Source organism: Schistocerca piceifrons, chromosome 9 (genome assembly GCF_021461385.2).
Source record: "Schistocerca piceifrons isolate TAMUIC-IGC-003096 chromosome 9, iqSchPice1.1, whole genome shotgun sequence".
NCBI lineage: Eukaryota > Metazoa > Arthropoda > Insecta > Orthoptera > Acrididae > Schistocerca > Schistocerca piceifrons.
This window is the reverse complement of record NC_060146.1, coordinates 117,958,654-118,078,618: the sequence shown is the minus strand read 5'-3', so window position 1 is coordinate 118,078,618 and position 119,965 is coordinate 117,958,654. Positions and strand designations below refer to the sequence as shown.

Below are 119,965 nucleotides of genomic sequence, written 5' to 3'. Positions count from 1 at the left end.
TCCTGGTTGACATTGTAATAGCTGGACTCTCATTATTGCCCTACTATTTGTAATGAATCTTTGCACACTTGGAGAAATCCAAGTTGAGTACATGTTCTATTTCTTGTGCTTAACTTGTTCACTAATCATTTCTACTCCCGTCCAGCTTTCCTACAACGACAGTTGTTGCCTTACTCTGTAGTAAAAAAAAATGGCTCTGAGCGCTATGGGACTTAACTGCTGTGGTCATCAGTCCCCTAGAACTTAGAACTACTTAAACCTAACTAACCTAAGGACATCACACACATCCATACCCGAGGCAGGATTCGAACCTGCGACCGTAGCGGTCGCGCGGCTCCAGACTGTAGCGCCTAGAACCGCATGGCCACATCGGCTGGCACTCTGTAGTCCATCGCTATTTATCGCTGCGTTTAAAGTCTTAACAATGTTTTTCATATGAGCTATGTAGAGCGAAGGTTGCTCGCTTATTTGTGGTCTATTGTTGTATAACGTGTTGTAGGTTCATGTTCCTGCATTTCTTTTGTGTTGTAGATTCTTTGCTGGTGACTATGGACTAACGACACTACTGTTTAGCAACAGTGGAAGACTTTAAATGACTGAAATAAATTTTTATATAGTGGTTGCGAAATTTGCTGACAGGAAAACGAGAATCACTGAATAATAATGTAAGCTTATTTGTTTTGGTTATGTAAATTACCAAGCTATAAAAGGCAAGTAGATCTTGTGTGCAAGATATCTAACCATGTAGGTACCAATTATTGGTGTTGGGTCTGATAGTAAAATATTAGCGTTATAATTCATTTTCTTTCAAAAACAATAAAGAATTATTTGTCATTGTGTAACATATCGTTCCTTTCTGGCAGGTAAAAGTGAGAGAATTATTTAATTTAACAAAAAAATCGCTGTCCATAAGTATGAGCCAGGACAAAGGCAAAAATGCAGTTAGTAATCTTACACTCATGCATATACACTGATCAGCCAGAACATTATGACCTATGACCTGCTGTCAATGCAGATGCGTCTAGACAATAACAATGTCATCTGGCGAAGAATGACTGCTAATCAGACCCACAACCTGCGCATATAGCAGCAATGAGTATGCTTTCCATGTGTAGAATTTGGAGGACACATAATCAATCTGTTTAACTGTGGGGAGATTGTGATGGTCTGGATGCATGGCACCAGCATTTCAGGAACTACACGATTTATCAGGTGTTTGAGAAATGCTGTCGTGAGCGTTTTCAATGTGCGGTGAAACCAACATGAAACCATGTCCAGACCTCATGGAGTTGGGCGGCCGCTCCTCATTAACGATGTCGGACGTCGTAGGTTGGACTGACTGTTAAAACAGGATAGGTGGCGAGCTGTGGCGGAACTAACATCAGAATTTAATGCTGAACATACAGTGCAGTTTACACTCCTAACAAGGGGCCTCTGCAGCCGACGACTCATTCATGTGCCAATGTTAACACCGTGGTATCAGTAACTATGAATGAAATGGGCAAGTGACAATTAGCAGTGGATGTAGGCGCATTAGCAGACTGTTGCATGGTCTGATGAACCTTGATATCTTCTTCATCATGCCGACAGAAGGGTGCTAATCAGTCGTCTTACAGGGAAACAGCTCCTCGAAACCTATACTGTGTGACGGAAACAAGCTGGCAGAAGGTCCATTATGCTCTGAGGAACACGTGGGCATCCATGAGTCCAGTGGATGTCGTGCAAGGTATCATGATGGCCAAGGAGTGTCGTACACTGGTTGCAGACCATGTACACCCCTTCATGACTATTTTTCAACAACATAATACACCATGTCACGAAGCCAGGAATGTGATGGAGTGATTCGAAGAACACAGTGGTGAATTCCAATGGACGTGCTGGCCCCCCATTTCGCCAGATCTGAACCTGATCAAACAAATGTGGGGTGTAACTGAATGTGGTGTCAGAGCTCATCGCCTCCCTCCTTGGAATTTAAAGGAATTAGGTGACTTGTGTGTGCAGATGTGGTGCCAACTCCCTCCAGCGACCTACCAAGGTCTCATTGCTTCTATATGATGATGCATCACTGCTGTTATCCATGCCAAAGGTAGACATAACTCCTATTAGGTAAGTGCTCATCGGTGTTACATTTGATGTACCAGGCTCTGTTGGTTGTTGGCCCCATCACTGTTTGGAGGCTCATTGAACATAAAATATTATTATGACTTCATATAAAGTTGAGCTGCACATTCGGCTTCAGGAGAATAAAATATATAAATGACATGATGCAATGAGCAGTCAGTCGCTTTGCCTTCAAGCAATGTGAGCACAATTTACTGCTACATCGACCTGAAAAATATAAACCATAAAACAAATTCAGTAAGTGGATATTAACAGGTTCGCTACAATAAATGCAAATATCGATATTTATGAACGAAAATATTATTAGTCCACAAAAATTTAAACACAGGGCATTTGACAACATACGTACATCTTAGTACATCAAATGTCAAAACAGAAGTGAATCATAAGAAGAGGAACTCTCCACTTCCTTTCAGAATCATTTGTTTCTTTAGAAAAACAAACGAAGTTTTTCTTACAGAGATTTCCTGTTTCCATTTCATACACACAGTCTTGGAATTTCTCATTAACAACTGTTAGTTAATCATTGACATTATATATATTTCTCATGACACAAGAGTTTTGCAATTTGAAAGTTTCTTAAAAAAATAAAGAGTGAAATGTCGTTTTATAACAGCTGCTTCGCTGCCTCCTAAACTGTGGAAGGCCGCAAGTGATACTCAGTGATGAAGAGGTTGGCACAGGAGAGGAATTCGTGATGGGCCACACCAAACCAACTGGAAGACTGATGACCCAAAAGAAAAAAAATGGTTTAACAGTGTCTCGCTTCCAGGATTCAGTTCAAATTAGTTAAATAGGCAATGCATCATCATTACTTGACAACAAATAGGTTCTTTTGCTCTCAAATACTTACAAGTTGAGAGAATGTGACTCCTTTGTGTAAGAAGTTTGACTGTTAAATGACATGCTCAGGAGGTCTGGAATCATGTTGACAGTAGTCCCGACAGATATTTTGGTTTGTTCACCTATTTGTATGTAGGATCGAGAAAAACTAGACCTGGTAACCACACACTAAACCTTCAGACTATTCCATTTTCAGTACTTTTGATTACGTGGCTTTCGATAACTAGCATATTTTGGGCAATGTGAAAAACAATATGGCATAAATGCTCAGTTTACAAAAAGACAAAGAATAATTTTTTTGCTTGTAAAATAACAAAAATTAATTTCTGAGTAGGTTCTCTTGATGTCTCAAAATAATCCGTTGGAATTTAAAGTTCATCACTGTTTGAAGATTTGTTGGCCATAAGATATTATTGCGACTTTGACATAAAAGGTGGTAATGAGAAATTTGTCACTTTGCCTTCAAACAATGTGGGCACAATTCATTGATACATCTCGGAAGTCAGTAGCTTAGCTTCTGCTGCTTTGCTCACATAGGCTATATGGCCTGCTCAGATTCTTTAGTTTTTATTTAATAGAATTTTTATGTTGTTTACAAAATGCTCACCTTCTAAACTCGTCTCAATGTAAATGAACGAATTCTGAGAAAATTTTGTCCCCCATCGAATGTTTTACAACATGCTGGCTAAACCTTAAACGTTACATCAAAATGACATGATACTAAAATGTAGATCTCAAAAATATGTGAATGAAACACAATGACATCACATATTAACTTATATGATTCACCAGCAATCGCCAGTTTAGTGTTTTAGATTCACTGCACACAACGATTTCAAAATGGTGCCTGTAGGGAAACTGAAAAATATAAACAGGTGTTATACTGGTGTATTATGCATTGCACATGTTTTCAGGTACATGTTAACACAGACATCACTCGACTAAAACATTCTAAAGAGTAGGTTACTTTTATCTCTAGATATAAAAGAAAATAAACAAACAAATTAATTTTAGGATGGTTTAATTTTCGATTTTTTAAAAAAAATTACTGACAGTTAATCTTATCACTTCAATTGCTTTGTTCTCCTGTCGAAAAGTTTGTTGATATTTGTACCTGTCAGTGACTAGGCATATGTTCTTTCTTTGCAAGGAATTTATACAATGATTGTAATTTTCAGGTATTTTCATACTTCAGGATTTATGATATATTGTTAAATGAGTTATGTAAATTTCCAGTACTTTGTATTGCATTATTATTTTCTCCATGTTTGTCCCTAGCTATATTGAAATAATTTATTATGGTTATTTTATGCCTAGCTATACATTCCATATTCTATGATGTTTCCTCTAATGCTGCCCCTTAACTTCCCTCTGTCTTCTAAGTCTATATGCCATTACTGAATAGTTGTAGACATGTCATCTGTGACTTTGTATGTCATATGAAAAAAGTGATTTGTACTCTTCCTTGGAATAACCATAATAGACTTACAACCTTTGCTGTTCGTCTTTGACCACCAGGCAATCAGTAACTCCCACAGTATATTTTCAGATTATGTTCACAGCACATGCGACTATTGACGTTCATTCTGTGGTTCAGTCGTTCCGTCATTGGAAAATATGTTTATTACCTTTGTTTCATACATTTTTGCAATGTTGTACTTATCTACACACAGGGACATCCAGTTCAATAGGTCTTGATGATGACTTCACTTAAAGTCTAATTGTATCCAACATGCAAGTAGTACTATTTTGACAAATTTTAATCTGTCATTGGACTAGCATAATGATGTTAAATTTTAGTCCCCACTTTCTATGCATTTGTACAAAAACTTGCTCAGTGTTGTACTCAATAATGGCTTAAGTTCTAAATCATTATAATACCATATATAAAATGAAGTTTATACAGTCAAATGATGGAAATGTCATTCAAAAATGGAAGTATTCCATCAAGTGACTAGGGTATTTGGACTTCTTTTGTAATTTAAGTCTTTAACAGCCGAGGAGGTCTAGAAAAGAATTACAGTTATCCTCAGTGCTTGCCCAGATGATTTGGAAAAAAGTCTAATGATGAACAGGTGCAGTTTGCTGAGCTGCACAAAAGAGATGTGGCTGCTGCTATTGGCAGCAAAAGCATGAGCCCCTGAAACTACAGTTTTATAAACTTTTAATGGAAAATTCATTAAAATCTTCTTTACCAGATGTGGAAATAATCTTATGTCTGACGAGCAACTGCAGTGTGAACGTTCTTTGCAACATTAAGGAGCATTAAAAATGAGTTAAGGGACACCACAGGGCAAACGGTATCACCTTAACATAGAATGTCAGTTGCTTAGAGATGCTGCTTTGACTAGCGATCTCTCAATTTGCCCAAATTAAATAGAGAAATTTTTTTGTGAAGTAGTTTTATTATGTATGCTAAACTTTGAGGACTAAATCATACCAAGTGTTTCTTAGAATTTTCTATGAGTGCCACACTGGATTACTCTGGCCCTGTATAAGATAATTACAATATATTCATTCAGTAATTCAATTGAGGACAGAAGAGGGAGGATGTTCTATGTTTTGGCTGTGGCTTAGTATGTTTCACAGGTCACCATATCATCCCTGGTGACAGTGACGTAGATGCTACTGTTGGCATACAGCTGCACTCTTCCTCACGACGTGAAACGAACAAAAACAATCATTTACATACAAAAATGATCCTGACAACGTTTTTAAATAGGAAGTTAAATTCTGAATCTATTACAGTAATAGGTATTGTGGCATTGTTTTGGCAGCGAATAGTAAGGAGTAGAAATTATAAAAATTTTATTAAAACTCACTCACATTGCCATAGGCAACGTAAATCATGCCAGAGACAGAAGGGACTAGAACGCAAATGGGCTTCAAGAAGCCCCCAAGTGGGCCCCAAGTGGGTCAGGTCTACAACGCAATATGACTGAGCCGTGGTAAAAATTGCTGTTTTGAAGAGTGTGCCACAGTGTGTAGTGTGAAGCAGTTGCCCTCCGTTTCTGGCAGTGGCGCCGCTGTGGCAATCGCAGCTTTGGTGTCTCCCTCTGGTGGGAAAGGGGAAAGGTTGCCTGTTCACGTGCATTTAAGGGGCGCTACGAGCTCGCCAGTCGGTCAGTCTGGGTCAGTCTCTCGTCCCCAGCTTGCTAGTCATCATCCGCATTTGTTAGGCAGTTAGTGTCTGTCTGTCGTTCAGAGTGCTAGTATGTCTGTCGTTCAGATCAACCTGTAAAGCTGGCGAAATGAGAGTCTTTCCACTTTGCCAGTAAGAGAACTCATCGAGTGATCGCCCGGTGGGGGGCTTAGTTCCTGCACCTGAGTCGGCACGTTAGGCCGCCAGTCAGCTCGAGTTTGCTCAGGCAATGGTCATTGGCGGTTGGATCGATCGGTTGGTCGGTCGCGCACTGAGACACAAGATGACTTGTCCGTCTTGAGCGTCAGTGGGTGTGAGGTCGCCGCGTGAGTCCAGTGGACCACGGCGTGTAGCGAGGGGTAGTGACTTCGCAGTCGACACGAGAGCAACAGGAGTCAACCCACGACATAAGCCTGGCTGGTATGAGCTGCGACGCCGTGGGACGGGAGATTGGCGCGCCTTCCTGCGTCCGCTGAAGCGGCTGGCAGTGGACGGTTCGGGAGAGCGATTTGGTGGTGCTGCGCCAGGTCTTCTCGAGAAATCGTAATTTGTTAGAAGTTAAGTGATTGGTGATATGTTGTTTGATTTACTCTTGTTAAATTCTACTTGTTTTCTTGATGAGGTCACCAGCCGTTTTGCTTTGGGGTCTCCCACCATTCTTCTCCATTTGCCCACCCGTGGGAAGGTGGTTGTTTATAAATTGGGTGGTCGGTTTTTCCCTTGTGGAGTAGGGGTGGGTTAGAGCAACCTGCGGTTTGGGTTGTTTGGTAATCTCCCTATCAATCTACCGTACGTTAGTAGCTACCTCTGTCATGTTTGTCGGATTTGGTGTGTTAACGAAGTTATTGCTTGGAGTGTAACGGGCTAATACCTGAAATATGTTTTGATCTTTGGAAACTTTGATATTATTGCCTATGATCTTGAGAGGCGGTATCTGTGTACTGTAGAGCATCTCAACTATTGTTTGGCCAACCTTGTAGAATTTTATATAAGATTGCATTTCATGGGCTTTTATTTAAATGATCATTTTAGTATATAAAGTTGCCACCCTTTCACCATAAGACTTTTCTTCGAAGTTAAAATCAAGTTGCACCTTTGGTGGTAAGATTGGTATTTTAATTGTTAGTGCTTTGTACCATTTCCACCCCTCCTACGGGGGGGTGTTTAGTTTGTGTGCTTGTGTAAATTGTTAAAACTCTTAGTTTAATGTAATCTGGTGTGTTGCAGATTTGCACCAGCGTAGTCTTTCAGAGGCTGTTGTGAGCATTTGTAACTACAGCTGTGTCAAAAGGGAGCGGCAAGGTTCTCTGCCCGAAAGCTCATACAGCCAAAACTTGTTTCTTTCTGCCTCTGAACAAATTGTAGCTTTGATATTTAGAGAGCGCTTTCTGATTATAATTTTAAATAAGTTTCTTTTAAAAAATGCTTTTAGGCACTATTAAAGTGAATAAAATTCCCTTTTTTTGAAAGGAATTTGGTTATGATTTCATCAGATACTCCCTGGCAACTACTTCAATGCTTACATAGTGTGATTAAATGTATTAATGTTCTTGATGAATCGCTAGTAAATAAAATAAATTCTTAAGAATATTCTTTGAAAATAAATCATTGTTCAATGACACTGTCTGCTGACTGAGAAAACTTATTCATCAGAAAGACTGACAAAACCAAATGAAACGGGAAAAGCATATTCTTTAGCTCGTATGACATACTGCAAGAAAAGCATATAGCGAGGAACTGACACAGCAGCCAACAGCCTGTTAAGGGAATATAGCACAATAAGAGGAGACGTGCAGTCATTACGAACCGATCCTTCTGTCATAGCTTTACACTAGCTCCGTTTATATAATCCAGCTCTCATCATAAGTTGATCATTGGGACCAGTGGCATTCACACTATCAGCACTCGATTCTATAATTACAATACTGTAGTGAATCAATGTTCTAGAAGCTTCAGCACAGTCTATGAACTAGCTTCCTCACCTGATGGAGTTCGTGCTGCTCGCCATCTACCACCTACTGCTGGAGTACTGATTCTTCCGACAACACCACGTTGCAGAGTGCTGCCTCTGGAACTCCAACATTGCGTTGAAACCAAAAACAGGGTCCCTTGTAGTCCACATCCCTGTGTCAACACTCGAGCGCCTCTCAATGCTGAAACCTATCAATGGTAGGGAGGAGATAATCGACCATACAACTACTGACTCCAGGTACATTGTGGATGGGTCATCAAGGGTCACTGTAAAATTCGGAGTAAGACCAAGCACACTGCAGCAGCCACCTCGAGAATCACTTCGTGCTAGGCTGTGCGTGCGCCTGCCCACAGGCAACCCACCGCAGCGCCAGTCGCCATAATCATCTACTGGGCATGCAATCACTGTTGCGAAAGAACGACGACTTCTAAACATTGGAATACATAACTGAACTCCAATAAAGTTTCACTAGCGTCGCCGACTGCTAAGGTTCCCAACAGCTACACTGACTTCATGCAGAGGTGTCTGTACTTCGCCCTCTGTAATATCTCCTCATCTGCATACACGGACGTGGTTAGAATCCCGGTGCAACTGCTGTTTATCTTATACGTTTACTGTACCTCCCCTCAGATTAGTGTACACGCCTAAATGAGGGTTTTGAGTACTCTCTTACTTTGATTTTATTACATTGCGACCGAAACTGCCTAAGATAGCCTTTTTTGGTTTTGTTTTATGGGGCAAAAACAACTGAAGTCATAAGCGCCCATGTCATAATCTTACAACATTCATACGAAAAAGTTAAAAGCTGCTACATGTTAAGCCCAATGGATGGTACGAAAGAGGGCTAAGAACAAGGACTTCCTCTTGGAGAAAGATCCGCAAAATACGCCGTAGAGACAGAGAAGGTCTCGAACCAAAGTTTAAATGTCCTTCATCATATTGCTATGACGGATAAAAAGTAAAACGCGGTCGACAGCCCGCATGGTATTCGCTAAAATGGCCGACAACTCAGTCGGCAGCCATACATTACAACGTAAGCAGTTAAAAAAAAGGGCATTTGGCCAGGAAATGGTGAACCGTCAAAGGTTGACGACAATGAACACAAAGTGGTGGAATATCACCACTTAATAAATGGCGAGGGCTAAATGACAGTGCCCCACATTCGTAACCTAGCTAAAATGATACTTCCGTGGCGAGAAGGCAGAGAGGAGTTCGGCCAAACCGCTGGGAGAAGTTTAATTCCCTGGAGATTGCTCCCGTGAAGAGAAGACCAGTGGTGATGTCAAAGTGACACCACCTGTCAACAGACGGCAACATGGGGATCATTCAAAGGAACGGGAGAGCTAGCAGGCCAAGGCAGCAGGACTGCAGCCTCGGAGCAGCGCCAGCAGCCTCATTAACCGACGTGACCAACAACCTACATGAACATGACAGCAGCTCTCTCAACAGTGAGCAAGTGGAAACTTTCTTGGACCTGTTGCACTGAGGGTTGGACTGTACAGCACACAAAGACTCCTGTGTCACCAGATGTACTGGGTAGCCTGATGGAGGCGAAGAGCTCTGGAAGCCGATACCGAAAATGGTCGGTGCCAATGACAATGGCAAACCCAACACCACGTCAGTCTTGGAGCTGTCAGTGTACACGAAGGTTCTGTCGCTAAGTTGCGTGTGAAGGTCGAGAAACTTACAATGACAGGTTAGATCCAGAGTAGTTTGCTTGGGAATCAAGTGAACTCCAAGATGGACACGGGTCACTGCAAGAAGCCAAGGTGGTGAAGGATCCACACCCGTCAGGAGTGTGGCAGGTAGCGTGCAGTTAAACTGCTGGAGCAGTAACCATAAACGAAGTCCAGGAGGTAACAGAGAAGAAAAGCGCACCCCATACTGGCGGCCAAGGGAGTCGTCGAAAAAGGACGAATAGGATGGATGGCCAGGCAAGGCAGACAAACGGCATGCGTATTGGCTGAGGAGAATAACACGCCGGTATGACAGCGGTAGCTCAGCAGCTTCTGCATAGAGAATCAAGTGGGCTATTGTAAAAGGCGCCAGGGGCCAAACGGATTCCACGATGGTGGACTGCGTTAAGACGCTGAAAGATGGACAGATGTGCAGATGAATAAAAGAGACACCCTTAGCCTAGTTTCAAACGAAGAAGGAATCGATAAAATGGTGGAGGGTGGTCCAATCAGCTCCCCAGGAAGTACTGCTTAGCAAAAACAGACATAATGTCTGCTGGGATACCGCAATCACTGGTTATACAATGTTACTTATAATCCGTCTAGCTTACAAAAATGTTTATTCACATGACCGGTTTCGGTTCATCTAGTACCTTCTTCAGATCTGAAACGACAATGACACTACGCAGAGTCTTATAAATGATTCATAATGGAAGGTCATCGCTGGTCCCATAAAGAAGGCGGAGAACAAGGCTAGGGCTCTTCTCAAGGACGCCGATTTAACAGAGGGGTCGCCAAGAAACGTACCTCAAGAACCTGCACCACCAGTACTTCATGGACTCCCGAAAGTCCACAAAGATGGGGTGCCATTGCGCACCACTGTCAGCAACATTAGGACAGCTACATATATGGAAATATTAAGCACTGATGGGGGTAAATACACTTATCATATCCGCAGTTGGGTGTGCATTTAGTAAAACGTTTCGCCAACTTCAGGGTGAAAGACTCAGATATCCTGGTGAATTTTGACGTTTCATGATTCGTCAGGCTACCCGCCACGAGTCACCTGACCTCCGCGTATTTTCTGTCTAATGGTGAGTACTGTGAACAATCGGAAGGGGCTGCAATGGGCAGCCTATTTTCGCCTGTGGTCATGAATTTGTATAATTAGTACTTCGAGGAAGAAGCCCTTGAACCATGCGAATGGAAAGCCACATGTTTTTTCCGTTATGTGGATGACACGTTCGTCGTCTAGCCTCATGTAATGGACAAACTCCTTGGCTTCCTTAAACATTTCAACTTCATACATCCCAAAACCAAATTCACAATAGAGACCAAAGTAGAAGGAAGATTACCATTCCTGGACATCATGATGAAGAGGATCTGATGGCTCCCTGGACCACGGTGTCTATCGGAAGAACGTAGAAGGATCTTGGCGCAGACTTCCAAATATTGGGACAGCGTTGTTAGAGAGGCCGTAGAAATACTCACAAAGGACGATCGTATCAATCGAGATTGCGACTATAGTATTAGCAAGGCTTGAGAACCAGCACTGAGTTTGATGAAGAATTTTTTTTTTCTTTTTGGTCATCAGTCTACTGACTGGTTTGATGCGGCCCGCCACGAATTCCTTTCCTGTGCTAACCTATTCATCTCAGAGTAGCACTTGCAACCTAACGTCCTCAATTATTTGCTTGACGTATTCCAATCTCTGTCTTCCTCTACAGTTTTTGCACTCTACAGCTCCCTCTAGTACCATGGAAGTCATTCCCTCATGTCTTAGCAGATGTCCTATCATCCTGTCCCTCCTCCTTATCAGTGTTTTCCACATATTCCTTTCCTCTCCGATTCTGCGTAGAACCTCCTCATTCCTTACCTTATCAGTCCACCTAATTTTCAACATTCGTCTATAGCGCCACATCTCAAATGCTTCGATTCTCTTCTGTTCCGGTTTTCAAAAATGGTTCAAATGGCTCTGAGCACTATGGGACTCAACTGCTGTGGTCATAAGTCCCCTAGAACTTAGAACTACTTAAACCTAACTAACCTAAGGACATCACACACATCCATGCCCGAGGCAGGATTCGAACCTGCGACCGTAGCGGTCGTGCGGTTCCAGACTGTAGCGCCTTTAACCGCTCGGCCACTCCGGCCGGCCGTTCCGGTTTTCCCACAGTCCATGTTTCACTACCATACAATGCTGCACTCCAGACGTACATCCTCAGAAATTTCTTCCTCAAATTAAGGCCGGTATTTGATATTAGTAGACTTCTCTTGGCCAGAAATGCCTTTTTTGACATAGCGAGTCTGCTTTTGATGTCCTCCTTGCTCCGTCCGTCATTGGTTATTTTACTGCCTAGGTAGCAGAATTCCTTAACTTCATTGACTTCATGACCATCAATCCTGATGTTAAGTTTCCCGCTGTTCTCATTTCTACTACTTCTCATTACCTTCGTCTTTCTCCGATTTACTCTCAAACCATACTGTGTACTCATTCCGTTCAGCAGATCATTTAATTCTTCTTCACTTTCACTCAGGATAGCAATGTCATCAGCGAATCGTATCATTGATATCCTTTCACCTTGTATTTTAATTCCACTCCTGAACCTTTCTTTTATTTCCATCATTGCTTCCTCGATGTACCGATTGAAGAGTAGGGGCGAAAGGCTACAGCCTTGTCTTACACCCTTCTTAATACGAGCACTTCGTTCTTGATCGTCCACTCTTATTATTCTCTCTTGGTTGTTGCACATATTGTATATGACCCGTCTCTCCCTATAGCTTATCCCTACTTTTTTCAGAACCTCGAACAGCTTGCACCATTTTATATTGTCGAACGCTTTTTCCAGGTCGACAAATCCTATGAAAGTGTCTTGATTTTTCTTTAGCCTTGCTTCCATTATTAGCCGTAACGTCAGAATTGCCTCTCTCGTCCCTTTACTTTTCCTAAAGCCAAACTGATCGTCACCTAGCCCATTCTCAATTTTCTTTTCCATTCTTCTGTATATTATTCTTGTAAGCAGCTTCGATGCATGAGCTGTTAAGCTGATTGTGCGATAAATCTCGCACTTGTCAGCTTTTGCCGTCTTCGGGATTGTGTGGATGATGCTTTTCCGAAAGTCAGATGGTATATCGCCAGACTCATATATTCTACACACCAATGTGAATAGTCGTTTTGTTCCCACTTCCCCCAATGATTTTAGAAATTCTGATGGAATGTTATCTATCCCTTCTGCCTTATTTGACCGTTAAGTCCTCCAAAGCTCTTTTAAATTCCGATTCTAATACTGGATCCCCTACCTCTTCTAAATCGACTCCTGTTTCTTCTTCTATCACATCAGACAAATCTTCACCCTCATAGAGGCTTTCAATGCATTCTTTCCACCTATCTGCTCTCTCCTCTGCATTTAACAGTGGAATTCCCGTTGCACTCTTAATGTTACCACCGTTGCTTTTAATGTCACCAAAGGTTGTTTTGACTTTCCTGTATGCTGAGTCTGTCCTTCCGACAATCATATCTTTTTCGATGTCTTCACATTTTTCCTGCAGCCATTTCGTCTTAGCTTCCCTGCACTTCCTATTTATTTCATTCCTCAGCGACTCGTATTTCTGTATTCCTGATTTTCCCGAAACATGTTTGTACTTCATCCTTTCATCAATCAACTAAAGTATTTCTTCTGTTACCCATGGTTTCTTCGCAGCTACCTTCTTTGTACCTACGTTTTCTTTCCCAACTTCTGTGATGGCCCTTTTTAGAGATGTCCATTCCTCTTCAACTGTACTGCCTACTGCGCTATTCCTTATTGCTTTATCTATAGCGTTAGAGAACTTCAAACGTATCTCGTCATTCCTTAGTACTTCCGTATCCCACTTCTTTGCGTATTGATTCTTTCTGACTAATGTCTTGAACTTCAGCCTACTCTTCATCACTAGTATATTGTGATCTGAGTCTATATCTGCTCCTGGGTACGCCTTACAATCCACTATCTGATTTCGGAATCTCTGTCTGACCATGATGTAATCTAATTGAAATCTTCCCGTATCTCCCGGCCTTTTCCAAGTATACCTCCTCCTCTTGTGATTCTTGAACAGGATATTCGCTGTTACTAGCTGAAACTTGTTACAGAACTCAATTAGTCTTTCTCCTCTTTCATTCCTTGTCCCAAGCCCATATTCTCCTGTAACCTTTTCTTCTACTCCTTCCCCTACAACTGCATTCCAGTCGCCCATGACTATTAGATTTTCGTCCCCCTTTACATACTGCATTACCCTTTCCATATCCTCATACACTTTCTCTATCTGTTCATCTTCAGCTTGCGACGTCGGCATGTATACCTGAACTATCGTTGTCGGTGCTGGTCTGCTGTCGATTCTGATTAGAACAACCCGGTCACTGAACTGTTCACAGTAACACACCCTCTGCCCTACCTTCCTATTCATAACGAATCCTACACCTGTTATACCATTTTCTGCTGCTGTTGATATTACCCGATACTCATCTGACCAGAAATCCTTGCCTTCCTTCCACTTCACTTCACTGACCCCTACTATATGCAGACTGAGCCTTTGAATTTCCCTTTTCAGATTTTCTAGTTTCCCTACCACGTTCAAGCTTCTGACATTCCACGCCCCGACTCGTAGAACGTTATCCTTTCGTTGATTATTCAATCTTTTTCTCATGGTAACCTCCCCCTTGGCAGTCCCCTCCCGGAGATCCGAAAGGGGGACTATTCCGGAATCTTTTGCCAATGGAGAGATCATCATGACACTTCTTCAATTACAGGCCACATGTCCTGTGGATACACGTTACGTGTCATTAATGCAGTGGTTTCCATTGCCTTCTGCATCCTCATGTCGTTGATCATTGCTGATTCTTCCGCCTTTTGGGGCAATTTCCCACCCCTAGGACAAGAGAGTGCCCTGAACCTCTATCCGCTCCTCCGCCCTCAGCCCTCTTTGACAAGGCCGTTGGCAGAATGAGGCTGACTTCTTATGCCGGAAGTCTTCGGCCGCCAATGCTGATTATTTATCAAAATTTAGGCAGTGGCGAGGATCGAACCCGGGACCGAAGACGTTTTTGATTATGAATCAAAGACGCTACACCTAGACCACGGGTCACGCGAATAAAACGATTTGACGACCAGGGTGGACAGAGAACTTAAACCAACGCTATAACCGACGCCGACGACAGCGTCTCTGCGACCGCCGACGCGCAGCCGCTGGCGCTGACCGCGGACTGAGCGGATAGCAGGGGAGGGCCACACGCTTTCAGGAGATCAGTTCGTCAACGCACCTGATGATGGGACATGTGTGATCACTGAAATATTGTGGCTGTTGGACTCTATCAACTGGGAGAACACCCATGGACTGATCGATCAAGAAATACACTGGGAGAAACTGAAGAATCCAGAATACTCGTGCAAATAGTCTTCACGGTTGTGCCGCCGGATGACGTTGTGCAAATCCCACAATATTTATTTGGAGCAACTGTCAGACATCATCAGGTGGTTGAACCTCGCTGATGACTAGGTACGACTGACAAGATCCGCATGTCGACACTGCTGTATACAGATCACGCGCGTGAAGATTGCGCAGGCGCGGGCAACCACGCATGCGCAAAAATTTGCAGATAGATGGCGCCAAACTCAAACGCCCTCTGCCGGGAAACGCAGAGCGGCCGTTCTGCGCGTGCGCTGACGCTGTGTTTACTAACATGCTGCCAAAGGTATGACGGGTCTATTATCGAAAGCTCTTTGCTTTCTCGTCGTGGTTTAACAATGGCCAATGCAGGGTTCCAGGCTGTACTCAATTGAAATCCCGCATCCCTGTTGATAAGGTTATCAGCTGTACGGATATGTATCGCTTCCTTAATGACGCAATCTCAAAAAGAGGATGCTGGGGATAAATCTTCCGACTGTTCATAAATGATGTGATGTCCCGTGTTCAGACAGTGTTCTGCAATTGCCGACTTCTCCAGTTGGCATAGGCGTGTATGACGCCGATGTTCATCGCAACGTTCTTGTACTGTGCGACATGTCTGACCTATATATGCCGCCCCACACTGACAAGGTATCTTGTACACACCACGTTTCCTCAGACAGAGATCATCCTTAACCGAACCTAACAGGTTCCTCAGTTTTGCAGATGGTCGGAAAACACACTTGATGTCATATCTTTCGAGGACTCTTCCGATTATTGACGACATGGCACCAAAGTAGGGCAAGAAGGCCAAGGTGGTGGGTGTCTTCGTATCTTCATTCTGCTCCGTAGACTGAACCCGCTTGGGCCTGAATGCATTACGTATCTGTCTCTCAGAATAACCGTTTTACGGAAGACTGTCTTCAAATGTTGCATCTCACTTGGCAGGCTCTCAGAGTCAGATACCACACGCACTCTATGAACTAGCGTACGTAATGCACTACCGCATTGTGCTGGATTATGGCAGCTTGTAGCCTGCAAATATAGATCTGTATGCGTTGGCTTGCGGTATACGCTGTGTCCCAAGGTTCCATCTGCTTTCCTTCGTACCAAAACATCAAGAAAAGGTAAAGTGCCATCTTTTTCCACTTCCATAGTGAAGTTAATATTCGGATGGAGCGAATTTAAATGTTGAAGAAACGTAGGTAGAGTATCCAGTCCGTGTGGCCACACCACAAACGTATCGTCAAAATACCGCAGAAAACCAGAGGGTTTGAGAGTGGCTGTATCTTCAAAGTCCTCCATAAAATAATTGGCCACCACAGGAGAAAGAGGGCTCCCCATGGCGACTCCGTCCACTTGTTCAAAATATTGGTCTTGAAATAAGAAGTATGTTGAAGTAAGCACATATTTAAATATTGCCACTATGTCCTTCTCAAACTTGTTACTAATGAGCTCTAAAGAGTCCTGCAAGGGCACTTTTGTAAATAAAGACACAACATCGAAACTTACTAAGAGATCCGGTGATCGCAGTCTAAGGGTTTTCAAGCGACCTATGAAATCCTCAGAGTTGCGAATATGATGGTCGCACTTGCCTACGAGAGGCCCCAGTAGCGACGTCAGATATTTGGCAACAAAATAAGTAGGTGCTCCGATCCTGCTCACGATAGGACGCAGAGGCACCCCAATCTTATGGATCTTGGGTAGGGCATAGAGTCTAGGAGGAACTGCAGCTTGTTGACGTAAACCCTTAGCGACTTGCGCTGGGATCGAGCTCTTCCTGATGAGTTCCAAAGTCTTCCTCTATATACAGCGGCGTCGACATGCGGATCTTGTCAGTCGTACCTAGCCACCAGCGAGGTTCAACCACCTGATGATGTCTGACAGTTGCTCCGAAGAAATATTGTGGGATTTGCACAACGTCATCCGGCGGCACACCCGTGAAGACTATCTGCAACATATCCACCTGGAAAGCCTGAAGAGTTACATCCAGAATACGCTGTTTGGAGCCTGTATTAGTACCTGTAATGTTCATTTGGCATTTTGGAACGTTGCGCTATCCATGTAACAAGCATATTCAACTATATTTTATCAAATACCTGGCTGCATCTTTGCAACAACTCATACTAGCGACTCTGCTTCACAGCAAGGTTCGCCTTTCTTGAATCACGTCCATCAATGAGAATCTGAATGCGAGTGGCGCGTGGCGAGTCACTCAGCCCTCCTTGTTGAGCGGAAGTTTGTTGACATCCAGTGTCTCAGTGGAGCGGGCGGGAGGGGGGGGGGGGGCCAGAGGCTGGGTTGGATGCTGCGTGCAGGTAGCAATACTAAGGGACCAAGTTGTGTCAGCTGACCTGGGTGAATGACAACTGGCGGCTGTAGAGCAGGCATGCCCCCCCCCCCCCCCCCCCTACAGAAACTGCAGTGTGCCACTGAGCAGGTGAGGTGGGTGTGTCATGTCAGTTGGAGTTGAGGGTTGGGTTGATTTGGTTAAAAAAAATGGCTCTGAGCACTATGCAACTTAACTTCTGAGGTCATCAGTCGCCTAGAACTTAGAACTAATTAAACCTAACTAACCTAAGGACATCACACACATCCATGCCCGAGGCAGGATTCGAACCTGCAACTGTAGCGGTCACGCGGTTCCAGACTGAAGCGCCTTTAACCGCACGGCCACACCGGCCGGCGGGTTGATTTGGGGGAAGAGACCAAACAGCGATGTCATCGGTCTCATCAGATTAGGGAAGGGTGGGGAAGTAAGTCGGTCATGCCCTGCCAAAGGAACCATCCCGACATTGGCCTGAGGCGATTTAGGGAAATCATGGAAAACCTAAATCAGGATGGCTGGACGCGGGACTTAACCATCGTCTTCCCGAATGCGGGTCCAGTGTGCCAACCACTGTTCACCTCGCTCGGTGTGTCATGTCAGTCGGGTAGACTGACCCCAGATGCTGCCCAGTTTGCAAGCCAGTAGCTGCATCAGTCGTTGAGTGAGTTAAGAGGAGAGGGAAATGTTCTCGTCACCTCAGTAACTCCAACCGCGTCACTTCTGTCTGTTACAACAGACGATCACTTGGGTTGCATGGTGATAATTATAAAGTGTCTCCATAATTGTTCCATTTGTTGCTCCAACAGTTAATGGTGTATACTTGATTATAGACAAAAGGAAAACTGGCCACGCCAAAACTTTATAATTATACGCAAAATTATGACAGTAAAACGACCGAGACTTAGTCTTTTGAATTCGTAGTAATGGTACAATAACATAAGAGAAAAGATTCAACCACGACAGAAATTTATAGATTTGCACGGTTCCTAATTGACAATGAAATCATAACAGTATATATGTACGAAGCGTTGGAAAAAATGTGTGTAATCAGAAGGGAACTACTTTGAAGGAGACAACACTAAACTTGACTAAAACGGTAACCAAAATTTTTTCACAGCGCCTCATTACTTTATTGTCGCACCTCGTATTTCCTAGGCTGTAAAACAATACACATTAATACAAAGCATAAACCATCCACGACAGAACTTTATAAATTTGAGTGTTGCCTAACTGATAATTAAATCATAAGAATATTGATAGTTTCCTAGAATCTAAAGCAATACTTATTAATGAAAGGAAAAATTATACACACCAGAGGTTTATAAATTTGCAAGGCTGATAACTGACAATGAAACTGCAAAAATATTTAAGACCTCTAGAAAATTAAGGTATCGTACATTCTAAGTAATGGTCCACATCTTGCTGGGCAAAATAAACGTTGTTTTAACTACCAGTACAAATATAAAGAGGATACACATAGAGTAATAGTAAATGTTCATACACACCAGAGATTGCTGTAAAAAAACAGATATGAAACTGTCATTCACATTCATCCGAGTACATTTCACATTCACTGCATACTAGCACTCACATTGCAGTACAAATCAACGGAGTACAGAAGGTCAAGAGGTTCCAAGCGTTCATAGCTTCTCTGCCATGATACCAAATCTAAATGATTGGAACCATTGTACCACAAAGTGCTACTGAAGTTCACATTCACAAAAATCTATTTGCTATCCCAAAATAAACCTGCACTATGCAATACTATAGACACCCTAGTAGCTAGCAGTCATACTTGTCTTTCCTAACGTGAAATGATTAGTACCTACACTAACTACATCATACACATTGAAAGCATGTAAAACAGTATAACAAATATATCATTGACAAAAGTTAATATCACTCACTTGATAAGACCCAAGGGATGCTTTTTCAATAATCACTTATAAATATCAGCAGATTTACCAATTTCCTTACTCATGCCTACCTGTCAACCTTATCTTGATCTGACAACCTGGAACATCACCCAAGATTTCTTCTTTCTGTTTGTGTTATAAGCCAACTACAAAACTATTCTCTCATTTCTTTTCCACCCATTTTCTTTTATTTGAATCTTACAGGACATCATTCTATCATGTGTTTTAATTCACTCTCAACTGCGTTGCTTCAGTTATATTCAGCTAAAACTCACAAAACCAAGATAACATTCACATAGTTTCTACATCAAAAGAATTTGTAAACATAATACAACATCTAATATGATTACAGATTTGTAGCATTTCCCTATTGGTTTTAACCACAAGGCTCTTGGTTACCTCACAATATTCACCTTGTATATATACACCATAAGAAAACTGAGACCACTTACCACATGCCTCATACATACATCGCCTGAATGGATCAGAGTACCTTCCTTTTGCACTTCCCTATGTTATTTTTTTCATAGCTTTATGCCTCTGATATGGTGGAGCCTGCATGTCTTGCAGGTTCTTCAACCTTCCACTTCAGTAGCACTCAGGTGAAGTATTTGACATGGACCCTGGTCGACAGCAAAAAGCTTCTTGCACAAAGGGTTCCTTTTATGGCAATCGGTGACACTTCAAGAGAATCTTCTGTCCTATGTCAAACACAATTTGTCTCTTCTTGTGATTGGCCTTCAACTGCTCACTAAATGTTTTCCAGACCTAGGTGAACGATGAATCTTTGAGCCATGATATGGTTTCCTTAAACTAGGGGCTCCTAATAGGCTATTGTTTATGATTATTTATGATCAGAATGATTCATCGTTTTATCCAAATCAGGTTGCTGATCTTTTAATACATGAACGTCCTAGGAAAGCAGTTAAAGACCATGTTAAACAAAAATATTGTAAAACGTGAAAATTTTAGCAGTGTCATTTTGGTGCTATCTTAATATGTACAAAATTCAACAAAATTTATCAATGAAACCAGTCTATATTCTTTAGTTATGAGTTTCAAAATGCCTTTTGCAATAGTTTTTCAAGATTACGTTTATGAAGTTGTTTTACCATCATTTTGGAAACATGGAGAATATAAGATCAAAAACGAAGTGAAAGAAATGTATAAAGGTCATAAAGGTCAATTGGAAAATTTAAGCAAAATTCGAGAAGATCATTTTCAAAACTTAAATGGAATAGTTAATAATGCTTTAGAAACAATACAACAAAGACACAGAGAAATAGATAATTGTTTCCTTGTGTCATACCTGAAACAGTTAATGGAAGTTTAAGGCCTACTTTTACTCTTTTAAAATTATTTGATGAAAACTGTAAATATATTTATTATGTTATTTGAGCATAACGAAAAAATTTACAAAAGTAGTTATACAGAACCGAAGATAGACATCCAAATTCTGAAGAAATGTTAAGACTTAATTATAATCCTAATTCAGTAAATTTATACCAAAAAAATGAAAGAAACTTTAAAAGGTGGTTGTTGCCACAATTATTTTAATATTTTGGATGACTATACACAAGAGCAATTGATTAATGATATATTCGATCTCAGTCAACAAATGTTTAATTATATTCTTTTAATAATATTTCTGTGTAATTTGTTCCTTTCGATTGGTGGCAAATTAATAAATGATGGGAAAGTTACTGCACTTCTACTACCATTAATTCCAATACTGGTAAACTGCGCAAATCTCTTCCAGACTTGTAGACTGAGCTGCACTGTGTGGAGCCACTTAACACACAGCCACACTGTATCTTCCACGGTGGATGTGAATGTGTCTGATGGAATGGGACTAATCATGTGCTAGTCTAGAACAATAATCTGCTGTAATGTATTGCTCGACTTCTGTTGAAATATCTGAATATCTGTAACACCCATGCGACCTTCTTCTGCTGCAGATGGTGATAATTTGAGCCTCTGGGGCTCTTCAGATGTTGCGAGAGCTAAGGCTGGGTTTGATGCATTTGGTACACCTTGAAAGAAGTCTATTATTATCTAGGCAGCCCAGGAAGGATGAGCTAAATGAAGGAAGTCTATTATGGGGGAACTATGTGGATATACTGGCAGGGTGAGTTAAGTAACCTATTAAGATTCATTGTCTTTTTTTTTGGTTCTTTAAATTTTTAAAGCCCTCCTTATACAGTCATTTTGGGCAACACAAGATACAAACTTTCTGTAAATGAAAATCAGCAGTTTAGCCACTTTTAGGAGCCCACCTTATAAAGTAATTTTGGGGCAGTATGTTCATGTAAACCTTTAAGGTAGTAATAAAAATTTATGTGGGTACTTTGTAAAACATGACTAATATAAAGCTGTTTGGGGACATACTTTCTTGATTGTAGTTAAAATGAGTATCGCAACTCAGTGCCTGTGGCCAGCAGCTCTGTCACTGAGGGCCAAATTTCAGCTACTGCAGGCAGAAATCCCAAAGGCATCTGTGGGACAGGTAGACAAACATGGGAGGATGGCGCTGCACACCCTCTCTGGTACCCGATGGCACCATCTGACCTAGTGACTGCTGTTCACCGCTGGATCAGTGTCTGTAAGTGGCGTGATCGCAGCAAGCAGACACACTTATCCAAACTCAGCGTGCTCCACATCTGGGCGAGCAAGCAATTGGCCATGTTGACATGCACACGAGCAGTGGCAGATTCACCAAAACATTCCGAACCATGCAGGAGCGTGCCTCTGGTCAAAATAAATCCGACAGTTAATGGGACATGAAGCTCCTGCATCAATTATGAGAACCTGATGGCTGGCCGAGGGTGTGTGGCGCTGTAATGGATGTCAGCTGTTACACCAGATAAATTGATCAGACGACCATAGAGGAAAATCACTGGGTGTGATCGGCCACTGCTGTCACATGCCATGCACCTTGATCAATATCTGTGCTGGTTAGGGGTACTCCCCATTACATGCAACCCTTGCACAGAGACATCACAAAAAATAGTCTACGCAGCACAGTAGGGGGGGGGGGGGGGGTGGGGAAGGGGATTCAGGTGACGTCTGGAAGTGTCACACCACAGGACCACGAAAAACGTGATGACTAGGTGGAAGAGACGAAACTGTTCACTACAAAGAGATGGCTGAGGCGGCGGAGGTGGCGAGATTGTGCACTGAAACTGTTGGCGAGTACCTTACAGAAACTCAGTATGACAAGCCCCTCTCCCATTGGGACTCAAAACTGTGACAACTGTGTGTGGCAAAACAGTGCCTCGGTTATTTGTGCTTTCGATGCAATGTAAGAACCTGTGCATGTATTCTTCAGAACAGACATAGCTGACATATGCCTTAAGTTTGGTAATTCATGAACCATTTCTTTATCACGTTTGTTGACCACTTGACTCTTTAGCAAGCTTCAAGAGAAATTCTAAGTTTCAGTTCATGTTCTCAACTATTTATTTGTGCACTGTTATGCTATAAACATTTTCAAAGACTCTTGTAAGAAATGCTATAGAGAGTGAACTTTTAAATCAGGCATCTCTCATTTCTAATTGCAATTGAACTTCTGGCTCACTCATTATTTTTTCATAACTTTGCTATTATTTTTTGTCTGATTTTTGATTTCTATCTCATGTTTAAGTTTATTTCCATGTAATTAATTATTGAATTGTACTCAGTGGTTCTTTGAGCATTTTCTTTACAAATGTAAAGAGTACTTCAAACACGAACTCTTAATTCGTGAGAATTCCATTCAGTTTTAAATATTTTCATCATAACTGTTTATTTTACATAATATTGGTGTGTTCTTGGTTTTATTAATAATGCGTTTTACTATATGGTTAAGTGACCAATTTACGTGTTTTATTGTTGTTTTAACTGATTTTGTCTACCTTGCTGGTGTACTGTGCGTTATTCCTAAACTTTTTGATGTATTGAATATTGTGATTTCTGCTGTATTCTGTTCACGTTTTTTAAACAATATTGTTGCGCTTTCTTTTCACGATTACGTTGTTGTGTTCTCAAGTTTTGAATCTGGTTAAGCTGTGCTTTGGCTTGGCTCTTGGACTGAGGATGAAGTGGCGGACTTCATAAGATAAAACAATCAACTTTTCCTTAAGTCTAACTTTTGTTAAGTGACGCAGTGATCATTACATTAATTATTGTGACCAAATGAGAACCATGTTTCACCTTCACTAAATTTAAGTGCCACGGTTCAACTTTAATTTCAAATACTTATTTTTAGCTTTAGATAATTCATGATGTTCCTTTTTCTTTAAATGCTTGTTTGTCAGTTGCCGTATTTTGTTGGTTTTGGTGGTGGTTTGCGGCATTGCGTCTTTTATACTTAAAGACTGCTTGGGAGCGCCCTAGCGTGGCAGGAACATTCTCCGCACAGTCTTTCTCGTGGTTCCTGGTGGTTATGAAAACTCTCTGTCAGAAACGATTCCTGTACTCTTTCTTCTGTTACATGCTATTTCAATTCAGTAGTCTTGTCTCAAACCATGAGAAAATTGAGCATTGGGACATGGTTATTTCATTCTAAATTAACTGAACGATCCAGACAGTCTGTGTTCTGCATGTCTCTAAAGGTATTTACATATGCGTATTTATGTTCCCATGCAAGCCCTCGCTCCTATTTACATTGCTTATATTTTGTGCTTCTACATTTCCTTTCTTTAATTATCCTCTGTGTGAAAGCGTGAGTGAATGTGAGTGCTTTTTATTTTATTACTTCAATGGTATTTAGTAGGGAAGCACCTTACTATCTTCTATGGTCACAAAGCAGTCAGTGTGTTCCGGCGAGACACAGAAGTTCGTGTCCTCTAAGTATCCATCCGACTATAGTTAGACTGGTGGCGGAAGAGACATCTCTGGTCAGGTCTGGCTACTTGGAGAGTCCCACTCTTCTGCACTTGGCGTTGGGCTGTTGGTGAGTGTGGATCGTAGCCTTAAGAGTTAGATTAGGGAAGTAGGGTTACGAGTTGTGTAAGTGTTCTGGCTATCTTAAGGATTCTGAAGGGGTTACTTTTACGGCTTGGGCCTCTATGTTTCACAGTATAGACAGAGTAGCAAATGGCGTTATCTATAGGTTTTATCAACTTTTTCTGGAACTTACTTTGTTCTGCTAGAACTTTTGGTGTGGAAATGCTTACACTAGGAAATGCTTCAGGTTTCTATGCAATGGTTTTTCCTAAGAGTGAATGTGCTTGTGACGTCATGTGAATATATTTTAATTTATTGTCGTAATGTCATTCTTTTTGGTTTTCATAGCAATTTTGTACCTTGGACTTGTGTTGCACACCACGTGGCAGTAAATTCCTTCTATGAACCTTCAGCACTATCTATTTTTTTATTATTAAATTCAAGTCTTGAATATTTGCTTTGTTCGTGTCAACCAAGCACTCAGATGAATCAGTTGAGCTATCAGTTGCGCGTATTCATCGATTCCTCGTTTCCACTGCAGTCATATTTTCTAATCGTGGCACATATCTGTTTAATTGATTTATTCGTAAATATTTGAACAGTTTGTGAATGTCTCACTTTATTGAGTCTGGCATCCATGTTGTTCCCCTTTTTGCATAGATTTGCAGCGAGTGTAGACACTCCTTGCTGGTTTATTTACTGCAACACTACGCCGAAAGGCAAGAATCTCTTGGTCATTAGTTACATGGTGAAGGACAAACTTCATTTGATCCTTGTTCTTTCAGTGTGAATACCGTGTGCGTGCGTGAATTTATGTTGTCCTTCTTTTAATTTTACATGAAGTCTCCTGACCATATCCCTCAGTATCCAGAACGCAGTTTATTGAAATGGTTTCGCTACAAAAATACAAGTAACGGCAAACTTAAATTTTATTTCTTGTTCAACCTTTAAGTTTGCTTATGTGAAAATAAATTAAGTTTATAGCTCAACGATTGTTTCTCTTTACAATAACCGTAGTGCATTCAGCCTGGCGTTCCCGAAGTGCAACACTTCTTGCAGGTCTCAGATTTTCATGTTTTCAATGAGAGTTTATTGTGTTATACTGAGGCTTAACCTCTCGTTTCCTCTCATTCAGAAAGAACGTTCCATATGATTATATTGATCCCGGCAGATGAATTGATGAACGTAATTATATATTTCTAACTGATGTGTGTAAAAGTCAGTAACTAATTCCCTTGTCTTGATTCAGTTTTCCCCGCTCAGTTGGGTATCGACCACGAATAGTTGATCAAATTCGGAATATTTGAGCAGACCTCAGAGTCCCCCAGTTTTTCAAACAGTAAATCCTAAGTTTATGTAAGCTAGTCATACGTTGTTCCTATGGCTAGGAGTCTAATCTTAGCAAGAGCTCATAATCCCGTTTAGTATCTATCCATCGTTTGTTGTCATATATTGACGGCATAATGACTTGTACGTTGTTGCGCTCAAGGCTATTTGGAGCCATCTAGGGCACTTCAAGGTAGGAAATCAGAGACACAATGCAGAAAGCAGGCAAAAGTGGTAGCGTTTAGGTTACCGGAGATAAATACGAGTAGGAACACTAGAGCCGTGCAGATTTCAGATGCTCTGGGCAGCTGTCCCAGTGGTGAAGTTTCATTGCGGAGAATTAACTGGTGACTCCATACACCGCCTATACGCCGTCGTAAGGCGTCACTTTCGAAGATGGCCACGAAGACACGTCTTAGCAGAGACAGCAAGCTTGATACCAGCTCCTGAGAGCTGCAACGTCAGTGGGTTTACACAGGTTAGGGTGCTACTACAGCAGTCCCTACTCACAGAAGGGCGGTGAGTGTGGCCAACTGACATCAAATACGAGTGTTGATGGCCATAATAGGAGTGACAGTGACGTTTAGCTTTCAGCTGAACGCTGTTCATAAAAAATGATCAAATCTGTGTGAAATCTTACGGGACTTAACTGCTAAGGTCATCAGTCCCTAAGCTTACACACTACTTAACCTAAATTATCCGAAGGACAAACACACACACCCATGCCCGAGGGAGGACTCGAACCTCCGTCGGGACCAGCCGCACAGACCATGACCGCAGCGCCTTAGACCGCTCGGCTAATCCCGCGCGGCGCTGTTCATACCAAACTTGGAGTTTGTTAATGTAAAATCCAGAAGCATCCCTACCTACCGAGTAAGAGTAGGGGAGGAATCTAAATGTGGTTGGCCAGGAGATGCAGAACGACTCGCCAGATTGGCTGAAGCTTGTTGCGTGCTGGTGGATTGGAGGGTCGACGATAGGAAGGGAGAAATAGTGTGCCGCCACGATTCTTTGAAAACCCATGTTTTTGTACTCAGAGGGAGCTCTCAGTCAGATCGCTGGGGCCCCGACTCAGTGTTGCTCGTGGTCAGCCTTGGTAAGCTCCGACATGCCTCTTTCTTGGAGTACTGCTCTCAAGTTTGCACTGAACGTGCTGCTGGTGCTCGCTGCTCCTGTTAACACCTGCTCCCGTGGCTCCAGACACTGACTTTTGTTGTGCAATCAATTGCCTCCTTTGCTTTGCCTAATGTTTAGAATTAGCCTTCTGTGTAGTAGTTACTCTGATCGCAATTTTATAGAGTTAACTAGACTCCTGAATTTCATAAGTCTCCTGCTACAAGCATTCTGTCGAGTCCCAAAATCCGCATCTTTCGTAGCTGTCCTGTGACAGCGTTTGACGCTGGTCCAAGTCATCAGCCTGCCTTCACTGGGAATTTGTTTTTCTACATTTGCTCCTCAGCGCTCGGAAATTGCAGACTGACCTCAGATCCTGCCTTCCCTCTATCGTGTGTCAGGACACGACATTCCGTGTGAAAAAATCTTTGTACAAAGAATTCAACTTTTATATCCCTGTCCATTATAATTATCCGGGCTGTTATGCCGTGGTCGGTTGATGAATTCTGAGGTGAATTCTGAGATGAATTAATCAACCGACCACGCCATAACAGCCCGGATAATTATAATGGACATGATATTTCCGGGCGTGAAAGATTACATTTTATATTCCTTTTATGTGCTGTGTAGGTCACTCATGTGTAACTATCACTAGTAACTGTATGAACACTAATATTTACACCCCTGACAGCCTTTACATGTCAACAAACTCACTTTGTGTCTGGGGTAAGTTCTCAAATTCGTATTATAATTTTTCAGGTACTAAATGCTTAAGGTACATTCGCTCATTCATCTACTCTAAAGTAGGAAATCTTGCTCTTTGGCTTAGCGTTATTTAGAATTACCTGTCAGTTCATCGAAACTCCACTGTTTACCATAATTTTTGCAGCACATATAAAGTGAGATGTGCAGCTAAGATATTTCAAGTACTATAGCTTAATAAATTTGTATTCATTATTGTTTGATACATGTTGCAGGATACAAATGAACAACACATTTAAAGAGTTTTTTACATTATTTATTTATTGGATTTTGGTTTCATGATCATACAGCCAGCCTCAGAGCATACAAGTTAGTAACAGCTGTCAGTGGTAACAATTATTTATGTACAATATTTAAATTCATTTACAGCAAAAAATGCCTGCAACATTAACATATCCCCTACAGATCTTATCTACAAACACTGAAAAGTCAAAAACTGGTGGATGGGTATCAAGTATAATATATGAAATATGTAGTATAACATTATGTTCATTGCTCCTCTTGTACATTTCTCTGCGACAACAAATTTAAAACAAGTCGTATACTACATATTCCCAGCGTACGATAATGAAACAAAGTGGCTTTATCGTTAACACGAAAGTAAAGGAAAAACAGAGCAGTTTAACATGAGAAAATAACTGCAAGCATATTAAAGGAATTAAATAGAAATAGCAAACTTTGTCTGACAATGTCTGTACAATAGAGAGATGTAAAGATAGTTAAATAATAATTAAAAGTACATTATTTAGAAGTGTGAAATATGAAACTTTTTATTTTGGATTTACCATCAACAACTTGTTATTGCAATTTTTCTTTCAAATGTTTTATAGCCCTGTCTTTCACATTTTTCGTAAAAATGGAGCTTACCAATGGCGCCCATCTTTATTACTCAGTGTTATATCTACTTGTCTTGCAGTTCATCATTTATTACCTTGTGTTTTGTGAATATATTTGTTTATTACAAATATGTAATGCTTAGATTGTTTCTAAAATAGAAGTCCAGATAAATGAAATTTTATATTTAATTATTGGGATATGGTTGTGGTAGATCATCATTCTGACTCATTTTTAATAATTTGCCTTTTTCCATCAGGGAAATTTTGTGACGCAAGAAAGGCTTGCCACATGCAGTTAGTGAATGGAAAAATCCAATTACATAGTGTTGTCACCACACAGCTGATTGCATTTTCTAAATGCCATTCCATCACTTCTCAAAACAGAGCAGTATGTTGTTTTATAACAAATAAGTTAGCTCAGTAACCTTTACTGTGTCGACTGTTTCAGGTTATTCCCATAAACTGTTTGCCGTAATTTTCTCAAATTACTCGGGGCAGTTTGCGTATTTTGTGTTCCATTCAAAAGGAGATCGCTTTTTCCACAATTCCTCAGAGCTGTGTTCTTTTCCGTCTGTGCCATCCTGAAGTCTTTCATGCAGTGAGAACGTCTTGTAGGAATGAGTTAGACACTTTGTTGGCTTAGGTTCCTGAAAAGGAAGTTATAATTAGTAAAATCATAATACGGGAACATAAAACAACAGTGTTCATCCATAGTGATACAGCTATTGTTGTCAAGAAAAGTGTTTATAAGCTTGGAAAAACACAAAAAACTGCAATTTCAGTGAGTGTTTTATTAGTAACTGTCCAAAAGTACACAAAAAATTTATAAGTTGAGCACCACCGATGGGAAGAAGGTAGAAAATGGCTCTGAGCACTATGGGACTAACATCTGAGGTCATCAGTCCCCTAGAACTTAGAACTACTTAAACGTAACTAACCTAAGGACATCACACACATCCATCCCCGAGGCAAGATTCAAACCTGCGACCGTAGCGGTCGCGTAGTTCCAGACTGAAGCTCCTAGAACCGCTCGGCCACACCGACCGGCGGAAGAAGATAGAAACTCGTTTGGTGAGACACTGCCCAGTTAATCAATGGACAAAGTACAATTGCAGTACAGAATAGCAATGAAGTGTACAAATAAAATTTTGTTAAGATCAGTTGGCACGATTCTAAGTGGAACATATCCACCAGGCACGCAACGGTGGCATAACGAATGTAAACATCTGGAAGGACTGAAGTACAAACAGACAAAGAGCTTATAGCCCATAATATGCGAGAGAGAACTCCAGGAGACGCTGATTCATTAATTAGACAACAGTTTCAGACGCAATGCTCTTCTGTAACGGGGCTACATGTAGCAACTTCACCTAGACACGACACAAGAACGTCTTTCAGGCTACAAACCTTGCGTAAGGGGACGCTCTGAAACCCCGAAGTTAAACAATAGGCCAGCTAAGAGCGCTGTCAAGATAAGAAAATGGGAGAATGTTCGGTCATGCATAGAGGGGCATCAGTTTATCGACTGCTATAAAACCCTCACCTTCCTTCCACTCATTCTCAGAAGCAGGCCATTCTATGTGCATCACAGATACCGAAGGAAGGTGAACCTCACAAGTTTCAGGAAGCGCTGGTAAAAACTAAGATGTGTCTACAGTCGCTGCCGTCTTAGAGTCAACCGCTACGGATCCGCAACCATCTAGCCATTGGGGGAACTTCAACTATGTGAGCTACGCTCCTGCTGGACACAATGGTGACTGACTAAAGATGAGGGCTGGTCCACTCTTCCATGAATGAAGAAGCAATCGGTGCATTACAAGCTGTTCAACTTGGGGACAGGGCGCCTGTGCTGTCACTCCTGGGCGGTGTAAGTACCACCTCACTGGCTGTGTGTTGGGACCGTATCTCGAGCTGCCCTCCATGTTGCTGCTGGGACTTTCCTCTATACAACAGGCAACAAGAGCATGCAGCTTCACTCAAGGAGAGTGCTGAGGCTGTGACAGACGTCCACAGGCATTCTGGCTGTAGCAAATCGTTGGCCACTGGATCTTACAATGACGGGACCACAGCACTGACTCCAGACGTCTGAGTCTCCTGATTCCTTGCCGGGCACTGATATACCATACTGCACCGTCGAGCAACGCGCGTTCAGCATGGCTACTATTTGCTAATAGACGACTGTGAACTTAATGATGTCTCATCAGCACCCTGGCAATGCACATGACTCCACAACGGCACCACCGCTCCTCTACCCACGCCACGCATCTGACAGGCACCTACAAATTTGGAGTGAGCAAAAATTTAGTGCCAGAATAAACTGCAGTTCAACACGCTGTACGCCAGAGGTGCTGATGACAGCTTCGTTACCATCAGGGAGCCGTACCTGTATACCAGCAGCCATCGAAACCTGTCACTATTCGGTGCTTTCAGTGACCAATTTTTGTTGGCCTCTTTCTTTTATTTTTGGGGGCTAAGTTGAGTAGGAAGGATCTGCATATGAAATTGAAAGTGACACTTTATAGGCAACAAGATTCTGCAGATCTTTCACAGTTTTGGGGTAACTTATAGCCAACGGTACTTAGGCTGACTAATCTATCAGGACAAGAATTACTATGTACTAAGGCAGTGCCAATAAAGCGTGAAACTTGTAGAAGTCATGGTCATGAAGCCCGGCGGTGCAATGAGTCACGTTGGGCTATGATACGTAAGGTTAATATAGTTGGTTTTGATTCATATTGTGTCGTAATACTAGGTTTCAGTCTCTCTGCAGTGCCGTATGATTGTTACCCGCGCGTGCCGTATGCTTGTTCGCCTGCCTGGGTTACTTCCCTTCGAGTGGACTCTACCAAAATTCCACTGTTTCGTTTATCTCAGCCGGTGGCAGTAGTATCGTTGGTCTTTGTCGTTACGTGTTGACGTGAACGTTTGAAGTTTAATTCCTTTGTTCGTTTGTTTCGTTTTTGTCACTGTTAAAATGCTAACCAATGAAGAACGTGTGTTTTTAGTCGAACATGTGTTCAAAGCTGGCGGTAAGTACACAGTTTTAGTTCGTGAAACATTTAATTCAGTTTTCACGGAGACAACACTCCCACATCGCGATACTGTGCGAGATTTGATTAACAAATTTGGAAGTACGGGTTCAGTGACAGATGCCTGAGGATAAACTACTCGATATTTCCGATAAAAGCCAGTAAGAAAACTCGCCCAGGAAATCGATGTTAGTGTCGGAACGGCCTATACAACTGTAAGGAAAAAATTAGAACTTTTCCGATACAAAGCGACAGTCGTGCAAGAACTGAAAAATACTGATCATGGCAAGAGACTGCATTATTGTCATTGGTTCAAAAATTTCATTGAACAAAATGGAAGGTATATTCTTAATGAAACGTTTTTCACTGATGAGGCGTGGTTTTATTCATCCGGGTACATGAACTCTCAAAATTCTCGTATGTACTGCAAATCCATTGTGTATTAATGACGAACCACTTAATTCTGTGAAAATAGAAGTTTGGATTCCAATTTCTAGACGTCGGATTGTGGGTCCCATATTTTTTAACGAAACAATAAACGCACAACGATACTGCAGTGATATTCTGTACCCATTCATAAGAGAACTTGTGTAAAGTGAAATACTGAACGCTTATTTTCAACAGATAGCGCAACCGCGCATACAGCTCGCATTTCAATGTCACTGCTTGCTGATGTTTTTGGTAATCGCATAATTTCAGAGGGACTTTGGTCCCCACGATCGCCTGACCTAACACCACCTGACTTTTTCTTCTGGGGTGCAGCGAAAGCAGCCGGCCGGATTGACCGAGCGGTTCTAGGCGCTTCAGTCTGGAACCGCGCGACCGCTACGCTCGCAGGTTCGAATCCTGCCTCGGGCATGAATGTGTGTGATATCCTTAGGTTAGTTAGGTTTAAGTAGTTCTAAGTTCTGGGGGACAGATGACCTCAGACGTTAAGTCCCATAGTGCTCAGAGCCATTTTTGCAGTGAAAGCAACTGTCTATAAAAACCGTCCAAAATCCACCGATGAATTGAAAACTGCAATATCCACTTTCACTGCTTTTGTTATAGGAGAAATGTTACAGCTTGTGTTTGAAAACATGATTAGACGAAATGAATTGTGTATTCAACAACAGGGGGGACCCTTTCAACATTTAATGTGAAAATTTGTAAGTAAAAATGAATATTCAATAAATTAATCACTTGTATTTCACTGAGTTTCATTTCGGTATATTCACTGCGTCATACGGCATGGGCGGCTAACAATCATACGGCACTGCGGAGAGACTTTTTGAACACCCCGTATGTCGAAATGGAAGTAACAAAACGACGACCAGAAACGCATTAATAACTTTGAGTCAAACCGTTGAAGTTTTGAAACGCAATGTAACCTCATTATTCGAGAATAAAACAGAACGATGACAGGCTAGTGAAGAAATGCGGATACAAGAAGTAACACTACATGCCATGCATGGGTTGATGCAATCACGGGGATGTGTACGAAGACCATAGAACACTGAGGTAAATGTAAATGTCGTGTAACTAGGGCCTCCCGTCGGATACACCTTTCGCCGGGTGCAAGTCTTTCGATTTGACACCACTTCGACGACTTGCGCGTCGATGGGGATGAAATGATGATGAATAGGACAACACAACACCCAGTCCCTGAGCGGAGAAAATCTCCGATATTACCGGGAATTGTACCCGGACCCTCAGGATTGACATTCTGTCGCGCTGACCACTCAGCTACCGGGGGCGGACGAACACTGAGGTGACAAAATTCATTGGATAGCGATATGCACATATATACAGGGTGTTACAAAAAGGTACGGCCAAACCTACAGGAAACATTCCTCACACACAAATAAAGAAAAGATGTTATGTGGACATGTGTCCGGAAACGCTTAATTTCCATGTTAGAGCTCATTTTAGTTTCGTCAGTATGTACTGTACGTCCTCGATTCACCGCCAGTTGGCCCAATTGAAGGAAGGTAATGTTGACTTATGTGCTTGTGTTGACATGCGACTCATTGCTCTACAGTACTAGCATCAAGCACATCAGTACGTAGCATCAACAGGTTAGTGTTCATCACGAACGTGGTTTTGCAGTCAGTGCAATGTTTACAAATGCGGAGTTGGCAGATGCCCATTTGATGTATGGATTAGCACGGGGCAATAGCCGTGGCGCGGTGCGTTTGTATCGAGACAGATTTCCAGAACGAAGGTGTCCCGACAGGAAGACGTTCGAAGCAATTGATCGGCGTCTTAGGGAGCACGGAACATTCCAGCCTATGACTCGCGACTGGGGAAGACCTAGAACGACGAGGACACCTGCAATGGACGAGGCAATTCTTCGTGCAGTTAACGATAACCCTAATGTCAGCGTCAGAGAAGTTGCTGCTGTACAAGGTAACGTTGACCACGTCACTGTATGGAGAGTGCTACGGGAGAACCAGTTGTTTCCGTACCATGTACAGCGTGTGCAGGCACTATCAGCAGCTGATTGACCTCCACGGGTACACTTCTGCGAATAATTCATCCAACAATGTGTCAATCCTCATTTCAGTGCAAATGTTCTCTTTACGGATGAGGCTTCATTCCAACGTGATCAAATTGTAAATTTTCACAATCAACATACGTGGGCTGACGAGAATCCGCACGCAATTGTGCAATCACGTCATCAACACAGATTTTCTGTGAACGTTTGGGCAGGCATTGTTGGTGATGTCTTGCTTGGGCCCCATGTTCTTCCACCTACGCTCAATGGAGCACGTTATCATGATTTCATACGGGATACTCTACCTGTGCTGCTAGAACATGTGCCTTTACAAGTACGACACAACATGTGGTTCATGCACGATGGAGCTCCCGCACATTTCAGTCGAAGTGTTCGTACGCTTGTCAACAACAGATTCGGTGACCGATGGATTGGTAGAGGCGGACCAATTCCAAGGCCTCCACGCTCTCCTGACCTCAACCCTCTTGACTTTCATTTATGGGGGCATTTGAAAGCTCTTGTCTACGCAACCCCGGTACCAAATGTAGAGACTCTTCGTGCTCGTATTGTGGACGGCTGTGATACAATACGCCATTCTCCAGGACTGCATCAGCGCATCAGGGATTCCTTGCGGCGGACGGTGGATGCATGTATCCTCGCTAACGGAGGACATTTTGAACATTTCCTGTAACAAAGTGTTTCCATTCCATGATTAATGTGATTTGAAGAGAAGTAATAAAATGAGGTCTAACATGGAAAGTAAGCGTTTCCGGACACATGTCCACATAACATATTTTCTTTCTTTGTGTGTGAGGAATGTTTCCTGAAAGTTTGGCCGTACCTTTTTGTAACACCCTGTATAGATGGCAGTAATATCACGTACACAAGTCATAAAAGAGCAGTGTTTTGGCGGCGCAGTCATTTGTGCTAATGTGGCTCACGTGAAAAGGTTTCGAAATCCATAATGGCCACAAGACAGGAATTAACAGACTTTGAATGAGGAATGGTACTTGGAAGTACACGCCTGGGACATTCAATTTCGAAAATCATCTGGGAATTCAATATTTTGAGAGTGCCGACAAAACCAAATTTCAGACATTGCCTCTCATCACTGACGACGCAGTTTCTGACGGCCTTCACCTAACGACCGAGAGCAGCGGCGTTTACTTAGAGTCGTCAGTGCTAACAGACAAGCAACACTGCGTGAGATAAACACAGAAATCAATGTGGGACGAGCGATGAACGTATCCATTAGGGCAGTGCGGCGAAATCTGGCATTAATGGGCTACGGTAGCAGACGACCGATGCGAGTACCTTTGCTAACAGCTCGACATCGCCTGCAGCTCCTCTTATGGACTCGTGAGCACTTTGGTTGGACCCTAGACGACTGGAAAAACGTGGCCTGGTAAGATGAGTCCCGATTTCAGCTGGTAAGAGCTGATGGTAGGGTTCGAGTGTGGCATAGACTCCACGAAGTCGTGGACCTAGGTTGTCCACAAGGCACTGTGCAAGGTGGTGGTGGCTCGGTCCACAGTCGTGTAGGCTGTGTTTATATGGAATGGACTTAGTCCGCTGGTCCAAGTGAACCGATCATTGACCGGAAATGGTTATGTTCGGCTACTTGGAGAGCATTTTCAGCCATTCATCGATTTCATGGTCCCAAACGACGATGGAATTTTTATGGATGACAATGCGCCATTCTACCAGGCCACAACTGATCGCAATTGGTTTGAAGAACATTCTGGACAATTCTAGCGAATGATTTGTGGCCACCCAGATCGCCCGACGTGAATCCCATGGAGTATTTATGAGATATAATCGAGAGGTGAGTTCGTGCACAATATCCTGTACTGGCAACGCCTTCACTGTCATGGACGGGTATAGAGGGACCATCGTTCATCATTTCTGCTGGGGGCTTCCAACGACTTGTTGACTCGGTGCCACGTTGAGTTGCTGCACTACACCGGGCAAAAAGAGGTCGGACATGATATTAGCAGGTATCCCATGATTTTTGTCATTTCAGTGTAAACGTTCCTATCCCATCCGTGGATCCTATGGCAACACTAGTCTCATTACACCTTTTCCTGGGAAAGCATCCCAGCCTTTCTGGATGATGTGAAGAAGCAGCTCCGTTAGGGAATTGGTCCAATGCGACCTGTCCCTCTACAGTTAAGTCACAGTTAACGGATGACGCTTAGACGTATGTCGTATGGTGTGAAATCCTAAGGAAAAGACGAACCTGCTGGCCGTAGTGCTTACCCAACGCTATCACAAGCAAAATATTTCCAGATTTTTCAGGAAAAAGCTCGTGGGGTTAACACGAAACAAAATGAGTCAGTAGAGACATCCTCTGACAGAATTCGTAACTTAAACTCGCAAACTTACGAACTGACGCACAATGCAGAGGTGGATAGAGGAAGTAGGGCCGATGATTAAATATCGATGTAGCGATCATTTTCCAAAAATATCGATGTATTTCATCGATATTTTCATCTATATATAGACATACAGATATCAGAATGGCAGTATCGAGTGTCGATATATTTATTTTATATTATATATTTTTTCAAAATCTTTGGTAAATATTTTAATTTCACTTTGTGAATGAGTCTTAGTACTTTTCGAGCTTTCATCACGTCTAATGTTTCTGTTTGGCTGTGTGAAGCAAGTATATGTGGCACAAAAGAAGAAGTCCGATTATTACACCGTGTGTGTGAGAGTGGGGGAGGGGGGGGGGGGAGGGTGAATGGAGTAGTTCCGATGTGAAAGAATAGCGCTGTTCTATTTTTTCACATGGGCATTCTTCGAAAACAGTTACTCAAAATGATGAACAAAAATCTGAATGAAAGGTTGGTCTTTGCGGTAGGCGGAGCCGTGTGAGGGGAAATGCTGACGTAATCGGCGCTCGGTGCCACCAACAGAAACTGCAACGTTTAGCTTCACCACGCAGTTCTGACGCTGCAATCATTTATTTGTCACAGGGAATAATCCTAAAGATGTAAAAGACGTCCAGATCTTGCACTCAGAGAGAAAAGAATTTAAGTTTAACATCTTAGGAGAGCTAGAAATTTTAAACATCTATCTCTAAAGGACGGTCTCATTCTTAACGAACAGCTGCAATTACGCAACAAAAACTTTTTTCAAGGTATAGAGCCGCTCATTAAAACTGTCTGAATGACGAAACTTTTCTCTATGTAGTCTCCTAAACATCGTTTTTCCTTCCAATCTTATGTTTTATCCGTATGTTACCTGAACTGCGTTTTGTGTAAAAAAATATGGTTACGTTATGTTGCAACTTTCATACACCGGTTCCTGTTTGTTACCAGTAGTGTTTCAAATTGTCCTTGCAATGCCTTATTTGCTTGTAAGTTGTCTGTATGTCGATTACTTCCTGCTAGATGGCGCGAAACTGTTTTCGTGTCCACCTCGTGGCTGCCTCGGCGTGTTAGCCGTTTAGTCTGACCCTAGCGGTCGTATTATGCCGCTCTTGGTCCTAAGTGACCTTGCGGTTGTCATATTCCACGGAGTATTTTATATGGTTGACAGTTTGGTTATACCTTTACAGCTTAGTTTTTATTCTTATGACATTTCCGTCTGACGAGAGCACTTTTGCTCGCCGGCCGTTGTGGCCGAGCGGTTGTAGGCGCTTTAGTCGGGAACCGCGCTGCTGCAACGGTTGCAGCTTCGAATCTTGCCTCGGGCATGGTTTTATATGATGTCCTTAGGTTAGTTAGGTTTAATTAGTTCTAAGTCTAGGGGACTGATGACCTCAGATGTTAAGTCCCATAGTGCTTAGAGCCATTTGAACCATTTTTTTTTTAAGCACTTTTGCTCCGGCGTTTTAAACCATGGTGTGACTATATGTAAGTACATTCTGTTTGTACGTAATTTATGGAGGTAATAATATTAAATGTATATCATTTCAGTCCATGTCATATTTTTAGATATTCCATGTAATTTTTTATTCTGATCAAGATCTCCCTAGTGAAATCGAAACCGTGCTCAATTGACAAAATTTTGTGCAACCGAAGTGGCTGTACATACGTCCGTAATTAAAACAGCGTACGGTTGCTGGATCACAGCCAATCAAATGTTTAATACTTTAAATAATATAAAATGATGTTTAGTTCTTCTTGCAGAACGTTTTCCCTCGACTTTCATCGTCATGTGTAAATTACAGAAATTACAACGCAGTACTGTAACAGTTTCCACAGAACAAACGTTATCCTAAAACAAAAAATTAGGTGTACTACAACAAGGTGCAGATGTGATATTTACGTTGATGATATGAATGGCTTATTAAAAATTTTTGTGCATGATACTAATATGTTCAAGGTTTTGTTCACTAAATACTGTTTAGAGTAAAATTAAGACTTTGGAAGTGCAACTGCATTTATTTTCTTCGCCTTCATCAAAAAGAAAAAAACTCCAGTATTACACAAAACAGTTTGGCTGCAATCATGAATCACAACTCTCGACCCGTCCTCACTGGCCTACTTCTGGCAGTACCTCTTCTGCTACATCTGGGGCCTCGCCGAAGTTCTCCTGCTCACTCCTCTAAAAATGGGTTGCCGCTGCAAAAAAGTATACAGGAGAAGTTCTGTGAAGTTTGGAAGACAGGAGATAAGGTACTGGCAGAAGTAGGGCTGTGCTTGGGTAACTCAACCGGTAGCGCATTTTCCTCTGGAGGCAAAGGTGCCAGGTTCGAGTCTCGGACTACCATGCATTTTTGATTTGCAAAGTGTGATTCATTCTGAAAATGGATGTAATGTGTTTCTGAACCATAGAGATAATACATTATCTTGTTTTATGAATCAGGAACGTGTACTGAACGTTTACCTGTTCGTTTTTATTCCTCGTGGAATTTATGGCACAGGACTGTTGCGTGCTTTTTAACTGAAAAAACTCGCATAACAAAGCACAGTAGATACGCGGTGACAATTACTGAACTACATGAAGAAAAACTACGGCGTGCACATGGCGTGCACGCACTTTATTGAACATGTAAACGTCACTGCAGATATTCGGATTTATGTTATGACATGTTCGATATGCCTGCCATCATTGTCGACGACATGGCGCAGACGAAAAGCGAGCAGCTCAGCAATGGTTTTGTGGTTATTGCTGTACACCTTGTCTTTAATATTGCCCTACAAAAAGGAGTCTCATGTGTCCAGATCCGGAGAATACGGTAGCCAATCGAAGCCCATGTCAGTGGCCTCTGGGTACACCAGAGCCAGAATGCGGTCTCCAAAGTGCTCCTCCAGGACATCATACACTCTCCTGCTTCGATGGGGTCGAGCTCCGTCTTGCATGAACCACATCTTGTCGTGGTCAAGGTATCTTCAGATAATGGGGATGAAATCATCTTCCAAAACCTTCACGTACTGTTCGGTAGTCACCGTGCCATCGAGGGATATCCCGTGAATGGTCGTAGCACATCACAAAGTCACCCGTTGAGAGTGAAGAGACTTCTCGATCGCGAAGAGCCGATTCTCAGTCCCTCAAATGCGCCAATTTTGCTTATTGAAGAACCCCTCCAAATGAAAGTGGGCTTCGTCGCTATACCAAACCATGCATGCGCATTCTAACTCCCATCATGCTCCGCGGCCAACCGTGCAGTTTGAGTGTCCTAACCCTAACCGTTCAGAAGTTATGGCGATTTTATTTGGTATAGTTCAATCACTGTAAATCATCCAGAGTTTTTGTCTTCCGAACTCTGGCCGCTTTACGTTTACAGAAGTACAAATGCATAGAAAGAAAATCTCGCAAACAAGGAAGTTCATCACATAAGAATGCTTAGAAGTAGACATGATAGCTAGACACATTGTTCCAATAATGAAAACTTCATACTCACCGGGAAATGTTTGCAAAGTTCGCCCCAGAAGTCGTTTATTGCAGCTAACTGATCGCCCAGTTTCTGAAAATAGACCGAAGGTCAAACCACTCTTATAGAATGATAAGCAAAAGTTGTACATGGTTTCAAAACAACTTGCTCTAGAGAACGGTAATTTTGTAGCACATGCCAAAGACGTTTGCTGATAATGTTCATGTAATTACTCAATTATGCGACCATGGTAATCAGCATATAATTGTATAGTCACACGAACGTAATCAACGCATGTCGTTAGCTTATGCAAAAAAAGACATACAAAACCCATTGCAATGGAAATGGTAAGGATAAAGAACTACCATACATATTTATAATAGTAAGTGTATATCAAGAAATGTTTAAGTTAGGTATTACAACATGCAAGTAATCCTACTAGCTCTTAATTATGAATTAGAAAAGCTACAAATATTAGTGAGCAGAATGGCGAGGAAAATTTTAGCCTAAAAAGAAGCACAGATGCATGGAAATTATAAGAAGCAATAACGTAATTCTTCAGGATAGAGCAGAAGTTGCAAAAACAATAAGGGAAAGAACACTGGTATTTTTTGGAGTTTGTACGGGATGAATCACAATAGGCTGACAAGACAAATCTTCAAGTATCTCTTGGAAACGGACCGAGCGAGGTGGCGCAGTTTCAGCACGCTGGACCCGCAACCAGGAGAACGACGGTTCGAATACCGCTCCGGCCAAGCAGATTTACTTTTTCCGTGACTCCCTTCAATTATTTCAGGCAAACGCCGTGATGTTTCCTTTCAAAGGACAGGGTCGATATTCTTCCCCGTCCTTGGAACATTCCGAGCATAAACTTCGTCTCTAACGACCTCGATGTCGACGGGATATTAAACCTGAATCTTCCTTCTTTTTTCTGGGAAAAGGAAGTAACATCAAATAATTACAAACACACACCACCAAAGCATAAGTAGCAGCAGAAAAATGTTTTCAGAGGGAAAATCTTAAATTTTCAAGGATTGCCAGTCAGGATACGTATAGGAAGACGTAAGAAATGGTTTGAAGAAAGAAAAAAAGGAAATGATGAAAAGATTAATGAGTTCTGGAGGAAAAGAAAGAATAGTAGATGACAGGAAATTACTACTGTCACGTGACGTCTAATTAGCGAAATCGGGGAAAAGCAAATTGTGCAACATAAAAGATTGCATGCTGACTACAATGTGGAAGGACATCAGTACAAGTCAGGCACGAAGGAACTCCATGGTATAGTGAGACAGCTTTAGAAGCTGTCAAGAAGAAGAGTAACGCATGGAGCGAATGGTTCAAAATGGGAACGGGACATAACAGAGACAATTGGAAACGACTGAGCAGGGCAGCAAGGGAAAACGATAGAACTGGGTAAGATGTCTTGGGAAAAATTCACAAAAGAAATAGAAGAAAATAGGAAGAGAAAGGATGACAAGAAGATATTATGCTGCAAATTAGGTAACACAACGAATCAAAACAGAAAATACTTCAGAAGTCATCAACAAAGAGGAAAACCTATATGGGGGGGAAGAGAAAGCTTTGAAAGTGTGGACTGAATATTTCCAAAAATTATATGAAGGACAGGATGAAACAAATACACTTCATAACACAGAGGGAGACGAAAGAAATGTAACCATCATAGAGGAAACAGAAAGATAAGATCTGCAGAAGTTGAACTGCAAAGCTCCAGGAGTAGATGATATTATAGTGGAAATGAACAAAGCCGCACGGCCTGTCGGAATTCAGTGGCTATATAGAGTGAGGAGGATAGTATGGACATATGGAAGGATTCCTGATGGCTGGAGAATGGCAATTATTGTACCTACTTCTAAGATGGGTAACAAGGCGCTCTGTGAGAATTACAGAGGGTTGCACTACTGTGCTCCTGCATGAAGATTTATGATAATTTTACAGAAAATGAGGAATAAGATAGAACCACAATTAAGACAAGACTAACAACAAGGATTTCGACCTAGAAGATCAACTGTAGATGCCATATATGCAGCCAGACAGGTTGCAGAAAAGAAATGGGAATGTGGCACATAGTAGTTTCATTCACAGATATAAAGAAGTTTTATGACACTCTTAGAATAGAAGGACTGAGTAGACTGGAACTGTCAAATGGAATGCAACTGAGAATCACAAACATGCACAAGAAATGCCTTAGTTATGTTATAACAGAAGGTAGTAAAGAAATGGTTTATATCGAACAGGGAGGTTCGGCAAAGACGTATGCTCTCACCCGTGTAGTTATGGGCAACATCATAGGGAAAGTTCGCCAAGGGCCAACAGCAGATGGTATCAAAATCATAATGCGATGATGTGGGAAGACAATGAGCAGAAATTGGAAGAACAACTAAACGCATGACAGAGAGTAATTGAAGAGGCAGGCATGGAAATAAGCTTAACAATACGTGAAGTAATAAAAATCGACATGAAAAATGAGAAAAAGAAGGATGTAACTTGCAACGGAAAATTATTAAGAAAATATATGCTTTCGAGTATCTAGGAAATAAATTAAATAAGAAAGGAAACATCGAGGATGAAATTTCGGAGAGAACAGAAAATTATTCGAAATTTTACTATTGTGTATTGGACATAATCATAAATGGAAAAGCACCTGCCAAAGCAAAGATCATGATGTACAAGTCAAATTATTTGCCAGTTTTGAGCTATGGATCAGAAGGCTGGACTTGGACAAAGAAAAATTTGAGGTGAATGCAAGCGACAGAGATGTACTTGCCATGAGAGATCCTGGTTAAGATGACAAGGGACAGGATAAGGAATGAAATAATACGAAACACCCTGCAGATGAAGTCCCTAAGAGGAACCATGAGGAGCAGTAGTGTTAAATGGTTTGGCCACATAAAAAGAATGGGACCAGAAAGACTTCGGAGAAGAGTCCTAGAATGGACAGAATCTGGATGAAGACCACGAAAAAGATGAAGAGACCAGGTGAAGGATGATGTGAACTGTAGAGGACTGCCTTGGAAGGAGATGCCAAACTCTGGGAGCATGGAAGCATAGAAGAGAAGAAGTAGAAGAAGAATATAAATTGGGTAATTAACAAGACCTTATGCCGGCCGCGGTGGTCTCGCGGTTCTAGGCGCGCAGTCCGGAACTGTGCGACTGCTACGGTCGCAGGTTCGAATCCTGCCTCGGGCATGGATGTGTGTGATGTCCTTAGGTTAGTTAGGTTTAAGTAGTTCTAAGTTCTAGGGGACTAATGACCACGGCAGTTGAGTCCCATAGTGCTCAGAGCCATTTTTTGAACAAGACCTTATCACAAAGTGCCTTTGCATTGTGCTAAGTAGACAATATATACAATAAGAATCCGCTGTAGATGGTCATGTGCTCGCTACTAGCTCAGCAATAAAACAAGTACACCTCATCTATGCATCGTCTGCCCAAAAAGTCCCGATACCGATTTTTTTACTGGTGGAGAGGAGACGTCAGCGCAGTGACTACGGTGGCAGCTTGAACTAACAACTGCAAACAACAGACATGTGTATTCGACCATTCAGTTGGGAGAAGGCAGTGTTAAGTTGTGGACTTGCGGCCGTAGTGTACTAGTGATGTTGTGTTATAAATCGCCATGGAGCAAGGAACAGAACACCCCAAGTACAGAATAAAAGACATTCTTCATAACGTTTTGAAGAAGAGAAAAGTGAAAAGCTAACCCCGCACACCTTGACTTCCATTCAAATATAACGACGCGTGGACGCCAACCACGACTTGACTGAATTGCAAAACGCGAACATTTTATTTTTGGAAAAAGTCATCACTGGTGAAGAGACTTGTTGTTGTCATGTTACCAATACGGACCCACCACATAACGACATAGTGTGGAAATTCATATGAAGGCTCAATGCTTTGACGACAAAACTGACATTCAAGTCAATGTGGCGTGCGAGTCAGACGACTTCTGACGTTTCGCAAGGGTGTGTCAACGTTCTTTGTGTTCCACTAAAGTGTGAGGGAATTAATTACAACACGTGAAGCATTAAAAACGCAGTCTTAGCTTTTCTCTATTTTTCACTGAACCTGTCTCACAACTTTTTTTCCCTTTATTGAGTTTCGATTCCCTCCGAAGGGGGCGGGCTGGCAGCAGCTTAGTACGCTGCTCTTCAGCCTACAGAATTTTTAAAACATAAGAAGAAGATAATAAACAATAAAAGCAAGCGATAAAAACGGTGACTTAAATTGTAAAATGGCGGAAAATTGTGGAAGTTAAAACATAAAACAAAGGGTGGCGATGCTAATAAAATACCCAGGAAGCAGACAGGTAGAATAGTGGACAGACAATTAAAAAAACACGTCGACAGTCTGGTTTCTGTTCGCAATCACACCCAGCGACAGTATGATTTCCCTTCGCAACACTTTGGAAAAGACGCACAACGCTTAACACTCACTTGAAACACTGCACTTAAAAAAAATGTTCAAATGTGTGTGAAATCCTATGGGACTTAACTGCTAAGGTCATCTGTCCCTAAGCTTACACACTACTTAACCTAAATTATCCTAAGGACAAACACACACACCCATGCCCGAGGGAGGACTCGAACCTCCGCAGGGACCAGCCGCACAGTCCGCGACTGCAGCGCCTAAGACCACTCGGCTAATCCCGCGCGGCTGCACTTAAACTTGGCACGAAGATGACAGGGAAGATGGGGGGGACCTGGACAAGATGAGGGGAAAAGAAGGGGGATGAGAGGAAAAACCAAATGGGGGGGGGGGGGGAACCGACGGAGGGAGGACTCATAAGGAGGCAGGGCAGATGGAGTGGGGAAAGGCAGAGGAGGGGAATGCAAAAGGACTCGGGGGAGAGAAGAGTGGCAGAGAGGGCAGGCGGGGAAAAAACAGGACGGAAGGGGGGGGGGGAGGAAGCCTGGGAAAAGGACAGAGGAAGGGAGGGGAATCTCATAACTTTTTGGACTGACGGATTATGTTCAGTAACATAATATATTTCAACTAGAGAGTGTTTTACTAAAAAGACACCGTAGTAGGCAGTTATTAGCTGAATACGCTCTGCTTTGTACCCAAGTAGTCCCGCATGATAAACCTGGCAAAATAAACTCGTGTGGTGCACTGTAGCGCTTTAATGTGTTCAGTCTCGCGACGCGACAGCTGTCCGACTTACCCTGTTGAATGTGATGGCTGGTACGCCTTCCATCTCAGGGCCTAGGGCCTCTGTCAAGTCGCCATTGGCCTTCAGCAATTCAGTCCCCTCTCTTCCCCTCGAACACTTCAGTATCGGCTTCCACGGAATACCCGTCAATTGGGCGCACTAGAACCAGAGAAAAACGAAGAGTTTGTACAGTTTGGATATTTAATAATGGCAGAACAAGAACTATGTGCTGAAATAAACATAAAGGACAAAAGAAAAAAAAGTAACCAGTGAAAGCCTGAATTTGACACCGCATCGACAGAAAGGATTCAAAATCTTCATCTAAATATTTACTCCACAAGACACAATGAGGCATGATTTAATTCCTTTCGCGGATAGTGCGCGCCAGCAACGACGATCGGCAGATACGCAGGATGGTTATGAAAAATGCAATGAGCGTACGGCATTGTGGGCCGGCAGTCCCCCATTTAGGGAAGTTCGGCCGCCAAGAGCAAGTACTTATTACATTCGACGCCACATTGGGCGACTTGAGCTTCAGAGATGGGGATGAAATGATGATGAGGACAACACCCAGTGCCTGAGCGGAGAAAATCTCCTGCCCCAGCCGGGAATCAACTCGGGCCCCTTGGCGTAGCATTCCGTCTCGCTGACCACTCAACTAATGTGGGCAGACAGAATGGTTATAATTAACCCTTACAGACCCCTGACTACAATTGTGAACATTAAATTTTACTGTGTCCTGGATGCAATAGAAGTATTTTTTACCAATGGTAACCTGAAGCATACATTTGTCAGTTCGATCTTTCCTTCATGTGCAAGTGCTGCCAACTGTTGGGCTTCACTGAGAAAATATCAGGAAGACAGCGTAGCAACTGATGAAAAACATTATACAGTGTTGTGATTCAAATGGCTCTGAGCACTATGGGACTTAACTTCTAAGGTCATCAGTCCCCTAGAACTACTTAAACCTAACTAACCTAAGGACATCACACACATCCATGCTCGAAGCAGGATTCGAACGTACGACCGTAGCGGTCGCGCGGTTCCAGACTGCAGCACCTAGAACCGCTCGGCCACTCCGGCCAGCATACAGGGTTGTGTTTGGTTCGATATATTGCACCGTATGTTCGAATATTGTTATTGTTATTTTGTATGATAATTACTGAATGAACATTTTACTATTTATTACAATAGAGAAAATTTCGTAATTAGTTATTTTGGTCAATATAATGAAGTCAAATATGCGAAATATGTTTCGAAAACGGGTATAGAGCTTTGTATAAAACTTGCATATAAAATCTTTAAAAAATCATCTAAAAGCATTCATTACTACATAAATAAAAATTTTCCTTCCTCCAGAAAAAAGTCGGGTCTGAAAGGGTTAAAGTTTCGTTACTTCAGCCAGTGTAGACGGAAAACTACACTCATGTTCAGAAAAAACAGAACACTTTGAACGACTATAGACAGAACACTCATATTCACAGGACATGTACATCAGTATGTTCTATAGAAATGATTAGCATTTCAGTCATCTCGGTTAAGCATGTGTCCTGCTGCCTAACAGGCACAGGGTTCACCATGGGCCCTGATAAGTTGTTCCATGCGTTATGGCATCAACTGACCCATATAAGGCTCGAACGGCGCCCTGTTGTATACCTACCCATGACGAATTATCACCTGGTTCGAAAGTTCATCTGTGTTGGTTGGCTTGGGTCACAATGCTGCATCCGTCGTTTCACCATATCCCACACGTTTGCGAATGGCGACAAGTCTGGTGATCTGGCGGGCCAGAGATAAAGGCTGACGTCCTGTGACCCCAAGATGGCACATGTTCGTGCAGCAATATGTGATCGTGCATTGTCTTGCTGATAAATAGTGACTGGGTTGTCGTGCGGCAAGGAAATGGGTGCGGGTCGCAGAATGTCATTCACGTAAGTTACTCTGGTCACAGTGCCCTGAACACTCACTAACTGTGATTTTTGGTTGTGTACAGTAGCAGCCCACACCACAACGCCTCGAGTTTGCGGTATATGTCTTGTGCGAATGCAGTCACTGTGATGCCGCTCCACCTCCCTGGGGCGAACCAAAATGCGGCCATTATTTTCAATCAAACAGAACCTGGATTCGTCCGATAAGACTATCTGATGCCATTTCTGTCCCCAGTGACGTCGTTCCATTCACCATTGCCATCTAGTGTGTTTCTGCTCATTTGTTAATGGTAGTCGGAGAAATTGATGATGTGCACGTAACCCAAGCCATAATAAACGACGGCGGACTCTCACCGCTGATAGTGTACGATGTGTTACACTGTAGCGCCGAGCAGGACGCAGATCTGTCCTGCAGTGCCATTCTGATGAGGTGTCCATCTTCTCGGGAGTGGTCTGGGTGGCGCGACCTGACCCATCTCGTCGTGTTCAACGGCCTTCCGCGAATCATTCTGCTCTCACCCGTTGCACTGCCGAAAGACTTCGTCCCACACGAGCACCAGTTTCCCGGATGGATGCGTCACAGTTTCTCATTCCAACAAACTCTCTTTCAAACTTATTGATTTGACAGTGCAGTTCGCGCAAACGTCTGCAAGGCATCCTGCACGTCTGTTCAAGTAACACTGATACATCACCTTCGGTTTATAGCGACAAGGAGAGCCGCACGCACATTTTACCTGTACGTGGTGTTACGCCGTGATATCGATGTTGACCTTGAAACATGGGGCCGGCATGCTTCACATGCTAATCCTTTCTGCAGAGCATACCAATGTACAAGTCCTGTGAATATAAGCGTCTTATATCTAGTAGTTCAAGGTGTTCCGTTTTTTTCCTGAATATGAGTGTATTTTCCGTTGGGTACTCAACATTATAGGAACGATGTTCAGGTTGTGCACTGCAGGCTTTGCATTGTCATTTAGTGTAATTCTGAGTGCCGGATTTCAGAGTGCACATCTGTTTTCGGCTCATCTAAACGAACTCTCACGTTGTGATTGGAGATTATTTGTCTTCCTACTGGCTTTTAAAAACGTCGCTAAGCAAGGACACAAGTATTTTGTGTGCAATGAAGCTGAGAAGAAGTACTGGACTTAAGAGTAAATCGTAAATTTCTTTTATTTGACTGTCAATAAACAGATGTGTTTCGGCATAACGACAGGCGCCGGCACGAAGATCAAGGGCGATACAGCAGAGAGGGCTGTGAGACGACGTCAGCCAGTAGTATGCTGACGAGGACGTCACCACGACAAGAGCGGCCTCTACACGATGAGAACAAAAGCGACGCGCCACCTAACCTCGGCTGCAGTAGAAGACCAGCACTGGAAGACGAGCCGTCACTTGTGAACAGTATCATTCACTATCATGGAAATTGTATACATTGAAGGACACTGATTATTTGCATGTCACCAACTGCTTGCGACTAATCTTTCTACAAACGCCAAGTTAAGTATTTTCAATCTACTTTATTGTAACAAAAACCATTAATGTGATTTGGTTGAGTTGTTGTTTAGCTATTCGAGAAAGCAGCAGTCTAGGCACCCTATATTACTCCAGTGGGCAGGATACCACAAGACGAAAAGAAATGGACTATCTGCTCAAAATTATCCGGACATCTGTTAGTCGACTTTGTGACTGCTTTGGCTCCACTGGGGAGAATTCCAGGAAGGTACTTGAATGTCTGTGGCGAAATGGCGGCTCGTTATTCCTTACGGGCTGAAACCACAGGAGATAGAGGTGTTGGTTACTTTGGTCTGGACTTTGTAACTCATCCAAAAGATGTTACATTGGGGTAGGGTGGGGATTCTGGGCAGGAAAATCCATTTCAGGAATGTTATTATTCACAAACCATTGCCCCACCCATGCAACTTTCTACATCTACATCCATACTCCGCAAGCCACCTGACGGTGTGTGGCGGAGGGTACCCTGAGTACCTCTATCGGTTCTCCCTTCTATTCCAGTCTCGTATTGTTCGTGGAAAGAAGGATTGTCGGTATGCTTCTGTGTGGACTCTAATCTCTCTCATTTTATCCTCATGGTCTCTTCGCGAGATATATGTAGGAGGGAGCAATATACTGCTTGACTCTTCGGTGAAGGTATGTTCTCGAGACTTCAACAAAAGCCCGTACCGAGCTACTGAGCGTCTCTCCTGCAGAGTCTTCCACTGGAGTTTATCTATCATCTCCGTAACGCTTACGCGATTACTAAATGATCCTGTAACGAAGCGCGCTGCTCTCCGTTGGATCTTCTCTATCTCTTCTATCAACCCTATCTGGTACGGATCCCACACTGCTGAGCAGTACTCAAGCAGTGGGCGAACAAGCGTACTGTAACCTACTTCTTTTGTTTTCGGATTGCATTTCCTTAGGGTTCTTCCAATGAATCTCAGTCTGGCATCTGCTTTACCAACGATCAACTTTATATGATCATTCCATTTTAAATCACTCCTAATGCGTACTCCCAGATAATTTATGGAATTAACTGCTTCCAGTTGCTGACCTGCTATTTTGTGCTTGTGCGTCAATTCGCTGCAGATCCTCCTGCATTTCAGTACAATTTTCCATTGTTGCAACCTCTCGATACATCACAGCATCATCTGCGAAAAGCCTCAGTGAACTTCCGATGTCATCCACCAGGTCATTTATGTATATTGTGAATAGCAACGGTCCTACGACACTCCCCTGCGGCACACCTGAAATCACTCTTTCTTCGGAAGACTTCTCTCCATTGAGAATGACATGTTGCGTTCTGTTATCTAGGAACTCTTCAATCCAATCACACAATTGGTCTGATAGTCCATATGCTCTTACTTTGTTCATTAAACGACTGTGGGGAACTGTATCGAACGCCTTGCGGAAGTCAAGAAACACGGCATCTACCTGTGAACCCGTGTCTATGGCCCTCTGAGTCTCGTGGACGAATAGCGCGAGCTCGGTTTCACACGACCGTGTTTTTCGAAACCCATGCCGATTCCTACAGAGTAGATTTCTAGTCTCCAGAAAAGTCATTATACTCGAACGTAATACGTGTTCCAAAATTCTACAACTGATCGACGTCTATAGTTCTGCACATCTGTTCGACGTCCCTTCTTGAAAACGGGGATGACCTGTGCCCTTTTCCAATCCTTTGTAACGCTACGCTCTTCTAGAGACCTACGGTACACCGCTGCAAGAAGCGGGGCAAGTTCCTTCGCGTACTCTGTGTAAAATCGAACTGGTATCCCATCAGGTCCAGCGGCCTTTCCTCTTTCGAGCGATTTTAATTGTTTCTCTATCCCTCTGTCGTCTATTTCGATATCTACCATTTTGTCATCTGTGCGACTTTATGACAAGGGGCGTTGTCATGCTGGTAGAGACAATCCTCGCCCCTGAACCGTTCCTGTACACAATGTTGTCAAATGTATTCATAAGCTTCCACATTAAGCATTTCCTTAAGTGCAGTAAGGGGACCACATTGAAGCCACGAAAAATACCCGCATACCGTAACACTGCCTTCTCCACACTTCAAAGCTGCCACTACAGCTGATGGCACGTGACGTTCTCCAGGAATTCGACAAAACCACATCCTGCTATCGGTTTACCACAGGGTACAGCGTTATTCATCGCTCCAAATCATTCGTTTGCAATCATCCACTGTCTTGTAGCGTCACTCTTTACACCACATCAAGCATCACATAGTGCTGATTGCAGAAATGTGTGGCTTATGAGAAGATGCTCGACCACGACTCCTTCCCTTTAACTTCCCGTGCACAGTCATTGTGCCATCTGGATTTCAAGTAGCAGTTTGGAACTCACGAGTGACTTCATGCGATTTCTTACGACCACCCTCCGCAGTGCTCGATGGTCCCCATCCACTACCACACGATATCTGCCTTAGCTTGGTTTACTCGTGGTCCTTCCTTCGTGTGAAGCAATATATTGTCCGAGTCTTCGCGGAAAGTGCTGTCTCGAAAGTTCAACAGTAAATCTCCCTGTTGATGCACAACGCCTCTCTTGTAATGTTGCGAAGGGGGTTTATTGAGCATATCTGTAACGATCCCGTGACGAAACGTGCCGCTCTTTGTTGGATCTTCTCTATGTCTTCTACAGTCCTACCTGGTAAGGATTCCAGAGAGGCGAACAATACACAATAATTGGTCAAACAAGCGCCTTATAAGCTACTTCCGTCTTGGATGAGTGACATCTCCTTACCATTCTCCCTATGCATCTCACTCTGGCATCTGCTTTGCCTACTATTTGCTATATGTGGTCATTCCGCTAAAGGTCGCACTGGATAGTTACTCCTAGATATTTTACGGATGTTATTGTTTCCAGCAATTTGTTGTCAACATTGTAGTTGTGTAGTAGTGGATTCCTTTTCCTATGTATGCGCAATATGTTATATTTTAGGATCAATTCTCTGCCGGTCATTATGCAAATCGGCAGTTCTGTGGCTTTGCTACTTTCTTATGCTCAACCACACCACCTGTGATCCATCTTAGAGAGCTTCCGACGCTTTTTACTAGATCGTTTATTTATGTTTTGAGCAGTAATGGTCCTGTCTCGCTTCGTTGGGGTACTTCGGTAATTACATATACATCTGTTGATTTTGTTCCGTTAAGAGCGATGTGTTGAATTCTATCTGCAAGGGACTTTTGAATCCAGTTGCAAATCCGGTCCGATACTTGATGGGCTCGATCTTTTTTGACTAAACGGCAGTGCGGGATGATACCAAGAGCCTTCCTGTAGTCAAGGAACACGGCATAAACCTAAGTGCCGTTGCCTACAGCAATATGCATATCATGGAGGTACAGAGCAAGCTCAGTTTCGCGAGTGTTAATAATTTGTTTTATCTCATTACGAGATTTTCTAGTCGAAACGTTATGTAATACCTTCTTTCCTTAATTCCAGTCAACGATCACAGACAAATTGTCGTAAGACTTCTATGGATAATAACCATCCGTAAAAAACACAAGACATCTTGTATTATCCTGATTAAGCCAAAGTGATGTCGTAATGAAGTCTTAACAAAGTTAGGTGTAATAATACAATGCAGAACAGGCCAGAGTTCTGGGAAAATCACGATGTGAACAGCGGCACTGTTACACTGACTGTACTATAATACACAACTCTGTTTACATCTCACAATGAGCCAACTTTGAAAGGTTGGTTCAAATGGCTCTGAGCACTATGGGACTTAACTGCTGAGGTTATCAGTTCTCTAGAACTTAGAACTACTTAAACCTAACTAACCGAAGGACATCACACACATCCACGCCCGAGGCAGGATTCGAACCTGCGACCGTAGCGGTCGCGCGGCTCCATACTGTAGCGCCTAGGACCGCTCGGCCACTCCGGCCGGCCTTTGAAAGGAAATCAATGTTTGTGATCATTCTCAGGAATTAAAGAAAGGAATTCCATACTTCCAGGATATGTTGGCGTCTATGTCGCAGCTTGTAAAAGGAGTGTCGCAATGTTAGAAGAGTTATTGCTTCAGTGGTTTTTCACAATCCTGGTAATCTGGGTGGGTGTATATCAACAGTTTTGCAAGTGTTAGCGAGTACGATTTGCAAACATCGTTTCTTGAGCTGTACCCTTCCTGCTCCTTGTGAGATCTGTGACATCCAAAACATATTATTAATGTACTTATAGCTTGACTTCACCGTCCTGACGAACTCGTTACATATAATTTTAAAATTAGGCCAGGTAGAGCTAAAATAGTTACACTTGATTGAATGACCAATTCCTACGGCACAAAAGACTTTTAAATACAAGTGTTAAAACTTAAAATATAGAACCCAATGAAAAGTGCAGTGGTCCTCTGTAGCTGTAGCAATTTAGGTCGATTAGAGTCTCACATAACCGGTTTGGCAGCTTTTAAGTCGCATCTTCTGGTGTATTTAAATGCCATGTCATATCATATAGAGAACTGTTACAGAATGCCGCAGAGTAAGAGTTGCTGTGACTAGATAAAGGTCTCGGCCTTCCTCAATTGATAAAAACCATCATAAATAATGAATGTCCAGTCTGTGATAAAATCGCTAACTGTCATCACTTTACCAATCCGAGTATTTTCCTGTGGGCCTACGTCAGGAAACGAGGAGCATTGAGTGGGACTGTAATCGACTTAAATAACTACGGCTACAGACGACTACTGCACTTTTCATTCAGTTTTATGTTTTAAGTTTAACACCTGTATTAAAACATCTGTTGTACTAGACGAATTGGTCAGTCAAGCATTCTGAAGAAATCAGACCGCTGAGCTTCAGACACCATTCTTGTAAAACAACTGATGCTCGGAAATCAGAAAGCAGAAATTTGAGTGGCGTAGCTCTGGCCTTATGTTAACACGACAGAGAATATTGGTTTCCGCTAGTTGTAGAGTATATAGTCTGATAAGCCAAAACGTTACGGCTACTGCCCACCACCGAGCTAAGTGGTGCAGTGGTCAGCACACTGGACTCGCATTTGGGAGAAGGACGGTTCATACCCACGTCCCGCCATCCTGATTTAAGTTTTCTGTGATTTTCATAAATCGCTTCGGGCAAATTCCGGGATGGTTCCTTTGAAAGGGCGCGGCCGACTTCCTTCCCCATGCTTCCCTAATCCGATGAGACCCATGACCTCGCTGTTTGGTCCCCTCCCTCAAATCAGCCAACCAACACTGCCCATCGCGACGTTGGATGCCACCTGGGGATATGACGCAGTAACAAAAGCATGTAAGCGGAGCAGACACGGATGGGGCAGCCGGCCGCGGTGGTCTCGCGGTTCTAGGCGCGCAGTCCGGAACCGCGCAACTGCTACGGTCGCAGGTTCGAATCCTGCCTCGGGGACTGATGACCTAAGATGTTAAGTCCCATAGTGCTCAGAGCCATGTGAACCACGGACGGGGGTCACCCTAGCGAAGATATGGGCTAAAAATGGGGAAATCCACTGAGATAAGCGACTCTGACAAAGGGCAGATTATAATTACGCAGAGCCCGTAAACGAGTATCTCGTAAACGGTAAAGCTGATCGAATGTTCGCGTGCTACTGTCGTGAGCATCTGCGGAAAGAGGTAGAAGGACAGCGAAACTACCACTACGCACTTAATGGTTGGACGTCCATGACCCTTCACAGAACGTGGGGTCCAGAGGCTTGTCTGGTTCGTAAACTAGGGTAGACAGTATCTGTGGCATCTCTGCTGGTGTACGCACAAGTGTTTCGTAGCACACCGTTTATCGTACATTGGTGAACATACAGCTCAATCACATCGTCAATTACGAATGCAGTGGGCACGGGACCATCGGTTTTCGATCATAGATCAATGGAAATGTGTCGGATCTTCGGGTGAATCACGTTTTTGTTCCACTATGTCGACAGTGGTCTCCTCAAACAGGGCCTCGAAACTTGCAGAACGCCACGGACGCAGGCTGCTGGAAACAATATTACGCTGTGGAAGACATTCACCTGCGCTTGCATGGCACCTGTGGTAGTACTCGAGTACACGCTGACAGCTGCGAACCACCTGCATCCCTCCATGCTTGATGTCTTCCCCGTCATTGATGTCATCATTCAGCAGTATAACTGTCCGTGTCTCGGAGCCAGAACGTTGCTACAATGGTTTGAGGAGCGTTATAGTGAACTCACGTTGATGTCTCGGCGACCAAATTCGACTGATGTAAATCCTATGGAACCCATCTGAGTCGCTACCGGGCGCCATAACAGCGTACGCAAATCAGCAGCCATTATTTAAGCGATTTTCATGGGCTATGCGCAGATGTCTAATTTTACACACCTCTACAAATCTACGAACAATATGTCGGATCCCTGATACGCATAATCAGTGATGTATTTCGTTCCGAAGACGCACAAACAGCTATTAAGCGGGTGGTCATAATATGTCGGCTGATCAGTGTAAATCTCAGTCTACTACATGTGTGGATATGCAAATGATTAGCATTTCAGTGCAACAGCACAACGTATGAACGAGTAACGTCGTCTACACTCTGTATGTAAGGAAACATTGGGCGGTGGCTTTCTCATTCAGACAGCATTCAAATGTTAGTCGTTTGTGAGGAGATGTTGCTCTTCCACGTGTGAGATGGAGAAGCATCTACCAGCGCGTGTCGGAATCCGACATCAGTTGGGTCGCGACCTACTGTGGCTGCGGTTCATTGTTCTACGGTAATCGCACGACTGTTGCGTGAATATGGAACATATGACTTGAGAACGGCCATACTCGACGCCATGCAGGAGTTCAACAGCCCCAAGCGACTAGTGCCTGAGGGGATCGACGCACTGTTCGACCTGGCAGTACAGGATCATACAGCTACGTCACCGATCATGAGTCAGCAAGTGGGCCTGTAAGCAGCGATGCAAGCATCCACAGGGGCAGTTCGTCTACGTCTGGAGTAGCAGGGACTGTCAGCGCAGCGACCACTGTTGTGGCTCGCCACAGAGGGAGCCTCTCTGGCGAGACTATGCCCTTTGGCAACACTGGTTACTGGAGTGGCAGCACATCATCTTTTCAGATGAGTCACAATTCTGCATACAGCATCAGAACAGACGTATCAACGTGTGGAGGCCCCACGGAGATCGAGCGCTGCCACACTGTATTCGTCATCTAGAAATAATCTTTCACTCTGTTCTGTGCGACTCCGTGCACAACGGTAAGGAGAGGTGGGCGACAGAGTGGTGTGGCGACTGTCGTCATAGGAAAGCCAGACAGGAGCAGAAATGATTAGCGAACAAGGAAACACAACAAACAGATTTACTTAACTTGTATGCTCCAAGAGAACAAAGGCATTAGACATATTGCAGCTCGTACAGCAGCAACAACGATGGAGTCGGAGAAGCCACTAAGCGGCTTCTGTGTAGTGTCCCAACGCCATGTAACTGCTGAAGGCCGCCCTATATCGCAGTGGCAGAGGGCGCTCGTGATACACAGCTGTTGGAGGCGCGGCTCCGTGAGCGTGCACGATTGGGTCCGCCAGGTATTATGAGACCGCTATCGGCATCAGACAAACTTGCGATTCTGCAGCTGTGATGCCCATGATACATGTATCCACACTCTGAAGCAGTGTAACGATGCATTGATGGGGGGATGGGGGGGGGGAAGGGGCAATGAACTCTATGTGATCAAAAGTATCCGGATAACTGGCTGAAAATGTTCGTGGCGCCCTCGATCGGTATTGGTGGAATTCAGAATGGTATTGGCCCACTCTTAGCCTTGATGACAGCTTCCTCTCTCGCAGACATACGTTCAATCAAGTGATGGAAGGTTGTTTTAGGGAATGGCAGCCCACTCTACACGGGTTGCTGCACTCAGGAGAGGTATCGATGTCGTTCGGAGAGGCCTGGCACAAAGTCGGCGTTCCAAAACATCCCAGAGGCGTTCTGTAGGATTCAGGTCAGGACTCCGTGCAGGACAGTCCATTGCAGTGATGTTATTGTCGTGAAACCACTCCGCCACAGGCCGTGCATTATGAACAGGTGCTCGACAGTGTTGAAAGATGCAATCGCCGTCCCCGTATTGCTCTTCAACAGTGGGAAGCAAGAAGGTGCTCAAACCATCAATGTATACCTGTGCTGTGATAGTGCCACGCAAACCAACAAGAAGTGGAAGCTCCGCCTATGAAAAACACGACCACATCATACACCACCACCTCCGATTTTACTTTTGGCACTACACTCGCTAGCAGATGATCACCGCGCATCCGCCATACCCACACCCTACCATCGGATCTCCACATTACGTACCGTGATTCGTCACTCCACATAACGTTTCTCCACTATTCAGTCGCCCAATGTTTACGTTCCTTACACCAAGTGATGCGTCGTTTGGCATTTACCGGCGTGATGTGTGGCTTATGAGCAGCCACTCGACCATGAAATCCAAGTTTTCTCACCTCCCGCCTAACTGTCATAGTACTTGCGGTGGATCCTGATGCAGTTTGGAATTCCTGTGTGATGTCTGGATAGATGTCAGACTATTACACATGACAACCAACTGTCGGCGGGTGTCTGTCACTCAACAGACGAGGTCGGCCTGTACGCTTTTGTGCTGTACGTGTCCCTTCCCGTTTCCACTTCACTATCAAATCGCAAACAGTGGACGTACGGATGTTAAGGAGTGTGGAAATCTCGTGTACAGACGTGTGACACAAGTGACACCCAATCACCTGACAACGTTCGAAGTCCGTGAGTTCCGCGGAGCGCCCCATTCTGCTCTCTCACCATGTCTAATGACTACTGAGGTCAGTTGGTGGCAGCACAATGCACAGTTTTAATTTTCACTGCGGTTTACATTTTGCAACTGCTCGTTCCTTTCTTTCCAGATAGTCCTCGTATTATACAAAATATGAACCTTTTGCAACATAGATACTGCTGATAATGGACAGTGAGCGAAAGTAGTCCGGTAAAACCGACTAGTACCAACACACAGCTCACATTAAAGAATTAATTATTAATATGAGATATTTATAATATCTACAATCTGCAGCGCTCCACAGGTACCAAACATTTTTGTTTCACTTTTGTTGATATGGATATTCCAAATCTATTTCTGTTTCTGACCTATTCAGAACGTCAAAATGGCACATGAGGTATGTTAAAAAAGAAACCGAATTTCGCTGTATCATTTTTATTGCTTAATGTACAACATTTTAAGCACTGAAACTTCCTGGCAGATTAAAACTGTGTGCCCGACCGAGACTCGAACTCGGGACCTTTGCCTTTCGCGGGCAAGTGCTCTACCTACTGGCAGAAGTAAAGCTGAGTACCGGGCGTGAGTCGTGCTTCGGTAGCTCAGATGGTAGAGCACTTGCCCGCGAAAGGCAAAGGTCCCGAGTTCGAGTCTCGGTCGGGCACACAGTTTTAATCTGCCAGGAAGTTTCATATCAGCGCACACTCCGCTGCAGAGTGAAAATCTCATTCTGGAAACATCCCCCAGGCTGTGGCTAAGCCATGTCTCCGCAGTATCCTTTCTTTCAGGAGTGCTAGTTCTGGAAGGTTCGCAGGAGAGCTTCTGTAAAGTTTGGAAGGCAGGAGACGAGATACTGGCAGAAGTAAAGCTGAGTACCGGGCGTGAGTCGTGCTTCGGTAGCTCGGATGGTAGAGCACTTGCCCGCGAAAGGCAAAGGTCCCGAGTTCGAGTCTCGGTCGGGCACACAGTTTTAATCTGCCAGGAAGTTTCATATCAGCGCACACTCCGCTGCAGAGTGAAAATCTCATTCTGGGTTTTAAGCACTGTCCCATTAAAAATCGTCCCCTCTACTGGCAATACACCGTTTCCGCCGTTTCTTCCAGTTTTGGAACGCCTCATGTAACATTTGGGATGGTGTACAGGTTTCTCGCCCTGTATCTCCTCTATGGTTTGGAATCGACGTCCTCGTTGAAAGTTTTTCAGTATGTTTTGTTTTTCAGTATGGGCAACAGGAAAAAGTCTGCTGGAACTAGGTCCAGAGAATACGGTGGTTGGAGTACAATGGGAATGTGGTGTTCTGTTCGATAGCTACAGACAAGGAATGACTTGTGAGCTGGCGCATTGTCATGATGCAACATCCAACTCTGGTTTTCTCACAATTCAGGCAACTCCCTGTGCATATCATCCATCATGCACACTAGGATTCCCTTGTACACTTCCTCATTTACCATCTCACCAACTGGCACAAATACGCGGTGGATAATGCTTTTTTAGTCAAAACATCACCTTAATCTTTGACCGTCTCATGTGTACTCTTTTTGGACGAGGTGACCCTTTGCCCACCCACAGCGACGACTGCATTTTCGTTTCAGCATCATAGCCGTACACCCATGTCTCATCGCCTGTTATGATGTTCTTAAGAAAGTTTTCATTGCCATCAACGCCGGCCGAAGTGGCCGTGCGGTTAAAGGCGCTGCAGTCTGGAACCGCAAGACCGTTACGGTCGCAGGTTCGAATCCTGCCTCGGGCATGGATGTTTGTGATGTCCTTAGGTTAGTTAGGTTTATCTAGTTCTAAGTTCTAGGGGACTAATGACCTCAGCAGTTGAGTCCCATAGTGCTCAGAGCCATTTGAACCATTTTTGATTGCCATCAACAGCAGCAAACAGTTCCTCACACATTTGAACACGAGACTGTATCTAATCTCCAGTCAACAAAAGCAGTACGAATTTTGCACTGACTCAACGCATAAGTTTTTCACTCAAAATTTGATGGCACAATTCTACGCTGATGTCCACCTCCTCAGCAACTTCCCAAACATTAAACGACGATTTCCGCGAATGGCAGCACGAACGCTATTCACTTGTCATTATCTGTTGATATGGAAGGACGTCCACACTTGGAAACTGCCCTGTTGAAAACGTTTAAAACCACTCGTAGCACTGCGTGCGACTCATACAGTCCTCCCCATGTGCTTAGCTAAGCATTTGAAATGTTCCTGTGAAAGTTTTGCCAAGTTTGTAGCAGAATTTCCCATACACAAGTTGTTCTTCAAGCTCCTTCATTGCACTAATCCAACGAGCAGACTGTATGTACATGTGCTTACTTCAGCAGATGTGGTTCGCTTGTTGATTGTCCGAGCGACACGAGGAAAATGGCAGTTTGTTGTCTAAACCTGCCGCTAGGTGCGCTCATTAGCTGCAGCACGCTCTCTCTGCTGTTTGGTGCGCTATTTCAAAAGTTCGTTTTTTTTTTAAACACACCTCGAATGTGGAAACATAATCATAAATAAATGCTGAAATAAATATATTAAAATATTTAAAAAATAGCAGTACAAATATGAAAATAAAGATTACTAGTGAGAGCAGCGGAATTGCTTCTTTTGCCTGTTAACCTGCTACTTCACCAATGTGATTTGTAGACGTGCAACAGAGGCTCATTATAGAACAGGTGAATGGAAGGATGCACTAACCTTCTGCTCTGTGGTACTGTAGTATCGTATAGTGTCAAGACTATACACATGTGTTGGCAGCAGTTACAAATCGGAGAGAGAGAGAGAGAGGAATTACACTCTGAGACTCACCTCTTCGCCAATGGCTTCAGGGTCACTCTCATCGCTCATCATACACGCTACGTAGTTCAGAAGTTGCATTTTATTATTTACATATTTTATTGCACATGAGTGTACTTTATTGCCTTGGCACTCCGTTGGACCGTGCTGACATACAAATTCATATCCTCTTGAAGTTTTTGTCGTCTGTGGAAATAAAAAAAAATAATTAGCTTATAAAGCAGTTACTTTCTGCGATACAAAAATTCTCTTATTTACTGACGTCACGAACTTCAGGTTGTTGTGGTCATAAGATCCCAGTATATGTTCTTGCAAATCTTTTATGTCAACAGTTTTCACAAGAACACTTACGGGACATTGTTACACAAGTGGAAAAGTACGAGTGAAGAAATTTTTATAGTAGTATTCGCGGAATTCAGTGGGTCATATAAGTTTATGTTAACGTAGTGATATATTTCACATCTTATCAAAACAATGAAAATTTTATAGCAGAGACGAGGCGGCCTGTGTGAAATAAGTGCACACCAATTCAGAATTAAGCAATTTAAGTGCATCTAAAGATGTTCTGGTGTGGAGCCATATCCCTTTTTGTTTGCTTATCATCCAGTTAAAATTTCATACATACATTCAGTGTGAGACTGAATCCACGATTTTGCGGCAAAACTAACAGTACAGCGTTATAATTTAATAAGTGTCAATGAATTTTTCAGTTTTTTGAAGCTAATATCATTAAAACGCAAGAATAAAACTTATTCTTGGTAATTTTTTACAGGGTCAACATGGTTGGATTATTTAGGAATCGAAACTATTCGCAGCTTGACCAGATTAAATTTATTAGGTGTTTCTTTATTTACATACATACATTAAACCTTGTTCAATAGATCATGAATACGACATTTCCTATTGAGGAACATGTCACTTTAAAATAAGTTTTCTTCACCTAAATTAATTAATTAATTTTTTTACAGTTACTAATTCAGATCTAAAAATTCATCTATAGAGTAGAAGGAGTTGTCATTCAGAAACTTTTTTAATTTGCTTTTAAATGTTGGTTGGCTATCTGTCAGACATTTAATGCTACTTGGCAAATGACCAAAGATTTTTGTGGCAGTATAATTCACCCCTTTCTGTGCCAAAGTGAGATTTAATCCAGAATAGTGAAGATCATCCTTTCTTGTACTGTTGTAGCTATGCACTTCTCTTTTTTTGTTTTTTGAATTGGGATGGGTTATTAATAACAAATTTCATGTGTGAATATATGTATTGCCTAGGTATTGTGAATATCCTGAGTTCTTTAAATAAATGTCTGCAAGGTGATCTTGGGCGAGCTCCAGCTATTATTCAGATTACACGCTTTTGTGCAATAATACTTTCTCTCTTAATGATGAATTGCGCCAAAATATGATGCCATATGAAAGCAGTGCATGAAAATAGGCATATTAGGCTAATTTACTGAATTATCACCAAAATTTGCAATAACCCTAATAGCATAAGTAGCTGAACCTAACCATTTCAGGAGATCATTGATTTGTTTCTTCCAATTCAATTTCTCACCAATGCACACATCCAGAAATTTTGTATATTTTGCCTTATCAACAGACATCTCTTCATGGTCTATATTTAACAAGGGTGTTATGCTGTTTACTGTACAGAATTGTATAAACTGTGTTTTCTCAAAATTTAGTGAGAGTCCATTTGCGGAGAAATGTCTGAAAGACATTATTTACAATTTCCTCAGCTGACTCTTGTTTGTTGGGTGTGGTTACTATACTTGTATCATCAGCAAAAAGTACTAGCTTTGCATCTTCATGAATATAGAGTGGCAAGTAATTAATATATATTAAGAACAATAAGGGGCCCAAGACTGAACCCTATGGGCCACCATTCTTCATACCTCCCCAGTTAGAGGACTCTGCTGATTTTTTTTCAGACTATCTGTACTGTTAATTTCAACCTTCTGCATTCTTCCAGTTTAATATGAATTATACCATTATTTTATTTTATTTTATTATTACTTGTTCAGAAGCCAAATAAGGGGGATATCTGACAAATGAATCGTTTCTGGGCATACATCTGTTTGAACGTTTTTACTGGAATTAGTTTCAGGAACCACTCATAGTATCCTGACAGTCCGTTTTTCAACACCCAGTAAATGAATATAACGATATAATCAATAAATACCACGCTGTAAAAAAATATGGACTTATACTTGAAGCTAAATGGCAATTAACCCTGTGCCAAACCGATTACTTTCAAACCGTAATTTCACTTGTTTGTCTATGTTAATTAATCTGTGTTATAAAACTGCTTTATCCGATCCCTTAAATTGTGAATACTCTGATAAGTTATCCTGTTGGGGTGTTAAAAACTGTACCCATTTCAGCCAACCAACTTCACTTCGTATTTCGGTTCCTGTAGTCCAGAAACTGTACATTCCATAACTCTAGGTTTTCCTCATACAAACTAATTAAATGCCCAACTTCGTAGACAGTCCGCTTCCTGGCAACTTACTTTATCTCTTTTCTTGCTGACTTAAGTCCCAACTTTCCCGATGGTGCTGGTACACATTAATCACGTGTGGACTCATGGTGTGTATGTTGCGCAACAAATAATGCGCTTCACTGTCATCCACACTAACGTAATATCGAGTCTCTTGGTGACAATTATTTTCTCCATTGATTAATTCTGTGTAATGTTTTTGTGGTCTTTGCAGCGTTACGCTGTTTAAGTCTAGAACTTTCGAAAAAAGGCTAACTGCTTGTGCTGTTCGGAAGTAAAATGGTGATTTCTTCGTTCAGAAACATGCCACTGCCACAAATTATGAGTCAAAACTCGCAGTTTCGTGAGTACTTTCATTTTATGTATGCGTGAATACGGAAAAATATACAGTCATGTTCAGAAGAAACAGAACACCTTGAACGACTATAGATAGGACGTTCGTATTCATGGCACATGTACCTTAGTATGTTCTGCAGAAATGATTAGCATTTGAATCATGTCGGCCCAGGGGTTTAAGGTCGACATCGATATCTCAGTACAACACCATCTACAGATAAAATGTGCCTACGGCTCTGTTGCCGCTGTAAACCGAAGTTAATGGAACAGTGTGACTTGAGCAACATGCAGGATGCCTCACAGACGTGTGCGCGAACCATATCGTCAAATCAGTGAGTTTCAAAGAGGGCGTATTATTGTCAGGCAAGTATGTGGTGCATCCATCCGGAAAACTGCTGCTCGTGTGGTACAAATTGTTTAGGCACTGCAGTCGGTGTGTGCAAAATGGTTCACGGAAGGCGATAGAACAAGACGAGATGGGTCAGGTCACACCAACCAGATCGCCCCCCGAGAAGATCGACACCTCATCCAAATGGCTTTGCAGGATAGATCTGCGTCCTCGTCGGTTCTCACGCAAGTGGATCGGTGTAACACATCGTAAGGCCAATGGCCTTGCCGCAGTTGTAACACCGGTTCCCGTCAGATCACCGAAGTTAAGCGCTGTCGTCCTGGGCTAGCACTTGGATGGGTGACCATCCGATGTGCCGAGTGCTGTTGGCAAGCGGGGTGCACTCAGCCCTTGCGAGGTAAACTGAGGAGCTGCTTGATTGAGAAGTAGCGGCTCGGGTCTCGGAAACTGACATACGGCCGGGAGAGCGGTGTGCTGACCACATGCCCCTCCATATCCGCATCCAGTGACGCCTATGGACTGAGGATGACACAGCGGCCGGTCGGTGCGGTTGGGCCTTCATAGCCTGTTCGGAAGGAGTTTAGTTTTTAGTTTTGTAACACATCGTAAATTATCGAGGGTGACAGTCCATTGCTGTTTATTGCGGCATGGGTTACTTGCGCGTCATCCACTTCTCCGCCCACCTTTGAAGATTGTGTGGAAACATGCTAGACGGCAATGGTGTATGGAACGACGTCGCTGGTGACGGGAATGGTATCAGATAGTGTATTCGCACTAATCCAGTTTCTGTTTCAAAATAATGGCCGCATTTTAGTTCGCCGCAGACAGGGGGAGCGGTATCACAGTGACTACATTTGCTCAAGACATACAGCGCCAATTCGAGGCCTTATGGTGTGGGGTGCTAGTGGGTACAGCCACAAATCACAGTTGGTGCGTGCCCAGGGCACTGTGACCAGTGTGATCTATATGAATGACATCCTGCGACCTGTGGCCATACCCTTTCTGCACAACAACCCCGACGCCACTTTGCATCAAGACAATGCACCACTACATGTTGCTGCACGAACACGTGCTTTCTTGGTGTCACAAGCCGTCAGCCTTTTGTCCTGGCCTGCCAGATCACCAGACTTGCCGCTATTTAAAAATGTGGGGATATGGTGAAATGACGGCCGCAGCGCTGTGACCCAATGCCAACCGTCACGGATGAATTTTGGAAGCAAGTGAATGCAGCATGGATGGCCATACCACAGGGCGCCGTTCGCGCCTTATATGCGTCGACGCTGTCACGCGTGGGACAAGTTATCAGGCCCCATGGCATACCCTGTGGCTACTAGGCTACAAGACATGCTGAACTGAGGTGACTGCAGTGCTGATCATTTCTCGAGAACATATTAATGTGCATGACCTATTAATCTCTACTCGTTCAAGGTGTTCTGTTTTTTTTTTTTTTTCTAAACATGAGTGTATTACCGAGATGTGGTAGTGTAAAAAATGTAAAACAGGGCGCAAATGGTGGATGCAATACAGCTGCTCGTCATTCTGAGCTCCCCCTACAATGCCAGTACAGTTGTCTGAGAGGTACCGCAAACAGCTGTCGAGAGATGGAAATTGCCGTCTACATGGGATGTCTAAACTCGCAAAGCGCGGCTGAGATCTTGTCCACTCTCGGACACTCCGTGCAAGTTGGCACTGTTTATACGACACATATTTCCCGCAAAAGCTTTCTGTGAGTGAAAAAGCCTTCGCGTACATATCCAGCCTTACTCCCGATGTAATAGTGTGGAAAGCTGTATGGTATGGCATCAGGTCACGGTTGGTAATGATTGACAGAACAACAGTACGTCACAGACGTCCTGCACCACCTCTCATGTGACAGTATTATCTTCGAGGCATTTTTCAACAGGACAACGCTCGTTCAGATACGACACGCGTCTTTCTGAGCTGTCTGTGCGCTATTGAGGCACACCCGTGGCCAGCAAGATCCCCAGACCTGTCGCCAATGGAACACGTGTGGGACCAGCTCGAATGTCAGCTTCTCTCCAATGTCTAGCAATCTAGGCTATCAGCAGATCAAACCCCTTTCAGCCATCTAAATTTCCAAACTGGTATTTTATTGGGTTGCCAGTTTTGGCGATATATTACGCCATCTTCTGGCCCCCTGACCGACGTGTAGGAATATTCCAACCTCTGCTCCAGTCGAAATAGGGCCCAGTGTTCAAAGACTGGTATCTATAGATTTTTGAGATAGTGATCACTTCAGACATCAAAACTCTACGGATGTCAGTCTTTGAACGCTGACCACTATTTCGACCGGACCAAAGTTGGGAATCTTCCCACACGTCCATCAGGGAGCCTGAAGATGGCGTAATATGTCGCAAAAACTGGTAGCTCAACAAAATAACAATTTGGAAATTTAGGTGGCTGAAAGGTGTCTGCACTGAACAGCCGAACTCTCGCGACCATCTGCGGAATGACGGACGTACAGAGAGTTACAACAGTTGTCGGCCAGTTTACTTCAGTAAAGTGTACAACGACTTCATGACACCTCTCCCAATCGAATCGGTGCATTCATCCAGGCCAGAGGGGTGCAACACTATACTGATAAGTGTGCTCATACTACCAAGTTGTTTGTAAATTTGACTTGATTTCTAATCAACAAAGTGACATGATATACTCTCTCAACATGTGAAGTTTCATTTCGTTTAACGTTGTTCAGTTAATGTTTCAACCAACTGTTTGATTCATGCCTCTTTTTAAGATTGGGTACGATGCTTTGGAGGCTTCACAGAATGGATTCTCGTTCCCTCGGTCAGGCATATGAGCAAGGAGGGAGAGGAGTCATGCTGTTCATGACCTTCCTCCCTGCCGAGCGAACTGGTGCAGTGGTTAGCACACTAGACTCGCGTTCGGGACGACCACGGTTCAAACACGCGTCCGACCAGCCTGGTTTAGGTTTTCCAAGTTTTCCCTGAATCACTTCAGGGAAATGTTGGGATGGTTCCTGTTGTCTACATAGTTCATCGTATTCAGCATGTACACAACTTTCCCACTAGAGCGCGTCCCGCTAAGAGCAACAGCGCAGGCGCAGCGCTCGCCCATCTCCGCACTACGAGATGGCGCTGCCTTAGAGACGGACCAAATTCTGCTTCCGCCAATCCGCATATTAACATGTAACACAGCCAGTGAGATCGCTGCTAACATAGAACCTTTACTCCTCACAGATATTATAACGAGTGTACAGACCTCCGATCAGCCAGTCTGCATTTGTCTGTACCAGTCTGCATTAGTCTGCATTTGTCTACACTAGTCTGTACCAGTCTATAGTCAAGTTTCAGTCTGCGCCTAATAAAATTATCATATTCCTGTACATAGCCATGAAGAAAGGTTCAGGAGTGGAATTAAAATACAAGGTGAAAGGATATCAATGATACGATTCGCTGATGACATTGCTATCCTGAGTGAAAGTGAAGAAGAATTAAATGATCTGCTGAACGGAATGAACAGTCTAATGAGTACACAGTATAGTTTGAGAGTAAATCGGAGAAAGACGAAGGTAATGAGTAGAAATGAGAACAGCGAGAAACTTAACATCATGATTGATGGTCACGAAGTCAATGAAGTTAAGGAATTCTGCTACCTAGGCAGTAAAATAACCAATGATGGACGGAGCAAGGAGGACATCAAAAGCAGACTCGCTATGGCAAAAAAGGCATTTCTGGCCAAGAGAAGTCTACTAATATCAAATACTGGCCTTAATTTGAGCAAGAAATTTCTGAGGATGTACATCTGGAGTACAGCATTGTATGGTAGTGAAACATGGACTGTGGGAAAACCGGAACAGAAGAGAATCGAAGCATTTGAGATGTGGTGCTATAGACAAATGTTGAAAATTAGGTGGACTGATAAGGTAAGGAATGAGGAGGTTCTACGCAGAATCGGAGAGGAAAGGAATATGTGGAAAACACTGATAAGGAGAAGGGACAGGATGATAGGACATCTGCTAAGACATGAGGGAATGACTTCCATGGTACTAGAGGGAGCTGTAGAGGGCAAAAACTGTAGAGGAAGACAGAGATTGGAATACGTCAAGCAAATAATTGAGGATGTAGGTTGCAAGTGCTACTCTGAGATGAAGAGGTTAGCACAGGAATTCGTGGCGGGCCGCATCAAACCAGTCAGTAGACTGATGACCAAAAAAAAAAAAAAAAAAAAAAGCCATGAAGATAAATGTATAGACACTTTTTCCAGTATCAGAGATATGTGAGAATAAGATTAACGTACCAGGACCAAAGGAACTTCAGATCGTCAATTGTAAATATCATCCAGAATGAAGTTAAGTAATGTTTATGCTTATTATTATTTTAATAAATGTGTGTGAAAATTAATCAAGTTCTGTTTAAAGTGGTCACCGTCAATCTGCTACTCTAAGTGTGCAAGTGGCATTTCTATTGTCTGACCTAATGGCAGAAGATAAACACGCCACAATAAGACCACGAGACATACTGCTGACACTCGCCTATTTCGTTAGAGCGACAAGTCAAATAATCTGATGGTGTGTGTACCGAAGGTCTTACAGTACGCACCCCACAGTTCCTCTGAAAGGGCACGGCCGACTTACTTCCCCATCCATCCCTAACCCGATGGGACGGATGACGTTGTTTGGTCCCCTCACTAAAATCAACCAACGAACCAACCAATCAACCTTCCTCTCCCTTCCTCCCCCCGCCCCTCTCCCAAAAAAGTAAAGCATTTGTGTTGTCGCGTATGTAAGTTTCCAAGTTTCTTAGCTAACTTTTGGAGAATAAAGCAGAATGAAATCTAAAAGTCTCAAAGATGGCAATGGGTTCTAGAAACTACGAACTCTATTTTAACAAACGACACTTTTCATTCTCCTGGCCATAGTGGATGGACTTGCGGCTTGACTGACTGCGGGGAACATTGCAGCTAGTTGGAGGCATACATTCTCAGGCTGTCTTTCGACGACAAACTCCACATCCCGAGTATTCATGTAGAAGCGGGAAAGCACAGTAAGGCGCAATAGAAACGGAAATAGCCTCCGCTAAGAAGAAAGGAACAACAGAAAGGCTCACTTCCCCAAGGTCGGTGGACACGACTGAAATAAACAGCATTCCTCTCATTCACACATTCACATAGCTTTATGAAACGTTGTTACATTATGAGAAGTGGCAGCTTTTTATGTAATATTTGCCACAGTAAATAATTTTCTTGAGTAGATGTATAAAGGAGGCTCGTTTCAGAAGTTATACGAGTATATATTGTTGTCAAGTAGAAAGTTCGGTGGTTGAGCTAGGTGTGTGCTGGGTGTGGAGGCCCGATTTTGGAATGCTGTTGCTGTAACTTGGCATATACTGAAGAAGGTGATATCCTGCTATACACTCGCTAAGCACTCGCGTTTCCGTAAGAGCGTGTAAACATTTAACAAGACATAGAGAATGCTCCACTGAACAATTATAGGTAGGGGACCTGGGGTTCGGAGACTTCAGCTTAAGGAAATACAGAACTAATTCGTTTACCGCTTTGTCTAGCATTACTGTTTTCCACCTTATTTACAACTAACATGTGTACAAGTTTACATGTACTGTGCTATTCATTTACATGTGCATTCCTTATTTCCTGCAATGAAACGAAGAGAATGAGTTTGATTACAAGTATTTCCTGGTCGCTGGATTGGCGAGGGGGGGGGGGTCCTATTCCATGGCCTTCGAGGTGACCTGACCTGAAGACCATTGATTATTTTCTATGGGGATATCTAAAGTCACTTGTGTATGAGACCCCAGTGGGTACAGAGATAGAATTAGTTGCCAGAATTGCAGCTGTCTGTGGCGTGATTCGAAACACACCTGGGATATTTGCCAGGGTGTGTCAGAATCTTGTTCGCTTGCATTAACATTGATGACGGTCGGTTTCAGAACATTTTGAAAGATACGTTACAAATGGTACGTTTATTGTGTCAATGATGGTATTTTCAGTTAACTGTAACTAATGTAAGTGAAAAAGTACATAGTACTGTGATTTTATTCCTATTACCTCCTTAAGCTGTCTTCTCCAACTCCAGGTTCCCTACCTCAAATTGTTCAGCACGTACGTACGTACGTCCTGTTAAATTTCACCCTGTGTTTCCAAATCTGTTTCAGTGCTCCAGGCGTATATATACGACTTGCTATGAAAAATATTCACAGCTGTTCCCTGCCACACTCATATAGAGATGTATAACGTCTACTATACGGCCAGAGAGTCGGAGATGATTGTTGCAGAAGTATATGCGATCTAATTGTTGGAATACTGGGAATTATCCGAACGACTTATTGAATACTGAACTCTCTTTAGGGGTCATTGGTATCGCAATATTATCTAGTTGGTGTGGTGTGCTTTCCTTATTATCAGACAAAAATAAAACGGTGTTAGTGTCCGTTTACAAAAGATGAGGTGCTAAGTCTTCTAAATCAAAGTGACGACTTGGACTCCATGGTGCCTACCGCAGCTGGCTATGGTTGGACAGACAGTGATGCCGATGAGCCGTCGAAACAGATACTCAGAATACTAGTGTACGCGCAAACGCTGAATCAGGAAATGCAGAATCCAATTCAAATTGTTCAAATGCAGTTCAAATCGCAATCAAATACGTTTTCAAACGGAATGTATTGGAAAGTAACACAAATGTCCATTTTCGATACACGTAAAACAGATAAGACTTAAAGAAACTCAGATCACTTGCAAATATCACACATTTCATGATAAAAGGCCTTCTTTTGTTTCAAGGTACAAGCTGTACAGAGTACAGTATTATTAGGTAGTTCGAAAAGTATAGCGTTTCACTATCGGTAAAATTCTGTACATGGAGGATTAAAAAAATGTTCAAAATAGTTTTAATACATTATATAGGCTCAAACGTGTAAAACAGGAAAGAAGTACAAATGTTGCGCAAAAGTCAATCTCATGTCTAAGAACAACAAAAACTGCTAAAGATGACGGAAACTGTTTATGGTGTCTTTATTACAAATTTCTCCGTGTGATTCTAAAATCAGTCACTGGAGTGAACTACGGACGAAAAAACATCGTGTGTTCCTAGTTATGCTATTCTCTAGGTACTAGACTCTACCCTATTGCACGCCGCTAGAGAGGTGAAGAGTTCCTAGTGGTAAAAAAAAAAAAAAAAAAAAAAAAAAAAAAAAAACAAACAAACAGGTCCTTCCTGTTTCCATGAAGAGCCATCGAACAGACGGGCAAAACCGTAGGTCTTGTTTCTGATGTCGATCTGTTGCATGTTTATGGTCACATAATGAGAATAATGGAATGTAGTCGAATTAAGACGGGTGATGCTGAGGGAATTAGATTAGGAAATGTGACACTTATAGTAAAGGAGCTTTGCTATTTGGGGAGCAAAATAACTGATGATGGTCGAAGTACAGATGATATAAAATGTAACTGGCAATGGCAAGGAAAGCGTTTCTGAGGAAGAGTATAGATTTAAGTGTCAGGAAGTTGTTTCTGAAAGTACACTCCTGGAAATGGAAAAAAGAACACATTGACACCGGTGTGTCAGACCCACCATACTTGCTCCGGACACTGCGAGAGGGCTGTACAAGCAATGAACACACGCACGGCACAGCGGACACACCAGGAACCGCGGTGTTGGCCGTCGAATGGCGCTAGCTGCGCAGCATTTGTGCACCGCCTCCGTCAGTGTCAGCCAGTTTGCCGTGGCATACGGAGCTCCATCGCAGTCTTTAACACTGGTAGCATGCCGCGACAGCGTGGACGTGAACCGTATGTGCAGTTGACGGACTTTGAGCGAGGGCGTATAGTGGGCATGCGGGAGGCCGGGTGGACGTACCGCCGAATTGCTCAACACGTGGGGCGTGAGGTCTCCACAGTACATCGATGTTGTCGCCAGTGGTCGGCGGAAGGTGCACGTGCCCGTCGACCTGGGACCGGACCGCAGCGACGCACGGATGCACGCCAAGACCGTAGGATCCTACGCAGTGCCGTAGGGGACCGCACCGCCACTTCCCAGCAAATTAGGGACACTGTTGCTCCTGGGGTATCGGCGAGGACCATTCGCAACCGTCTCCATGAAGCTGGGCTACGGTCCCGCACACCGTTAGGCCGTCTTCCGCTCTCGCCCCAACATCGTGCAGGCCGCCTCCAGTGGTGTCGCGACAGGCGTGAATGGAGGGACGAATGGAGACGTGTCGTCTTCAGCGATGAGAGTCGCTTCTGCCTTGGTGCCAATGATGGTCGTATGCGTGTTTGGCGCCGTGCAGGTGAGCGCCACAATCAGGACTGCATACGACCGAGGCACACAGGGCCAACACCCGGCATCATGGTGTGGGGAGCGATCTCCTACACTGGCCGTACACCACTGGTGATCGTCGAGGGGACACTGAATAGTGCACGGTACATCCAAACCGTCATCGAACCCATCGTTCTACCATACCTAGACCGGCAAGGGAACTTGCTGTTCCAACAGGACAATGCACGTCCGCATGTATCCCGTGCCACCCAACGTGCTCTAGAAGGTGTAAGTCAACTACCCTGGCCAGCAAGATCTCCGGATCTGTCCCCCATTGAGCATGTTTGGGACTGGATGAAGCGTCGTCTCACGCGGTCTGCACGTCCAGCACGAACGCTGGTCCAACTGAGGGGCCAGGTGGAAATGGCATGGCAAGCCGTTCCACAGGACTACATCCAGCATCTCTACGATCGTCTCCATGGGAGAATAGCAGCCTGCATTGCTGCGAAAGGTGGATATACACTGTACTAGTGCCGACATTGTGCATGCTCTGTTGCCTGTGTCTATGTGCCTGTGGTTCTGTCAGTGTGATCATGTGATGTATCTGACCCCAGGAATGTGTCAATAAAGTTTCCCCTTCCTGGGACAATGAATTCACGGTGTTCTTATTTCAATTTCCAGGAGTGTATTTGTATGGAGTGTAGCCATGCATGAGAGTGAAAAATGGACGATAAATAGTTTGGACAAGAAGAGAATAGAAGCTTTCGAAATGTGGTACTGCAGAAGAATGCTGAAGATTAGATGGGGAGATCACATAACTAATGAGGAGGTATTGAATAGAATTGGGGAGAAGAGGAGTTTGTGGCACAACTTGAAGAAGGGATCGGTTGGTAGGACATGTTCTGAGGCATCAATGGATTTAGTATTGGAGGGCAGCGTGGAGGGTAAAAATCGTAGAGGGAGACCAAGTGATGAATACACTGATTGAGAAGGATGTAGGTTGCAGTAAGTAATGGCAGATGAAGCAGCTTGCACAGGATAGAGTAGCATGGAGAGCTGCATCAAACCAGTCTGTGGACTGAAGGCCACAACACAACAACAATGTAAAATTTATGGAAACTGAGAATCTCTAACATGGGTTCTGCAAACGACAATCGTGTGGTACTCAGTTCTCTCTATTTGCCCACGAGATCCGGAAAGCAGTGGATACAACCACTCAGGTTGATGCCATGTTGCGTAGCTTCTGGACGGCTTTCGGTACAGTTCCCACTGCCGCATAATGATCAAAATACGAGCGTACCAGACCAGCTGCGTACCAGACTAGCTGTGTGACTAAATTGACGAGTTTCTAGAGAGGGTAGGAGGGGGAAGGAGAGACAGCTACAAAATCAACCACCACCAACCCCGCTCCCCCAAGAAGCGACAGCCTGGACCTAAGCCTGCTTAATTACTTGAGTTACTCATGCAAGTAAGAGCGAGGACGATGCTCGTTATGCTATGTGGAACCGAATCTCCTTCCTCAGGTTCGACAATCAGAGGTACCAATGGGCATGATAGGTGCACGCAGTAAAAAAGTTTGCTCACCTGTGCGTTTCCGTACGGGACCAGGGTGAGGTTCATCAGCTCGGGCGCCTCTGTGTAGGCGGACGCCAGCTGACCGGTGATGAAGGACTGGCAGCAGGGGCATAGCGACTCGTAGTACACCCCCACCTCCACGGGGCGCACGTAGCCCTCGGCGGTGATAACTACCATCGCCGAAGCCTGCAACGTGGAATGTGTGCATCAGTGTGATTGCAGATCAAGCAGAATAACATGGCACCTGCACATAGACCCCTTCTCGTCCTGAGCACTGGCCGAGTCCACCCCGCTGTTCTGAATGGGTGGGCCCCGCAGCCAATTGTCTCCTTGCTCCGTAGCATGGACTGCTATCTTCATGCACAGTTGGTGCAAGGAAAGAGCTTCATAAACATGTACGTATCATATGAAATGGCTTTAAATTTATGATGTATATGTGCAGATTGAAACGATGTATGAAAATTTGTACCAAGGCCGGGCTTCAAAGCTCACTAGGCAGATGCGCTAACCAATGCACCACCCTGGTATAGTGGCTCTGCACAACTACACTCCCTCGCCCCTCCAATTTCCGTTCACACCTCACACCTCAACCGACTTGGTATTCCCCATGAACATGAACAGTAATAGGGGGTGGGGGATACAAAGTGGGCTGAGGCGTGCATGAGAATCAATTGAGGACATAAAGTCTGAGAAGGAATCCGTGATCATGTTTTGGCATTTTACTTTACAGGTCCGTCTTGATCACTCAAACTTGTACACTTCCCTATTACCAGTTTCGTCAACTGCTTCAGATGTGTTACAAACAGAAATAGGGTGTAACCAAAATGTTCAAATTTCAAATGGCTCGGAGCACTATGGGACTTAACATCTGGGGTCACCACTGCCCTAGAACTTGGAACTACTTAAACCTAACTAACCTAAGGACATCACACATCCATGCCCATGCGCCTAGAACCGCACGGCCACCGCGGCCGGCAAAAAGTTCAGTTTGCTGACGCTAAATCTACAAAAGCCCTGGTGCTACATGAGAAAGATAAAAGTGTTTACATGATTAACAGCCATGTATACAAGCCACACATACCACAAAATATCCTGATGCAGTATCAACGTCAAACAAAACATGGAAATTTAGAAATTTGTGGTAAGGTCTTATGGGACGAAACTGCTGAGGTCATCGGTCCCTAAGGTTACACACTACGCTAATGACGACACACACACTCACACCCATGCCCGAGGGAGGACTCGAACCTCCGATGGGGGGAGCCGCTCGGACCGTGACAAGGCGCCTTAGACGGCGCGTCTACCCCGCGTGGCAAACTAAACATTATTAATAGCCGTGTATACAAGCCATACCACAAAATGTTCTGATGTACTATCAATGTCAAACTAAACATGTAGGCACATAGTAAGTGGTGGTGATGATGAGAATTCGTCTGGTGTTTATACAAAAAACTGAGGCCAAAAGAGGGCACTATAGCTAGAATACATGATTAACCATTATCACAAATTTAATGGTAATAATCAGTGTGCTCAGTCATTAATTAAAATTACTTCACATGACAAACGAGCCCCTGACAGTAAAACATGTACTAACATACTGTAGGTGGAATTTGATCCATACTTAAAATCCACATAAAAAGTGCAAATACTAGGAACTGTTATAGGCCCTCTATTGTTCCTGAATTATATTAACGACATAGGAGACAATCTGAGTAGCCGTCTTAGATTGTTTGCAGATGATGCTGTCATTTACCGTCTTGTAAAGTCATCAGATGATTAAAACGACTTGCAAAATGATTTAGATAAGATATTTGTATGACGTGAAAAGTGGCAATTGACCCTGAATAAGGAAAAGTGTGAAGTTATTCACATGAGTACAAAAAGAAATCAGCTAAATTTCGATTACGCGATAAGTCACACAAATCTGAAGGCTCTAAATTCAACGAAATACTTAGGGATTACAAATAAACAAAATTGGAACGATCACATAGATAATATTGTGGGTAGAGCAAATCAAAGACTGCGATTCATTGGCAGAACACTTAGAAGGTGCAATAGGTCTACTAAAGAGACTGCTTACACCACGCTTGTCCGCCCTATTCTGGAGTATTGCTGTGCGGTGTGGGATCCGCATCAGGTGGGACTGACGGATGACATCGAAAAAGTACAAAGAAGGGCATGTCGTTTTGTATTATCGCGAAATAGGGCGATACTGTCACAGACATGATACGTGAATTGGAGTGGCAATCATTAATACAAAGGCGTTTTTCGTTGCGACGGGATCTTCTCGTGAAATTTCAATCACCAGTTTTCTCCTCCGATTGCGAAAATATTCTGTTGGTACCCACCTACATAGGGAGAAATGATCATCACGATAAAATAAGAGAAATCAGGGCTCGCACAGAAAAATTTAAGTGCTCGCTTTTCCCGCGTGCCGTTCGAGAGTGGAACGATAGAGAGACAGCTTGAAGGTGGTTCATTGAACCCTCTGCCAGGCACTTTATTGTGAATAGCAGATGATCAAAACGACTTGCAAAATGATTTACATAAGATATTTGTATGGTTGAAAAGTGGCAATTGACCCTGAATAAGGAAAAGTGTGAAGTTATTCACATGAGTACAAAAAGAAATCAGCTAAATTTCGATTACGCGATAAGTCACACAAATCTGAAGGCTCTAAATTCAACGAAATACTTAGGGATTACAAATAAACAAAATTGGAACGATCACATAGATAATATTGTGGGTAGAGCAAATCAAAGACTGCGATTCATTGGCAGAACACTTAGAAGGTGCAATAGGTCTACTAAAGAGACTGCTTACACCACGCTTGTCCGCCCTATTCTGGAGTATTGCTGTGCGGTGTGGGATCCGCATCAGGTGGGACTGACGGATGACATCGAAAAAGTACAAAGAAGGGCATGTCGTTTTGTATTATCGCGAAATAGGGCGATACTGTCACAGACATGATACGTGAATTGGAGTGGCAATCATTAATACAAAGGCGTTTTTCGTTGCGACGGGATCTTCTCGTGAAATTTCAATCACCAGTTTTCTCCTCCGATTGCGAAAACATTCTGTTGGCACCCACCTACATAGGGAGAAATGATCATCACGATAAAATAAGAGAAATCAGGGCTCGCACAGAAAAATTTAAGTGCTCACTTTTCCCGCGTGCCGTTCGAGAGTGGAACGGTAGAGAGACAGCTTGAAGGTGGTTCATTGAACCCTCTGCCAGGCGCTTTATTGTGAATAGCAGAGTAATCACGTAGATGTAGATAATGTGAAGCTCCTAGCGTGGCAAAGTAAAACATATAATTGTGTAAAATTCAATATAAAAATAAGAGGGCTTTCGGTACACGTTTGGACTGAGACAAAACCTTCGGCAAGAAACATAGAGAATAATACGAAAAGTGTTGAATAGGGCGCCAAAGGGGCAACTACTGAACCTACACGAGGAAATGGATATTTATGTACACAGAAAACGGCAACCGGAATTACTGCTGAATGAACAGAATGAGTTTAACCTGACTGCTTATTTTGATGCATTCAGTAACCTACTGGTTTGAGCAGCGTCGAGCGCCCCGGCGAATTGGCGTGCGGTCGTGTGCGCCGGCCGCTGACGACGACGAGTCTTGCCTTACCCCTCAAGTTCCGCCGCAGGAAACCGAGAACGTCATATAGAGAAGATACGGCGCGCCGCCAAAGAGACCCCAACTACTGATTATTAATTAATAGTCACTCTTTCGTTAATTACCTCACAATTACAGTTACAGTAAGTGTTTTGTCATGCTGGAAGATTTCGTTTTATTGATGTGATTTTATTCTTGAAATTGTTATACTGGCTTTTACACCATTGTATGTTTTACATTCCCAGGCTAGGAGCTTTACATTATTAGTATTTGCACTTTTTATGTGGATTTTAAGCATGTGTAACATCCACGATATAAATTTTAGCTACAGCGTGACGCGAGGAAATTATGCCTCTAACAGTTATAAATATTATCTATCCGACATATAGAAAAACAGTCAAAACAAAACTATGATAAATATTAATTATTTATATAATATTTTACGATGTAATTGGACATATCGATGTGTATCATACAAAGATAATGTTAATTGCAAATTCCTTTAATGATTTGCGTTTGTCTTCCTTTGTTTTTACCTTTTTTTGGTTGGCTTTTGTAGGTTGCGGACGCAAGACGCATATCAAACTGAGGTCTGTTAAGAAATTGTAACTATTTGTTAATTATTACCGGTACTTGAGAATAGAGTTCATTATTGTTATAAATATGAGTGAATAATTATCTGTAACTTTAATTCCTCTCTCAATAAGCATTATCTGTGTTAATTAGGCTCTTTCCTTCCGCTGCAAGGAGCGCAGCCATTGATGATAGCGATTTGTATCTTTTTATCTGTGTTTCTAACGAAAGTACCAAAGGTTTGCTTGATGAAAATTAGTCTAAATAGTGCACAATATAAAAGTAAAGTTTTATCGGTATTAATTCAAATACTTAACCTGTTAAAAGGAAATTTGCTCTAACAATAGAAAGTCTCTGTCAATTGTCTGCCGCCATCTTGACAATTATCTCAGCGGCAAATTCAAATTACGCAACTCTGCAGACATAAATGCCAAAGGTAATAAAAATGTATAAAAAAAGTGTGCACCGGTGGTCCCGAACTAATTTTAATGAAAATAATTCGAATCAGATTGGTTCTTTAAAAGCAGTGCTCTTAGTACAATCCATATTGCAAACTTTTTCTTGCTGATGTATGGCCCCGAAATTAATTTCACACGAGTTGCGAAGAATATTGTTTCAGGTAACATACATCAGTGTTGTGCGCGGCTGATATTCAGTGGTTTTAATGATCGCCGGCCGTGGTGGCCGTGCGGTTCTAGGCGCTCAGTCTGGAACCGCGTGACTGCTACGGTCGCAGGTTCGAATCCTGACTCGGGCATGGATGTGTGTGATGTCCTTAGGTTAGTTAGGTTTAAGTAGTTCTAAGTTCTAGGGGACTGATGACCACAGATGTTAAGTCCCATAGTGCTCAGAGCCATTTGAACCATTTTTTTAATGATCATTTTGCTGAAGATAACTGTTTCCATCCGGCTGTGGTGGCCGAGCGGTTTTAGGCGCTACAGTCTGGAACCGCGCGACCGCTACGGTTGCAGGTTCGAATCCTGCCTCGGGCATGGGTGTTTGTGATGTCCTTAGGTTAGTTAGGTTTAAGTAGTTCTAAGTTCTAGGGGACTGATGACCTCAGAAGTTAAGTCCCATAGTGCTCAGAGCCATTTGAACCATTTGAACTGTTTCCATCATAATCAATAGATTGTATAGAATCTGTTGTATGAACTGTGATTTAGTGACACTTACACAACTTACAGACAACACTTTAACAAAACATTAACTTTGATTTCTTTAGCAACTTGACCAAATCTTTAGCTGGGAGAAAAATTTATTTTGTAATTACTCACTGTAATGAAATAACATCATTTTCATTTACAAATTAATTGAATACCAAACCACTGAATAACACAGCGAACGACACATATGGATATAATTCCACGTATAGTATGTCAGCACATGTTTTATTGTCAGGTGCTAGTTTGCCATGTGAAGCAATTTTAATTAATGACTGCTTTTTAATCATTACATTTGCTATATTGGTGAATCATGTATCCTAGCTATAGTGCCTTCTGCTGGCTTCAGTTTTTTGCATAAATACCAGACACATTCTGAATATCGCCAGCACTTACTATGTACCTATATGTTTAGTTTGACGGTGATGCTACATCAGAATATTTAGTGATATGTATGGCTTGTATACATGGCTGTTAACCGTATAAACACTTTTATCTTTCTTATATAGCACCAGACCTTTTATAGATTTAGAGTCAGCAAACCGAACTTAGTTGGTTAAATCCTGTTTTTGTTTGTAAAACATCTGAAGATAGCAGTAGCCGAAACTGGTAATAGTGAAGTGTAAAAGTTTGTGTGATCAAGACGGACCTGTAAAATAAAATGTGGTATCGATAGTTACGATGCCACGGCGTAGGTACAAGTTCTTAGGTTGGCACTACGAGAGCGGACGATCCACACCGACGACAGCACCCTCTAGCCAGCGCTGTGCAGCTCTACGAGCGCCGCTCCAGGTTCACCCTATTTGATCACGAGCAGCATCGTTTATTTTCATACTGGCCGAGCCACCAAATACACTCCTGGAAGGGGAAACTTTATTGACACATTCCAGGGGTCAGATACATCACATGATCACACTGACAGAACCACAGGCACATAGACACAGGCAACAGAGCATACACAATGTCGGCACTAGTACAGTGTATATCCACCTTTCGCAGCAATGCAGGCTGCTATTCTCCCATGGAGACGATCGTAGAGATGCTGGATGTAGTCCTGTGGAACGGCTTGCCATGCCATTTCCACCTGGCGCCTCAGTTGGACCAGCGTTCGTGCTGGACGTGCAGACCGCGTGAGACGACGCTTCATCCAGTCCCAAACATGCTCAATGGGGGACAGATCCGGAGATCTTGCTGGCCAGGGTAGTTGACTTACATCTTCTAGAGCACGTTGGGTGGCACGGGATACATGCGGACGTGCATTGTCCTGTTGGAACAGCAAGTTCCCTTCCCGGTCTAGGAATGGTAGAACGATGGGTTCGATGACGGTTTGGATGTACCGTGCACTATTCAGTGTCCCCTCGACGATCACCAGTGGTGTACGGCCAGTGTAGGAGATCGCTCCCCACACCATGATGCCGGGTGTTGGCCCTGTGTGCCTCGGTCGTATGCAGTCCTGATTCTGGCGCTCACCTGCACGGCGCCAAACACGCATACGACCATCATTGGCACCAAGGCAGAAGCGACTCTCATCGCTGAAGACGACACGTCTCCATTCGTCCCTCCATTCACGCCTGTCACGACACCACTGGAGGCGGGCTGCACGATGTTGGGGCGTGAGCGGAAGACGGCCTAACGGTGTGCGGGACCGTAGCCCAGCTTCATGGAGACGGTTGCGAATGGTCCTCGCCGATACCCCAGGAGCAACAGTGTCCCTAATTTGCTGGGAAGTGGCGGTGCGGTCCCCTACGGCACTGCGTAGGATCCTACGGTCTTGGCGTGCATCCGTGCGTCGCTGCGGTCCGGTCCCAGGTCGACGGGCACGTGCACCTTCCGCCGACCACTGGCGACAACATCGATGTACTGTGGAGACCTCACGCCCCAATTCGGCGGTACGTCCACCCGGCCTCCCGCATGGCTACTATACGCCCTCACTCAAAGTCCGTCAACTGCACATACGGTTCACGTCCACGCTGTCGCGGCATGCTACCAGTGTTAAAGACTGCGATGGAGCTCCGTATGCCACGGCAAACTGGCTGACACTGACGGCAAGGGTGCACAAATGCTGCGCAGCTAACGCCATTCGACGGCCAACACCGCGGTTCCTGGTGTGTCCGCTGTGCCGTGCGTGTGATCATTGCTTGTACAGCCCTCTCGCAGTGTCCGGAGCAAGTATGGTGGGCCTGACACACCGGTGTCAATGTGTTCTTTTTTCCATTTCCAGGAGTGTATTTTGCTTGTGTAACTTCTGTTAGCTTTGATACATCCTGCTCCGCACCTACGTGCTCATCATAGCCAAAGTTATTTAACCATATTTTATTACTTGTCTTACCTAGAGTAAACATCTTTTACTTTACTTGCAGTACCGGCGTATTTCTACTCACCTGCTCCTCCTAGCTTCCTACATTCGGCCTACCCTCCAAATTACAGGAGCACGCTCACGCGCCGCCTTCCAGGCGGGATACAAAATAATGAGCCAAAATATTATCACGGATTCATTTTCAGACTTTATGTCTTCACTTGATTCTCATTCGCGCTTCAGCCCACTTGGTATTCCGCCCCCAATACTTTTTGAGTTCAGGGGGAATACCAGGCAAGCTGAGCTGTGAAAGGGAACTTGAGGTAGTTCGTGCAGTTGTCCAGAGCGACTGTGACAGGCTGGTGTAGTGGTTAGCGCATCTGCCTGGTGAGGAACAGACCCGGATTATTATTCCACCTTGATACAAATTTTCGTTCGTCGCTCCTGTCTGTATATATACATCATAGATGTCTGAGACTTGAAGGTCTCTGGAACCATATGGTTTCATTTGTTTAAAATTTTGTCGTAAAAGTCAAACGAGGAAGCTAAAATCTCATTAACAGCTGAGTGAGAAGGTTACACGAACAGTTAGTTATTTCAATCACTCAATAAAGAGAATAAATAACGAGTGGGGAAAATGGTTTGCAAGTACCTCCCGAGAGTTAACTACGGTGGAAAGATCCAGAAGAAGAACGAAATTTTATTTTTAGGTAATATTGCCAAACAGACCGTCACGCGGAGTACGAGGGTGAGTCAAATGAAAACCTTAAATTTGTAATAACAAATCGAAATTTCCCGCCGTTATCCTGTAAATTGGTAAGCCTGCTACAAACAGCGTGCAGAATGGCCTGTAGGTGGCAGTATAGTGCAGATGCACACATACCGTCGCAGTGTCTGTATAAAGATGGCCGCCCCACATGCGACTTGCACCAGGGAAGAACAGCGTTCTGTTATTCGGTTTTTGCGTGAAACCTATTGAAATTCATCGACGAATGAAGGTTCAGTTCGGTGATGCATGTTTGTCTCAGCAACAAGTCTACGAATGGATTAGGAAGTTCGCAAATGGTGTGACTTCAGTGGAAGATGCTCCTCGTCCAGATCAGGCACAACGAGTTGTGACTCCACAGAACATTGCAGCAGTTGAAGCCATAGTGGAGGAAAACTACCGAGTGGCACTGAATAACATTGCAGCATGTTTACAGATTAGTCGTGGGTCAGCACACCACACTGTGCATGTTGTGCTCCAGTTTCACAAAGTGTCTGAAGATGGATGTCACGGCAGCTGAGTCCTGAAATGAGAGAACGATGTGTTGATGCTTGTGAAGAACTTCTTCGGCGCTTTGAACGAGAAGGTGATGGCTTCCTTGCAAGAATCGTTACTGGGGACGAAACCTGGGTTCACTTCCACCAAACGGAAACGAAGAGAGCGAACAAGGATTGGCGCCATTTCTCATCACCAAAACCAAAGAAGTTTCGAACAGAACCATCAGCACGGAAGGTTATGCTGAGTCTCTTTTGGGACGAAAAACGCGTCATTTTGGAGCATTACATGCCTAGAGGGACCACTGTCACCAGTGCATCATACAAAGATCTCCTAAAAAATCATTTGCGGCCTGCAATCAAATCAAAGCGACGTGGATTGCTGTCAGCAGGAGTCCTTTTGCAACATGACAATGCAAGGCCCCCCACTGCCCGTACAATAGTTGCAACAATCACAGCCCTGCATTTCGAGTCTCTTCCTCATCCACCATACTCACCAGACCTTGCCCCAAGTGATTTCCATATGTTTGGACCACTCAAAGACCCAATGGGAGGAAAGAAGTTCCGTTCTGATGAAGAGGTACGCCACGCAGTGCATGAGTGGTTGCGCGGACTACCAAAAGATTTTTTTTCTAAAGGAATTTATGCATTTTGTAAGCGCTGGAGGTCTTGCATTGAGCGTGGGGGAGATTATGTTGAAAAGTGATACAACTTTATACCACTTTTGCACAATAAATAATATTAAAAAAATATTTAAGGTTTTCATTTGACTCACCCTCGTACTTTCGAACACGTTTTCCAAAAACGGTCTTGAGCTGCTAGTTCGACGGGACAGACGCAAACCTTGTAGCTACGAACAGGCCTGACCCAGTGGATGGTGTCAGTATAGAGACAGAGATTAGTGATCATGATGTCATCGTACCAGGGGCGGTTACTGAAGTTAATAAATCAATCAAGAAGGCTAGGCCAGCTGGAAAGAGCAGATAAGCAGTGACTGGGTAACAGCCCAAAATTATCCCTACATGCAATAAAACGGCGCTCATATTGAACTTGTCATAAAACATTTCATGTCACTATACTTTTATTTTAAAAGAAAAATCCCTTTTGTCAATTTGTGACATATATGTCTTTCTTGGTGCAAATACCTATCGATGGTATGATATTGTGTTTCCTGAAATTAACTTTTCGTTGTACCAGTTCGCTCAAAAAATAGGCCAAAATGTTTGGAAAATTTTTTTGGTAAGTTCGTATGGGACCAAACTGCTGAGGTCACCCGTCCCTAGGCGTACACACTATTTAATCTAACTTAAACTACTTACACTAAGGACAACACACACACCCATGACCGAGGGAGGACTCGAACCTCCGAGGGGGGAGCCAATATAGGCCAAAAAACAGATGTTACTTGGTAATTAAAAATTTAATGAGGTCATAAACAGAGCCGTCAATCTGTATAAAACATTCACTGTAAAGGAAACTAATTAAAAAATTCGCCTCTTACAGAAGACGTCTCGTTAACACTATTTAGCACCGCCTCTGGATTTGATGACTCAAATTTGGCGAGACCACAAGTTTCTTTAGGTACGCTTTATCAAGATGAAACCACTCGTTGATTATGTGCCACAAATGAGTCGAATTAAGGACATTTCAACTGCTGTGTATCGCCTGCTGTTCTAAATGGATCCAAAAATTCTCTGAGATTAAGATCGTTCGGTTTTGCAGCCAGTCGATATACCAGTGACCGAGTGTCGCGACCTGCAAGACAGACCTTCCTCCAATAGCGCAAGGTTCCAGGGTCGACCTACACGACAGACGGAGCTAGGCCGCCCGCGAATTCTAGCGGCATACTGCAGCTATCGTTACGTTTCACTTCTCGCGTCATGTGGAGCAAATAGTGCGGAGCTTCGCAATGCTGCTCATCAGGATACAAGCCGGACTCCACTGCTTAACCAGAAGAGCTCCTTCTCCAATTCCATCCGCAATAACAGCTACAACTCCAGCTCATCAGCACGCCGACGACGAATCCGAGATGGAATCAACCGCTAATCATCAACGCATGACACCGTCACGGAAAAGTACTTACGTCTACATCTACACAGATACCCCGCAAGCCAGCGTACGGTGCGTGGCGGAGGGTACCCTGTACCACCACTTGTCATTTTCTTTCTTGTTCCACTCGCAAATAGAGCGAGGCAAAACCAACTGTCTACGAGGGTTGTCTAGAAAGTAAGTTCCGTTCGGTCGCAAAATGGATACCACAGTGAAAACCCGATGAAGCTTTGCACAGATGTGTTGGGTAGTGTCTCTGGTATGCCTGTCGATCGCATCAAGACGCTCTTTTCAGTTGTGAGCGCACTGTGAACGAGTAAAGGTGCCTACAACAACGATGTCTCCAGCCAAGTAGGAGGGCCCGCTGAGAGGCTTCGCCTTAACGAATGCAACCCACCTATCACTACTGCCACGCACTTCCTTCTTCATGGCAATTCTCAGACGCACTCTGCAGGGGCAATGAAGACGCTCCTGCAGCCTTTTCGATGGGAAGTGTTCGATCACCCACAGCACAGCCCTAATTGGTTCGTCCTGTGTATCGTCTCTGTTCACTCGAAACGCTGAATACAAAGACAACACTTGGCTACGTGCAATAGACCAGCGTAGAGGATTATCGGAAAGCACAGGCGGCTGCCTTCTATGACAATGGTGTTGGAAATTTGGTATAACGCTCCGACAAATGTCTAAGTTGGAACGGCGACTATGTAGAGAAGTATCTGGAAAGTGTAGCTAACTCTTGAAAATAAAATGTTTTTGATTTTCACTGTGGTTTCCATTTAGCAATCGATCGGAACTTACTTTCTGGACAACCCTCGTATATGCTTCCATATGAGCCCTTATTTCTCGAGTCTTATCTTCGTTTGCCCTTACGCAGAATGTATATTGGCGGCAATAGAATCGTTCGGCAGTCAGCTTCAAATGCTGGTACGCTAAATTTTCTCAGTAGTGTTTCACGAAAAGAACGTCGTCTTCCCTCCAAGGATTCCCATTTGAGTTCATGAAGCATCTCTGTAATACTTACATGTTGTTCGAACCTACCGGTAGCAAATCTAGCAGCCAACGTTTGAATCGCTTCGATGTCTTCCTTCAATCCGACCTGGTACAGATCCCAAACACTCGAGCAGTATTCAAGAATAGGTCGCACCAGCGTCCTATATGCGGTCATCTTTACAGATGAGCCACTATTTTCCAAAATTCTCCCAATAAACCGAAGTCGACCATTCATCTTCCCTGCCACACTTTTCACTTGCTCGTTCCATTTCATATCGCTTTGTAATGTTACGCCCATTTATTTAAACGACTTGACTGCGTCAAGCAGAACATTAGTAATACTGTAACCGAACATTACAGGTTTCTTCTTCCTATTCTTTCGCTTTAACTTACATTTTTCCACATCTGTAGCTAGCTGTCATTTTGTCTAAGTCGTCTTCTATCTTCCTACAGTCACTTCGACACCTTACTATACACCACAGCATCATCAACAACAACCGCAGACTGCTGTCCATCCTGTCCACCAAATCATTTCTGTATATAGAGAACAACATCGGTCCTATCACACTTCCCTGGAGTATTCCTGACGATACTCTCGTCTCTGATGAACATTCGCCGTCGAGGACAAGATGCTGGGTTCTATTACTTAAGAAGTCTTCGAGCCACTCATATATCTGTGACCTAATTCCATATACTGTTACCTTCTTCAACAACCTGCAATGGGGCACCTTGTCAAATGCTTTCCCGAAATCTAGAAACATCGACTCTGTCTGTTGCCTTTCATCCATAGTTTAAGGACTCTGCAGCAAAATAAATGGCTCTGAGCACTACTGGACTTAGTATCTGAAGTCATCAGTTCCCTAGAACTACTTAAACCTAACTAACCTAACGAAAACAAGGAAATCACACACACCCATGCCCGAGGCAGGATTCGAACCTTCGACCGTAGCGGTCGCGCGGTTCCAGGCTGAAGACTCTGCAGCAGTCCGAAGTTAGGGATATTGGTCTATAACGTTGTGGGACCTTTCTCTTACGTTTCTTACGCACTGCAGTCAGCTGCGCTTTATTCCAGTCGCTTGGGACTGTGCTGGGCGAGAGCTTCAGACAAATGCTAGGTATGCTAGGTAAGGGGAGAATGCTGTAGAGCACTCTTTGTAAAATGGGAAAGGAGACGGAGTTCACCGATCTGGACTTAGTCCCTGAAGGTGACTGACACAGACTACGACTCGTATAAAATGATCTGCTGAAGTTGAGTATTGTGTTGTTGAATAAATGTTTTACAATTTTAATTTCTATTCATTTCGTTCGTCAGCATGGGACGTATTAATGAAGCACTGTGAACCTGACTCTTGTCTCTCTGGAAGACGGACGTGGCCACAGCATATTCATCAAGTACATGTGGAACAACCAGGAGTACTCTCTCACCGAGAATGATGAACGTACTGTAGTTATTTGGAAAGTAGCTGTCTAACTGAATTTCGAGTGTTATCTTTGTGTACCAGTAACACCAGTCAGTATGCGTGCCGCACTAGGAACAGAGCTGTTTTCATTTTGCAAGACGAAGTGTCAATAGCATACTGATCATAAAGATGCAGAAGGTGCAGGAACAATTGGCGACCTAGGTCATCGCTCGCATAGCGCAAGTGCATAAATTTGGTAAGTTCAAAATGTGTAGTAGAAATACGATGGTTACCCAGAAAATAATGCCCTGCATTTTTTTCTTCAACAATTCTTTATTGAACATCATGAGAATTACACACACGAAAGAATGGTGTTTTATCCACGCACTCTATTTTTCCACATAGTCTCCATCCCGTTCTATAGCCTTCCTCCAGTGACAGTACCAGTCCTTGTCCTGGTGGCGGAGCCAGTGCTTCACTGTGTGAATCACATCCTCATCGTCCTCAAAATGACTTCCACGAATGGCATCCTTTAGTGGCCCAAACAAGTGGAAGTCCGAGGGGGTTAGGCCAGGTGTGTCAGGTGTGACACCCGTGGATGGTCTCTCTGACCGCTGCAAATCGTGGAGCTCTGCCGAACCGCTTTCTGATGACCTCACCCTCCGTGCCCAACGACTAACTGTACTTCTGTCGACAGCAGATGCTCCACAGACTTTGAACAAGCGTTTGTGAATGTTCCCCACAGTTCCTTTCTCTGCTGGGAGAAATTCAATGACGGCACGTTGCCTGTAACGTACATCACGTACAGACGCCATTTTGAAACTGCCCTGCAGCTACGCTATCTGTCGGAAGTGACGGAAACTTGGCGCGCTCACTCAGGAGACTTCAAATAATACATACGTAACGTCTCGCATTCGTAGCCTATTTTTCGGCTGAGAAAAAAAATGCACTGCATTACTTTCTGGACAGTCCTCATAAATGACAATTGCATCGCACAGAAATATAACCATAAGAGTTGTAGCAACGTTTCGTGTTATATTAACCCGAAGACCATTTCATCTATGTTTTTGAGAAATCAAAAAGCAATCATTTTCCTTTCCCCTCCTTCTCTCGGAGCAGATTTTCCTCCTCCCCCCCTCCCGAGTCCCTGCACCATCTCCTGTGTCCCTCCAACGTCCTTCCCTCCCCAGCCCACGCAGCTATTCTCCTGTGCGTCCAGAGCTGTGTTTTTAATTGTGTGCTGGACTTGTACATAGTGTTACTGTCAGTGATCGTTATGTGCTACGCCATCCGTTGCTACTTAAATGCTCCAGCCATATTTCGCCTTGTGTTCTTTTAATTGTCCCAGTGTGAGGTTTTTTTGTGTGCAACACTTTTTTTATGTCCATTTTACAGTCGCCCCCTTTTTGTCTGTTCTCTTCCATTATGTTCCCCCTTTTTATGTTTATGTACGCCATATTTTCTCCTTTGTAACTTTAAGTGTCTTCTATTGTATAATTAAGGTCTTTCAGCTGAAGAGCAGCGCACATGCTGCTGCCAGCCCGCTCCTAATGGGGAATTGAAGTACAATAAAGAAACATGGACTGTGGGAAAACCGGAACAGAAGAGACTCGAAGCATTTGAGATGTGGTGCTATAGACGAATGTTGAAAATTAGGTGGACTGATAAGGTAAGGAATGAGGAGGTTCTACGCAGAATCGGAGAGGAAAGGAATATGTGGAAAACACTGATAAGGAGAAGGGACAGGATGATAGGACATCTGCTAAGACATGAGGGAATGACTTCCATGGTACTAGAGGAAGCTGTAGAGGGCAAAAACTGTAGAGGAAGACAGAGATTGGAATACTGTAACCTCCCCACAAAAATTTACATGACAATATTATATAGAAATGGAGCCAAGAAGCAATATCGTCCCCACAGAAATATTTAAATAAAAAATATAATAATAAATGGGAGCCAAGCGTAACCTCCCTAGCAATTAAATTTAATGACAATAAAAGTGAGAATCGCAATCTGACTCAAGATGTAAACTGTCACGAAAATAATGAAAAACAATTCAATGCTAATGAGACTTCAGTGACAATGTAAACTCAATTAAACCAAAATATCGGTCCTTGGCCCTGTGCAAAAAAATCAGAATTAAATTCTTACCTCATTGAAACTGCTTGTCAAATTTCTGCTCTTATTGTTGCGCACGGCTTGGAGGAACTGCATTGCAAATAATTTTTTTTTTTTTTTTTAAATTTAACTGAAACTTTTCTTTAAGGGAAATGAAGGAAATCGTAATTAAATAAATTTTTTTTTTGTAAAAATTGCTTTGAAATCAAAATTATTATTGGGGCACTTGTTGAAAATTAATTACAATAAATAAACTTTACATTATCTGATGATTACCTTAATTAACAATATACCTCATTCAGCCTCTTGACCAGAATGCCATGTCGACGCTCGCCGACTCCTCACACACACAACTCCACTCGACTGCTATTACCGACATACTGCACTGCTCACAGACTGCCCACTGACAGACTGCTCGCAACTGTACTGCACGACTACTACTAGCGTACTGCTCGCAACACTCGCGCGGTCAAGCGCAGACTAACTACGATAAAAGGCTCTCTGGTCAAAGATTTTATCATGCCTCACCATCGCTGCTACGTTACATACGTGTTTCAATACGTCAAGCAAATAATTGAGGACGTAGGTTGCAAGTGCTACTCTGAGATGAAGAGGTTAGCACAGGAAATTAATTCGTGGCGGGCCGCATCAAACCAGTCAGTAGACTGATGACAAAAAGAAAAAAAAATTGTCTTGGTATACCAAATCAATATGGATTACAAAGTGAGGACCCAGCAAGAAGTCTGTACCAGCCAAGTGAATATTCATCAGTAAGAAATCCAAAGCAAATAATGGCAAATTTTAATTTTTTAAACTGCACTTCTAGCTGGCTGCTTTCAAATTTATAAGCCCTGTAATTATTATACAGCCTCTGAGATGATAGACGGGGACCAGGAGACGGACAGAAAGAGTGGGATGAGGAGAAAGGGAGGGGAGGAGATGAACAGGGAGAGGGCTCCAAGAGATGGACAGAGAAAGGGAATGGAGGTTCCACAAAATCTGTGTGAGTAGACTTGTGCTTAGGGAGCGATTTTAAGTGCAACGGCGACGTAAGACTAATCGCAAGTAAGGCAGTGACGGAATCAGAGAGGGGGAGTATGTGGACATACAGAAGGAGGATAGATGTAATAGAGAGGGAGTAGTTGTAAACGAAAAGAGAAATGGAAGAGAAGATGACGAATAGAGAGTGTGGGGAGGAAGAGATGCAGAGAGAAAAGGGTGGATTTGATAGAGGAGGAGAACGAGATGGAGAGAGAGAGGGGAGCAGAGGAGATGTATGGGGTGCAGTCCCAATAAACTTTATATGGGAACATGATTGAATTGAGGATACAGAAGCTGTGATTTTGTTAAGACCCTCCCATTTTTTTATATATTTCATGTAAGCTTACGCTACGCTATAGAGCACGTGATTTGAGAAAATTAGCTAGGGGTTCTCTGGACACCGAACGAGGTGTCCCGGAATTAAGAGACAATATTCGGTGGGACTTTTAGTTGAGCTTCAGTACGAGATGTATTAGAAATCAATACATTGAAGAGAACGGTATTAAATTGATGCGCCAAAAGACGCGTATTCAAATACAGAGATACATAAATAGGCAGAATATATTGCTGGGGTCGGAAACGCCTGTGTAAGACAACAAATACCTGGAGCACTTATTAGATCGGTTACTGCTACTACAGTGGCAGGTTACCAAGATTTAAGTGAGTTTAAACGTGGTGTACAGTCGGTGAACAAGCGATGGGACACAGCATCTCCGAGATAACGATGAAATGGGGAATTTCCCCTTACGACTATTTCACGAGTGTGTAACTGGAATTCGGTAAACAAATCTCCAACAACGCTGCGGCTGGAACAAGATTCTGTAAGAATGGGACCAATGGCGACTGAAGAGAATCGTTCAAAGTGCCAGAAGTGCAACCCTTCCGCAAACTGCTGCAGATTTCAATTCTTGGTCATCCACTGGCGTCAGCATGTGAACAAAACGAACCCATCATCGATATGGGCTTTCCGAGCCAAAGGCATTCTCGTGTACCCTTGCACGACACGAAGCTTTATGCCTCACCTTGGACCCCTCTGCACCGACAATGGACTGTTGATGACTGGAAACATGTTGCCTGCTCGGAAGAGTCTCATTTCAGTTTGTATTGAACAGATGGACGTGTATGGGTATGGAGACAACCTCATGAATCCACGGACCCTGCATGTCACCTGCAAATTGTTCAAGCTGGTGGAGGCTCTATAATGGTGTGGGTCCACGCATATGGAAACCCTGATACGTCTAGATACGACTCTGACAGGTGACACGTACCTAAGCATCCTGTCTGATCACCTGCATCCATTCATGCCCGTCGTGCATTCCGATAGACTTGGGCAATTCCAGCAGAACAATGAGACACTTGACACGTACGGAATTGCTACAGAGTGGCTCCTGGAACACTCTTCTGAATTTAAACACTTCCCCTGGCCACCAAACTCCCCAGACATACATATTATTGAGCATACTTGGGATCCCTTGCTACGTGCTGTTCAGAAGAGATCTCCACCCCTTCGTACTCTTACGGATTTATGGATAGCCCTGCAGGATTCATGGTGTCAGTTCCCTCCAGCACTACTTCAGACACTAGTCGAGTCCATGCCACGTCGTTTTGCGGCACTTGTGCTTGCTCGCGATATTAGGCATGCGTACCAGTTTCTTTCGTTCATCAGTGTAATAACAGGGTGCGTGGGATATTTTTTCCTTCTTACAGGACGGCCCACGGGAAATAGCAGATTTTCAGTTGGCTACTCTGCTAGTTGTACGTTTACAATGACACCTATAACGATTGCCAAACTCCGTCGTCAGAGATCGCACGATAACATCGACCGACAGCTTGTTCAGAATGCGTCCCGTCTCCAGCTTTTGGCGGGATCAAGGAGGTTAGGTTATTTTAGAATCCACTCCATCAGGTGATTTTAATCTCCTTGGGATAGATGGATAACACGACTACTCTGTGCTTGGAGACGAATTTTAATGGGAAGGAAGAGGGCGTGAAATTGAAAGAAATTTGGATTTCGGTGCTGACGAAGACGTCCACCAGTCTTTCACCATGGGAAGACAGCAACATCGGACGACGGCAGCGATCAGTTACGTTCGCGTATTCAAACCATGTGACGTCACGCCACTGTACGGAAGGTCGCGGATGTGAAATCCCTTCGAACACGGCATAATATCCCGGAATATTTTATTAATTGCAACATGGCAGTGTCTAACGAAAGTACGTCGCTGAATGATAAACAGCGAGCTCCAATTGAGTATCTAACAGAAGAAAACTTGGTGCACACAAGGAGCACCGTCACCTTCAGCAAGACAACACACGAGCGTTGCGACCCGACGTCTTGGATCGACCGTCATCGGTTTCGCATGTGTTTCCAAAACTTAAAGAGCACCTTCAACACTTCAATTTGATAGTGATTAAGCAGTACAAGCAGAGGTGAGGTCGTGGCTCTGTCACCAAAGTCAGACATTCTACAGTAACGGTATCAAAAAAATTAATCCCTCTTTGGGAGAAATGAGTTTGTCGCTACAGGGACTACGTTGAGAAATAAATATGTAGACATCAAGGATAAAGATGTAGAATGTTAAGAAGGTTTTTTTTTTTTAGACTGAGTTGGCAAAAGTCATGGTTGTTGTTGTTGTGGTCTTCAGTCCTGAGACTGGTTTGATGCAGCTCTCCATGGTACTCTATCCTGTGCAAGCTTCTTCATCTCCCAGTACCTACTGCAGCCTACATCCTTCTGAATCTGCTTAGTGTATTCATCTCTTGGTCTCCCTCTACGATTTTTACCCTCCACGCTGCCCTCCAGTACTAAATTGGTGATCCCTTGATGCCTCTGAACATATCCTACCAACCGATCCCTTCTTCTAGTCAAGTTGTGCCACAAATTTCTCTTCTCCCCAATCCTATTCAGTACCTCCTCATTAGTTATGTGATCTACCCATCTAATCTTCAGCATTCTTCTGTAGCACCACATTCCAAAAGCTTCTATTCTCTTCTTGTCCAAACTATTTATCATCCATGTTTCACTTCCATATATGGCTACACTCCATACAAATACCTTCAGAAACGACTTCCTGACACTTAAATATACACTCGATGTTAACAAGTTTCTCTTCTTCAGTAACACTTTCTTTGCCATTGTCAGTCTACATTTTATATCCTCTCTACTTCGACCTTCATCAGTTATTTTGCTCCCCAAATAGCAAAACTCATTTACTACTTTGTCTCATTTCTTAATCTAATTCCCTCAGCATCGCCCGACTTAATTCGACTACATTCCATTATCCTTGTTTTGCTTTTGTTGATGTTCATCTTATACCCTCCTTTCAAGACACTGTCCATTCCGTTCAACTGCTCTTCCAAGTCCTTTGCTGTTTCTGACAGAATTACAATGTCATCGGCGAACCTCAAAGTTTTTATTTCTTCTCCATGTATTTTAATACCTACTCCGAACTTTTCTTTTGTTTCCTTTATTGCTAGCTCAATATACAGATTGAATGGCATCGGTGTGTCACTCTCTTCCCAACCACTGCTTCCCTTTCATGTCCCTCGACTCTTATAACTGCCATCTGATTTCTGTACAAATTGTAAATAGCCTTTCGCTCCCTGTATTTTACCCCTGCCACCTTCAGAATTTGAAAGAGAGTATTTCGGTCAACATTGTCTAAAGCTTTCTCTAAGTATACAAATGTTAGAAACGTAGGTTTGCCTTTCCTTAATCTTTCTTCTATGATAAGTCATAAGGTCAGTATTGCCTCACGTGTTCAATATTTCTACGGAATCCAAACGGATCTTCCCCGAGGTCGGCTTCTACCAGTTTTTCCATTCGTCTGTAAAGAATTCGTGTTAGTATTTTGTAGCTGTTGAAACACGTATGTATTCAGTAGCAGCGATGGCGAGGCATGACAGAATCTCTGACCAGAGAGTTATTTATCGTGGCTAGTCTGCGCTTGACCGCGCGAGAGTGCAGTTCAGTTGCGAGGCAGTAGTGGTACGTAGCGAGCCGCGAGAGCATGTAGTTTGTCAGTGCTAGTAGCGCGCGAGAGACAGTCGGAGTTGTGTGTGAGGAGTCGACGGGCGTCGACATGGGTCTCTGGTCAAGGTTCAGGACGAGGTGTATTTTTAAATAAGGTAATGAAGCAGCATTGCGCACATCGGATAATGTAATGTATGTTAACTGTAATTAATTTGTTCAAGAATTGCCCCAATAATAATTTTGTTCTGAAATCAATCCTTTTAAGAAAATAATCATTACAATTGAAACAATATTTCGTTTGCTTTTCCTCCCAGAATCAATTTATCAGGTTGATCTTAACGTTAATTTTGTGGGGATTTAACATTTTTATTATCATTGAGTTTTATTACTGTGGGAAGCTAACATTTGGCTCTAATTGCATTTTTATTCAATTCATATCATTTAAAAATAATTACGGGGAGGTTACACTTAGCACGATGTCTATTCTCATTTAAAATATTATCTTACATTTTGCGGGGAGGTTACATTTGGCTCTATTCCCATTAGCATTTAATTATTGTCTTTTCAAAATTCTCCGGGGAAGTTACACTTGGCGACATCCGGTCCAGGATCGTATTTCGTTGAGAATCTTCTGAGAAGTAGTTAGATATATGCTCTTATTAACTAAAATATAATTAGCATTTGGCGCAACGCTTTTACTAATTTTATGACTTTCTTTCCTCAGATCATCGGCAATTCGTTGCTCTGTTGTATTTTTGTTTGTTGCTTTTTGCATTGTGCTTATGTCATTTGTGAATAATTGTGACTATTGTAAAAATGCCGCGAAAGACTGTGAATAGTGTATCGCGAGGTATTATGAATGAAATTATCGACTTTAACAACTTCACCGATAGTGCTTGTGACACGCAGTGTAATGATGACAATCCTGCATTCACTGACAATCAGTGCGTTCCAACCACTAATGATGATTTTTATCTTACTGATGGACAAACGAACTCATTTGTCTCGTCTGTTAATTTGACGACAATTGATGACGCGGGGCGCCCTATTGTAATGAGCGCTGCCCAGCTTAACACACCCGGTTTGGAAAATTCAAATAGCGTACAGACAAATTTTTCTAATGAAAATGGACAGTGTACTGAAAGTACGACAGATCCATTTAATTCCGAAATAGTGACCGACAGTGTACATTCGACTGGCAAACCTTTTTGTAAATCTCAGAATAACCAAATGGTTACAGAAAGCGAGATAATTCCAGATCCACCATTAAACAGCACAGAGAATAGAAATGCTAATTTTGGCTTGAATCAAACGACGGCATTATTGCTACAAATTCTTAAATCAAACAAACAACAGAGTGAAGATCTCAAACAACACTTTAATAAAAAATTAGACAACCTTAATGAAGATAACAAACAATTCAAAGAAGATTTCAAACAACTTAGAGAACAGAACAAACAAGATAACGAAAATCTCAAACAACACTTTAATGAAAAATTAGACAACAATTCCAGACAGCTTAGTGAACAATTTAGAGACGTTGCCGCGCAATGTCATGATACTAAGGAACAGTTGCGCGAGGAAATTGAGGCTTGTTCAAGAAAAAGTAGCGAAGAAATTAGGTCTGTTGCTCAGGAATTAAGGGAAATGCAAACTGCTGCAACAGAAACACTTAGAGACGAAATTAGCGGAGTCGCTAAACAATGCTCTGAAAAAGCTACACAATTACGCGATGAGTTTAAACTAATGACTGCAGAACTTTCGCGCACAATGGATGAAAAGTAACGCGAAATTCGAACAACAGAACACTCAAATTGACGAGCGCTTTAATCACCACATACAAAACAATGATACGCGTTTCCGCAAATTTATACTGGATCAGAATAAAGTAAAACGACAAGTAATGGAAACAATCACAGCACAAAGACAAGAAGACAAACGTAAATTGTTCGCGAAAGCAAAAACATACGTGGACAGCAATATTGCTGCAGTGTCCGATGAAATTAATACCATCAAACAGTCGAACACAGAATTACGTGACGAAATTTCCGATCTTAAATCGAAAACAGATACATACACAACAGATTTTCAAACAGTGACCGGCAGAATCGAACAATTAGAAATAACACAGGATTCCGATGTCGTCAAAGCTGACGTTAAAAAACTGAACGAAACTACACGTAAATTACGAAAACAGATTAATGCTTCTGACACTAAGAACGATAATCAGGTAAAAATACTGACTGAAAAATATGATGAATTGGCCAGTCGTATTGACGTTATTGAAAGTAATAATGACAGCAAATCAGACGATACTTCACCGGTTTCATTTAATCAAACACCTGAATTTCAAAATCTATAACAGACAATCAATGAGATTGATTCATCTAATAACACATTACGCAGAAAATTGTCAAGTTTACAGCAAGAGGTAACAAAGATAAAAAATGTTTCAGCGTTTAACACATCACAGCAGACGCCACTTTGTGAACATTTGTCAGACTCACGCAGCGCGTATAATTTGGGTAATCTACAGAGAGTACGGGACTCAGATTCCGAACAACCACAGTTCAACAGACTCTCTTACAATCCTGAACCTGTTCCGTCATACAGAGACGATAATTTCGATTACAAACATTTTCTGTCTGAGAAAATTTAAAGTGTTTAAAAATGACAGAACACAGATTCACCCACTGGATTGGATACAACAATTCAGCTTTACTTTTCCACCGACTTGGCCTGTAACACATAAACTTGAATTTATTTGCAGTTTTTTAGAAGGCGAACCGGCAACTCGCATGAGACCGATCGCGAGACAATGTTACTCGGTAGAAGAATTTCTGTATGCTTTTCTGTCAGCGTACTGGTCGAAGACGACACAGCACGGAATTAAAGATCAACTAATTATTTTGCCAAATTATGAGAACTCCAATTTTCCCAGTGTGACGCAATTTTTTGAGCATATGGTCCAACAAAACCAGTACTTAAGTGAACCATATAGTGAATCTGCACTCATTCAATTATGTATCTCTAAATTACCACGGTCATTAAGAGTGTCAATTTTAACAGGTCAGCAAAAAGAAAATATTTCGGCATTCAGGGATCTGCTGCAGCTTTTAGAAGTGCAGCAATCAGATTATTCCTTTGTAAACAAGAATTTTTCATATAACAACCAAGGCCAGCAAACGTACAGCAATTACGATCAGCCACATAATTTCAATAGTAAAAGTAACAGACGCTTTAGGAATGACAACCACCAAAACTTTAATAACAGTCAAAATTCCAGTTATGAATACCGTCAAAATTTTCAGCAACAGGAACCACATTTTAGTAACAATAGACGTTTTCCACCACAACAGCATGAAAGTCAGCCGGTTAGAATACCTAACCAACAATGTAATGCACAAGGTCAACCTAACTTTAATGTTTCGCCGCGAGGACGTATAGTCCCTGGTACAACAAATAGTAACGCACGGCAGCAAAGGAACAACTACGTACAGAAAACACAGTATTTCAATTCCTATCGCAATGCACCGTATAGGAATGACTATCACGACAGACGTAAAAACAATGAGCATAATTACCAACATACGTTTAATAACAGTCAGTCCTACCAGCAGCAAAATGATCAGCAACAACATATTCTGATGAATGAACCAGACAGTAGGTATCATCCAGAACGTAATACGTCTGGAAGAAATAATAGAACAGTTCAAATAGTCGAAGTGCCACAGAATCGTCCTGACAATAATAACACGTCAGATAGAATTTGACTAAATACTGTACAGGTTGCATCTTCCAGTAACACAGGCACTACTTTAGACACGCAGAACGTTGTTCACGAAAATGTTATTACTTTTGACGACATCCGAGACACTCTTTTACAGGAAAGAGCAGTTGTTCAGAAAACTATTTCACATCCTGTCATCGAAATTAAAATTGGTTCATCGAAATTTTCAGCAGTAATCGATTCTGGATCACCTATGTCAGTTATAAATGAGGAGACTTTCAACGAGTGTAACAAAGAGAATACGTATCCTACATTACCATTAGGCAAAACGAAAGTGAAAGGAGCAGTGTCGAGTAAAGGAGTAGACGTTAAATTACAGACACATTTATCATTTTGTATTGCAGGTCATACTTTTCACTCAAATATTTGGATTGTTCCTTTATTGACAACAGACGTTATTTTAGGTACGAATTTTCTCGTACAACACGACGCAGTTATCGATTTTCAGAACTCCTATTTAATGTTGAAGGACGGAAATGTACAATTGGCTTTAGAATTTCAGCACTCTTTATCTGCGGAAGAACAAACAATTAATCGTACAGAGGTCATTTCCGTATCACGTAACATAGACTGTAATTCCACATTATTCACTGATACTTACGTACATAACTATAATACTCCAGACGAAGCTGACTACGACGTAATGCAGATGATTTCTGATAAAGTTAAACAAAGCAGTGCAAATACAGACGACGAACGCACGCAACTACACAAAATTCTTTCACAGCAAGCTCCAGTTTTTGACAACGTTCCTGGTACTATGTCCGGATTTATGTATGAATTTCAAGTCAAACAGCACGACACATTTAAAGCCAAACATTATCCCATTCCGTATATTCATAGAGAACAAGTTAAAAAAGAGTTGCAAGATATGCTTTACCAAGGAATTATTGAACCAGCAGTTAGTCCGTACATAAACCCGCTACATATTGTTAAGAAAAAAGATGGCTCACTTCGCCTCGTACTTGATTCGCGTCACATCAATGACATAATTATTAATGAAACAGATCGACCACTGTCATTAGAGGAACTTCTATAGAAATTTCACGGTACTGCTATTTATTCCACATTAGATTTGAAATCGGGATTTTGGCAAATTCAACTTCATCCGAATTGTAGAAAGTATACAGCTTTTCTCTGTTTTGGCGCCTGTTATCAATTTTGTAAATTACCGTTCGGATTAACTATTTCTTCTGCAGCTTTTATTCGCGGTTTGAATACTATACTTCCGACAGGACTTAAAGACAGAATCACGACGTACGTGGACGACATTCTTATCGCAGAAGCTAACTGGTCTGAACACAATATGATTCTTGAACGACTGTTACAAACTTTTCATGCACAAGGACTCACAGTTAATCTCAGTAAATCGCACTTTGGCAAAACTTCGATAAAATTTCTTGGACACGTAATTTCAGCAGAAGGCATTGCACCTGATCCGGAAAAACTACAAGCTCTACGTGACATTACTGTTCCTACGACGAAGAAACAACTACGCAGTTTTTTGGGCTTAATCAACTTTTTTCGTAAATTTATTCATCATTCTGCTTTAGACACACCTAGATTATGCCAATTAACAGGTAAAAACAGTATTTGGTCCTGATGCACCACTTTTATCGCACCCAGATCTTACCAGAAATTTTTCCATTGCCACCGACAGTTCCAACACCGCTTTAGGCGTACAAATTTTTCAGGAAATTGAAGAAGATGGCTCAACAGTAATTAAAAACATCGCATTTGCAAGTCGCATTCTGTCACCCGCTGAACGAAATTGTTCCGTTACAGAATTGGAAACATTATGTGTTGTTTGGGCTTTCACGAGATTTAGACATTTTCTTTATGGCAGACATACCACCGTTTACACAGATCACAGAGCGATACAATTTTTACTTTCAGCTAAATTCACTCACGACAGATTAAGCAGATGGAAGCTTTATTTACAGGAATTTAATTTTACAATTGTTCACATTCCCGGCACACAAAATGTTATAGCAGACGCACTATCTCGTTTTCTCAGCAACAATGAGCAAGACGTCGCAACCAACTTCTGCAAAGCAAATTTCAGCGTGATGTACATCCAAGTTGCATTTGAAAATTTTATTTCGTCGTGATTACAGGACATAGCACAAGAGCAAAATAAAGACAACGTGTGGAAAGAAATTAAACACCTTTGGCAAGATAGGAATAATGTTATGATTAGAAACCATTACACTGTACGCAATGTCATTCTGTTTCGCCGCTCTCACCCTGACAGCAACAATTGGTTATTATGCATTCCTGACGAACTGGTTAACAAATTAATATGGTATACTCATTTAAGTTATGCACATTACGGAGCTAGAAAATGTTTTCTTATACTGAGACAGAACTGTTATTGTACCAACATGGAAAAACGTATACGACGAGTTTTAGCGTCATGTAAAATTTGCCAGAAAGCTAAGTCAGACACGACTTCACATATTCCTCCATTATATCCCATTGTACCTGTTAAATTGAGACATATGGCCGCTGTAGACATTTTTGGTCCGATTCCCAGAACTAATAGAGGTTTTTGCTACGTGTTTGTCGCTGTTGAACTCACTTCAAAATTATCAGTAAACTCTTCCGGGCTAAGTTGCCGTGGTCGATCTGTAGAACTTCTTCTCCCTGACGTTTCGTTCTCAACTACGGAGAACATCTTCCGAGGTGAGTCGCCGACTACCTGCTAGGAGCTGGGGCCGCCGCTTATATAGAGATCGTAGGGAGCGCCACCACACGTCACGTGGCGTCGATGTGCAGCTATCTCTGGTTATCGTCTGTTCTCTCGATTGCAGGAAATCGATTGTCACGTGATTGATGCAACTTCTACCGCCATATCTTATCCAATTTTAATCCTTCTTCTTTACGATTAAAATTGTATTGATGTTTGTGGATTTCAATTGCCTCTCTATACATACGTGTATAATAGTGCGACGTCCTCGCTAGCACGCTTGTTTCACCAAATTTTATTTCGTGATCTCCATCCTTAAAAACATGTTCCGCTACTGCCGATTTGTCGATATGTCCCAAGCGGCAGTTTCTTTTGTGCTCCGTCAACCGTGTATTGATGCTTCTTTTTGTAGTTCCTATGTAAACCCTGCCACAACTACATGGAATTTTATATACCTCGGGGGTGGCTAGGGGGTGACGATCATCTTTTGTTGATCTTAGGCATTCACTAATTTTCTTAGTAGGTCTAAAAATGGTCTCTACCTGAAACTTGGCTAGTACTTTTCCAATGCGATCCGTGATATTATGGATGAACGGAAGAAATACTTTTCCAGCTGATGGTTGTTGCTGTCTCCTGTTTTTAGGAACTTTTCTATTTGGGTGAAGTGCTCGGTTAATCTCGTTTTTCGTATAACCATTTTTCGCAAAGGCCATTCGTAAATGATTTAGTTCTTCTTGTAAGTAGCCTGGTTCACAAATATTATTGGCCCTATCCACTAGTGTTTTTATGACCCCCTCTTTTGCCTAGGGTGGTGGTTTGAGTTCTTATGGAGGTAGCGATCAGTATGTGTACCTTTCCTGTAGACCTTATGGCCTAAGGTCCCATCCGCCCGTTTGATAACTGATACATCCAAGAAGTTAAGTTGTCCATTCTTCTCCTTCTCCATAGTAAATTTAATCTTTGGGTTGATGCTATTTAAGTGTACCAGAAAATCATTCAAGTCTTCTTCCTCATGATTCCATATTACAAAGGTATCATCCACATACCGATACCACTTCGTAAAGAAGAAGGATTAAAATTGGATAAGATATGGCGGTCGACGTTGCATCAATCACGTGGCAATCGATTGCCTGCAATCGAGAGAACAGACGATAACCAGAGATAGCTGCACATCGACGCCACGTGACGTGTGGTGGCGCCCCGTACGATCTCTATATAAGCGGCGGCCCCAGCTCCTAGCAGGCAGTCGGCGACTCACCTCGGAAGATGTTCTCCGTAGTTGAGAACGAAACGTCAGGGAGAAGAAGTTCTACAGAGCGGCCACGGCAACTTAGCCCGGAAGAGTTTACCGATAACGACGCCGGCCGTGAAAGCCTGCATGGAATGATTCACTTCAAAATTTGTTACTTTCACTCCGTTACGCAAAGCTACTGCTAAAACTGTTTCGAAAGCATTTGTAAAACACTTTCTATTTCATGTAGGGCATGTGATGAAAGTAATTTCCGACAATGGATCACAATTTCGTTCTGCTATATGGACACGCATGTTACGAGCTAGAAACATTTCTCCGATTTATATATCCAAGAACCATGCTTCTTCGAACCCTGTGAACGATTAATGGAAGAAATTGGTAAACTGTGTAAAATATACTGCCACAAAAGACATATTGATTGGGACATACACATATTCTCATTCCAAGATGTAATTAATCCATTCCAAATGAATCTACTATGCCATCTCCGTCTGTTATACTGAAAAACATTGAACCACCTAACAAAATTAAAGAATTGGTAGCATTTCCTACATCTCGTCGGCTACAACACCGTGAAATAATTGACATTGCGCTGAACAACATCAAACGTGCCGCAGAGCGGCGGAGAAGACAGCAAAAACAGGTTTGTACACGCCGTGACTTTCACATTGGACAGAAAATATTAGTACGTACACACTATTTATCCAACAAAGGAAAAGGTAGGTGCAGTAAATTTGAACTTCTATACGCAGGTCCATATCGGATTCGCAGCATTCCTCACCCCAATGTTGTACACGTCGAAACTTTGAGAACCAGAAAATCCAAAGGCAACCACCATTGGTCAAACATCAAACCTTTTATTGAATGAAAACACTTTATGATTTAACATGCTATAACGCCATTTTGCTAATTTTATGATTACTTATGCAATTATATTCACATGACTAATTACCAATAATTATCGTATTTTTTCTTGGCAAGTGCCCAGCAAGGTAAGGTTAGCAGGTCGCTCTTCTTGTCGTTACATATCAGACTGTGCACATTTTTTTTAGAGAAACTTACGTATCTTACGAATAGTTATGCAATGTTATCTAGTGACATATCAATTTTTATTAAATTTACTCTCCATTAAAGTCTTTAATTCTCGCCTTTATTAACCACACAACATACAAGCTGAACACAACGAACGTCACATTTTGTCCTTCTTATGATTGTTTCATGTTTTGTTTGTATGCACTATGAAATGGTTAAGATATAGCAAACACCAGTTGACTTTGACATTTTTTGCCCCATGATATCTCAACATCGTGACTGTTTTACACTTTTTGCTGCTGCATTGTGATATTCTGTGTACATTTTCGCATCTGAACACTGTCAATGTCTTTGACATACTACGTTTTCTGTCATGTTATGCTGTATGCTTAATTATGTTACCATAAACCAGTCATTATTTAATGAGTATATGATGTAAATGCACGACATTAATCTTTGTTCATCAATTTCAGAAAGAAATGATGCGTGAAAGAAATAAATTAAACAGAAATGGGAATTTCACCTACGGAATAAACGAAAGAAGATACAAAAACCTTATGAGGAAGAGTAAATGGATCAGAATTAACAAGCATTAACAAGAATATACTATACACATCGTAGAATAGCAGTCTTAACTATTTTTTTCTTTCAGAATACAAGGCGATTGATGTAGGCTGTCAGACAGAACTACACATCTTAGTTTTAGTGATGAAATATCTAGAGATAAGGAATAGTTGTGTAATGAGTAATGAAGTGATTTTTTGCAGATGATAATGAATGCTGATGAATAATGATGAAGAATATGTTACTATGGATAATGAAGTTTTTCTCTACAAATGATGATAATAATGGAGTTATGATAATATAGATAATGAAGTGATGGATAATGAAGTTTTTTCTTTACAGATGAGGATATTGTTGAAGTTATGTATTTATGCTATGTAGTTATTTAAGTATTTGTTGCAGTTCGCTTTGACAGCAGGTGTTATATTGCATAGTATAATGACTGAAGGTTTTGGAAAGGACAGCTATGGAACACATTTTTATATACATTTCACTACCTGTTAATTCGAAGTTCACTACTTTTCAGCATAAAATGCATTTCTTCTTTCAGCTTAATAATCCATTTTTTATATATTTTTGCAGGAGAAATTATTTATGAAATTAATGTGCTATAAGTAGTTGTTCATTAAATCTATGTCATCTATGAATGTGATTACATATACTCTACTTGTTTCATAATCTTGCCACAGCTGACTTATGACGAATGACGTTACACATTTTCATTTACACCAACAACCCAGAAGCAAATTTTTCTCTCTTGCTTTCCCTTATAATTACCCAACGCAATGCATTGCTAACAAAAAATGTATTACCAGTCCCAAATAATGATACCAGTTTAAGAGAGTACTGATCAGCTATGAATAATATGTACCTGAAAAATAAATACTACTAATTACTGTATAGAGATGACCAATGTTTTGTAAATAGAAAGAACTACTAATAATGCTTTGTAACTAGAAAGAACTACTAATAATGCTTTGTAACTAGGAAAATACTACTAATTACTGTATAGAGATGACCAATGCTTTGTAACTATAAAGAACTACTAATAATGCTTTGTAACTAGGAAAATACTACTAATTACTGTATAGAGATGACCAATGCTTTGTAACTAGAAAGAACTAATAATGCTTTGTAACTAGGAAAATACTACTAATTACTATATTGAGATGACCAATGCTTTGTAACTAGAAAGAATTACTAATAATGCTTTGTAACTAGGAAAATACTACTAATTACTATATAGAGATGACCAATGCTTTGCAACTAGAAAGAACTGCTAATAATGCTTTGTAACTAGGGAAATACTACTAATTACTGTATTGAGATAACCAGTGCTTTGTAACTGGGAAAAGAATGCGATTATTTAATAATGCTTTGTAACTAGGAAAAGAAGGCTACTAATTATTACTATATTGAAATGACAAATGATTAATTAATAATGTTTTGTAACTGGAAAATGAATGCTACTAATTAATAATGCGTTGTAACTGAGAAATGATGACTGTATTGGGATGACCAATGATTGAGTATCAACATTATTATTGACTACCTCCTGTTTTAAGTAATGACTTCTGATGATTTGTAACTTGAGAATGGGTGCAAATATTCTATGTAAAATAATTAATGAAAATTTTTCTGTAATACTACATACATGGTACAGAAATGTTCAATAACTGGGCTATGAATGCCGCAAACTACTAATGTAATTCCTAATGAAGACTAGTATGTAACTTAATGTCCTTCACCTTCTGACCTCACTACCCTGAATTACTGCAATATCCATTTGTCCTGTACATCCTCCTGATCATGGAGCACTGTATTTGATTTTTGCACTAATTCTACGTTGGTGTGCCTTGTAAGAGCGTGGTGTTGACACGACATGCAGTCCACCACCGTGAGTGATGGAGACGTTATTATGGTCCCACTGTTTGGTGCACCTAATGTACTGCCAAAGTGAAAACATGGGATATTACTACGACATTTCAGTGTCTTGGCTACGCTGATAAATACTTCTGGGAAAAGAACCTCAAATTGTCTCACTTGGTGTTGTACTTCTGTGGAAAGATATGGACTTTCAGTGCAGCTGCGTGCAACCTAAAGTGCTACAACCATGATGCAATCCTTCCCTTTCCTATCCTAATTCTTGTAACATAGTGAAAATCATTTTTTTTGCTAACATCATTTATATTCAGGCCTATATATATATTTTTTCCGATTTGCTGAACTGCAGCACATGTGCATTTATGTCACTTATCAACATGATTTTTTGCCATTATGTTTATTTGTTGTGAAAATGCTAAAAAGTTTTTTCAGTGCATGTGCACTTTTGTCATTTGTTTTGTACTCAAATTTTGTCATAGTCTAATACGTTTTGTACTTGTTGCATGTGCATCACATTTACTTCATGTTTTATATCTGTATATATGCTGTAATTGTAAAGTTAATTAGCTACGAAAAAATTTGTTGCTCATGGCAAGTCCAAATGACTCCCCATCGCTGCCAAATTTTTGGCCCCCAGTGGAGGGTTATGAAACACGTATGTATTCAGTAGCAGTGATGGCGAGGCATGACAGAATCTCTGACCAGAGAGTTATTTATCGTGGCTAGTCTGCGCTTGACCGCGCGAGAGTGCAGTTCAGTTGCGAGGCAGTAGTGGTACGTAGCGAGCCGCGAGAGCATGTAGTTTGTCAGTGCTAGTAGCGCGCGAGAGACAGTCGGAGTTGTGTGTGAGGAGTCGACGGGCGTCGACATGGGTCTCTGGTCAAGGTTCAGGACGAGGTGTATTTTTAAATAAGGTAATGAAGCAGCATTGCGCACATCGGATAATGTAATGTATGTTAACTGTAATTAATTTGTTCAAGAATTGCCCCAATAATAATTTTGTTCTGAAATCAATCCTTTTAAGAAAATAGTCATTACAATTGAAACAATATTTCGTTTGCTTTTCCTCCCAGAATCAATTTATCAGGTTGATCTTAACGTTAATTTTGTGGGGATTTAACATTTTTATTATCATTGAGTTTTATTACTGTGGGAAGCTAACATTTGGCTCTAATTGCATTTTTATTCAATTCATATCATTTAAAAATAATTACGGGGAGGTTACACTTAGCACGATGTCTATTCTCATTTAAAATATTATCTTACATTTTTGCGGGGAGGTTACACTTGGCTCTATTCCCATTAACATTTAATTATTGTCTTTTCAAAATTCTCCGGGGAAGTTACACTGTGACTTATTAAACTGATAGTTCGGTAACTTTCACATCTGTCAACACCTGCTTTCTTTGGGATTGGAATTACATCTCTTAATATCGTGTCGGACCTCCTTTCCCCCGGCGTAGTACAGTAGTTCGACGAGGCATGGACTCAACCTGTTGCTAGAATTCTCGCGCAGAAATATTAAAAAATGCTGCCTCTATAGCCGTCCATAATTTCGAAAGTGGTCCCAGTGCAAGGTAGCCAGAGCATTCGCTAAAATTGTCCAGAACATTCTTCAAACCAATCAAGAACAATTGTGGCTCAGAGACAAGGCACATTGTCATCCACAAAATTACCATCATTTGGGAACGTGAAGTCCATGAATGGCTGCAAATGGTCTCCAAATAGCAGAACATAACCGTTTACAGACAATGATCTCTTCAGTTGGACCAGAGGACCCATTCCATTCCATACAACACAGGCCGCACCATTATCGAGCCACCACAAGCTCGCACAGTACCTTGTTCACAACTTGTGTCCAGCGTTTAATGGGGTCTGTGCCGCACACGTAGATCACGAACTGAAATCGGGCCATGTCTAACCAGGCCAATGTTTTCCGGTCGTCAAGGGTCCAAGCGATATGATCCCCAGCCAAGGCGAGACGCTGCAGCTGATGTCGTGCCTTTAGCAAAGACACTCGCGCCGGTTGTCTGCTGCTATAGCCCATTAACGCCAAATTTCGCCGTGCTGTCCTAACACATAGGTTCATCGTACGTCCCACGTTGATTTCTGCGGCTAGATCACGCAGTGTTGCTTGTGTGTTAGCACTGACATCTCTACGCAAACGCCGCTGCCCTCGGTCGTTAAGTAAAGGTCGTCGCCCACCGCGTTGTGATGAGAGGTAACGTCTGAAATTTGGTACTGTCGGCGTACTCTTGACACTGTGGATCTCGGAATATTGAATTCTGTTGTGTACATAGTTCCGCGTAGTCAGCGCGTATACAACTTTCCCACTAGAGCGCGCGCCGCTAAGCACAACAGCGCAGGCGCAGCGCTCGTCTGTTTCCGCGCTATGAGATGGCGCTGTCTTAGAGGCGGACCAAGTTCTGCTTCCGCCGATCTGCATATTAATATGTAATGCAGCCAAAGAGATTGCTGCTAACATAGAACCTTTTCTCCTCGCGGATCACACTCGCGCAAATACCTGAACGCGCGAGGTATTATAACGAGTGTACAGACCTCCGATTAGTCAGTCTGCATTCTTCTGCACCAGTCTGCATTAGTCTGCATTAGTCTGTAGTCAAGTTTCAGTCTGCGCCTAATAAGGTTATCATATTCCTGTACATACCCATGAAGAGAAATGTATAGACCCTTTGTCAAGTATCAGAGATACGTGAGAATAAGATTAATGTACCAAGACCAAAGGAACTTCAGATTGTCAATTGTAAATAGCATCCAGAATCAAGTTAAGTGAGGTTTATGATTTTTATTATTTTAATAAATGTGTGTGAAAATTAATCAAGTTCTGTTTAAAGTTGGTCACCGTCAATCTGCTACTCTAAGCATGCAAGTGGCATTTCTATCGTCTGAGCTAACGGCAGAAGATAAACACGCCACGATAAGACCACGAGACATATTGCTGACACTCGCCTACTTCGCTAGAGCAACAAGTCAAATAATCTGATGGTGTGTGTACCGAAGGTCTTACAGTACGCACACCACACAAAGGCACTCGCGCCGGTTGTCTGCTGCCATAGCCCATTCACGCCAAATTTCGCCGCACTGTCCTAACGTATAGGTTCGTCGTACGTCCCACATTGATTTCTGCGGCTAGTTCACGCAGTGTTGCTTGTGTGTTAGCACTGACAACTCTACGCAAACGTCGCTGCCCTCGGTCGTTAAGTAAAGGCCCACTGCGTTGTGATGAGAGGTAACGTCTGAAATTTGGTATTGTCGGCGTACTCTTGACACTGTGGATTTCGGAATATTGAATTCCTTTATTTTTTTGGGTCATAAGTCTTCTCACTGGTTTGATGCCGCCCGCCACGAATTCCTCTCCAGTGCCAACCTCTTCAACTCAGAGTAGCACTTGCAACCTACGTGCTGAATTATTTGCTTGATGTATTCCAATCTCTGTCTTCCCTACAGTTTTTGCCGTTTACAGTTTCCTCTAGTACCATGGAAGTCATTCCACCATGTCTTAGCAGATGTCCTATCATCCTGTCCCTTCTCCTTATCAGTGTTTTCCACATATTCCTTTCCTCTCCGATTCTGTGCAGAACCTCCTCATTCCTTACCTTATCAGTCCTCCTAATTTTCAACATTCGTCTGTAGCACCACATGTCAAATGCTTCGATTCTCTTCTCTTCCGGTTTTCCCACAGTCCATGTTTCACTACCATACAATGCTGTACTTCAGACATACGTTCTCAAAAATTTCTTCCACAAATTAAGACTTATGTTTGATACTAGTAGACTTCTCTTGGCCAGGAATGTCGTTTTTGCCTTTGCTAGCCTGATTTTCATGTCGTCCTTGCTCCGTCCGTCATTGGTTATATTAGAGCTTAGGTAGCTGAGTTCCTTAACTTCATCTACTCCGTGACCATCAATCCTGATGTGCACTTGCTGTTCTCATTTCTGCTATTTCTGATTACTTTCGTCTTTCTTCGATTTACTCTCAGTCCATATTCTGTACTCATTAGATTGGTCATTCCGTTCAGCAGATCATGTAATTCTTCTTCACTTTCACTCAGAACAGCAATGTAATCAGCGAATCGTATCATTGATATCCTTTCACCTTGAATTTTAATTCCACTCCTGAATTTATTTCCATCATTGCTTCTTCGATGTACAGATTGAAGAGTAGGGGGGAAAGACTATGTCCCTGTCTTCCACCCTTTTTAATCGGAGCGCTTGATTCTTGGTCGTCCACTCTTATTATTCCCTCTTGGCTCTTGTACATATTGTATATTAGCAATCTCTCCCTACAGTTACCACTATTTTTCTCACAATGCCGAACACCTTGCACGATTTTACATTGTCAAACGCTTTTTCCAGGTCTTGATTTTTCTTTAATTCTGCTTCCATTATTAACAACACAGAATTGCCTTTATCGTGCCTTTACCTTTTCTAAAGCCAAACTGATCGTCTCCTAGCTCGTCCTCAATTTTCTTTTACGTTCTTCTGTATATTATTTTTGTCAGCAACTTGGATGCATGAGCTGTTAAGCTGATTGTGCGATAATTTTCGCACTTGTCAGCTCTTGCAGTCTTCGGAATTGTGTGGATGATATTTTTCCGAAATTCAGATGATATGTCGCCTGACTCATTCATTCTATACATCAACGTGAATAGTCGTTTTGTTGCCACAACCATTTTAGAAATTCGTTACCGATTCCGAAATGCGTCTAGCTCCAACTACCCTCCGGCGTTCAAAGTCTGTTAATTGCCGTCGTGCGGCCACAATCATGTCGGAAACCTTTTCACATGAATCACTTGAGTACAAATCTACATCTACATCTACACGGATACTCTGCAAATCACATTTAACTGCCTGGCAGAGGGTTCATCGAACCACCTACACAAAAATTCTTTATTGTTCCGATCTCGTACAGCACGCGGAAAAAACGAACACCCATATCTCATTTTACTACGGTGACCGTTTCTCCGTATGTAGATCGACGGAAACAGAATATTTTCGCATTCAGAGGAGAAAGTTGGCGATTGAAATTTCGTGAGAAGATTCCGCCGCAACGGAAAACGCCTTTGTTTTAATGATGTCTACCCCATATCCTGTATCATTTCAGTGACAGTCTCTTCCCTATTTCGCGATAATACAAAACGCGCTGCCCTTCTTTGAACTTTATCGACGCACTCCGTCAATCCTATCTCGTAAGGCTCCCACACCGCGCAGCAGTATTCTAAAAGAGGACAGAAACCGTAGTGTAGGCAGTCTCTTTAGTAAATGTAATGACAGCTCCATCCACGCACTGCCCAAATACACTTGTTTACGCGATAGTACTGCCATCTGCATCTGTGAATATAACTGTTCCATGACTATTTTCATCTGAGTGTATTTAAAAAAGCGTTAAGAATTTTCGCAAAAAAATCGAAGACGCTGCTTTTCAGCTCGCCCTCGTACTAATGCATGTTTGAAAGAGTCGTAATAATGCATGGTAAGTCGCCTGTTAGTTGGGGACGTACAACAGAGCACAACAATGAGCCGCGGCGCGGCTCGCGCCAGTGTTCTCTTACATAGAATGGCATCGCTGCCATCGGTTATAGGGCCACCATCTTTGCCTTCGGCGATTCTGGCCGGTGGCCGGGTGGTCAACGGGAGAGAAAAGAGACAGCGGAGTGGATATTCGCAGGGTCGGAGGTGGCTTGTTGACGTTTACCGTGAGGCCTGTGATACGACGCCTGTACGCTATGGGCAGGGTCAGCGAGAGATTCCGGCAGTGACGTGATGGGATCTCGGGTTTGGTATCGCGGTGGTAGACTGTTGTGTTTTGGGCTTTTCTGCTGCGAGGGCATGTATAGGTTCTTGTTACTGGGCACTGAAATTGAGATGTGTCTATGGCGTGACGGAGGAAGTGTGTGATGCTCGCCGCCGTTGCACGTGAAGACGCTTCGTCTGCCTTGTGTCTGTGCAGGAAATTATGTGAAGTAAATAGCTGATACCACGGCGACGTCTTGCGCTCACGCGTTGTTGAACATATTTCGGAATTACTGAATGGTGAAGATATCCCACGTGTAAAGCAAATGAAGCCATTTGCGCCATACTAAGGTACTGTTTTATTCTGCTTAAATCTGTCAGTTATATGTGCATTTATATGCCCGTCTTTAGTTATAGAAGTGTGTAAACAGAGAGCTATGTGGAAAGGGATGTAAAGTTGAAACCCTTCCAATAAGTGAATACACTCGAACTAAAGGTGCCTTTCGATACCAGCACCTACCTCGGGTAATGTGTTATTCTGAGGTTGTCATGGTACTGTAAGTAATTATTATACACAAAATTGTTTATTGTGATTATACTAAATTGGAGATGTAAGGTCGGTTGTGTGCCGCTGTAAATTACTATTCCCTCCTCTGTTTGGCAGCCTAGTATTGTCAGTGGCTTCAATCACTACTCCTGTCATATTTCGAGTTTTGTATTCACGGGTTTGCTTAAGCTGACACTGTTGAGTTGTAAGACCTATAAACAGGCAAGTCAAACTGAGTATTCTATGAGCTCAAGACGATATTCTGTTACGTGGTACCTTAGTTTGTTATAGGCTAGAAGTATTTTACGTGTTATTAATATTCTGCTGTTTGCTTTGTCTGAAGAGGGGCTAGTTCTGTGAAGTAGTCCTTTATATTTTATTAGTGTGTTAAGCGTTGTGCCTTTTCATGCTAATTGTTTTTAAGAAGCTACAAATGACTCTGAAACTGACGTGTTCACGGGGGTCGCGTCCTGACGGGGTTGATAGTGGCCCTTTTTACTACGGCACATCCGGCTATCCTCCTTCAGTTCATTTGTCTCGCTTCTATCGTTACTACGTTTGTCGAGTGGAATTAGGGCCTACTGTAATCACCTTATATGTTGAAGTTAAGTATCTCCCTTGCCAGGGCGCGAACCAACGTGGATACAGTCGTATTCTCACCTGTAAAGATTGATAGTGTTATTCTTTTGTTCTCGTCACATGTATGATTATTTATCTTGTTATATTTAATGTCAGTAAAATGCAAGTGTTAGCGAGGTCCGAATTGGGACGTTGTATTCTCATCTTGTGGAAACAAATTTAAGTGATTTTATTCCTTTTTTTAAGTAGCCTTTAGATGCGTACATTTTGCCGCCATGTTTGGTCTTTTTATGGCTTCCACGTTAATTAAAATTACAATAAAGGTAAATTTAGTTGCTAAGTGGAGCCTAAGTTAAGTGCAGGAACCCTACCAAACATGAAAACGCGTTTTGCAAGAATATGGCACTTGGAACGTCTTGCAGAACCACTCTTCATTTATCTGTAAGCTATATTGGTGTAAATATAGGCTGAAGCTCGTAATAACGAAATGAAAATGCAGTTCGTAGTTTGGGCCATCTTGTATCTAGTTAACCCCGCGCAGCAGCTCGGCCATACTTACCCGCGCATTCCACACGAGGCTGACGCAGCTCAGAAACAAGTACGCTTGCAACAGCATCTCAGCGCCACTGCAGAGTCCTAACTGCGCCGTGAGCTGGTCGGCAGTGTCGGGATCCCGTCACACGTCGTTCCATCCAGCTGACCTCTGAGCCCGCCGGCCTGATTTAATCTAGCGGCAACGACCTCTCATTGTTTATGTCCGGCAGTGACTGTGTACCGTCTCCAGCGCCGATAAGATTACACGCACGTGACCACGCAAATTGCATCGTAGACTTCCTCGCTGCGCGCTGAGTCACGGGTTTCGTTCGGATAATTGGACTACTGAAATCAGAAGCTATTTGCTAAATGAATCGTCGCCTTACTGTGTAGGATGCCACTCGCACCAAGCAAGAGCGCCCATGCGATACTTTGCAGGGGAAGGTAGGAGCTAAATCTGGGTGTATGGAGTATTTTTAATATTTTGGAAGACGAAGGGCGACTTCTAAGTAGCCATAAAAAGCTCCACGTCGGAACCTGTTAGACAGATCACACTTTTAAATCATTTTCTTGAAAGAAAAACACCTGACTACGGTATATTTTTCTTCCCCCCCCCCCTCCCACTCGCCCCTGGGTATAGGCGCCCTTCACCCAAGCTCTTCTACTGTAAAATGTTAAACAAACATCCCTATCTTCCCACACACTTCACCCGTGGACGACAATGGCACAAATGTGCCTCTGATTGTTGGTCACAATTACGCAACAAAGACTGCTCGATTCAGTTCCCGAAGTCCGCAAGTGCAACCCATAACTCGCGAGGTGACTTTTCTGTAACGTGTGCTACGAGGTGGAGTCTTTGGGACCCCTATGTTTAAACCGAGATTTAAGGCAAAAATAATATGAAATATTTAATTTATGTTATGGAAAATTTATTTTCACAGCTATTTAAGTGTTGTTTAAATGCTTATAGTTTATTTTATTGCGCTAAACAAAGCCTGCAGCATTTTACTATTTACCACACAAAAGCACAGAATTTTGTGTGGTTATTTTAAATAGTACAGATAAATGGACTGTTAGAGATTGAATTTTACATTCTGAAAAATTATACAATCTCTGTAGCAAATAAATTTCCATATATAACTCAATTCCAGGGTTTAAATTTGCGCATAAAGGTTCCAAACGATAGCCAAAAAAAAAAAAAAAAAAAAAAAAAAAAAATCTGTCAAATTCACATGCATTGTTGTAAACTATATTTTTCTTACCACCACTCAGAAAACATTCAGTTTTAACAGACACTTCAAGTATTTCATTGAAGAAACAGACAGATCCCCATCACAACTTTCCTGAAGTTCTTCCTCTGAATGGTACTTTTGTTTGATAGCAGAACAGTGATCACTGACCAATGTGAAATCTTCGTCTTGTTCGTTTGTTTCTTGATCTATATCACTGACACCTTCCTCCATAGACCGACTAACAATTTCATGCCGGCTGTTGTGACTGATCGGTTCTAGGCGCTTCAGTCCGGAACCATGCTGCTCCTACGGTAGTAGGTTCGAATCCTGCCTCGGGCATGGATGTGTGCTGTCCTTAGGTTAGTTAAGTTTAAGTAGTTCTAAGTCTAGAGGACTGATGACCTCAGATGTTAAGTCCCATAGTGCTCAGAGCCATTTGAACCATTTTGAGCCATTTGAACAATTTCATCAAACTCGGGAAAGTTAAAACAGACACATACGTGTGAACACAGTGTGAGCTGTACGGTACCGAACTGAAGAAAGCAGGTACGTAGTTCACGAGGCGCGGTGTAGGAGACTCCAACACCTATCAATAACACGTGTCAATAAACACAGAAGACGATAACGCAACCGACAACAAAACATTGTAGGTTTGTTAATTCAAGGAGGGTAGAGGGAGTATAGAAGCATTCTACCAAAACTGACTTGGAGAGTGAGTTCGAACATTTTCGAGCGGTCTGAGAGTCCACACCTAGTGAGTTAAGGGTTAAAGCCAATGTTGCCAAGTTAGTGGTTTTCCCACTACATGTGATGGTTTTGAGTACACAGATTTTGCATCTAGTGATTAGTGGGAACTACGATGGAATTTAAAATTATTTTGGTGGTTTTACGCTAAAATTAATTTAAAAAAATATCACTTGACCCATTCATCATACATCAGAGAGAGTATTTAATTACTATAGTAGCTCATAAATTCATATCATCCCAGTATTTATAATACACTGTATTCCGTCTTCGTTACCATATTGGTATGTGCCCTTACTATTATGCGCTCTAGTATTAATAAATCAGCAATTGCGTGCGTAATGCAGACCCGTAGTGCCGATGTTTATGTCGTGCTTTTTACATCAGTGGATGTTATTTTAATGCTAAACAAGGGCGAAGTAAAGGCACAGCACACCCAGACATTTCGTTATGAGATGGTAAATTAGCAGACTGTCTAGAAGGAATTCAAGGCGATGAATGGCATATTGTAAATGTTTTCATAATATACTATGTGATCAAAAGTATCCGGACACCTGGTTGAAAATCACTTACTAGTTCGTGGCTTCCTCAATCGGTAATGCTTGAATTCAGTATGGTGTTGGCCCAGCCTTAGCCTTGATGACAGCTTTCACTCTCTCAGGCATACGTTAAATCAGGTGCTGGAAGGTTTCTTGGGGAATGGCAACCCATTCTTCATGGGGTGCTGCACTGAAAAGAGGTATCGATGTCAGTCGGTGAGGCCTGGCATGGAGTCGGCATTTAAAAACATCCCAAAGGTGTGCTATAGGATTCAGGTCAGGACTCTGCGCAGGCCAGTCCATTACAGGCATGTTATTGTCGTGTAACCACTCCGCCACAGGCCGAGCGTTATGAACAGGTGCTCGATCGCGTTGAAAGATTCAGTCGCCATCCCTGAATTGCTCTCGAACAGTGAGAAGCAAGAATGTTTTTAAAACATCAGTGTACCATAAGCCTGTGCTCCGATAGTGCCACGCAAAACCACAAGAGGTGCCAGCTCCCTCCGTGTAAAACACGACCACACCATAACACCACACCCTCCGAATTTTACTGTTGTCACTGCACACGTTGGCAGATGACGTTCACTGGGCATTCGCCCTGCCATCGTATCACCGCATTGTGTACCGTGATTCGTCACTCCACACAATGTTTTCCCACTGTTCAATTGTCCAACGTTTATGCTCCTTGCATCAAGCGAGGCATCGTTTGGAATTTACCGGTGTGATGTGTGGCTTATGAGCAGCCGCTCATCCATGAAATCCAAATTTTCTGACCATCGCCTAACTGTCATAGTACTTGCAGTGGATAATGATGCAGTTTGGAATTCCTGTGCGATGGTCTGGCTAGATATCTGCCGCATTACGACCGTCTTCAACTGTCGGCGGTCTCTGTCACTCAACAGACGGGGTCCGCTTTTGTGCTGTGCGTGCCGCTTCACGTTTCCAGTTCACTATCACATCGGAAACAGTGGACTAGGGGATGTTTACCAGTGTGGAAACCTCGCGTACAGACACGTATGACACAAGTGACATTCAGTCACCTGACCACGTTCAAAGTCCGTGAGTTCCGCAGAGCGCCCCATTCTGATCTCTCACGAAGTCTAATGACTACTGAGGTCGATTATATGCGATACCTGTCAGTAGATGGCAGCACAATGCTCCTAACATGAGAAACGCATGTTTTGGGGGTGTCCGGATACTTTTGACCACATAGTGTACTTTGTTAGCGCGTTATGCCGACATAAAAATAAGACACGGCCGCAGCAGCACCACTTCCTAGCGTAAGACAAACAAAAATACTTTCCAGAAATGTGAAAGACTGGCGGTTTCGTTCCATTACCTGTTTTCTACCTTTGTCCCGTAACGTCATGTCATCACTTACGCGATTAAGGCAAGTCTAGATTCACAGACAGTTATGCCGTCAGAAAATTCATGTACACAGAACAAAGCGCAGTGGAGTTATAAAACATGGAGTTTGGCCCTATATCGTGGCAAGATATCAGTGGCAGCATGTACAGCGTTCTAACTGATGAATAAACAGGCATTATCGTGACCAAAGTTTTAGGAATAACAGTGTTACAATGCTGCAACCAATGCGATCATTTCAACATGATTGAAATTAGTCGACTTCGAACACTGTAATGCACATTCTATTGTAACAGCAAATAAAGACACGCTTGAGAAATTCAAATTAGATCCAAAGAAGTTGTAGGGTATAGACACCAATTCGAATGTAATGGTAGGTGATAATAACGGTGTTCTTCAGATGTTGAGAAAAAACATTCCGCATTTGATTATTATGTAACGTGTATGCCATTCATTTCACCTTGTTATTTCTGATGCGTGTGGAAGCTGCCATGAAAGTTCCACTTCTTGGTTGGAAACACAAGTAATTGGTTTTTGCATTCTTCCACTCGCCAAATGTTATATGGTGACATTTACCAGACAATCAGTGAAGGAGTACAATCTCTCAAAATTCCACACGGAGGTGTTTCGCGACGATTGTCCTAACAAGAATTACAGACCAACGGTTAGAGCTTACGACTTACTTTGAAATAACACGAATTAAAAACGAGTGTTCACCTGCGGAAATTCTTTATGAAATATTTTCTGATGAATGCTGTTTGGCATATTTAATATTTTTAAAGATCCGATTCTTTGAGCTTTGTAGATGGTTAATAAACATTTTGAATCCAATACAGGGGATCCTTGTAAGCTGTTAAATGACCTCGTTGTGCTAATACCATCATTAATGAAAACAAGTTGTTGTTCCCACATATCCAAATGGTTCAAATGGCTCTGAGCACTATGGGACTTAACATCTGAGGTCACCATTCCCCTAGACTTAGAACTACTTAAACCTAACTAATCTAAGGACATTACACACCTCCATGTCCGAGGCAGGATTCGAACCTGCGACCGTAGCAGCAGCGCAGTTCCGGACTGAAGCTTCTACAACCGCTCGGTCACAACGGCCGGCTTCCCACACATCCAATGCAAAGAAAATTCAATTTAGACGTTGAAAAGTAGTTTTATCCCAAATTATATCTGCAGATGAATTGGAAAAACACGTTGCTGAAATGAGAAAGATCTCAGTTATACCCAGAACAAGAACAGATCCTACGTCAGAGATGCATCCAGTTTGTCTGCCAGTTAATAATTAAATTGTTGCAAAGACTTCCAGATAACATTAAGAGTTTGAGGGGATTTTCACTTCTTTCACTGTCCAAAGCTCTTCGCGTCGTTAGAAGGTCATTGATTTCTCTCCTCGAGACTTTGGCACAATAACAAATATAGATTTTCAGTGGCTAAATTTCATTTTTGTCAAATAGTCTGAAAGCACAGGCACCGTTAATTTCGGTGTGAACTGCTTAAATATGGAGATGCAAGCATTTCACGAATTTGCAACGTTTGCGTTATCGTCACTGGTGTTTCCATGGTCGAATGCGAAGTGGAAAGACTTTTCGGCTAGGTGAAAATTATGGAAACTAAAGTGAGAACTAGGATGAAATCTGAAATGATGGGATGCAGAAACGTGCTGGGAGAAATAATGTTGCCACAATTACGAACAGCTAACAGATGTGTTGAAGAGATAGAAACTGTTATGGAATTACACTGAAATGAAACAAAAATAGTCATTGGATAGGGATATGCACATATACACATGGCGGAGTATCATGCACACAAGGTATGAATGCGGCCGCTGTGGCCGAGCGGTTCTAGGCGCTTCAGTCCGCAACCACGCGGCTGCTACGGTCGCAGGTTCGAACCCTGCATCGGGCATGGATGTGTGTGATGTCCTTAGGTTAATTAGGTTTATGTAGTTGTACGTCTAGGGGACTGATGACCTCAGATGTTAAGTCCCATAGTGCTTAGAGCCATTTGAACATGGTATGAAAGGGCAGTGCATTGGCGGAGTTCTCATTTGTACCCACGTGGTTCATGTGAGAAGGTTTCCCATGTGATACGGCCGCACGACGAGATTTAACAGACATTGAACGCCGAATGGTAGTTGGAGCTAGAGGCATGGGACATTTCATTTTGGAAATCGTTAGGGAATTAAAAATTCCGAGATGCACAGTGTCAAGAGTGTGCAGACAATACCAAATTTCAGGAATTACTGCTCACCACGGTCAACGCAGTGGCCGACGACCTTCACTTAACTACCGAGAGCAGCGGTGTTTGCATAAAGTTGTCAGTGCTAACAGACAAGCAACACTGCATGAAATAATTTCAGAAATCAATGCAGGACGTCCGATGAACGTATCCTTTAGGACACAGCGACATTTGGTGTTGATGGGCTATGGCAGGAGACTGGAGAACTGTGTTCTGGTTAAAGAAGTCCCGATTTCAAATAGTAAGAGCTTATGGTAGGGTTCTTGTGTGCGAGGAACCCACGAAGACCTAGACCCAAGTTGTCAACAAGGCACTGTGCACGCTGGTGGTTTCTTCATAATGATGTGGACTGAGTTTACATAGAAGAGACTCGGTTCTCTGGGCTGTCTGAACCGATCATTGACTGGGCATGGTTAAGTCCGTGTACTTGGAGACCGTTTGCAGCCATTCATGGACTTTGTTATCAAACTACAATGCTGTTTTTATGGATGACAATGCATCATGTCATCGAGCCGCTACTGTTCGTGATTGGTCTGAAGAACATTCTGGACAGTTTGAGCGGATAATTTGGCCACCCATATTTCCCGACAGAAATAGCATCGAACATTCATGGGACAGAACCAAGAGGTCAGTTCGTGCAATTATGGACGGCTGTGAAGGCAGCAAGGCCATATATTTCTGCAGGGGACTCCCATGGACTTATTGGGTCCATGCCATGTCAAGTTGCTGCACTATGTCTGGTAAAAGGAATTAGGAGGTATCCAATGACTTTTGTCAGGTCAGTGTAAAGCATCTGTATGTCCTTCATCCGCTGCTGCAACTGCCTCTGGTGTTGAATCTTCTGTCGAGGAAGACGTTGATGATCCGGAGCTGTTCATTTTCTGTTAGGTACGTTTGGCATAATACCTTTTATAATACTACAGGCTTATTCTAAATGACGGACCCACTTCCAAAAATTCACCTGTATTCAAGTACAAATCCAAAATAAGCAAGCTTTATACCAATGAAAAGAGGAAGTTTCAAAGTTTTTGGCGGGCGACGGTGGGCTGGCGGTGATGGTTTCAGAAGCGACCGGTAGATTTCACGCATGGCCGTCGTTCTGGCTGGCTCTGAGCACTACGGGACTCGACTTCTGAGGTCATCAGTCCCCTAGAACGTAGAACGACTTAAACGTAACTAACCTAAGGACATCACACACATCCATGCCCGAGGCAGGATTCGAACCTGCGACCGTAGCGGTCGCGCGGTTCCCAACTGAAGCGCCTAGAACCGCTCGGCCACACCGGCCGGCCCCGTGGTTCTGTTTCACTGTCAGTTGTGAGTGAGATGGCGACTGTGGAGCACAAGGCTTTCTGCGTTCTTGAGTTCGCGAAAAGTGAGTCGCAAATTGCAGTGCAGCGGGCATTTCGTACCACATTCGGTGTTCAACCAGCAACTCGCAAAACCATTAGCCATTGGTTTAAGCAGTTTAGACAGCCTGGGAGTGTGTGCAAAGGAAAAAGCACAGGCCTGCCACGTGTGTCAGAGGATGATGTCCGACGGATTCGAATAAGTTTTGTGGGCAGTCACAATAAGTCTAGCAATAGAGCCAGTGGAATGTGGAATACCCCAACCAACTGTATGGAAAGTTCTGAGACGGCGTTTGCTGTACAAGCCTTACCGATTACAACTTGTGCAGGCTGTCAACACCGATGACAAAGAAAAGCGTCTCGCATTTTATGGTTATGTGCTAACAAAAGTGGAGGATAACGCATTACTACAGCATGTTATTTCCACCTTAGTGGAGAAGTCAAGAGACACACAATGTTCGCATATGGGGTATGGAAAATCCACATTCACCATTGCATCACGAAAGAGAGACAGACCAAAGATAAAGTGCTCTGTGCCGTA

General features: G+C 42.7%; 1 protein-coding gene and 1 pseudogene across 2 annotated transcripts; one reads left to right on the top strand and one right to left on the bottom strand.

Annotated features, from left to right (window-relative positions):
• Positions 1-27,804: 27,804 nt before the first annotated feature.
• LOC124717231 (gamma-interferon-inducible lysosomal thiol reductase-like) lies at positions 27,805-112,059 on the bottom strand. Of its 2 annotated transcripts, XM_047244030.1 has the most exons (6): positions 111,971-112,059; positions 72,839-73,015; positions 59,829-60,002; positions 44,895-45,041; positions 39,743-39,805; positions 27,805-29,027 (listed from the first exon to the last, which is right to left on the bottom strand). In XM_047244030.1, the coding sequence occupies exons 1-6, from the start codon at positions 112,025-112,027 to the stop codon at positions 28,866-28,868; spliced, it is 780 nt and encodes a 259-aa protein (XP_047099986.1). In that variant the 5' UTR covers positions 112,028-112,059; the 3' UTR covers positions 27,805-28,865. The 2 variants fall into 2 exon arrangements, with proteins under 2 accessions (XP_047099986.1, XP_047099987.1); XM_047244031.1 differs by lacking the exon at positions 59,829-60,002.
• LOC124717471 lies at positions 63,254-63,371 on the top strand (annotated as a pseudogene).
• Positions 112,060-119,965: the final 7,906 nt, after the last annotated feature.

Bases quoted from the DNA above. Each gene is read 5' to 3' on its own strand.
- LOC124717231 (XM_047244030.1), bottom strand. From the start codon at position 112,027: ATGCTGTTGCAAGCGTACTTGTTTCTGAGCTGCGTCAGCCTCGTGTGG. The intron at 73,016-111,970 runs GTAAGTATGGCC...TCCACGTTGCAG, and splicing joins GCCTCGTGTGGAATGCGCGG to GCTTCGGCGATGGTAGTTAT. The intron at 45,042-59,828 runs GTGAGTCTCAGA...CTCTGGTTCTAG, and splicing joins CTGAAGCCATTGGCGAAGAG to TGCGCCCAATTGACGGGTAT.